This window comes from Phaseolus vulgaris, chromosome 9 (assembly GCF_051622355.1).
Source record: "Phaseolus vulgaris cultivar YP4 chromosome 9, ASM5162235v1, whole genome shotgun sequence".
NCBI lineage: Eukaryota > Viridiplantae > Streptophyta > Magnoliopsida > Fabales > Fabaceae > Phaseolus > Phaseolus vulgaris.
The window spans coordinates 16,780,437-16,922,317 of NC_143506.1; the positions used below are offsets into that span (position 1 = coordinate 16,780,437).

Here is a 141,881-nt window from a genome sequence, read left to right on the forward strand (position 1 = left end):
GTTATCAGATCACCCATAATATATTATCTTACAAGGTGTGTTAGAGATCTCACATCAACTAGGGATTAGAGAATTTTTCTATACAATTTTATCGTTTGATCACATAACACAAGCAAAAGCACTTTAATTCTACTGCCTGAGCAAGTGTGGGTCTCTGTAAATTATAAAAAAAGAAAAGAGCAATGTTTATGAACCATTTCTTTGTATTAAAAAAATGGATTCCGAATAACCTTTGCATAAAATATTGGTAGTTGCATGAGCTCTCATCATAGGTTGTTTCTTTCGGCGATAGCTTTCGTGATAGACTTCTGAGGATTTTCTTCGATACACTAACCATAATACGTGATATCTTAGAGCGTTTTAAAAACGAATAATATCTTTTTACATATGGAATCACTAACTTAGTAACTTAAAGTTACTGAGTTAGTTATTTTTCCTCTCATAAATAAATAAATGAACTTGGAGAATGTAATTTGACAAAAAAAAAAAAAATGTTCTGATAAGAATGGATGATTTATGTGAGAAAGATCATCTCATGTTGAAGTTAATAGGAACATAAAGATAATAAATTCGTAATGGTATAAGAGGTAAGAATATGAGACAAGATAAATTGTACTTCATGTAAAGTAGGTATTCATAGATCTCTTAGGTGACGGTTTTTGGATTGACCGTATGATTGTCGTTCATTGTTTCATAAATAGTCATTTGTCATTGAAGACTCATTGAATAGATCGTTTTATTCATAATGATCATTAATGTTAATAAAGACTCAATTAGAAGATATATACTATTATACTTGTTCTTTGGTATTTTCGATCTTATGACGGATAGGTACAATTTTTATTTTTATTTTTAATTTAAAAATATGATAATTGAATATATTTTAATTTAGGACCTCTTAAACTTTTGAATCACCACACAAATAATCAGTAATAAAAATTAATATTGGTTTGAAACTAAATTAATGTTTTATCGTCACTATTACACTACAAGAAAATCATGAAATAGAAACTAATTTTAATTTTAAAAAGACAAAAAATAATTAATTATTATAGTACCTAAATTAGAGAGAATTTTAGAAACTAAAAAAAATTATTTCTAAATTAGTTTTTATTATTGTTAAATGGTTTCTAAATTGGTATATAATTAGCAATAAGAATTTTGCTATCAAATTTAATCACTATAATAATTAATTGTTTTTGGTTTCTAAAATTATTTTTTATTTCTAAAATTATTTTTTATTTGATGGTTGGTAATTGAACTTAACAAGAACAAAGAAGTTGCAAAACTAAAATAAGAACAAAAACTTAGAAATAAACGTAACCAAAACGATAGAATTTGGTTTTGGAAAGGTGGGCACGTGAGCATTAAAAACACATGGGGATGCATATTAATTTCTAACAAGTATTTGATAAGTTTGAAACTCTAGGAAATCTAAATCTTGAGGTGGTCCATGAATATTTTGTTTTATATCTCCAATTCTTCGATCCTTTCTATACCTCATTATCAATAAACCGAGTATCTAAGTGTACCATAATCTCCATGATCTCATGCTAACATTAAAAAGTATTTTGTATAGAGTGGACAAAAGACTGAAGCTGTGAATCCGAAGCTCTGACAAGCCAATTAAGAGAAAGACGTGGAGTCACAGAGAGAGGATCTTTGAAATCTGCATGTGTGTGTGTGTGAATATTAATTGGGTACGCAAGAAAGAGTTGAAGATGATTGATTCTTCAAAGCAACTTGGCATCGATGACGAAAGAGACATCGTAGCTTGGATATTAGCATGGTCCGAGATAGTAATCATGCTGTTTCTGAAAACATTATAAAGAACCCATTATTGGTTCTTACATTGCGTGCTGAACTTGGTATTACAAATAATAATAATAATAGATTTAAAGTTAAATTTAGAGTGTGAGATTGAAGAGATATTGGTGTACGTCTTTGCTTATTATCGTGTCCAAAACCTAAAAGCAGAACAGCAGGTCTAACCGTATCAGATTCTCTGCGACTGTGTCTTAAATTTGTCACTGTCATAGTGGCCTAATGGAATAGGGTGCCACTTTCAATCCCTTTAAACAACTGTACCTGCATTAATCAATTAATCATCTTTTTAGCTAAATCTATCAATCACTTTGTCAAATTCAATTTCGTGAGACCATTCTAAATTACAAATATCTGTGCCAATGGAACAAATTAACATATTAGTGACCACAGCTCAGCTCAAGAACCAACATCACATTTGAGTGAGAAAAATTTGGTTCAATAAAAAACATTGCTGCATAGTCAGACCCACCCTTGATTAGTTGGGAAGCCACATTAACTCAGAGATTACTCTGCATAAATGTATTGTCCATAGCTTTCTATCCCACCTTGCATCACATTAATATTGTCATAATAAATTCAGAACAACAAACAAACGTATTTGAGTAATGTTAGTATCTAACTCAATCGCATTTCTTGTAACACATTTTATTATCAATCCCTCACTTCCCTTTAAATGTCGGATTTATAAAGAAATTAAAAATATTATATTTTTTCTTTATATTAATAAGATAATCGACATAATTTTTTTTTATTATAATAAATGTATATGTTGAAAATTAAATAAATCATTTTCATAATATATAAGTGGATAGTGGATGCAAACCTCTACTTTATAAGTTGATTTTTATGATATTAAAATTATTTAAAATCTATTATAACGAGAATTTGTTAGGCTTATCAAAATTATTCATTATATAGTCTTACACACGAGTTACCCGTCTTCACGTGGAAGAAAAGGTTGAAGATCCCACATAGATAAACATTTTCATAAATAAATGCAAATTTCTATCTTATAAATCAGATTTTGAATTAGATTTAAATTCAATTATTAACAGTGTATATATATATATAAATTAATTAATTAAATACCATATAGAAAAATAAGGATACGATTTGATATTGCTTTAGACTATAAAAACAGTAGTTAAATAAAAACTATTTTTTTTCAAGAAACTGACAGTTAAATAAGAAACAGAATAATTAAAATTCAATAAAATTAGAAAATCATAAGAAATCATTAAATAAGATGTGAAACCAATACATCATTGTAAATTTTAATAACTATATTAAGAGTGTATACTCGTACAATACAGTCAAACACAATGCTTCAAAAAATTGAATAAAATATATCTTGATTAGTTGCTTATTTCACTAATTTCTTCATGCTCTTTATTAATCTCAACAAGTATATAATGGATTTTCCAATGTGTTCATTGTGGTTAGCATTTTATGGAAACCCAAGTAAGAACATAGCTAGCTACTTTTGTTTGTAATGCATTTGTACAATTTTTACATTCAGAGTTGGCCCTTTTGGCATCTATACATAATTACAATTCTGAAGTGAAATGTTTGGTCAAACAGCAGAAGGGCAGAATAGCTGATGAACACCTTGAGCAGTTAGTTATCCAATAACCTTGAGATGGAAGGAGTAAACTACCGCCCAGTGGGCAAGTTAACACCTTCTCTGAAAAGGATGTTAGCTACAGAAGATGTCCATGTAGGGCTGCTACCATTCTGGCTATCTGTATAATGACTTTCATTCTCTATTGCATTCACATTCATGTTCCTGCCAATTTTCTTTCCAACTGACATCCCTAGTTTGACAGTACTAAGAAGGCCAAATGCAATTAGAACAGGTCTAACAGCCCAGTGGTGATCCTCTACGTGTTGATACTTCTCTATCATATTTGGACAATTCTTAAAATTAACCACATCAACCTCAGAGGGATCAGCCAAAAAAGTGCTTGGTGCATCCCAGATGTTCAACATGCCTGGGAACTTGACAACTAGACATCCATTTGGTAGGATCCAATAAATCTTACCAGTAGCCCAGGCACCACCCCTTCTACGCGACCATTCAAACCGGGGACTTAGAACATTGGGTTTCAGCCTAATAAATTGCCCCACACAGTAAGACTCTGCCATTTCAAGTTCTGCAGAGTTTCCTTTCCAAAGAGATCGTAGGCCTATAAACCCAACAGTCACCCTGCCATCACGATTGATAGAATGAAGAATACCCACTGGCGAGTGTTTATCATCTTCTTCCTTGATGCGCACCCAATCCCCAGCTCCTAAACCATTGGTGAGTCGTTCAAGAGTTGACGCATGAATCCTTACAGGGTCATGAACTCCATGGAGCCTCACTAAAACAAATCCATGATCTGCAGTACCAACAACATTTCCTTCTGGGACCTCCATGTTCTGTGTATTGCATGAATTGGAAGGCTTTCTAGAGCGCACTGTATCACCCACCTGAAGATGATCCTTTGAGAGGAACCACTGTGTGTAGCCCATGCTACTTGATTTTGCTATAGTTCTAGGAACTCCAAGATATCTCCATCCTCCATCATTGACTACTGCATTCCGTGAGCTGCAAGGAAAGCAGAACAATTAAAAACAAAGTACTATTTGATACCGGACCTTATTTTCTTCATGAATATAAATAGAATTCCACTGAAATAGTCATGCTTGGTCAAAAACAAATGGCAGGGTTTTCTCAAACATTATTGTTTTAACACTTTCTGGAACAAAAATTATCTCAGATTCTTTCGAAACAAAAGTGTAAAACACTTTAATTCTCAACTAATTCACTGGCTATTAAATGTTCAAAGTTCACCATCAAGCTTTGCAAGATTCTAGTTACACTGAGTGGACTTGCTAACTTAAATGAGTAAGAAAATCACCAGTTAGATGAAATGCACCAGATGCTTTCTCTTGGTGCCTTTTCAACTAAACTAAATGTTTCACCATGTTATGTAGTCATGTACAATCGTAAATTATAATTGATTGATTCTAAACAATATTATGTTTATTCAGACAATGTACTGCACGACACTAAACCGTCAACAAATGTACTTTTTAGAACTGGTAAGGACAACCTGAGTGTTATACGCTCTGCTTAAGCTATTTCTCTAGTTGTTGTGGCACTAAACACCCCTTTAATGCTTCAATTAAGGAAGCTGACAGAAGCCACATCTAAAGTGGATCAAGGGTGACTTAAGGTTTCTTACCAACACTCCCACTCATGCCCAGGACTACAGACCTGGAGCATGTCAAATGCAGGTGGCTCAACTGGATCTAAATAGGTTTTGATATCATCTTAGAAAATGGGCTTAAATCCCATCTTCAACAACAATTTTCCAAAATATGAATGTAAAGAAAGGTTAGGACAAAATACATGTGATGTGACCCAAAATAAATATAACTTAGAATACCATACTAGGCTATATTTATAAAAATAGGCCACCTAATCATAGAAACTTCCTTGAAACATTGAAACTAACATACCTTCTAAAGACGGACAGAATATCTACCATTGAAGGGCGATTCCTCAAATCATATTCAAAGCAGCCACTGAGGACATTTTCAACTGAAGATGGAAGGCCACCAGGAATCTGGGGTTTTTCATATTTGTCAACAACCGATCGATATACTTCACCAACAGGACACCCATACCAAGGTTGATTACCAATCAACATTTCCACAATAGTGCATCCAAATCCCCACGAATCTGTTTCAAAAGATACAGGGCCTCTGACTTCTGGTTGCCATTGTTCTGGAGCCATGTAATTTGGAGTACCAAGCCTATTGGCAGTATCTGAGCTTAGGAATGAGGAACCAAAGAGAAGATTTGGAATACCAACATCTCCCAGTATTGCTTGATCGGTATCATTGAGAAGCACGTTGGATGGTTTAAGGTTGAGAACTAGGATCCCTTTTGAGTGAAGTTCCATAATACCTTGAGCCAGATCGATACCATACCTGAAGCCCATACCACACCCTTAGTATTGACAGGTATTTTTCCCACTCCACCATGTGCTAAAAGATAAACATGTAAACATATTTTAACAAACACACCAAAATCACATTACCTAAGAACATCATCCAATGAAATCCTTCCCTCTCTTAGTCTAGCCATCTTATCACCAACTGATCCCTCATAAAAATTCATAATGATGCATATCTGTGAGCATAAACAAATATATTAGCTATATAGCAAAGTCGCACAAAAGAAGTTAAAGATCTCCCATATACTGAATAAAATGCATAATCCATGTCTAACCCTTCCATTTAAAATTGAAATCCCAAGTAGCCAGCACACCCTAGCCGCTCCTTGGCAATGAAAATATAATTCACAAAATTTCTCTAATGCAGTCTTCATATGTTCCTCTCTGATAGGAGGTAACATCTTGGCAGCAACTTCACGATACTCATCATAATCTTCAGTTGATTGATGATGAGTTGCTAACCAAACATCACCAAAGGGTCCCCGACCAATCCTGTGTCTGAGTTTTAACCTTTCAGGTTCAATCCATGGGTCTGTGCTGCTGGATGAGGCTTTGACAGTTCTAAGGTTCTCAGGATCACCAACCAAGAGTTCAAAATCAAAAGGAACTGGTGGAGTACCAATATCTTGTGCCATTCTTCAATCTGATGTAATAACATTCATAAAATAATTCAGCAAAATGCAAAAGGCGCGACAAAAAAAAAGCAGAATCCAACAAATTATCATGAATCAAGGATCACCAAGAATCCCATGATATTTTTTCATCACTGGAGTAAAAAAATAAAAATTTGACTAAAAAACTACTATATTCATACCCAAATCCATCCCTGGTAAGGCGGAGAGAGGGTTGATCCTTAAAAGGGTGAGACACAATCCATGAAAAATATAAAATATCAAAAACCCACATAATCCATAAAAATCACAAACACAAGCCGTACATGTTGTTTCTCTTCTCAGCAGGAAGAGAAAAAATATGACAGGCATTTGTGATTCTAGGGATTAAAATAACTTCTATATTTTGAAGGCCGAATATATTTTCCTCCAAAATTGTCAGGAATCAAACCGAGTCACTATTCAAAATTATACAACTTAGTATTCATTTGGATCATTTCCCTTTGCTGAACCTCAAAGTTTCAATCTTGCGGCAACTAAAGCCAGAGTCAATCCCTCAAAAACTCTACTTGAAAAGAACTGAGATAGTCTCCTACACACAGCTCCAACTTAGAATACAAAAATAGCGGTTCAGTCACTAATACCACCAACCATACTAACACATGCACACATTAAACTACTTTTCGCTTCTCAAAACTAAAGAACAATAGTACAACAAGCATGTGAATATACATATGAAAATATAAAATTCGAAATATGAAAAACAAGCAGAAATCAAAACATGAAAATCAGAACAAAAAAGGGTACCAAATTCACTGCGCACGTACTCAGAAGAAGAAAGAAATATCTTTAGCGACAGAGTGTGAGCACTGGGAAATCAACGGCTTCGTAAGCAGATAAAATTGTTAGGTTTACACAAATTCAATGAAAAAGAACAGAAACAAGAACTAAACTACGGTTGTGGGGTTGTGTTATTTGGATGAAAATAACAATTATAAAAGCTGAGGGCAGGAATGACATTTCAGCAGGTGACGTGATGTGGTGATTTTTGTCTACAGATATTTGATGAGGCTAAAATTTAGGTAAAATATTTTTTTATATTATATTGTTATTCAATCATAAACCATACGATAGTTTTACAATAACGATGTTAAAATTAATATTTATGATACATTGATAATTGTTATAATTAGTATTTTTAGAATGTGATATGTGTTGATTTGAGTGGAGCTATAGAAATGAGGAGTAAATTCAGATATCACTTTCAATTCATATATGACTCCAACATTCTACTTTTGTCTTGCAAGAATCTGTAATGAATTGTGTTATTTTTTTCAGTTTCAGTTTCAATTTCAATAGTTTTGTAAAATAGGAGGAGTTTTGACGAGGTTTATTTCAAAATGTTTTAACAAATAGAGTGATTACATCATTTGTGAACGGAACGATATATGGAAATTTATTTTAATAAAGAACTCAAGTACGTAAGCATAGTGCCACAATGCGTAAAGCAACTTTCACCCAAAAAAAATTTAAAAAAATGCATAAAGGATTAAAATAGGAACACCAAATCAATATTTTTTTTTTACTTTTATAGATAGTTGACTTTAAGGACACATTTTTGGGGTCCTTTTGAACTCATATCATAGATCCAATGCCTGGTTACACTTTCTTGTTTGTACCGAGTGTTACTCGTGATTTTATCATTCAATTAGGTTCCTCTCATGTTTAATTATATTATATGATTTTATTTATAATTTTTATTTTATCCATAAAAATGCTTTTAGGTGTTTTTAATAATTCGAACTATTATATTTTTATTTAAAAATAATATTTTTCATTATCTTATTAGTTTTGGTTATTTTTCACGCTGTATACTATTGATTTTATATCATGTTTTGGAAATTACTACCAAATTTAAAGCAAAATAAAGTAAAAATAACATATACCAAGTAATCATGATGCTTTCATTGCGTTGCATTGTTACATGACCATAAAAACTTGGAAGTTTGATATTTCATGCACATTAATTGGGCTTGAAAATTGAGTTATGGTTGCCATATCCAAATTAAGTTAAACAACTATAGGGGTTGAAATTTATGAGGAGATTGGTCACTAGAATTTAGAATAATTATAATTACTTCTTTTTCCTTTAGTCCTTGAAAATATTGGTTTCATGTTTACTATTTTAATAAACTTGATTATTGTGTTTTCTTCTAAACTTATGAGTTTATATTGTAGACAAAATAACATTGAAAGTGGCATATAGGTTTTCTTAACACAACCAAACATCAAATACAACCTTTTGGTGATAAAAAGATATATATAATCCAGCTGACAATGAAATCTTATGAGAAGATGAAGTACAGCAGTGAAGCATTATCAGTGAAGAAGTTATCCATTCGGAAATAAGGTTAGAATTTTTTTAATACGTTCCTTTTTTCTGGTAATGGCTGGCAAATTTCCGTTGGCATAGGCATCGCTTAACCAGACCTCCGATGAGAAAATCAGAAAGCCAAATGCTTTGACTTCAGTCTGCGGCTTGCAGGGATTTAGCAATCCCTTAGGCCACATTGATTTTAATATTAGTAATGCTTTGTTAGGAAACAATCAAAGTAACAAAACCAATTTACATGATACTTCCTAACGAGCCACTTAGATTCCATCCATAAATTCATTCAATGTACAATAATCAAAGGTTCTGCAGAACCTCCAGCAGCCTTTCAGAAACACACATGTCACATCTTTCATTCTTCGTCACGAAACAAATACATCAACACATTCCAAAAAACAAAATTATAACTCAACCTGATAACCTGTTCCTGTTGCTTTGCCCAAAAAATTTAGCAAACAACGAGAATTGTAGCTGTAACATAAAGGTTTTTCTACTCCCTCCAAGTGCAATTACGGGTGCATTTTCTCACAATATAAAGAATTGTCACAAATTGACCACAATTTAGAACCATGCAAAGCTCGGGTGGGGACTTTACCTACGTTTTCTATAACTTTTAGAAGAAGGAGGAGGGGGGCGCGGGGATTCCAATTCATACGTGAATTTCGGATTTTACATTGAACAGTGTAGCGATTAAACAGGAGGCAAATCCAAAGGAGAAAAGTAGAAACTATCAATTCTTCTTTGGTGGGGGTGGGGGGATTGAAATGAAAATTACATACATATATTAAGCAATGGGAAGAACCTTTTTAACAATCTCCTGGCTAAGATCTGCAATCTGGGAATCAAGAGACTTGATGGTTTCTTCCTTTTGCCTCTCCAAGTTAGCCAGAGCCTCCTGCAGCTCAGCCTCCACTTTCTTCCTCCCCTCCGCAATCTTTTCCTCAACCTCAGCCTGCGTCTCCTTCTTCATCGCGTTCAGCGCCGCCGCTATCTCCGCCCGAGCAGCCGCCATCACGGCATTCGCCTTCTCCTCCAACTGCTTCACCTCCGACGACGTGTCCTTCACGCTGCTCAGCTTCTCCCTGATCGCCGCGTCCCTCTCGTCCATGAATTTACCAAGGGGGGTGAACCATATCTTGTCCAGGGCAACCATCAGGAACAGAACCTCCGCCATTATGATGGGCAGGGTCAGGTTGAAGTCGAATAGTGCAGCTTTCTCTATTTCGCTTGCGAGGGAGGGCTGAGTCAAAACCAGTGGTGCTATTCCGCCCAGGAGGGATAGCATCTGGGGCTTTGAAATTGGGAGTTTCAGTTTCAGGGTTGGAACTTTGGGGAGTGAAATTTGGATAATAGGAAGTTTGGATGTGGGAGTACGAGAATTGGTGCAGATTGGAACCAAAGGTTTGGTGGAAGCCATAATCATGTTTGCCATGGCTACTGCTTTGTGATTAGGATGTGTGTATGAGCTCAGTCTGAGGATTGGATTGGAGAGAAGAAGAGGATTTGAGAGGAGGGCTATCTAAATTCTTCGCCACACAAATTCATGAGGTTGTGTGGCAGTGGCTGGCTAATGGAGTCTGGAAGCTGGATACTCAAACAAGTTGGAATGTTCCACATTTAAATGGATCAGGCCTCGGCCCATTTGTTGTCAACCCAACTAACATCTATCCACTTCATTCTCCCTAGGCCCAAATATATAGCTCCGGTGTAGTTTACTTACAAGTAAGACAGTGGACTGAATAGTTAAAAAGAAAAAAACCGTAGCATTATAAGTGCACAAGAATGTCAAGATCAAAATCAAAGCTGCAATTGAGTTAAACAAACCTACAATTTTAATGTCTTTCTACCTTATCACAAATTGGGTGATAAAAAGCGGGGTAGGAAATCCTTATCCTTAGTAACATATTAAAGCAACTGAAAAACCATTCCGTTGCAGGTAGGCTTTGACCCCAACTGCAGCAACTAAGTAACCTAAAGGTATGCCGTGGCTGATAGACTTTAGCATGATGAGTTCTACTACAATTCCCAGGGCACATGTTCTGTACAGTGATATGAGAAACTCCAACTGCAATATGGTACGAGCCAGTGTTTCGTCCTGTTATTATTGTCTCCATCGCTGAAGACAATAAAATAACCAAAGCAAGCACTGTTGAAAAACTCTTTACACTGGGTATAAAGACAAGAGGTTAAAATTATTAAAGTGCAAACTCCATCAAAATTCTCTCCATGTGGATCTCCAAGAGTAATGCAGCCTCCTCCAATGGCGTAGAATTCTTCTAATTTTTCTAAAACTGTCCACAATAAATCTGGCTATCATTGAGCAGCAAATCCTACCCTCAGTGCTCGTTATTCTCACAACTGGCAGACGGCCGTGTGAGGATAGTCCTCCCCCCAAAAAACGAGATAACCAGCTCTTTCCTCCTCGAATTTCTTCTGCATTGCAATTCTGGATCTTCCCATTCTCTATGACTATACCACTCAAACCAATGTCGTCGTCGTCATCGTTATGTTCTTTCTGTTGATGTCTATTCAGTTCATGAGACGATGACCTGCACCTCCATTGATATCATCCAAGTAGAGTAAGGACTTGTTTGAGAACATTATAGCAACGTGCATGAAATTCAACTAGATGAATTTCCAAATTTTCCATCTTAGTGGTTCCACACCCTTTCAAAGAAAATCATTTTTTATGTTCTAATAAAATAATCATAATGGTAGTTTTCGAGGCATATCATATATTTAAGACCTCGCTAGCTATGGTGTCTTCTATGATTTTAGATTTTATAACTTTATTAAAGAAACACACTATACAGTCTGCAATATTTGACATGTAACTGAAAATGTTAAATTAAAACAGATCGTGTATTATTTCGTGAATTTCATTTTGAAGACACCACATTGCATCAATACAGTTAAACTAAAAATGAGATAAAATTATAGGGTAGATAGCTGATAGCCTGATAGAGCTGATTTTCTACAACGCCAGCACAAAGACCAAATTTCATCACATGATGGCAAGCCAGAATGTTTTGTATGGTTATATTGAAAACTGCATACCTCTTGTGTTGTTTCAAATTGAAAGCTCGTTTCTTTGACTGCTTAGTCTGGTAACTGCAAGTGTCAGATATATGGTGCACGAAATGAAGCTGCAAAGATCAAAATAAACATGAGTCAAGGGTCATGAGAGCAACACGCTTCTAAGTTCCAAATCCTGACCACAACACATCATAAGAATGAAACTATCGTATGAGTTAAAAGAAAACAAGTTTAGACTTCCTTTTCAAGTAGATTGTATTATTGTCACATCAAAGTCACACGAAACATATAATCATAGTCTAAGCGAAGCACTACAAAGATGAAGCTGGTTCTTCAATAAATCTGACACAAACCTGGTCACCATCCTTGATGCCATAATCTCGAAGGTAATCCGTTTCTGTAACTAATTTGTGTCCTTGATAGGATAAGCAAAATTGCCGCCAAACAAGTGGCCTACATAAACAAATCAATAATAATTTATGGAAAAGCCCAGGCAGCAGATTATGATGATGAAACTCCAGAGTTTAAAAAAAAAAAAAAAACAAGTGCCCCTGTTTTACCAATAATTAAAACGCATAGAATTTACAAAATCAAATTAGTGAAATTACAAATTCAGAAACATACGTAAGATAGCTATTTAATTAATCAATTAATACACACACCACAATATTTTCCCCGGGGCCTTCAGAGGCACGTGAGCGAAAATCGCCTCCACGGCCTGCTTGAGTTCTGCAACAGTTGCTTCATTTGCAACTTCAACGCCTGCAAACAAAATCATGCATCGATTCAATATCCAGGAACGTTTCACGAAAATCAAACGAGAGAAAAATTTGAAGAGATAGAAAAATAGGAGAAAGAGAAGCGAATTACGGAAGGAAGAGGCGTCCAATTTGATGATGGAGAGGTTGAGCGTTTCGGAAGGAAACCTGTAGTAGGAAAAATTGTGGTCTATGTGGCTCGTGCTGGGTGATCGGCGATGCCTTCCGTTGGAAACAATCATCAAGCTTCTCTCACCCATATGCATCACGAAGGCTCGATTGTCATCCATTATTCCATGGTGTTTATAGGAAGGAGAGGGAGATTGTGAATCGGAATCGGAATCGGAATAGGAACTGAACGAATTATTAATGTGGAAATGGAGCTAGGGTTCCTCTGTGGAAGACATTGATTGGTGGTGAATGGTTGTTTGGTTGTCGAAGAGCCGCTTCTGCTGACGTTGATGACGGTTACGTTCCGTTAGAACTTTTGTAACCGTTATTACGCGCGCGCGCTTCTCTTCCTTCTCTTTTGCCTATCAGGGAAGAGAAAGAGAAACCATGTATATCTTTACATTTCTAACTATAAACACGTGCTTTACAAATATTCATCAATTTTTATAAAATCAGGTTGAGAAATGAAGAAATAAAGTAAAATTCAAATCCATTAACAACATCAACACACTTATCTATTTGTGTCTCAATGACATTATTATCATTATTATAAAAAAATATAACGTTCTTGATAATTTAAGTAAGAAGTTATTCATCTTTTTTATGGATGATAGATGAATAAATCAAAATAGTAAAAATTACCTAAAATCTAATAACAACTCTATTATTTGAAATACATGTAATTCAGTAAAAATATAAGTTGTCATCAAGTGATAAATTTTAAAATTTTAAGAATTTTTAATGTTTGAAATTAGTATTGTTTTAATATAATTTTTTATATTTTAAATTTTGTTTGTATAAATCAATTTAAACTATTTAATTTTGAATTTCTTAATTTAGACAGGGTAATTTAATTTCTACTTTCTCTAAAATATTAAATATATATTTAAAATTAATTTAACAAAAAAAAGTTTAATTTTAAATATATAATTTTATAGGAGTAAAAACACATAAATATCGTAAAAGAACGCATACATGTAAGAGAAAAATAGCAACAATAATTTAAAACTCTTATCTTTTTGTGAGATTTAAAATTCAACCATTTAAATAATTAAAATAATCGTATAAATTTCTAAAATTTTAATTTTTTTTCTTAACCAAACAACATATTTTATCATTAAATATTTTTAATTTATAAATATTGAACTATCCTTTAAAAAATATCATCCGAATACAGTATTAAAGTAATTATTATAAAAGTCGTCAAATTTATAAACATATTTAAATTAAATTCATGTAACCATATTTAGAACAAAAAGAGTTTAGCTTTAAAAATATTGCATCCTAATTTCATTTGAAATCCGTGAAGTGTTTTGGTCAACCTCCATTACTAGCTAAACTTCTACATATTTTTTAAAAGAAAAATGATTTTTTTGACACTCCACCTACCCCAATAAATAATAATATTTTAATTATTTATAATTTTTTTAATTTTGAAAATTATTTTAACATTTTATATTTTACTTGTATTTTTATTAAGAAATTTTTTATTTTTTTATTATAAATATTAATATATTATAAAAGAATAAACATATCAAACCCAAAAGCAGCACACAAAAAAATATAAAACCCAAAAGTGAATGGTCGCAGTGAAAGCTGAATTGCAACTACTTACTTTACTTGCAATGTCAAAGAGTTTTACGAATACAAGAGTCACTACTTTTAGAATAAGGATCCCTTACGGTTGAACATGTAATTGTTTAATAGTTGAGATCCATGCAGTTGAAAAAGAAACTTCATAGTTGAGATTCATATGATCGTGACCCATACTTTACAAGACAAAGCTTTGCCCAAGCACCACATTACACCAACAGTTAATGCCATAGTTTTACCAGTAAGAATTTTTAGTCAGACATATAACTATAGTTAAATAGTTATAATTAAAAAAATATTGGTTATAGCATTACTACTTGAGATTCGTATATATTTTATCTTTCGCTTTTAACTATTCAAATAAAATTTTAAAAAAAAGAGAAAATTTTGGATTGTTGAATAACAAAATGATAAAAAAAAAACAACGGTTGATCATTTCTCACAATAAGATATTTTTCCTTGGGATGTTTTTCCTCCAAGCTCTTCCGGACCCTTAATCAAAATTTATCATTTTCTACTTACACAATGGCTTAAAAAAATGCATAGTTGACAGGAATAGAGGGATATGAATAGCAAATCACCCAACAATTGCAGAAACTTCAGCTATTATGGTAAGCAAAATCGAATTTCAAAGCCTGTATATATATCCAAAAATCGAACATCAAAAGCTTACCGTCCCTTGCCTAATCCCGTCTTCTTCAACCTCCCAAAAAAATGAATAAATACATGTAAACTAAAAAAATATCCCTCCCTGTCATGTGGAGAAGGGTGAAATTGATATGAACGATCGACAGAAATGGATTCATCAAATACACTTGGTGAACTCATTCTTAGATCAAAGGCATGGTAGAATATTTAAGGCCATGAGATATGTATTGATGTCAGCATGACTCAGCAAAATCTCCCAATATAATTAGATTGGCCTAGGTGTAGAATCAATTCGGATTCTTCTCATTCTAAAGGTTCTCCTTGTAAAGGGATGTAGTGAAGGTCAGCTAACCTATGCAAATGCTAGTCCCTAATCCATAAAGACATCAACGCACAAACTCAGTGAGTTATTTGCCGATGAGCTTATAGTAAGCAAATAAACCAGAGCCCGCAAAACCCAGAAGTTGTCCCACTACATTCCACTGCAACAAAAACACAACTCATTCTATCAACAAGAAAAATACCTCAAATGATAAAAATCAGTCCGGACAAGAGTACTCACAAAATCAAATGGCAGCCCACCAAAAATTATCCAGCCAAAGCTAATAGTGAATAGATCCTACACATTTATTTTATTCAGAATAGTTAGAGTCCGTGCTTAAAAATCGAATACAACCATCAATTATGTCAATAATCTAAAATGAATGTAAGAAGGACTGTAGAAATGATTTTACACCGCAAAATATACCTTAATCCAAATAAAATCAAGATGTTGTGGTAAGTCTTAAGTAGGCAGCGTTTGGTAAACATATTCTACCTTTGGTGTATTCTAAAATAAGAAACAAAACACAATATTGTGTTGAGAAGTGGTATATTTTGGTTCTATACAAAAGGGAGGAACCAAAGATAAAATCCTACCTTAGCACTAAGTCTTAATTAAAGGTTTCCAATGTCAATCAAAGATCATTACTATGCCCCATCAATCAGAAACAACTATTCTGAACTAAAATGCGAAGTTATGTTTCTTTTTCACCAATTGTTCATTACTTCATTGATCAAATTTGACTATAACTTTAGACCAGAAAGATTATCTCCAAATAGAAGATAATTTGACGTCATTTTTCCTCTTCCAAAAATGTTTATATGTGAAACTGCTGCTATATTTAAAAGATTTAACTATTTGAAATTTAGAACGGTGAAATCTGTAGAATAAAGTATGCTTATAACCTTTGATTGAAACCAACGGTTAAGATTTTAACAATTTTGTAACGTTGTATATGCACAAGGATTCGTATCACTGATTTTTTAATGAACATTTATAATTACAATTTATCCTCTCTGTCGCATACTAGAGTCAAATTCATACTTAAATACCCCTCACTATTCAGAGAGTACATTTTGAATTGCCTCATTACCAAGTGCACCCTACCCTCTTAACACGAACCAATGTACATAGGCAATTAATAGTTCCTTAGACTTGCTTTCTCTATCTCTCATTCCACACCAAAATGTACAAGTAGATTTCCCCCATTTTCAAGTTGCAAGAAGCGCACCAACGCACCTCTGTTTCTACCCCAATATTGGTCAAATTTTTAATTTACAAAAAATATCCACTCCACCTACATAGTCCTTGCAAAAGTCAATGCAGTAATTGGTACTATGATAACACCATGAAATAGAACGCTTATACATCACATATTTATGGCAAAACAACTAGTGAGTGAACAAACCTTCACATTACCACATATAGTCTGTGTCACAGCCGAATTGAGTGTTGTGTTCAGAAAAATACTGTAATTTAGGAAGAAAGCAAGTATGCAGGAAAAAAGCAAAACAACCTGCACCGCAAAACAAATAAAAACTACAGCTTGTCAAAATATCAAAAGTAAGAGGAATCTGGATTTAAAACTTGAACCAGATATGGACCTTAACTTGCTGGAAACAAAATACTTCCGTATATAGAAGTCTGCCCCCATTAATGCAAAAAAATTACAAGGAAGAGTAAGACACATCTGGAAGCAGTGATAATTTCCATAATGGAAATGTAATATACTTTTTAAACAGTGTATGACAGGATAGACCCCTTGAGATCAACAGATATAGTGTGAAAACTGAAATTTAAAATTTATTTGGATTTTACTTCTAAGAATGACAAAAATAAAAATCAAATAAAACAAATGGATTACTAATAATACTCATGAACCAAGTCTGAACAAAACATTTAGTCTGTTTTATCATGATAGATATACCCCCTGCCCATTTACATTTTGGTCACGAGGTTAAAATGTGGCAAAATGCCCCAGCAGATTGCTACAAAATACCATCAAATTGTCAACAGAATAGCCATGTGGAACACATGATGGAAATACGCTAGGCCTGTTTGCACTTTTTCCTGTGTACTTTACTACATAAGCATATAACCCTCTTTCCAACAAAATGAGGCAGCAATAGCTCAAGCTGGCAAAGTGCAAAAGAGGGAAGAAGAAATTTGATTATACGATTAATTCTAGACAACTTTGAAGGATATGAAAAAAATATTTTGGCAAGTAACTAAGGATCAATACTGCTAATTAGTAAAACGAGAAAGCATAAGCATAACATACAATAAAACCAGGGGAAAGAAGGTATGGAAAGTTGAGTGTCATCTTCAAGTCACCCCGTACTAATGTCCAAATAAGCAAAAGGGGTCCACATACGATACCTGTACACAAAAGAAAAAATATTTCAAAGTGCAGATATGTTTAAAGGAAAACAAACATGTTTTCTTTTACCACGAAAATAAAAGTTTGATGGGCCATTTTGTACAATCCATCAGCTTACCATTGCACCAAATAAGGCCAAAGCTATTAAGGCCACTAGTTTTTCCTGAAAAAAGACAACACAAAATAAATAAGAAACAGCAGTCCAACTACAAGGACAAAGGGTATAGAACTTCCAGTTTAATTCCTATGCACTGTCAATTGATTAGATAGGATACGAATACAACCAACACGGGCTATCGTTGCAAGATATATGGCTGTGGTGATGTTTGACAGGAAAACAATGGCATAGCCATAGGCATCAAAGGAGAAATCCCGTGCTCCAGCTATAAATGCACCGAAGACAATCAAGCCAACACTGATAACAACCTTACAAATTTCAGTTAAATGAAGGAATCAGGGAGATGCTCATTCAAAGAACAATTTTGAACTTTAACTTCATTGAGTTAAAATGGGAAAAAGGGACAGAAATAACTAAACGAACAGAGAACCATTTTTTTTTCTTTTGAGTAAACACTCAGTTTTTAGTCTTCCAAAGAAACATGAGTCATTACAAAACATCAGTACTCACTGGTAGCTGCTTTCTGCTCTCCTTATTAGTGCCAACCAACTCCGCTAGGTATAGGTAGTTTAGCCACCAAATTAATCCTTCAGATTCTTTTTGTCACTGCTTTAGTCCTCAAAATATTTTGTCATTAAATTAGTCTCTCAATGCCCTCTCTTGCAAAAGGCCGTTGGGCTTAAGTATTGACAATGCACAATGCACGAGCCTAAACACTTGGTTGTAGAGTGTCCAATTCTATGTTAAGTTAAGCTACTAAGGGTTTAAGTATTGATTTATTATATTTCTAGGACTATGGAATATTTTCCACTCTACCTAAATTATACATTTCACATACGTCACCAAAATTTCACATGCATTAAATCATCAAAGATTTATTTGAGCACAATATGGATCTGTAATTCTGTATTACATATCATGGCAATTGAAAGAATGTACTCTACCTGAAATTGACAGAAGATGTGTACCTATGCCCCATAAGCATATATTCTGCAAGCATTGTAAATACCACTGTGGTCCTCCTAAGGGTGGTGTACATTGGGACATTTACTCCACGAACAGACTCCATGGTGACTAACTTTTGAACAAAAGTGAATGAAAAAATTAAAAAAAAAACATAAAATAAATGACAATTGAAATTTTTTTCTACAAATAAAAGGAAGGGCGTACCATGTAAAGTAAATATGCCCCTGACAGAGGAAGAGTGTGCTTCAAAGTCCTCAGTGACACAAACTTTTTTGAGTTATCTGCCATAATTACTGATTCGCCTGCTATGAGAGAAACCATCCTCCAGCGCCTCAATACATAAAGAAAACAACATGAACATACCATCTGCAGTGGTAAGAAGCATAGAACTATGTTTAAAAGTGTGAAAAAGGTCTAATGGAAATCCAGGATGCTTTGAATGGTATCAAGTTGCAGGGCCAAAGTGGTCAACCAAGGCATGGACACTATACACTTCCCTACACATTTTATATTTAATATATCATTTCTATATCAAATGTGTGAAAAATAACTTTTGCATTATTTCTTTAACTAACTTGGATAATCCTTAATTTAAGAACTTCAACTACTATAAGGATTTTGTTTGATTGCAAGAAACCTAAGTTTCACTTGAGAAAGATGCTCAAAAGCATGGGTAGAGCAAAAAGGAGGAAGATATGGCACAATAGCAGACTGGGAAAAATAGTCAGAGTCAATAAATAAAGTGAAAATGGAAGCTTACTTTAGCACAGTCAATTTATAGATTAAACCTCCATAATCTTCTAAATGGGAAGGGAGGACAAATTTTTCTTTTCGAAAATATATTCTCTAGTTTGATAAAATTTTAAGATTAAAGAAATAAAATGATAGATTAGTATAAACTTAGAGTTTAATTCCTATGTACTGTCATTAGAAATCATCATCTGACATCTACGGTAGTTATTGTAAAATTTAACAAATTATTATTCATGACTGTCCATGAATAGATGATAGTGAAAGAATCATTTACACTCAGTGCATATACTATTTACTCATAAATTTGAGGTTTAATTTTCATGCAGTGGCAAAAACTTTTATACAGTCAAACAATCAAGAACAATCATAAATATGACTTAGTGCATATACTATTTACTCATAAATTTGAAAGTTTAATTTCCATGCACTGGCAAAACTTTTATATTGTCAAACAATCACGAATAATCATAAATATGACTTTCAAAGTAGTTATTAAAAAAGTAAACAAACTAATCTTTCACAGCAACTTATGATTGGATTATAGCGTTTGAAATTTTGCGACTGGAATTCAATGGACGATAATCTGTGTTTGTATCATGGAGTAAAAAGCCTTTGCATTCTTTGTGCATTCAAATTGAATTCTAAATTTGTCCCCTCTTCCCTTTTCCCCAAACATACCCTAAAGTCACAACAGTCATCATTTTGGTCCTCCAAAGAATTTTGACATCAATTTTATCCCTTAATCATGGACAGTGGCATCAAGGTGAAAGTTTAATCTAATTTTTATGCCCCATAGATTGATCCTCAATCACTAAGAAATTAAGGACTGTAAGAGGAGAATAATCGGCCAAGCATTCTTGTAGTGACAAGATGAGGAGAAAGATATTTATTTATCAATTGTATTCTTGCTTTCAAGAACAGTTGAGAACAAAGTTGTTTTGGTTATACTTTCGAGCAAGTGATGCCCGAAATTCTTAATACAACAAAGTAGTTGCATGCCTAGGCTTGTCTCGTTGGAATCATGTGAATAACACGAAACCAAACAACCTACTTGAATACCAGATAAATTTAGAGAGACCATTCATGATACAAAGGATAAGTCACAATGTTTATCCCCAAAGAAAAGTTTCAAGTGCTGTCTCACAGGTTCCTAAAACCAAGAAAAATCCAAATAAATCCTTGAAACTATTTGTTGTTCATCTAAATTCTTAAATTCAACTAGTTACTATCATTTTGTTCTTCAAACATGCTTTAATGTTATCACTTCAAATCACACGTTGCATATAACAGTGATTGATTGATTGCTGTTCCAGGGACTTTCTTTCAATTTTCTCAGTACCCAACAGTTTCAAGACCAAACAGGTGAATTACCCTTAGATCAAATATATCATGCCTGATCATAGTCCAATTCCAATAATTTGATTTTTAACCTTTGGCAAACAAAGGAGTCCTAGACACTTTCCTCCCCCAACATTCTAGTCCAGTTCATAATTTCTTATTGCTCAGTGTGGAGACTATAACTTTAATCCAAATAATAATAGTAATAATAATGAAAATGTAGAACAACCTGAAGAAGTGTAACGACACTCGCAGACGGGAAGTCATAAGTGGAAAGAACAGCTTTATTGAACAGTACCAAGAGAACTACAAGACAACAAAAACTGAGATTAGCAAAGTAATTAATCAAAACCTAAACGCACGCAGAGAATGAAATGTGGTTTTAATTTTTGCGATTAGTCTAATAAAAAATGCACCAAAAACTAAATAATAAAAGTGAGCTGAACCTGCACATAACATGTAAGAGACAGCAGCGTAAATCCTTCGTCCTCGGAAGGTCTTATTTTCGCTCTTCAAAAGCCAATCTCTGTCTTCTTCGTTGGGAGGATCCGATACCGGAAGCATCAGATTCTCCGCCGAATAGGACGGTTTCAGAGGCATTCCGCAATTCTCAAACCTCAATATCTGAGTTTCGCGATTCGGAGCTCGCGACTCGGAACTTGACTCAGTTCCTCCACTTCTTATCTGGCGCTGCCGAAACCCGCCGGAGTCTCTCTCTTTTTCGATTCGGATCCTGCAAGTTACTGATTGGTGAAAGAGAGATGAGAAATTATTTCTTGCCACAATATTCTTTAAACTTTTTACATTAAGGAAATTATAAAAAATATTAGGGAATTGTTATATGAAAAAAAAAATACAGGAAAAAACATGTTAGAAAAAAAATATTCTTTAAATGACGTGTCGGTTGGTACATGTACTTACACTTCTATTGACACTCGTAGGATATGTATTCGTATCCAATTCAAAAAATATTTTTTAATTTTTGATAATTCTAACACAATTTTAACATAATTTTAAAAAAGTAAAACTCAAACTTATTGTTTGAACTTGTACTATGATTATAAAAATAAAAAAACAAATCCATAAAAAATATTTTTTTCTTTAAAAAAATATCTAGAACATACTTGTGCACATAAATCTTTATTGTCAATTTATATAATTTATAATTATAAAATATATAAATTTGTGTTCATGTGTTCTACATTTTAAAGATTGTATGTATTTTTGTTTTTGTGTGTCTGTATCGAATGTGAAAACACAAATCTTTATCTTATTTTAAAAAATTTTATTTTTAAATTACTACACTACTTCTTTCAATTTTTAAAACTTTTTTTTAATTGTGACTTCATCTACTACTACATTACTTTGTTTAATTTCTAAGACTTTCTTTTAATTGTGACTTGCCTACTACATCATATGACAGTAGTAACGGTTCAAATGTAAAATCTCTTGTTAATAATTATGGTATTGAAAATAGTTGAACTCGTGACTTTGTCTATGAATTACTAAGTCAAAACAACTTTTTATGTTATGCTTTCAGTTTAATAATATTAATAACTATCTTACTCCGTTTTATTTAAATACTAGTCACGTATGTTTTCTGATCACAAATAAACCAAAAAAGTTGCTTATTCTTCTACTACTTTTCTAGTTACAAAATCTTGAAATGTTTGACAATATTTTTAATTTTTTTAAAGTTAAACTAATAAAATTTAAATAATTGGAAAACAAATAAGAACCCGAATATGAGCATGTAATTTGTTAAAGTTTAATTATAATGAATTTCTAATTGTAAAGGTGAATTTAACCAATCGATAATGAAATTGATGAAATAAACATGTTAAAAAATAACTTAAGTTTAACTCAACCTCGTAAAACCGGTTTAATATAGTATTAGGAGATATGACTTTTGAGCAACTTGATTTCATGTGAATCATTACTAGTCGACAGGATGTCATCAACATGAATGAGAATAACAATGAACTTTTTACCTTGAGATTTAGTGTCTGTTTGCTTCTGGGGGTGGCACTGTTCACGCGGACGGATGTCTGGGTGCCACCCCCGTTTGCTTCAAGGATGACATGCGGGTGAGGGAGCTCATGGAGAGAAAGTAGAGGGGTTAGAGAAAAGAGGGAGGATGAGCTGAAAGCCACGTCACACACGTGAAGTTACCATGCTAGCCTTCATTTTATTGATTTGAATTCTTCACACATACAACTACAAACCACTGTCATGCACGAATGCAATGAGATTCCATAATCGATTACAGAGTTGTTAATTGGTTCACTGGGCTTGGAGAGATTCATGAGGTAGCAGAGTGGTAGGGGATTGAGTTTCGTAGTGCTTGTTTGATCTCAAGTTAGTTTTCTCTTACTTTTCTAGAGCACATAATCGATTATGAGTGAAAAAATAACAAATTACATAATCGATTATGCTATTAAAAATAGTGGATAATCGATTATGCTCTTTTCGAGCATAATCGTTTATTAAGATAATAATGAAATTTATATTATAATATTTAAAACTAAATATTAAATTAAATATCTTTATTATTTAGAATCCATTTGAATGAGTTTGTCTTAATTAAAATCTAATTTAAATATAGACCAAATTAATATAATTATTGTTTTTTATTGTTTAATAGGAGTTTATTTTCATATTAGTCATAAAACATTGAATTTTCTTTTCTGTTTTGAGAATATTCCTTTACTTTTTAGATTTTTTTTATAAAAGTATTTTTTGAGCATTTAATTCTTTATTAATTTTTTTATATTTTAAATTAATATTTCAACAGTAGGGAAATATAATTCAAATATTAATTTATATATCTTTTATTAATTTAAGATATTATATACAGTTGAACATATTAATTTATATATGTAAACAGTTTAGTTTTTAGTAATTAAAACTGAAAATTGAATGTTACGTTTGGATTATTATTAGTAATATAAATTAAGTTTGTCTTATTAATAAAAAATAACTATATGCATTATTTTAAATGAAGAATATTAATATAGTAATGGAATTTGTTAAATTATTTTTTAAATTATAATTGAAACATACAATTATTTTAATTATCAAAATTATGTACAAAATTAATAATCATTTTATTATTATTTTTTTACACATGGAAAAAAAGTATACTTTATTATTATATATAACATGATGTAATAGAAATTAAATAATATAATATTAATTATTTTAATTAACTTAAATGTTCTTTAAATTAATTAATATTTTATTTTTCTATTTATTTATATACAAAAGGTAAATTTGTAATCTTACAATTTATACTATTCAAAATATTTTAAAATATTCTCACAACTATCACATCATTCACGTTTTTCAATAAACTTTCTTCACACATCCACTATAACATCCTCCAATCCAAACATCCTCAACTTTCCACTCCTCCACAACCTTTAATCCAAATAAAGCCTTAGTAAAAAGTGAATAATTCGTCTTTGATTGTATGTAACCAGCATATTTAACACTAGTTGCAAAAGTTGAAAACCAATCTCGTGATACTTATTTTAAACCATAAATAGATTTATGAAGGAGACATACCAAATTCTCCCCCTGTCAACGAAGGCCAAAAGGTGGAGTCATATCTTCTTGTAATGTCCCATGAAGGAATGCATTGTGCACATCAAGCTGATGGGTATACCAGTTGCAGAAAGGTGAGGAAGAAGACAGAGTAGGCAATGGAGAATGAGATGAAAATGGTATGGTTGTTTCTGGAAATGAGGATTATGGAATAGTAACATTAGAGAAAGGTGTAGGTGATTCGGGATTGTGATGAATAAAGGGAAGCGTGAAATTGGGAGAAAAATAAAGAGAGGATATCAATTGAATTGGTGTATTGAAAGAAATGTTGTGAGGTAGAGGAAAATATGGTGATGAATTTTGAGGAAACTGGAAAGATTTGGAATGAAAAGGGAAAATATTTTCTTGAAATATACGTCACGGTGGATGGATATTTTTTTGCTTTGTAAATCAAAAAAATTAAACCCTTTTGACCATGTGGATACCCAATGAAGACACAAATAGATGCACGAGGGTCAAATTTTTGTTTAGGGTGAACATTGATCACGTTTGTAAACGTGCAAGAGAAATAGGGCGGTTATATAAGACCTCAAATGGAGATTTGTTGGGTAACAATGGTGTTGGAATTCAGTTTATGAGGTAAATTGCAGTTAAGACACATCCCCCCCCCCCCATTATTCAAGTGGAACATTTGATTGAAACACGAGAGAACGAGCAACATTCAAAATGTATCGATGTTTTCATTCAACAACTCCATTTTGTTGTGGAGTGTGAATGTAAAAATTTTGGAGTTCGATTCCTTTATTTTGAAGAAAACTGCGAAGAGGAATAAATTTTGTGTCATTATCCACTCTTATTGTTTGAACATTTGTTTGAAATTGAGTTTTGACGAATTATATGAAATTAGTTAATAAAAATTGTGTCTCGGATTTATGATGCATGAGAAAAATCATCAACAATTATAAGAAAGTAATGCAAACCAGTGTGTGTAGGAATTTTATGAGGACTCGAACATCACAATGTAAAAGTGAAAAAGGAATTTTTGTGGTTATTGAGCTTTTGGGAAAAGGCAGGCGTGTTTGCTTAGCCTTTGAACAAATTGTACAATTATTTCCTAGTTCTTTAGGATGATCAGGGAGCAAATGTGATATTAATTTAAAACGAGAAAAAGAGGGATGACCTAGGCGTAAATGTCATAAGTTTGACAACTGAGAGACATGGTAAATAGTTGGTTTATTCTTTGATGGATGCATGTAGTATAGACCACTACACTGTCTACCCAAGCCAATCATCTTTCTCAAAACCAAGTCCTGCAAAATACAAAATTCAAAAAAGAATAGAATGCAACAATTTAGGTCCTTTGTGAGTTTGTTGGTTGAAACCAAGTTCAAGCTAAAAGATGAGACACATAGGACATTTTTAAGTGATTTAAGGATTAAAAACAACGATGTCAGTGTGTGTGACTTGTGTTGTAGCACCATTCGGTAAATTGACACTTGTAATATTGAAAGATTTCGGTTCAGTTAAAAGAGATACGTGGGAAACAATGTGATCTGTGGTGTCGGTATCCAAAATCCAAGAACTTGCACTACTAGAATTAACGGACACAAGAGTTGATGAAATCAAACCTGCGGCATTTGCGTATGCGTCAACATTACCAAAATTATTTTGATTTAATGCATTGATTGTTTTAGCCAATTTTGAATATACTCCATGGTGAATCATTGTATTGCACTAGAAGAAGTTGAATCAAATATTTCCTAGGATTTTGTAATGTTTGTAAGTGGGGTCAAACCTCACCTTATAAGTCGGTTTTATAAGGTTTAGTTAGGTTTAAAGTCCACTTCTTAACATAACCCTATAAAAAAGTATAATTATATATAGAAAACAATTGATAATGGTATTTTTATTTGTATGAATTCAAATGAGTTTGATAAATAATGTTAATATTTTTACTTCTTATATATATAATTAAATTGAATACAAATATTTGTTAAATATATGCATAAATACAAAATTAAATACAAAAAAATTTATGAGCTTGTGAACCACAAACCTAATATCTAATATAGTGGGAGTAAAATAAGAAAAAACAAAGTGACATATGAAATTACAAGTAATAGAATAAACAAATGTCTTTATAATTGAAAAAAAAAATATTTATATAAAATAAAATTTATCATCTAATATGAGCAAAAGTTTAGGTGTATTCAATTTCTTCTTTGAACCTTATCTTTCTCCAAAAATAAGTATGAAATTTTAATTTTATGCAATTGAAGTGTAGTTATCTAATAACTTCATATCCACTTTGACTTCAGTGGTGATGGTTGATTAACAGTGTTTTCTTCATTTGTTTAATTCAATAAATAATTCTATAAATTTTTTTTTCTTTGTGAGTCCCTTTGACTTCCCTGCTAGGAGAGAAGAAAAAAATAATATAAATTACTTAACATGCTGAAATTCTATTGATGGTGTCTCCTCAGTTTCCTTTGACATTTGAAAACTGGTATTCAATTTGTTGCGATAAATAAAAAGCTTGAAAAAAAAATATTTGTAAAATCGATCACGGTGGGACTCGAACCCACAATCTCCCGCTCCGGAGGCGAGCGCCTTATCCATTAGGCCACGCGACCATTTCATGTCATTACTTTGAAATACAATTTATTTAACAACATATTAAGATGAGGTATCTGAACTGAGGAACATCTATTTGTAGTGATGTGAGTTATTGTTCTTCATTGCCCAGCGACCTAACTTAACCACTATTAAACTAAGACTTTATGTTTTGTTTAATAAAAGAGGTCAACATTTTTTATGCATAAAAGGGTTAAGATTTAATATAAGAAGTTATTTTGAACTTATGGGCAAGTTATTTTAAAGAGTTTGATAACAATAAAAATTTTAGCACACAGTTTTAAGAAATTAATGAAAAGCTGTAAAGTTTTTTTGGAGATGATAAAATTCTATAAGCAGAAGACCTGAAAAAAGTGCTTGAATCTTGTGAGGTTTGGTTGAATGTTTCCACTTTGTATTGTTCACATGGATCTACAACGAGTAGGAAATGGTTGTTGAAAAAAAAAAAACACATTCAAAGTCTACATTTTAATAAGTATTGTTGAATCAATTTTAACTTCAACAACCAAAGAAATAGTTTAAAGAGTCAAAGTAGAATTCAATAGAAAGCATGCGTTGGATTAGGCATTCAACAGCTAATTACTCGTTTAGACTCAGCTGTGATGTAGATGCACCTAATAAAAAAAACACTTTTTCCCTCGTGTTTTGAGCTGGCAACTCAACACTGCTACCTGTATTCTTTCAAATATTAATACTTTTAACATTTTCTATACGTTTAAACATTATTGATTTTAATGGTTACCTTGTATTTAACAAGAATACAAATAAATACAATAAATTATTTTCCTTTAATATTTTACAGAAAGTACCTTAGAGTTTCATATTTCATATATATAATAAAATATAATTGTTTCACACAAGATTAAGATTAAGAGCAATTTTAAACCCAAAACATTCGGTGTAGTTAAAAATAAGTGTATTTTTAGCTGAGTGTGTAATTTGCTTTTCTTGCTTGTGTTATCTGATATTCGGTTTCCCTTCATTTATGCTGGTACGACATTAATGTTTTCAAATATGAATATCGACAGACGATTTGCTTATTCACACAATTGGGTTCGGTCTATTTTTTTTATCAGCAATAAACAATGAATAAATGTGAGTCACTTTAGGGGTGACCCAACCCTTATACAAAACACACGACCTTTAACCTTTTTTTCACAACACACACCCCGCAAACTCCTAAATACTTAAATAAATCTGGAAAGAACCGCCTACAACCCTCACTCTTATACGCAAACAAAACATCAAAACATCATCTCCATACAGACCAAATGATCAATACACCAATCAGTCTGTGATGCTACAAACTCCTAACCTCAAACATAAGTCAATAAGAATAAAAGACAAATTTAATCAGATGATCTCCAACCGATGCACGTGTATTCTCAAAAGGGCTCGACCCATAATACCATTATAACATTTTTTTTCTTTCAAATTACACTTAAGTATAATTGTTTCTTCCACTTGTAACACACATAATTTGTAATCTTCTCCATTCATTTTTATCTTTTCAATATCTCAAAGACCAAATAAATAAATAAGATAAATTAAAATATATTTAAATAAAAATATTTTTATTATTTATAACTTTTTTAATTACAATATTTCATTATTTTCATTAAAAAAATGTGAGTACGTAGACGTTTTTTCCACCTGTTTTCATTAGTATGCAATAAAGTGCTTTGTTTTTCTGAACCACTTTAACTCATCAAGACAAAATCAAAATATTTTAAAACATAAAACTAAAATTTAAAATGAGACAATTTTAAAATTCAAGTTAAGGTTTCCTAGTAAATCAAAATGGTTGAAGGTACACCATTTTATAATAACCATTGAATTTATTACCACGATATTTATAATAACCATTGAATTTATTACCACGATATTTAATGATTAAGATGAGTTCCTTGTTAATGCACAAAGCTACTAGGTTTATAAGGAGTAAATTGGATTTTTAAATACAATCGAATCCTAAAAGACTAATGCAACATTAAAGTTAAACAGTGTTGTTCATCAATCTGAAAAGGGAAATGTAAATATATTATTTCAGTTCAAAAAATAAAAAATAAAGAGTTAAAATAAATTATAAATTTTGATATTAATTTAGGTATGTGTATATATAGAGATCTATGTAGCATAAATACGGATATGGACACTGACACGACACGAATACAGACACAGATATACGTATAATCTCTAAAATATAGGACACGAGACACAAATCTATGTATTATATAATTTTGAATTATATAAATTGAAAATAAATATTTATGTGCAAAAATATGTTTCAGATTATTTTCGGAGAAAAAGATATTTTTCATGATTGGTTCAAAAGAATTTGTTTCTTATTTTTATAATCATAACAAAAATTTATACAATAAATTTGAGTTTTTAGAAAATTATTGTATTTATATTTTTAAAATTGTGTTATAGAATCGTGCTAGAATTTTCAAAAATCCAACACATAAATTGAACATTTCACCGATAAGTATCTTATGAGTGTCGACACCGATACATGTGTCCGAGTAGATAGAGATTTTAGAAATTAGTTGTGATAGGAGGAGAGAATTATAATTGGCAAAATTTCAGGCGTCTTGTATATGATTAGCCCCTAATTTAAGAGATGATTATTGTTTGTGAGTTGAATATTTGAGAATCAGAAGAGTACAAATGTAAGCTGTTAGAGAAGAATTTGCATAGATTTAAAGAGTGTAGATAGTGATATTATTATTATTTAAGTAAAAGAAGGGAATGAAAATAGAAATGGGAGGGAGTGGAATAAGGTGGAAAATAAGGAGAAAAAGGCAAAGAAAGGAGACAAACGCCCACATTGGTTGCTTTGCATGAATCCAAGGCATTTCAGATTTCAACATTCCACCGACGACCTGCTAGTTCTGCTTCAGGAACTGGGACCCACCTCATCACCGCAACATGGGTTCCACGTGTTCACATCGCAACAGCAGGGATCAGAAACAAAATGCGTATGAGAAGGAGAAAAGCCGTCCACGTCAGCGTAAGCCGTACGCGTTGTATTGCAGTAAAGTAAAGGCGCGTCACACCGAATACCCACCCTTCCTGCAGACACAGAGAGAGAGTTTGGGTAAACGGTAGCTATTAGAAGAAGAGGTTTTTGTATATCTTTCTCTCTCTCTCTCTCTCTCTCTCTCTCTCTCTTTCTCTCTCACATCGCAGATCTGAGAGTCTCACAGATCACAGGGTTCCACGGAGTTCACGCATTTTGACCCTGTGGCTACTCCCCCCAACACTAGGCTCCAATAATCTAGCTCCAAATCCTTCCAATCGGAAACCCTCCATAGCCGATTTCACGCGGATCTAGGAGCGCAGGTAAGTGCTGAGGATTTATCAATTCGATCTCAACGGTTTTCTGGTTTTCCGAAATTTGTTGATTAATTCAGCGAGGGTTTAGTGTGTGAGTGAGTAAGGTTGGGGTTTGCGATGGCTCCCACGACGATCCGGAAGGCGATTGGGGTGGTCAAGGACCAGACCAGCATAGGGATTGCCAAGGTCGCCAGCAACATGGCGCCGGAGATGGAGGTCGCGATTGTCAAGGCCACCAGCCACGACGACGACCCCGCCAGCGAGAAGTACGTCAGGGAGATCTTGAACCTCATGTTGCATTCGCGCGGCTACGTCCACGCCTGCGTCTCCGCGGTGTCCAAGCGTTTGGGGAAGACGCGCGACTGGATTGTGGCGCTCAAGGCGCTCATGCTCGTACACCGCCTCATGAACGAGGGTCCACCTCTGTTCCAGGAGGAGATCCTTTACGCCACCCGCAGAGGAACACGGCTCCTCAATTTGTCTGATTTCAGAGACGAGGCTCATTCCAGCTCCTGGGATCACTCCGCTTTTGTGAGAACCTATGCTATGTATCTCGACCAGAGGCTTGAGTTGATGCTCTTTGATAGAAAAAGCACCGCCTCCGGTGCCGGTGGTAGTAGTGTTGGCGGCGGCGGTGCCGATGATAGGTTTGGCGGAAGGGACAATTTCCGGTCGCCGCCGTATGAGTACGGTGGTGGGGAGTATAAAGGGGAAGGTAGTTATGGGTATGAGAATGGGATGAGGAGGACGAGATCTTTTGGGGACATGAGTGAATCGGTGGGCAGGGGGGACGAGAAGAGTGTTGTCAGTGTGACTCCTTTGAGGGATATGACTCCGGAGAGGGTTTTCGGTAAGATGGGTCATTTGCAGAGGTTGTTGGATAGGTTTTTGGCTTGTAGGCCTACTGGGTTGGCGAAGAATAGTAGGATGGTCTTGATTGCTTTGTATCCAGTGGTTAAGGAGAGTTTTCAGTTGTATGCTGATATATGTGAGGTTTTGGCTGTGTTGCTTGACAAGTTCTTTGATATGGAGTATGCCGATTGCGTGAAGGCTTTTGATGCTTATGCCAGTGCGGCTAAGCAGATTGATGAGCTTGTCACTTTCTACAATTGGTGTAAGAATACGGGTGTGGCGAGGTCCTCGGAGTACCCTGAGGTTCAGAGGATTACCAGCAAGTTGCTCGAGACGTTGGAGGAGTTTGTGAGGGATAGAGCCAAGAGGCCGAAGAGTCCCGAGAGAAAAGAGGAGGCTCCACCGGTAGAGAAGGTAGAGGAGGAGCCAGCACCAGATATGAACGAAATCAAGGCATTGCCTCCACCGGAGAATTATACCCCTCCTCCTCCACCTGAGCCGGAGCCTAAGCCCCAGCCTCAGGTTACAGAGGATTTGGTGAATCTGAGAGATGATGCAGTCACTGCAGATGACCAGGGTAATAAGTTTGCTTTGGCCCTGTTTGCTGGTGCGCCTGCCAATAATGCAAATGGATCATGGGAAGCATTCCCTTCTAACGGACAACCAGAAGTGACTTCAGCCTGGCAAACCCCGGCTGCAGAGCAAGGGAAAGCTGATTGGGAATTGGCATTGGTAGAGACTGCTAGCAATTTGTCGAAGCAGAAGGCAGCTTTAGGTGGTGGTTTGGATCCTCTATTGTTGACTGGCATGTATGATCAAGGAATGGTCAGGCAGCATGTCAGCACTACCCAATTGAGTGGAGGGAGTGCCAGCAGTGTGGCATTGCCAGGAGCGGGAAAGACTACAACCCCTGTTTTGGCTCTCCCTGCCCCAGATGGATCTGTGCAGCCTGTTAATCAAGATCCATTTGCTGCATCATTGAGCATTCCACCCCCATCCTATGTCCAAATGGCTGATATGGAGAAGAAGCAGCATTTGCTCGTGCAGGAGCAGCAGGTGTGGCATCAGTATGCAAGGGATGGGATGCAAGGCCAAACTAGTTTGACCAAACTGAGTGGCACTGGATACCATGCTGGAGGCCCTATGCCCATGATGCCTTATGGAATGCCCCCTGTGAATGGAATGGGACCTCCAACCGGGTATTATCACACTCCTTACTGATATCCCTTTCCCTTTTTTGTGTCACATATCTATAGGTTGTTTCGTTTATTTTTTACTATGACATAGTGTTTTCCATTGTTTCAAATGATGTCATCTTATTCTTGAGATCTGCACATTAGTACTACGGGGAGGCCAAAGGGGACTTGATGCCTGGGAGATGTGTAACTCATTTGTGATGTCTCTCTCTGTATTTTGTAATACTAGCATTTTCTTCTCGATTTTGTACTTCTTGCTCCTTAAAAAAACAAACGATTAACTACTGTAAATTTGTATTAAATGCTGGTGCTGATGATCTTGATTGGTTATTCCAAATCATACTTCCATCCTCTAGGAAACTGCCTTGGACCGCCTATTTTTAAACTTTATCGTAGGTTAGTGAGTGCCTGGGTTTGATATATATTATTAGGGAATAGATTTTCAATCTCTGGTCATTTTTTGAATTCTTCTTACCTTTGGTCACCTAATTCAACTACATCACCGTTAATATTTTCCGTGTACCATAATTAGATGTCAAGTAACATCCATATGGTTGTCCAGTACTCTTCAGTTCCTATCATTCATACCTCTTCAGTTTTAATTCTGAAACTATTTTTTTAGATCTTTTGGTTGAAAATTGTCTAAATGGCGAGTGAAGACAGACAAACCGTCTGTCACTGTAAGCTGTAGGTGATACAGTAATTGTTTCTCTTTAAGCTTTTTGCGGTTGGGTGTGGGAGAAGTTTTGGTGTTTGTTAGCTGGTGGCGTTGTGGCCTGTGGGAGCTTTTCTTTCCTTTGTATAGCTTGTCTACTTGTGTACTCATGCACAAAGAGCTACTGTGATATCAGCATTCCTGCAGAGTTACTGTAATACCATCATTCAATTATCCGTTGATATTTTATCGGACAATAAAATTTTATAAATAATGTGAATTATATGACAACCCATGAATGATTCTATATATACTAGTCTAAAATAGCTTTATTAACAGCTCGCACCTACCGTCAATATGGTGACAGTGTTAAATGAAATTGTGCTTGAATGCGACTCAGAACTATAGATAAAGGGTAAAAATCTTAATAAGGCAAGAAAGTTGTTTATGCTTTTCTATAAATGTTTCAATTATTTGATTTCAATAATTTTTAAACTTACTTTAAAAGGTCTCACAATTAAATCACAATCATTATTTAATAAATATTCACTTAAATTCTTTATCTAAACGTATGCTTTCTGTGTGGAATTTCCAAATCAATTTACACAGAACTTGCAAAAGAGAATTTTTGTCGTAATCATGATTTCAAGTTCTTGCAAACACAAATCAACATAACGTAGTGATATCTTTTGATTAAGTACCAAAGTGGTGATATCTTTAAGCAGTTATTTTTTCCTTAATATTACTTGTTGTATAAACATGAATTGTAGATGGTAACAAATCCGGTCTGTTGGTCTGGTTCATTTAATGCACTTTTCTAGGTTGGCTTGAATGGAGATATTCAAAAATTTTTTTTAAATGGAGTAAAAAATATTAAAAGTTGTGTTTTAGGATTTTGGATTTCTATTTTCTTTTTGTATGAAAATAAGTTGTGTTTCAAGACTCAATATTTGAGTTAGAAAATAATCAAGTGTATTTCTCTGATAATTTGTTTTAGCATTTGTTAGAATTAAAAATAATTTAGGGGAATTAAATGAAATGACACGATTAAAAAAATTAGTTGGATAAGAGAAATCGATAGTCGCTAATAAATTTAAAATGATTTTATCATTTTATATTTTTAATTTATTTCGCCGGTCATCCTTTTAATCCGTTCATACATATATAATTTAGAGATTACATTTTGGTTATATTCACACTTATAAATTTGATATAAGATTATTTTTAATCACTGATATTTTTTAAAACTTATCGAATTTTATTTAGAGATTGAAAAAAGTAATAACATGCATGGACTAAGATAAAATGAGGGTACTTTGAAATAGTTTGTGTTAAAAAAAGAAAGAAAATATTGAGAATATTTAATTAAAATAGTGGGAATAAATAAAAGTGTGAAATTGAGTTTGAAAACTAAGTAGCAAAAGTTGTTTGTTTATAGTTTTAGGATGGAATTTTATCGATTTGTCCGTCTATTTTTGTTTTTTTCTTTCTTGCTCGCATTTCCCAATTAGATTTCTGTGGTTATCTGTAGAAATAGGCCTGGGGAAGGTGAAACCAATGAAAACACACTTAGGATTCTGGTGCATGGACCTTTTTCAATGTGTGATACATTACAAATATACCCCTTAAATACATCTCTCTTCAATTATGAATTATGAACGTGATGGTGATAGCAGTTGCCAAACACTATAAAATAAACAAGACACTGATGAGTTAAATTTTAACTGTGTACGCAAAACTTATTTATAGGACTTTAAGTATAATTAAGATTTCTAATCATTTGTATACAATAAAATATTTTTATCTTTAATTATGAAATCTCAAACTCCCTTTCCCTTAACTAGAATTTGAAATGAAGTAATCTTGTAAACAAAGGAAGCATCTTTTTATAGGATATTCTGTTTATAGGAGTACGAGGTATTCAAATTTCACTCTTCATTCAAATTCTTTTTTAACTATGACACTCTATGTAATGTTAGATCCCAATGTTTTCTTATCCAAATGAAGTAATTTCTCATGTTTTCTTAATTATTGCTTTTATTTTACTTTTTACATAACGTAGAGTTTTCTATTTTCTTTTTATCTCTTCCATTCCCAATGCATTTACCTACTGCTTGGCCAAGTTTGAGATTGTTTAATTTATTATTAAGTTTTATTTGCTATTCTATTAATTTATTTACACTTATATTAAGAAAAAAATGGAACTTGCATAATTGACTGTGAAAGAATAAAATGAACTAATTATTTTGTATTTAAAGCAATATAATTAATTATATTGTCATCGGTGCAATTTTTTCATGCGTTTTCTTTGATGCTTTGTATGGAATAAAAGTTAAGCATTCCACCCTTTTAAGAAAAGAATTCTTCAAATTTCTACACTCTCAAACTTCCATCTTCAACTCTCTTCATTTTCTTCCTTTATCTTTTCTTTATGTGCTGGCAAAAGAGATTGCATTCACTATTTAACAATAGAGTGATCAAGTTGAACACATTACAGAAATAAGAGAACAAAACAATTTTATTTCATTTTTATTTGTTGTGACTAAATTATACATATATTCTTTAAAACTTTTTAAAATTAACTTCTTTTAACCTTTAAAACAATCTCAAAATAAAACATTTCAATAATAGTATTTGAAATAGATAACTTTCAAAAAATTACGATATTTATTATAAAAATATTTATTTGTCGATATTAATTAATTATGTATATGAATATAAAATTAATTTTATTTCATGATGTGATGACAAAAGTGATATAAAGGAAAATCTTATTATAATTTTACAATTTTTAAATAAATTTATCAAAAAATATTAGTTTCACATCTGTATAATAAAATTGTACTTAATTTATAAGTGTGATTTGTTACAATGTAATTTCAAAATTAATTTTTTAATTGAAATATTTTTTTTTTTTCCAATTATAATTTAACATAAGTTGTCAAAATATCCACGTATTTGATTAATCTTTATTGCACTTTTTCTATATAAATAGACTCATTCTTCCTTTACCTTCTTTCTTATTGACCAAGTATTCTTCCATGTTAGTCATGGAGGGTTGTTGCTCTTATAGAAGGAGAAGCTAAAAAATGTAGGTTATGAGAACTTAGATTCTTATTACGTGAGAGACATTGTTGAGAAAGAGAAATAATACATTGACAATCTGTTTCAGTATACAATCTCTAATTGATCATATAAAAATAGTATTTTTGTCATATCATACCAAAGTTAAAATTTTAGATAAAAAAAAAGAGTTATATAGTAAATCAAGGTTGTCGTGTATATTTTTGGTTGAGAAATGTAAGAAAGAGAATGAAGGTTATTAGAATTTGAGAAAGAGGTTTAGAGTAATAGGGTTGAAAGAGTTTGAGTTGGGTCACCGACAGTGTGAACAGTGAAGAAAAAAAGGTGTTTTATTTTATATTTGTTTTGGAAGTGGAGAAGTAATAAAGAAAGAACAAATAAGAAATAACAAAAAGCAATAACTAGAGTAGAGTACAACTTCACTTACCCTTCTTACCCACTCACTCACATCACACAAAATTCACATTTTGGAGTTTGTCTCTTTTCATGAAACAAACAGAGGACTCTGTTTTCCACTAATCACCACCATGCCCCGTTCAGCTCCCAAACCTTACGACTGCGTCAGAAGAGCATGGCACACTCACATACACCAACCCATCAGAGGAACCCTCATTCAAGAAATTTTCAGGTCAACAACCCTTTTCCCGATTTCCTTTTCTTCTCCCACTCAACCACACTTCTTCTTCTTCTTCTTCCTCTTATTTCTCACCTTAATTAAACTTTTTTTCATAGGGTTGTGAACGAGATACACAGCTCTTCCACTAAGAAGAAGAAAGAGTATCAAGAGAAGCTCCCCGTTGTTGTGCTCAGGGCAGAGGAAATTATCTACTCCAAAGCAAATTCCGAGGTAACCAACCTTGTTTTTTTTTTATTTGAAAACAAGGAAAAAACATAAATTATTTGAGGGTTATCTGTTGCTTGAGGCGCTGGACACAGAAACATCTTACGAGGATAAAAACTTGTCTGGTGTTGAATTAATAGTAATAATAATAATTGAAATTATTTTTTTGGGCAGGTCGAATACATGGATCTTGCAACACTTTTGGACAGAACCAATGCTGCCATTGATACCATAATTCGATGTGATGAGCACACACAGACTGGAGAGTATTTGCGACCTTGCATCGAAGGTATTTTTTACTTTAATCAACTCTCACATCAAGTAAAAAATGTCGAAGCTTTCAACTTTTGTTCATTACCTTTTATGAGTAAAAAAGGAAACAAATGTAGTAAAATAATTTTTTAAATTGTCAAAAAAGTAATGAAACAACACTTATCATGTCTTTTTTAAATGATGCAAATTCCATTAAAATAAAATAAGACATCTGATTAGAAATGAGAGAATGCTTACCCTTAAGAAAGAGTAGCATTTTAAATTAAATAGAAGGATAAAGTAGACCTGTATATAGGGTATGTTTGAAAAGCCAATATACTGTCATTTGACAGATTTTTACCATTCCAATGTAATAGAAGGGAGAGGGAGGGCATGGATTAGGTTACTTCCACTTGACAAATATGCAAACACATGTTTTGTTTGTTAGAGTTTTTGCCATTTTCCAAATTTTGTTTTGTTTAATCAACAGTGATAATAGTTGGATGTTGAAATGAAGTTGTGAATATATCTTTGTTGTTCTTTCTATTTTTTTTTAGTCATTCCTAACATCTATGAACAAATATTTTACATTAGCTATTATTTAGGTAAGTTATTTTTGGACTTCCCCATATCTAAAATGCTCTAATTGGTGGCAATTGTTGCACACACGTGTTATATGTACTTTTCCTTCTTCTATTGGTATTATTATGGTTCAGCTGCTCTGAGTTTGGGATGCTCTCTAACAAAAGCCTCAAGGAGTCAACGCAACAACCAACGTTGTTACCTAAATCGCAACACTGAAGAGGTTCCCAATCTCTTTCATGATCTCTCAACAAAATCGCAATATGTGTCTGAGCATGTGGCTTCAGGCAGTAGAAAGCAGTGCGTGGAACATCTAGCACCACCAAATTTGTTTTCAATTTATCCTTTGTACCATGGTAACAACATTCAACTCCACGAGTCTGAGCATGGATTCAAAGTGTCACATGTATCTGTTTCTCACACCAGTGGACCTACCCCTGTGTTTGGTGCTGAGAATGCCCTTGCCCATAACTTAAATTCTTCAAGTGGGGCCTCCCAATCATACATTATCAATGGGGATTTTGAAAATCCATGCACAAACATGTGTGATCTATCATTGAGGTTAGGACCCTCTTGTAGTGTACCATCCCCTAGTTTTGAGAATGGTCAGATTATGGAAACTGAAATGAAAAGCAAGCTAAATTGTTCGAACCCCTTAGAAGGGGTAAAATACGAAGCTTCAAGGACATTTCCGTGAGAGTGCAACCGACAACATTACAATAACCGAAGTGGATTTTAGAGGTTTGTTTTCAGCCTTAGTTTGCCTGTGTACTAAGTTTGAGAAACTGTGGTCTCTCTCTAGACTAGACCTGTGTGTTAAGATTAATGCAAACTCTCGTTTTATCATTATAATATTAGAAATTGTATTTATAAGTGTCGGTCTTTTATGGAGTTACTAAAAGATTGGTTGAATTATTTTGATGTGTCTCAAAATATTCAGAGAATATAATCAATGGATACTAGATATCGAATAGTTAAATGATTTGGTGGAACCAGTGAAAATATATGGATTGAATGTAGACACGAGTCTTGGTGAAAAGACACAAATGAATCATTGTGTTTTTACGTATGTCCCCTCTTTACTTTCTTTCCTCAGCATTAGTATAATTCTCTTCCTTTTTTTTTCCTTTTTACACTTATTCATCTTCCACCACAGAATTTAAACAGAGCGTTAGGGACTGTAACATTGGGGTTCATTGCAAACTTGATAATTGACACTTGCTTCTTGAAATATGAACTGGATGCTAAAATAATAATTCAAGAATAAGATAAACATGAACCAAGTCTGAGGTTAAAAATTGGAAAATCAAGAACAAGAATTCTTGCATCATCTCCCTTAACCATGCACAATAAATACTATAAAAGGAAAACATCATCGTATGGATGGCATCTCCTCGTGGAAATCAAAAGATGGTGTGCGTTTTGGTGTCTTCGTATCTCTGTTTATATAATATTAAAATCATAATATATACATGGTAGACCAATTATAAACGTACACTTTGTTTTTAGATGTATAATAGAAACAAGAGAGATAGAGAGGGGGGAAAAGGAGGACAAATAATACAATAAAAAAATGCAAAGCAAAAAAAAATTTAGACACTAAAAATAGTGTAAGTTTTAGACATTAAAAACATGAAATGTTGTGGACAATTGCATGGCATTTGCACCGACATTTCTTTCGTTTTTTTTAATTCAAACCCATTCAATTAGATAAGGATCCGAATCGAAAGGATAACTGTTGTATGAACTAATGATCCTTATACGAAGTTCTTGATTTTCAATTTCAGTAAAATCAGTGGCGCATGGTTTTAAAGTTTAAAAAGTTGTCACCAAAATAGCGGTGCAGCCGCCAAAACTAAATTATTGTGAACTAGCATTTTTTGGTCCTAACAATTGCTCAAGGACAATTAGTAGAGAGAGAACATTCCTTTCACCAATTCGATACTTTGATGTGAAGATGCAATTTCATTTTTCTCCAGTCTCGGATATCTAACCTAAGATTGTGACATGACACATAATTTGATATGTCCAAGGCTGAAAAGCATCAATCCTACAACTACAAAGTCAGGAGGGTCTTCAAACTTGAATAATTCTGCACAAGTTCGTTGGGTGATATATCAGAATAATATTTTGGTGATCATGCTTCTAATTTAATGTTCCACTTGATAAGAGGGACCACAAAGAATCAGTTGAAGTAGCAGAAGAAGCAGAAGAAGAAGAAGATGAAGAAGATGAAGAGGAAGAAGAAGAGCTATAATGGAAATCAATCTGCAATTGTCGATGAAGATAGGGACTTGAAACACTCCATTTCCTCTCCTCCTTCTGTAGTTGCCAGAGTGGTATAGCAGCAAGAAAGCGTTTGATGAACTCTTTACAACACTCTTTTCCACGACAAATTATCTCACGACTTTCTCCACTTTTTGCACTCTCAGCACCCCTACTTCCCTTTGAAGGCTCCCTTTTTACTGTGTCTATTGTCTTATACATCAAACTCGAATCATCAAACTTCAATATGAATGCCTGTTGACACCCCTCAAAAAGCCGCTCCCCCAAAGAGTCAATGATGTAGTAAGCATCTCTTTCTACCTTCAGCACAAAGAAATGATCATTCCAACTAACTATGTAAATTCTTGGCTCATGATCACCCACCTTGATCTTTATCTCCTCCCAGATTTCATCAAAAGACATGGCTCCTTTTAAGCACTGAAACTTCTCAGGGGAGAAAAAGCCCGTATACGATTTCTGAGGCAGAACAACAAGAGGTCTTAAATTGGCTTCAATGATCGTCTCAAGGTCAAAATGTTTATCTGGGAAGAGCTTCGAGTAGTAGTCACTGCTGCATAGCCTTCTCCATTCGGATGAACCTTGTGTAATGAGTTTCTCGAGTTGCACTCTTGTTGGCATACCATGGTTGGAGTGGAGCCAATGGGCTATGAGTGCAACTAAAACCGTGCATGCACTCTCACCACAAGCTCTTTCACTCATTTGGTCAAAGGAAGCAAAAAATGCATTGGTTTTGAGCTTTGCCTTCCCATCCCTACTTTTAATCTCCTTGAATTCCCAACCTTTTGCAGTGCCTTTCTGGTATACTTGTGGAATAACTTCGTTTGATTTCTGTCATAAGTAAACAAAAGCATATAGTAAGTAACTATCTAGTTGATCTAGAAAAGTAGGGACCATTTGTTTTGCTTATTACAATAATAACCAATAGTGTAACATAAAAACGAGGTTAGGAAGTAAGAATGTAACACACCGTGAAAGGACCAGGATACGAGGTTTGAGTTTGTTGTTTGTCAGTGGGTGTGTTAAAGTTCCACTCATTGAGGCTTCTATTCCTCTGCAAACGAGTCTTTCTCTCTGAGGTTGTAAACCTCTCAGAGCCATTTGTGAGTGTTGGCCGTGTGCTGCGGGTTCCACTGTTATTGCTACCACTGCTTGTGTTGGAATCGTTGGATGAGTCATCCGAGTCAAACACGGGGGATCTATCCGAGTCACAAGGACTGGTTTGTTTTGATTCGTCAATCTTGCCATTATTTTTCCTTCCCAAGCTTGTGAAATGCTTTACTTTCTCTATAATCCCGTGTTTCTTCTTTGGCTGGACACTGTTTTCAAAGGGTCTTGCTGTCACTGAGTCACCCTTAGAATTAGAATCTCTCAAGTTCAATAACCTTAAAGAGACCTGTTCAAAAGAGTAGCGGAGTAAGATACAGTATTTTTCCATCATATGTGTATAACCATTTTTGCTATATGAGGCTGTCAAATTCTTAAAAAAAACAGCAATAACAAAGTGTTATTCACATTTCTTTCTCAACATTTACTTATTTATAGTTGCCATTCATCATTCTTATTCAGACGGACAAGTTAATCAGGGAGCTTTACTTGAAAATAATAAAGAATATTAAATTTAAAATGTTTTCCGTAATCATCTCACTGAAAATTGTAATACATAATATTTGTTATAATAAATGCTTCTAAAAGCATATGCAACAAAATTAATGATGTGTTGATGCCATATCTTTTTTTTTTTCTCACAACGTAAAGATTGAAAAACCATAGTAAAAAGTATTTAAAAATGTGTACTGGTAGTGTTTTTGAGCCACAAATATTAGCCACTGACGAACGAATAACTTTTAAATAAAGAAACAAAAAGAAAAGACAAATCATTCACCAATCACGGTCAAATTACGTTATTATGAAAGTCAATTGGCACAGACAGATATGAGGCGAGGAGAGTCAGGAGTTGAAACAACAAAATAGGACATAATCCATTCACGTAAACATAGAAATTTTGAATGGAGGAACCAAGACTTTCATTCTACTTTTGGTGTGTGTGCTTATGAAAGGGGTTTGACTAAGAAGGTTTAAATAAGAAACACAATTAATTGTATTAATAATTAATAATTACTAAAAAAAAGCGACAAGGAAAACGAGGATGCAGCGTACCAAAAGGGTAGCTTCTATGCATAAACCATTGACCCTCAACTTGATTGGAAGCCTTCTTTGAAAGTGATTATGAGAATTGGACTTCGTCTTCTTCTCCTCCCTCGCCACCAACTCCACCACCGCAACGCTCATTTCCGCTTTTCCGACCACCGTCATCTTCGCTTTCGCTTCTCCCCCACCTCCCTCTCCCTGCATTTCATTTTTAAACATTTCCTCTTTTATGAACAAAGACAAAAAAAGTTTATCAATAAACAAATTAACAGATTATACACCCTCCTCCATTTCTTCCGCTTTTTTATCCTAAAAATATCTTTGAAATTCATAATAATCTTAAAAAATCGTTAACATAACTGTTTGTCCTAGTGGAGGGTTTTATGTTAAAGAAAAGAATAGCATTCTTATATGTTATGACATTATAAATTTCTTTACAAACATTTTACGATGAAAAAAATGGGTGAAATATTAGTTAAACAATTCGATAAATAATGGTTGTTCTTACATATAAGACATGAAATGCGAGGTCGCAAACATCGAGGGAGTTGTCTTTGAGAAGGAGATGAAAAGCGCAGAGGTCGCGCGCATCCCATGTTAGAGAGGGGGATTTGGAACCGAGGGACCTACTGGAAGAGGTTGTTTGAGACGATCGTCGTTTTGAGAAGGGAGCGAGTGAGAGAGGTGTCGTTTTCGGTTTGGATGAAGTGGAAGGTTTTTCTTTCTTCGTAGATGTCCCTGTTATTTCGAACGCGAGCTTGTCGTTCGGGGCACCGAGGTTGCTTCCGAAGTGACCCAATTGGAGCTTCAATTGGGTAACCTTGAGCGCGTGACTGTCGTTGTGCCCCGAAAACCTCGTGGCCCAGCACTTCATCGGCGACATGTCCTCGTTCCGTACGCTGAATGCTGTGTTTGGTCGGAGGAATAACCATGGGTTGAAGAAAGGGGCTGTTAATTCGGGTAGTGACAGGTAGAATTGGTTGGGTTTGTATATGTGATGGTGTGGTTTTGGAAAGTGGAATGAAGAGTGATTAAAGAGAAGGAAGAGAAGAGAAGAGAAGAGAATAACGTGGTTTTGGAGTCAAAGCGAATTAGTCACAGTTGTGAGTTTCTATATTTCCGCGTCAGCGGAATGCCACGGTCTTCAAGAGTTTGCATCAACACACGCTTGCGGAATGAAGGATCAATTACTTTCTAATGTCTCAAATTCTCATTCTTTTTCTTTTTATACTCTTAATTAATTTTAACTCCTTCTAAAATCAACCAACACCCATATATTTTATTAAATTAACGATTAAAGTAGTGAATATTTATAATTTTAAATTTTATAAATTGCAGAACCTGGCACAGTTTGAATGATTTCAGGTACAGTGATGTGACAATGTCTCATTGGCTTGCAAAGCAAAGAAAGGGTCGGTTGGTGAAGAAGAGCCATACACGTCAACCTTTACTTTCAGATAAAAATCTCAGCCACCATGGATAAAATGCTTACACTTACACATTCTTCACTCCTCTGTTACCACAATTATTCATATATATAATAATACAATATCCCTCTTTTATTCCTACCATAAATCAAAAACTTGTAAAATTAATGATAATTATATCATCATAAGCACAATTAGTTTCTGATATAATAAATTTAATGGTGCAAGGTAGAAAAACTAATTTTATTTATTATTACGTATCTGTTATACAAGATGTTGTGAAAAAATAAAAGCATAGCGAATATTTTCAGATTTTTGTATTATTATGTGAAATTATGTGTGTCTTTTGGTATCCGATTAGGGTTGGATTTGGGGTGTTAAAAAGTACTGGACTTGTGTTTGGCGAGTCTTTGATTGGGCCTTGAAGAATACAAATGGGCCCATCGATAGCAAGTCCACACCATAGCATCAATAATCGCGTTAAAGAAAAGCACTCAATTGGTTACTACACACGCATTTTTCAACATAAGCCGTTTGAGTGATGTTAATATCTTATTAGAAGTAAATTAAATAATGGGGTAACAATCTTAAACCTTAAGACCAACTAACAGTGAGAAGTTTGGGTTTGGTGTTTGGGAAACTGAAGAGTTAATTACAGACATTTTTATCTCCCTATGTCCAATGTTTCTGCATCTGCCCTCTCTGCATAAAAAGAGACGCTATAAGATTAAAAATTATTTTTTTAATAAATATAAAGGGATTCTCATTATAATATTTTTTTTTCAAACAATTTTTTTCGATTCTACTCTTATTTAATATATATCATTTTATTAATATAATCAAGTATTTTGTCATTTCATATGAGTTATTTAAAAAATAAAATACTCTCCGGCTCTTCCTTTAATTCTTTATTTTAAGGCAACAACAGGGAGAAATGAAGAAAGAGAGAGCATACTCTCACACATTTACACATTAAATCTCACATATCAAATAAAATAACTTCAATTTTCAATAACTCTTTGCATTTTATTTCTTGTTTTTCAATTTTAATTAATCTAAAATTATTTTTGTATGTTAATTTTTTATTATCGTAAAAATTGAGTAAAGGAGGAAAATGCGGATACACAAGCACGGTTTTCCGATAGTATATATAAATATTATTAAAATACATAAATTTTTTAATGTCTCACATATTTTATCATATTTAACTTTCATCTTGATTTTATGATATTATTTTTTAAATTTAACTTTAACTATAAACTCTTTTAAAATGTTTTTAAATCAATAATCATTGCAACCGCTAATGTTATTAATAATATAAAAAAATATGCACTATTAATAAATTTTTCATAATTATAATTACATTAAAAAAATTAATTTCGAATTCATTTTAAAGATATTAATATTTAAATTATAAAGATAACTAATTTATTACATTATTTTAAAAAAATTGTAACAACAAATTTCTATCGTCCGTAATATCAAAATTGAATATATATAATTTTTAAGAAGTATTTATAGAAAAGTTTATGAAACAAATAAATACCAATATCTTTGAAAACTATCAAACTCGGACAATATGTCTATGTTAGGCACACATATTAGACACTCAGATTCGATATTCATAGAACATATATAGGTAAAAAATTTAATTCAAAAAATATTTGTTAGATTTCTGACAATTATAGCATAGTTCTAACACAATTTTAAAAATGATAAATACATTAATTTAAAAAAAATAAATTTATTATATAAATTTTTATTACGATTATAAAATTAAAGAACAAATCCTTTAAATTAATTATAAAAAACATTTTTCTATTAAAAAAATTAAAACATATTTAAACATATAAATTTTTATTATTAATTTATATAATTTATAATTATATAATACATAAATTCGTTTATATTTCAATCTTTATGCTTTGAAACTATTTACAGATTTGATTTTGAAAGAGACTTAAAAACGTTGTAAATCCTCTATTAATTAATATCATTCACATGTGACTTATTCTTCCATGACCAAGAAGTCTACCCCTGGTACATTAGGTTACTTTATATAATTAATGTTATTTGTTTCATTGGTTGCTCATTTTAAAATCTTTATAAAGTCAAGTTAGAATAATATATTAATTTACTCACAACTTTCTCATTCACTGAATATATATATATATATATATATATATATATATATATATATGGTTAATTTAATTTTGAAAAACCTGATTATGTATGTGATTTTTTTCATAAATAATAAAATATATCATTTGATGGAGGAAAGGAAAGATGAGATCAACTAATAAAAATATATCAATAGTAATTATGACTTTTTTTAATAATTATTAATGAGAGGAAATGTGAAAGGGTACCAAGCGCATTGTTTAAATTAAAAAGTTTATTAATGGCTTTTGAAACATACCCGCCCAAATCATAACCACTGGTGTTTGAAGTTGAAACATTACCACTGTACCACGTAAGAAGAACCAACCAATAACCATGTCTGTTCAACACCTAACATCACAACCAAAAACTAATAAATTTACATCATTTCACAAACAACAAGCATAATCATGTCATTCCTCCATTTTTTTTTCCTTTGGGAAGGACATCCATTTATTGTTTTCTGGCTTTTTTTTTTTATTGTTTCCCATACATGTCTTCTTAATTTGAGTTCTCTTTTTTCAGATTTGTGATAAAAATTATATGTGAGTTATTGTATAAGAGTTTTTTTTTACAGACTTGTAATAAAAATTATAAATGAATTATTGTATAAGGATTGAATCACTCTTAAATGATTAATATTTATTTATTGTAAAGTACATGCCAAAATAAACATAAGAAGAAGACATTCCAAATTGCTAAAATCACCCGTTAGCTTGCTGAACACAAACAAACGCTCACACTGTGTACTTCAAATCTAATTGTTTGTTGGCAAATTTTCTTTCCACCATCTCCATGAAGGCGCCGATGGGTGCTGGTGGTGGTGACGATGGTAGCCTCGATGGGAAAAGACTATTTGGATATAGTTTGAAGCATTTTTCAACTTCTTGAAATACACTTGAATTTGTTAGGGTTTTAGACTATGAATTTCAATTATGTACAATTGTGTTACATTGTATGTCACATCATATATTGTTAATGATGGTAATGAAAATTTAACAGTGACTATATTGCATATTTTTTTAAAACAACTATAATCAAAATGGTAATTAAATTTAAAAAATTTAAATAACTCTAAATAAAGCATAAGTTTACCTTCTTACTTAACCTCAATTGCACCCTGCACTCCCTACCTGTCTTCCAACCACAACACTTTCATTATTTTTCAGTCGCCGCAATATTTGATAGAGCATTTTCATATTTGAGTGTGTAAGAGGGTTGACGAAAAAATTCATTATATTCAACGTTTCGTAATGCACAAATAAATTTATTTTTTTTAATTGGGTACTCCATTTTTGCACATAGCTAATTTTTTATGGATATTATGACTTTCAAAAATATGAAAAAAAATAAAAGTAAAAAAGAAAACAAAATCACCACTAGTAAAAATACCATAAAATTGACTTTAACTATTAAAGTTTACTGTAAAGCATCACCACTTGAAAATGAAAAAAATATACTATATTTTCCATTATACTCATAAGAGTATTGTTGAAATTAAAAAAAAAAAAAATTGGAGGTGCAAGGAGAAAATATGGAGGTGACGAGAGAATTTGTGTTATTTATTTAAATCAAATCTCAAGATCCAACACAATTCTCACTCTCTGATCAAATCTACAACTGTTAATATTAATTAAAACATATTTTATTAAATAAATTAAAATTTCAATATATTTTAAAATAAAATATAACACTTGTGTTTATTACACCAAAATGACAAGTTTTTATAATAACCTATTTTGTTAGGAGAAGAAAAAAAGGGTAAAGAAATAAATAACAAACCAAACTTACATACATATATGATTAATGTCATGCTCGATGATTTAAATAATTGAATTGACTTGAAGTACATCATTTGGCCTAATTTAATTGTTAATTAAAGCACTTAATTTTGAAGGGATGGGTTTCATATATTATGATATTGTTGGTAAACCACGGGAATATAAAAATGTGTGTATATGGTGCTTTGCTTTTCTCTCTCAATACTCAATGGTATGTCTGAAAGAGATTTTTTATATGTAAATTTTAATACAATTCTTATAAGTTATAGTTAATTTATATAAATTAAAAGTAAACTTTTAAAAAATTACTTAATTACCAAAACTTTCAAGTAATGAAACAATAGTATTTATAAAGTTGTACAATTGTTAGTAATAGTTTTATTTTTCATAATTAAAAGAATACTTGTTTTTTAAAAAAATTGTCAAACATAAGTTTATATAAGGATCAAAATAGAGACAAAGTACAAGACTACAAACGGTGAAGATCAAATATCAAAAATATCAATAATAAATATCAAATTGAAATTATTAAATAGTTTTTTAGAGGTTAGGAGTACTTAGAATTTTACTCTATAAATATTAGGTTTTTATTTTATAACAGAGTTGAAACTTGTAAACACCTACATAAATCCTAAACCACCACTAAAAAAATTTATTAAATAAAAATTAATTTTATAGAAATTTTTTTTATTAATTACTATAATAATTAAATTAAAGACAATTTTAGAGACTAAAAAAATTTATTGATTTATAAATTAGTTTTTATTATTGATAAATAATTTTTAAATTAGTATCTAATTAATTACAAATATTTTAACTACCAATTATCTAGATTCTAAATTTGGTACAAAAAAATCTTGATAGTTAATTAAATAACAATTTAAAAACTATTTATCAATAATAGAAACAAATTTAAAAACCAATTATTTTTTTAATCTTTAAAGTGATTTCTAATTTAGTTACTATAAAAATTAATTATTTTTTTTCTCTAAAATTATTTTTTATTTAATTATTTTTTTTAGTAACTACTGTTTATGGATTCACGGGTTAGTACAATATTCTTAAATATTGTATTTCATCCTTTATATTCAACTGTTTTTTTTTATTTATACATTCTATATTTCTTTTATTTTTTTAACAAATCTTAAACATTTTTTATTGTTTAATATTAAAGAGAAATGTAATAAAGGTGTCTTTGAGATATTTATGTGACGTGGTTGATGATTTAATCTTGTTACCTTATCCTATCTAATCATGAGGTCATGTTTTAATGTTAGTTGTAGGTAACTTTATATATCTTTTGTGACGAATGCTAAGGTGGACAAAAGGCTCATATAATATACGGTGGACCACTTTTAATAACACATATCAGAGAAATTAAAATCAATAAAATTATACACTCACTTAAAATAGTTACTTTGTTTTAAAAATATCTTATCGGTAGCTAAGATCGAATGGTCCTAAAATATCTCATTATTCAGTACCATCTTTCATAAGAAAAATATGACAAAGTTAAAAGTGTATTAACACACGTAGAAAAATAGGTAATACAATATTAATCATAATATGTGTATGCTAATATCGATCCCAAAATTAGAAGAACGAATAAAAATTGTATAAATAAAAACAATAATCAACACAAAATATATTATTATTATAATATTTATTGTACCAATATATCAAACACTTACGTGAGTTTCGTATAACCTTTTGTAGATATACTCTTGAACGAAATTTGAAGTCCGAATACTAAAAGATAAATAATTGATAGAAAAGTGATCAATAATTGATAGAAATTCGATAACATTTTTTTTTATTTTAATCACGTATAACAAGATCTATAAGATACTTAACAAGATTCACAAAATATTGAGATTAAAGAAAAAAAAATATTCATATAAACTCAATCACATAGGTTAAGAAAAATTAAATACAATCACCTAAATCATCAATTCTTGAAATATCTAACGATTTAGGCCTTGTTTGCTTTTAGGTGAGGAAAACAGAATATTTACTATATCAAAAAAAAAAACGAGATACTAAAAAACAAAAATTTACAAAACACGAGAATGTTGGTCGGTTAAAAACTTTCTTCCTACGTTAGAAGAGAATTGCGAAGAAAGTAATATATATATATATATATATATATATATAATTATTTATAGTTTATATTTCTCTTTATTATAAATTTAAATTACTATTGTTTTTATTTAAAATAGGATTATAATTCAAACATATAAACTGTAATTAAAATTATAAAAAAAAATATTTTTATAAAATAATATAATTAATAATATTATATATAGTAAATTATAAATATAAATAATAATAAATATATTTTTTAATAATAAAAAATAAATGTATATAATAATTATATTAATTATAAAAAAATAAAGATAAAAGTAATAATGTTATTTAATTTATAAATAAATAATCAATTAATTTTTAATAATTTTTAAATATAAAAATAAATTTATATTTTATCTATTAAAAAAAATATAATTTCAATTACACCTATCTCTTTATTCACAAACTTTCACACATTTTTTATTATATTTATTTTAATCCAAACAACCTCATTTTCTTCACACTTTCTCTTCAAATTTCCTCTCTCTTCAAATTCACTCTCTCAAATCCACTTCCAAATCGAAACAAAACCTTAAAAAAAAACTTACAACTCTCCTGTGAAGTCATTTACTGTTTGTTTTTGTTTTATAAAACTTGCATCCAGATTAACTCTACTCCATAATTGATCATGTGCACCTGTATTGAACGTGGAGCCTCGTGAAAGGATCCGATCCATATAAAAATATTCAATTGTTTAGTTAACAAAATTATAAGACGTTGTTGATTTTTCATTTTGTGATGGTGTAATGAAAACTAATGTTCATAAAAAATATATTTACTTCAAATACCCAGTACATATTTAATCTAGTGCATTAATTTTTCTGCGTTTAACAATATTATAGCATAGAATGTAACTTGACAATATTTACAACATAGTAAAAATCTTATAAAACGTCGTTAATTTTTAAATTTGAAAAACTTTGCGTGGGTGTTGTTGTCGTTTACTACTATACTTAAATAGATAGATCCTCGTTATTATCGTCAATCTAAAAATACTAAACAACAACTTGTCTAATATTTTTTTCACGTTATTATTATAGTCACAAAGTTAGTTAATATAACAACAATACTAATTTAGTAGCATTGTGGTAGAAAATTGTTCCATGATTCTACCGAACACCTAAGAAAAGGTCTGAATTTTACGACCATGTTAATGAATTAGTATTATGACTTTAGAAAAGTGTTTGAACAATGGCGTCAAAAAAGTTGTTTTGTTGGCTTTTGAAAACTTGCACTTATGTTCTTCCTTTTCTAATTGGATTAAACTAATAATAATAGTAATGGTGGAATCACAGAGCTAATAGTCCATGGATTTAACCACTCAGCTCTCTTTGTGGGTTATTTTGGTTGCATTTTTTTATGTGCTTAGTACCTAATCAATTAATTAATTAATTAACTTTTTTCGATACAAGTTTTCGATAGAGTCAAAGGATCTTTCTAACCTGCCACATAACCCAAACCAGGGATTTGAACCCCAGATTCCAGAAGCTGATTATTCTAGACCAAATTATAATGGAGTTCAAGTTATTGAGGTGGATTTACACATGTTTTTTTACAATGGATAGATGTTAAAAAATTATCCAGCTGGCGTGACCTTGATTGCAAATATTTTTAATATGTATTTAAATTTTAGAATAAAGTAAATCTTGTCTTTATTTGATAAAATAAATTATGTTAATGACGATGCTGAAGTACATGCTTTGTGTAATTTAATTACATAATTTTCAATGAATTTAACTTCTATATAATGTTAGAAAAAAAATACTGATTATAAATCATGTTTACTCATGCTTAAAATAATTATTATGAATTGAATATATATTTTTTTATAATGTATAGTTAAACCTTTGTAATAAAAAGAATTATTAAAATAAGTTTTTGTTAATTTTTTTTATGTGTTAAATATTTTTTTAACATAAAAATAAGATATTATATTAAGAAAATAATAATTATCAAATTATACACAATTTGCATGTAATTATTGTACTATATTATACGTAATTAATTTAATAATTATAGAATCTCATAATTAGTTTCATACACTTGTATATATGTATATATTTCATGAAGTGATGTAAATACACAAGAGAATAAGAAATCTATTTTTTTTACCATCTTGCTCTGATAGTCTTTCCATTTTTATCATTAAATAAGAGATTCTCACAAAAAAGGCACAATAATGCTGCCAAGTCGGCTGCCATGGACCCAACCAATCCCTACTATGTCGCAGGGGTAATTCACGCGAAGACCGCCTGTCAAGTTTGGGAAGATCTCCACGACCAGTTCGGACAGAAGAATGCGCCAGCTATTTTTCAAATTCAGAAGGCAATAGCAACCATGTCCCAAGGTAGGATGTCAGTGGCTTCATACTACATCAAACTCAAAGCGCTGTGGGATGAACTCGAGCTATATCGTTCACCGATAGTTTGCAACCAGACAAAGGAACACCATATTGAGAAGGAAGAAGATAAAGTGATGCAATTTCTCATGGGGTTGAATGATTCGTTTAAAACAATCAGGTCCAATATTATCGTCATGAATCCTCTACCAAATGTCCGACAAGCATACTCTCTAATTCTGCAAGAAGAGATACAACAACAGATGAATTCAAATCCTATCAAGATTTTTTCAATCGCGACATCAGTACAGGGTCGATCTGCCAATTGGAAGCAATCAAAAGGTAAGACCTGTGAACACTGTAACAAATCAGGTCATACCATAGACGAATGTCGTACTTTGAAATTTCATTGCACATACTGTGATAAAAGAGGACACACAGAAGATAGGTGTCGCATAAAAAATGGGACATGGAACTCCAATGGGCGCAATGACCAACAACAACGAATAAAAAATAACCCCAAAAGCTCTTATTCATCTGCAACAAACATGGCAGATTCCTCCTCATTGCCACATGATAGTAATGAGTCTAATGGAAACTTTGTACAAGGGTTCACTGCCGAACAAATTTAGCAATTGGCAAAGGCTGTTTACTCGCTCAGCATGGTAAAAAGTGAAGTGTTTATTAACGCTGTTGCGGTTATATTTGCTCATAACTTGTCTATTAATTCTGCTTTTACAAAACCATGGATTTTGGATAGCGGAGCAACCGATCACATTGCATTTGATTCACAATTTTTCACACACACTTCATTACCATTTATTTCAAATATTAATCTTCCCACAGGCTCAACTGCGACCATCTCATCTACGGACACGATTAAATTCAATGACAATATCACTCTCAAAGATGTTCTTTGTGTTCCTTCTTTTAATTTAAATCTCATGTCCGATAGTAAGATAACAAGTGTACTGAATTATTGTGTTGTTCTTTCTCCACATGGTTGTTGCATCTTGCAGGACTTGACTACGGGAGGATGATTGGCTCGGGTAAACAATACGCAATCTTATACTACATGTCCCTTCTTCCAAACCAAGCCCACGCATATCAAATTTCGACCGACCCTCTGATTTATGGCACAAGCGTCTCGAAAATCCTTCTCCAGCGCGTCTACAACTTGCATCTTCATTACTATCTATCAATAAAAATCTCATTTCCATTCATAATAATTGTAGTGTTTGTCCCAAAGCAAGGATACCCTTTCCTTTAAGCACAATAAAATCTCATTCTCCATTTAATTTATTGCATTGTGGCATTTGGGGATCCTCATAAAACTCCAACTCATTTTGGAAAACGTTTTTCTCATTATAGTCGATCACTATAGTGAGATGTACTTGGCTATTTCTTATGAATCACAAATCTGAAACCCAACATCTATTAGATTCATTCATTACATCTGCACAAAATCAATTTCAGGCATTTATTAATTGACAACAGACTGGAACTTATTTCAGTAATCTTTTTTCTCAAAAAAGGTATTGAATGTCAAGGCACTTGCGTCTACACTCCTCAACAAAATGGACTAGTAGAACACAAACATAGAGACACACTTTAAACACCGCACGAGCCCTCCTATTTCAATCTCATTTACCATTAGAATTTTGGGGGAATGCGAGCTACTATATAATCAATCACCTTCAGTTTCTCACCTAAAAACTTTTTGGTTGTCTATGTTACGCAACTATTGTTTCACCTAAATAAAAATTTGATCTGCGCGCCCGAATATGCATCTTCATTGGTTATTCACACAATAAAAAAAACATACAAATTATTTGATATAGATGTAGACACTTTTTTTACAAGTCGGGATGTCACCTTCCATGAAAGTGTTTTTCCATTCTGTCAGACGCAATCCTCACCTCCATCACAAGATATTTTGCCCGCCATTGATATTTACTTACCCACTCCTGTCCAACATTCACTTGATCCACCATCTTCTCCTACTCATCACAATGCACTTAAACCTACAACACACCAACCTTTTTCTTGCACGCCAGGAAGTCCTGCACTCATTACTGAACCTTCTCCAACCAACCTTCATGTTCGACGATCAACTTTTTTGTGACAATCAAGCGACATTACATATAGCAGCTAACCCGATATTTCATGAACGCACACAAAACACATTGAGATAGACTGCCACATTGTGCGAGAAAAATTACAAGCCGAGATAATGAGTCTTTCATAAGTACCGACACAGTACCAACTCGCAGATATTTTTATGAAGGCACTAGACAAGGAACTTTTTTGACGCTGCGACACAAGTTGGGGGTTCATGATCTTCACCTACCAACTTGAGGGAGTATTAAGGAAATAATAATTATCAAATTATACACAATTATTGTACGATATTATACGCAATTAATTTAATAATTATAGAATCTCATGTGGATCCCTACATAATTAGCTTGTAATTTGTAGAAAGAAAGTCTCCTTATACACTTGTATACCTGGAGTGATGTAAATACACACAATAGAATAAGAAATCTCTTTTTCTTACCATTTTCTTGTATATTAAAATATTTTGTGTTAACTCAAAATAAATATTATAATATATATTATTTTTTATAAATGTTATAATATAATTCATATTTTTATTTATTATGTATAAAACAATTGATAAGGAACTATTATAACAATTTTTTCACTATAAGTATATAAAATATCTAAATTTTTTAATAGAAATAAAAAAAAATCGTATGTTGCGAAAATATTTAATCCTTATTATAAAAAACTAGCAAATTTATTAGTTATGTATAAGTATTTGAATTCGAAAATGATCGTATTCAAATTAAGTTCATTTACAATAACTAAAAAGCATGGATAGGCTATATTTTGCACAATAATTTAATTTACAATTTACTCTTTAGGGAAGCATTAATTAGAACTAAGTCAATTCTGTTAAACATAAATGCTGATTTCATCATGGTGACAATCAAACCATATAAGTTCAAGTTTTTTTATAGCTCTCTTCCTTCGGAAATTCACGTTTCATTACAAATTCTCAATTCTAAAATAATTTAAACAAAAATATTTTTCAGTATAATTAAGTCATTTTTAGATTATTTTATTTGAAGTCTGTATTAAAATTGTTATAGTAAATAAGTAATTTTTTCAAAGTAACAAAATATTAACATACCTTTTTCTTGGTGTGATTTATAATATTTTGGATTCGAATGTGAGTTTATAAAATACGTTTGGAGTCGTTTACGACTGTAATATAAAATTCAGAAATACATTTATGATTTATTATTTACACTTTTTATACAAAATTATAATATAATAAAGAGAGTAAATATGAGAATATAATTAACAAAATAATATTTTGCTATTATTTTAAAACTCTAAAACAACAAAAGAAAGGAATACAAATTTACAAACGACAAAAAACTGAACCATTTTTATTTTTAATTGTGAACAGAGTAGAATTTATATTAAACATGACATCTTAAAATAATTATTATAAAAAAATCAATAAAATCACACATTTTGTTGAGTTTCTTTTAGTTTTCTATTTTTTTTGTTTTTCTTTCACTGTTTATTTTAAATATAAGTTAATTGTGACTTTTTTTAAATAAGTAAGAAAATATTATATGATTTTTTTTTTCTTTCTCTCTTTTAATTTACGTCTTTTTGTTTCTTTTATGTATACATAAGATTTCCTGACTTTTGTATGCAACACTGTTATCAATGTAAAACGATTACATGATAGAATAAATTCAATATGTTACTAGAGTGCGTTAATCATGCTTTGTTTTCCTTGTTTATTTTATTATATATGGATACAAATTAAAAATATTACAATTTTATATTATTAATTTGATAAATAAAGTTTTCATAATTTATAACACGGAAGACTCATTGCATTTTGTTGAGTTTCTTTTAGTTTTATAGTTTTTTTTTGTTATTTTTTCACTGTTTATTTTAAATATAAGTTAATGGAATTTTTTTTAAATAAGTAAGAAAATATGATCATTTTTCTTTCTCTCTTTTATTTTACGTCTTTTTTTCTTTTATGCAATTCACTGTCCTTTGTATGCAATACTGTAGCACAATTATCAATGTAAAACGAGAAACATGATGGAATAAATTCAATATGATACTAGAGTGGGTTAATCATGCTTTGTTTTTCTATGGTGTTTTTTTTTCTTCTTTCTTTCTTTTCATCCTTTCCTTATAGAAATCAATCAAGATAAACCAGTGTTCTTGTTTTTTTTCTTGTTATTCATCATGGATTTGGGTCCAACACTATGCTATTTGTATGTATATATATATATATATATATATATATATATATATATTTGTTTTTAGGAGTAAACATGTGTCTTCAAACTATTCATTTATTAAGTATTTATAGAATTTATTTATTTATTCATTCAGAGCAGTCATTGAAAATACTTAAAAACCTGAAATATTAAGAAAATCATATAAGTTGAGTAACATATTAGGCATGAGTCTTTCACTTAGTTTAAACAAAGAGTTTCCAAACTCTCTTACTTTAAATGTGATTGGTATACAAATAAAGTCCAAAGTCCACAATATAATGTTATTTATTAAGTCACTAGATAAACATCACAGCATGAATATTTGTATATGTTACGAGCATAATCCAAAGAAAAATAAGTTTATAATTACTCAATGTTCAAGCTATAGTTGAAAAATGAAGTTGTTGAAAATTATGTGATGTTCTCTATAAAAGTCTAAAGAGATTAACAAAATTTACATATATCTTCGATCTTACAAATTCATGTATATTTACAATCATTGACTTGAAAAGACGCATGTTTTGTTCTCTTTAAAAAATTAAATTAATTTCATATACATCAATAATTCAATATTTTTAAATAATATCTTAAATTCAAGTTTTATAAATAAAAACATTTACAATGGCTTAAAAGAAAACGAAGTTTTTATTAGAAATTAATTTTATATTTTTTATTAAAAAATAATTTTATATTAAAACCTATGTAGCACAGACACAAACACTGATACGACACGGACACCGACACAGAGATACGTAAAATCTCTAAAATGTAGGACACGAATCTATATATTATATAGTTATTAATTATATAAATTGACAATAAAGATGGATGTGCACAAGTATGTTACAAATTATTTTTTTGAAAGAAAAAGATGTTTTTCATTACTGATTCACAAATGTTTGTTTCTTATTTTTATAATCATAATAACAATTTATACAATAAAATTTGAATTTTTAAAAAATTAATGTATTTTTTCTTTTTAAAATTGTGTTAAAACTGTATTAAAATTGTCATAAATTTAATAAATACTTTTTTAATAAAATACTTAATAGATACGTATCCTACATGTATTCATACGAGTGTCGATACACCATTTAAGAAGAGTGTTCGAACTTGATAGATTAAAACACAAAATTTATTTTATGAGAATAATATCTGATGAACCGAAGACAAGTTACAATAGAAAGAATGGATGTACTCAGCATTTTCTACTTTCATCTGTTACACGAACTTTGACCCTTTCCTCACGTTCGTCCAACTTTGCATTAATATAAACCAAACTTGTTAATTAGGTTTTGTACCAGTGCGGTTACAATGCTTTGTCCTCAAATAAATAAAACCTAATTTAAAAATAATGCAATGCTATTTTACTCGTTCAAATTAATAAAAAAACATTTTATAAAAAAAAATATTGAGTTTTTAAAATACAGTACTATTAAAACAATTATCTTACATGACTAATGACTTAATCTAACTTAATCTTTCGGGTCCCACATTCCTTCAACACACCAACCAATAAATTGCAATTTAAGTAAAAGAAAAGAGAGAGAAAAAAACAAAAACAAAAGTCAGAAAGCATGTTGCATTATAATACTGTCTGTCTAAACAGTGCATGTTTTGAGATTCATTTGCATTTGCAATAAAATACAATAACTGATTATTCCAACGTTTGTATTGGCTAATGCATACGTATGAATGATGAATCACACAGGTGTTTCTGACACGTGTTAAAAAAATACATAAACTATGTTCAGCTAATTAGTTTTATACTTTAATTATAAAAATAAGTAAATTTTAAAAATTATTAAAATAGATAAATCGTATACATTTTATTATTTATTTACAGTAAAGTTGAAATTTAAATTTTAAATTTACACATTTAAATAGTTATTTAAAATTTTATCCATTTTATATATAAAAATAAAAAAGTCATAATAATAATAAAAGCTTTCATGTTAGACATCACTATACAACTTGACATCTCAGCTATACTGACACCTTAAGTAACAACAACCATTTGTCATCACATGAAAAAATAAGTATATTAAAAAAAAAAGAAAATAAAGAAAAAAATACAAAAATACAAAAATATGGGAAACTATACCAAAACTCATACCTTAACAAAAATGATACATATGTAGACTATATCCATTAATAAATAATTATAATAACAGACTATATGGTAGCCTCTTATACCAATGAAAATATTTTCTATGAATAAATCATAAATTAGTCAACTTATCAGCACACACATTTCCGTCACAAAAAATATAAATAACCATAAATTTGATTTTTCCACAGTAATTAAGACAAATATTTCATCGACTCCGAAGCATCCAAAGAACATTGGTCTTAGCAATAAATGCAACACAAACCAAAACATAATCACATTTCAGCCAGACATTAGTACGCCCCATATTTTGAGTTCCCCCCATAACATGTATAATCTCATAAAACTAATCAATTAAAGTAGTCTAAACTTAAAAAAACGTAGAGAAAACTCCAAAAAAATTATTTCATACTTCTACGAAAAATACTTCCATAACAATCTACATATATGACTCTCCCACTATTTATCTTTTGAGTGAATGATACATATTAATTCAGAATTTAAATACAAATAAAATATATTATAAATGCTGAATTTAGATATAACTAAAGTTAATTTATCTAGTACCACGACTATAACTGCAAAGAGGATTACAGATAAAAATACTAGGACGAAGACAGCAAAATATGTGACGAATGATTTTTTTTTTGATCAGCAACAAATTAATGAAATAAAAGGAACACTTCAGGAGTGTCCCAACCCTTATACAAAGAAAGTCATCTAAGATACAATGCATAAAATAAAGCAATAGAAAAAACAATACAAAGTTTAGCTAGAAAAACATAAGCTTGAAGCATCGCATGTATCCTAGAAAAACAGAGATACCTACACCTGGATAAAAAAAACAGCACGTGCTGTCACAATAAGCCCAATCTGCAGTTTTTAAGAATACCTATGTTGCAGAAGCCACCGAAAACAAAACTTCTCCTACCTTATTGAATATTATCTACTCACTTCCCCCTTTCACCGACTCCAAATAGCATATCAGGGTGGCATCTCATAGTCCACTGTCATACCTTGTTTTTGATTCCAAGTCTTCCTTTCTAAACTTTCCTCTGAATCTGACATACCCCTTCCCCTTTACAACCTACCCCCTTACATTCAAAAGACAAAAACATCAGAAACTCTAATTCCCCTCCGTTTAGGCACCATCATGACTTCAAATGTTCCTCCCTCACATCTTTCGCCCTGCTTAACTCATCTGCTATGGTTTAGGAGCAACCCCCTGTGCCCTGAATCAGACTAAAAAAATACTAGATTTGTCACACTTTTGTATTGGAAACATCTTGCTAGGTTCTGCCATGGAGATATGATTGCCATCACATGGTTTCTGGCTCCCCTACAAAGAAGATAGAATTAGCATTTTATACATTGGACAGGGTTTAGATGCCACTCCGCAAGAGAGTAATTAAAAGACTGCATCCTATGTTTCATCCATGACTAGGCTCTAACTTGTGCTAGATGAAAAATTTCATCATCATCCACTACACCATTTTTGAAGATTATAGAGTTCCGCTGCTCCCAAAGACATCTCACCACCGCTACCCACATGCCTTTCCACACCATATTCTGCTTGTAATTGAAAGCTTGAAAGCTGAACTGCTCCAAATGACATGTCAGCTCCCTATGTTGAGCAAAGACAATTCCCATCCATCTAAAGCATTTATTCCACACACGTTGAGCTACCGAACACTCCACAAATAGATGTTGTACTGTTTCGTTGCCACCCCCACACAATACACATAATTGGTTGTTTATCATCACCCCTCTCCTCATTAAGTTTGTCTTTGTTGGAAGTTTGTCTAGAAGGGCCCTCCACGCGGTTACCAGCACATTAGGATACGCTTTAACCTGCCAGAGCAAGTTAAAGATTGCATTTGGGCCATCTGTAGAAGATTTAGTAAGTCGTTCATATGCCGTCTTCACCGAAAAAACTCCAGATGTGTCCCCTTCCCACTTCTGGGAATCCATCTCTTCCCTGATGAGTTTGGTTCTGCTTATCACTCTTAGCAGCTCATCTACTAGTTCAGACTCCCACTGAAACCTATACCTTCTCCAACCCAGCGTCCATGTCCACTCATTGTCCTCCCATATTCCCACCTCAGACACCTTTGATTCCTGATTCAGCGATATAGAAAACAGTCTCGGAAAGGAATCCCGTAAAGTCCTGCTGCCAGTCCATGCGTCCTCCCAGAAACGTACCCTATCCCCATTCCCCAATTTCCAGCTAGTGGCACTGTGAAACCAACTTACTTCTTCTTCCTCACCACAACTCTTGCACAAGTCTTTCCACCACCAAGAGGAATTCTTCTGGTTGTTACGGCTTGGATTTGAATCCATACCATACTTAGACAACAAAATATCTTTCCACACGCCTTTTTCTTCACTCATAAGTCTCCATTTCCATTTTGCTAAAAGTGCTGCGTTGAATTTCCTGATGTCTTTGATTCCCAGCCCTCCTTCCTCCAGTGGTCTGCAAATTTTGTCCCAACTCACCCACGGTATTGGCCTATTCTCCCTTCCCCATCCCCAGAGAAATCTTCTTTGGATTCGTATAATACTCTCACAAACCATTTCTGGTGCCTTGAAAAAAGATAAGTAATACAACGGTAATGACGTAAAAACCGATTTAATTAAGCAAATTCTGCCAGCCATAGATAGAAACCTCCCCTTCCAAGCACTAAGTTTTGTGTTTAACTTTTCTATTATCATCTCCCAGTACTTCTTCCTCCTTGGATTTCCTCCTATCTCCAACCCCAGGTATTTAAAGGGTATCTTCATAAGAGTACAATGTAGGCTCTTTGCATAGACTTCAAGAGTCTGCTCTCCGACATTAATTCCGGTCAACTTTGACTTGTGAAAATTTACTTTCAATCCCGACGCTAGTTCAAAGCATCCGAGTATTGCTTTTATGGTAATGACATTGGAATATAGGTCTTCACAAAAGAAAATTGTGTCATCCGAATGATAAAGGAATAGAGAACAAGACTTCACCCAAATTAACCAATTCCAAGTTAGTTATAATTTTCATCAATTGTATTTGTTTCTAGGTTTCTTTCACTTCTAAGAAACCTTATTATTATAAAACAATAATTTCAATTTCTATTTATGTCCTTCATCCTCCTTTTTAGGTTGTTTTTGAATTGAGGAGTGAAAGTATGGGGATTTGAGGAAGTTGACGTGTAAGAAATTGAAAAAAATGTGAAGAAGGTGAATGTATTTAGATTGATGTATGTTTTAGTGGATTTGTGAAAAAAAATTATTGAGATTTATGAGTAATGTGATGGTTTGAGAGTATTTTTTTTTTAAAAAGGTATAAAATGTAAGATTACAAATTTATCCTTATTTTTAAAAAAAAATAGAATAATAAAATATTAGGTATTTTTATCTAAATTTAGATAAATTAAAATTATTAATACTATAATTCAGTATAGTTGAATAATTAATTTTTTAAAAAAATACGAGTTATTTGACTAGAAATAATTTACATGTCAAATTTTGAATATAGATAAAAAATTTAAATTACTATATAGAAATAAATAATTTAAATATTTGTAAATTTAAAAATTATAATTATAAAATCATTTTTTATTAAATGTAAATAGTATTATTATATCTATAATAATAATATAATTTTTTTATTATAAATAACTATTTATTTTTTGTATTAAAAAATTATTTTATTATTAATCATTATTATTTTATTTTATTAAAATATTTGTATTAGTTAAATTTATTTAGGAACTAATATTTATAATGAATTTTATTTTTTATTAATGAAAAATATAAAAAAGTGAAATCCTAAAATAAAAAGAGATAAATTCGAAAATAGTCCTGAAGTAATTTTTATATTTTTATATTTTTTATTTTAAGAAAATAGGATACGTACTCTTCACACTTATATTCTCCCATTATTTTCTTCCATAAAATCATGAATCTAAATAACTGTTATCTTCCTAATTTTTACTTGTGCAGAATAATCCATGCATAGAAACAGAAACAAAGAAACTTTATGATATGGTAGTATCTAGTGAGACTAAATTTAATAATACTGTTAACTTTAACTTTCATATAATGAGGATTCTATTTTTAATGATTTCTTTTTATTCTTTGCAGTTTGATCCTAGTATTAGTTTTCCTGATCTCTTTTTAATTAAAGAGCCATTTGTAAAGTTGTTAAATTGAAAAACATTATCGATTGAATATATATATATATATATATATTTTGCTTCAATAAAATACTATAACTTAATAGATATATTAATGTAATCATTTTAAGTTTTAATAAATTTTTTAATCTTTAAAAATACAATAATGTAATTATTTTTTCAGTTGGAATTGAAGTTGATAGTTTTATAAATCATCACTACAGATTTGTTATAAATTATATTATATCTAATTGAAATCATTACTATTGTTTTAATTTTGTTATTAATTGGATTAAAAATATTATACTGTTACTTTAATTTAATTAATTTTTGTTAATAATAGACCTAAATAAATAATGAAACTTACAAGATCATTAGGCCTATTTTTAATATTGTTTATTTAAAAAGTATTAATCATTGTCCTCTCAATGAAAAAAAACCTTTTAAGTTGTTTTCTGTGTACAAAAGAATCAGAACACAACCACCAAGCGATAGAGTTGTTTAATTTAACTATGTCAGGATTTGAGTTGAACATTGAAAAACAGAATTATCTTGACTAATGAAAAAAAAAGTGATTATAAACTTATTAGGAAAAGTAAAAAAAAAAGGTGTTGATGTTAAGAAATTATGTATGAGTTAGAAGTGGGATGTAAAATAAGAGGGATGCAGAAAGTTATTATCTTAATATTTATGGAATCATGGGTCAATCCATGAATCCAAAACAAATGAATTTAAAAGGTAGAAGACAGCTTCCTTAAATGCTTTTGACGGTTCCAAAACCAGAATTAGCTGTAAAGTACAGAGGCAACCAAAGTCAGATCCAGTTTGGAAGCATTTCAATCGACCACGCTGCTATATACAACTACAAACTCATTTCATTCATTCATTGTTCTGCTTCCTCCCTTTCCTTTCAACTTGTTCTATCTACCTCACGTGCCACAGACACTCAAACAAACACACTCACGGTCAAACCATGAGTACTTTCACCAGTTGTCATTCTTGACTCTTTTTCCCCTTCTCTTCTCTGCTCCTCCATCACCACAAACTCACCGTGCCGTATCCACCCTTCCGTTCCACACTTCCCTTTCAATCTCCCTCTCATCCAATGCACTTTCCATTATCTCACCTCTTCAATCACCATTCATTCTATTAAAATTCATCTTTTACTCTTCTTCATTGGTCAGTTAATCCTCTATTTTTCTTACCCCTTTGGCTGTCTTCATGTTCTCTCCTTTCTTCTTTCTCCTTATATTACATAGCATTGAATGAAAGATAAAACTGCCAGAAAGATCTTCTCTTTACTTCTTGTTCTCTTTTGGGTTGTTGGGCTCATACCGCTAGCGGTTAGTTTTTAGTTTTTTGTTTTTGCCTTTTCTTTCAGATGAATTTTGTTTCTTTCCTGTTCTTTTGATTTCCATTTGCTGTTGAGTGAACATGGGAAAGCATCGGTCTTTCTTGCATATTGTGGGCACCGTTCTCCTTTTGTGCAAATTTTGTTTTGCTGCGAATCAATATACTGGAAGGGTCTTACCCGGAGGAATAAAGGGTTCTCAAATGAATTGGATTGACAGAAATGGTGTATTCCTCGTATCAAACGAGGGGCAATTTTCCTTTGGCTTTGTCACCACAGCGAATGACACCACCTTGTTTCTACTTTCAATCGCCCACCTGGCTACTTCCAGGGTCGTTTGGTCTGCTAACAGAGCAGTTCCTGTTGCTAATTCCGACAATTTTGTGTTTGATGACAAGGGCAACGCCTTCTTGCAGAAAGATGGAACCGTGGTCTGGTCTACGAACACAAGCGGCAAAGGGGTTTCTTCAATGGAATTGCGTGACACTGGGAATTTGGTTTTGCTTGGGAGTGATAATAGTACAGTGATTTGGCAAAGTTTCGGCGTTCCAACAGATACTTTGTTGCCAACTCAGGAATTCACAGAGGGAATGAAACTCGTCAGTGATCCTAGCAAAAACAACTTGACCCATATTCTTGAGATCAAGTCTGGTGTTGTTGTTCTCTCCGCAAGCTTTGGAACTCCGCAGCCTTATTGGACCATGCAGACGGACAGCCGCAGAATCATCAACACGGGCGGCGATGAAGTGGCTTCGGCAAACATTAGTAAAAACTCATGGAGGTTCTATGACAAGAGCAAATCTCTGTTGTGGCAGTTCATTTTCTCTTCAGGTCCAGACTCAAATGCGACTTGGATTGCTGTTTTGGGGAGTGATGGCTTCATCACCTTCTCTACCCTCGGCAGTGGAGCGTCAAATGCTGCTTCTGAAAAAATTCCCGAAGATCCTTGCGGTATTCCAGAACCCTGTGAGGCATACTCCATATGCACAGCTAAAAGGTGTAGCTGCCCTTCTGTTATTCCTAATTGCAAAACTGGTTTTGACTCTCCTTGCGGTGGTGACTCAGAAAAATCCATTCAGTTGGTTAAAGCTGATGATGGACTCGATTACTTTGCGCTTCAATTCCTTCAACCGTTTTCCAAAACCGATTTGGCTGGTTGCCAAACATCTTGCAGTGGAAACTGTTCCTGCGTTGCTATGTTCTTCCACAGAAGTTCGGGAAATTGTTTCTTGTTGGACAGTGTAGGAAGCTTTGAGAAACCTGATTCTGATCCTGGTTATGTTTCTTATATCAAGGTCTCGAGTGAAGGAGGTTCTGGCTCGGGTTCTGGGGGCGGCGGAAGTGGCAATAAGCACACCATAGTTGTTGTGATCATTGTCATGATAACCTTGTTTGTCATTGGCGGTCTGGTCTTTTGGGGAGTTAGATACCAAAGAAGAAAGCAAAGGCTGCCCGAGTCTCCTACAGATGGTTCAGAAGAGGCCAATTTCTTGGAGAATTTAACCGGTATGCCAATCCGTTACAGCTACAAGGACCTTGAAACTGCCACTAATAACTTTTCTGTGAAGCTTGGGCAAGGGGGTTTTGGGTCAGTGTATAAGGGAGTTCTACCAGACGGAACTCAAATAGCAGTGAAGAAATTGGAGAGCATTGGACAAGGAAAGAAAGAGTTCAGGGCTGAAGTTAGCATCATTGGCAGCATTCATCACCTCCATTTGGTTAGGCTCAAGGGATTCTGTGCTGATGGAACTCACAGGCTTCTTGCCTATGAGTACATGCCGAATGGCTCCTTGGATAAATGGATATTCAAGAAAAAAAAAGGTGAGTTTCTGTTGGATTGGGATACCAGGTTCAATATAGCTCTGGGAACAGCAAAAGGGCTTGCTTATCTGCACGAAGATTGTGACTCCAAGATTGTTCATTGTGACATCAAACCAGAAAATGTTCTGCTGGATGAACACTTCATGGCCAAGGTTTCGGATTTTGGGCTGGCTAAGCTCATGAACCGAGAACAAAGCCATGTTTTCACAACACTGAGGGGCACCAGGGGCTATCTTGCGCCGGAGTGGATAACAAACTACGCTATATCAGAGAAAAGCGATGTTTACAGCTATGGGATGGTGCTGTTGGAGATCATCGGGGGAAGGAAAAACTATGATGCAAATGAGTCTTCAGAGAAATCCCATTTCCCAACTTTTGCTTTCAAAATGATGGAAGAAGGGAAGCTGAGGGATATTTTTGACTCAGAGTTGAGAATTGACGAGAACGATGACAGGTTTCAATGTGCTATCAAAGTTGCATTGTGGTGCATACAAGAAGACATGTCAATGAGGCCATCTATGAGTAGAGTTGTACAAATGTTGGAGGGTCTTTCTACTGTTCCTAACCCACCAATCACTTCTTTCTTGGGTTCTCGCCTTTATGCCACTGTCTTCAAATCCTCCAGTGAAGGGGCCACCTCTTCTGCTCCCTCCGACGGTAACAGTGATGCTTACCTCTCTGCTGTTCGTCTTTCAGGGCCTAGATAACACTTCCTCACTCTTCTGTACCCTTCTCATGCTTCCACTCCTACATTTTCTTTAACTTCCTCAAATTTTGTAATATATATAGTTTACTCATAATCACCCTGCAGTTCTATCTTCCCTTCTTTTCTTCATTTTTTATACCTTTTCGATCATCACCATCACAACCTATAACGCATGTGAATACTACTTTTCCAGTTTTCAAAATTCATTTAACACTAAAACAACACTTCAAAAAAACACAATCCTACAACTGTGGAAATCGTATCTAGTCATCGAATAACTAGAACTTTTATATTCTTCTATTTTTCTTCTATCACGGTTTGTTTTAAAAATATTCTGTTATTCTAATATTTGGAAACTTTTATATTTTAGAAAATAAATTATAATTATAAATAAATAAATAAAAACGAGAACAACCGCTTGGATATAGAAGTAATTTGCAAGGGAAGTTTATTATTATTATTCGTAAAAGAGAAGAAACGGATTTGTAAATATAAAATTAGAATAATAATTAATTATTTTTAATTTTAAAACGTATTGTGGGGATATATTTTTATAAAAAGCTAAAAATATAAAAGAAAATGTATACTGGGAGTGAAATAAAAAAAAGGTGCGTTTGAGTGTGTGGCGTGGGGCAGCGATAATGAGATTAGGTGTGAGTAAGCATGTTGTGCGGTGCTCAATCGGCACCGTTTCAGGCGACTCCAAAACCCATTTTCCCGCCAAATCCCAACGTTCATCTTTCTCAACTGTCAAGTTCCGCTCCGACAATGGTTCGTCAGGTGAGTGAGAGAACAACCTTGAACCAAATACTCTCTCGGACAAGGTTGTTATTGCGTTTATACTTTACAATTTCTCAACACGGTAACTGTATATCGTAGATTTAGCGGTTTCTAGTAGCAGCAGGAGAGAGCTGATCTGCATAGTCACGTGGCCATGTCTTCTTCCTCTCGTAGGTTGTCTCCCAGCCAACGCCTTGCAGTAAGTATGTATATAATTAACTTTGGATGTTGCGCATGAAGATATTCGCAATCACAATATTACACTGATGTCTTGAATGCTTTGTGGTCATTGAAGAGCAGGTGCAAAGGAATATCTTCTCATTAAAGAAGAGGTGAGGAAGGTGTTGTCTAAGGGAAAGGCAGCTGGGGTGCTTCGATTGGTTTTCCACGATGCTGGAACCTTTGACATCGATGACAACACAGGTATGTTACTCATGTTAATCCTATGACTCTAAGTTCCTGTTAATTTTAGCAGTTCTTCCAGTTTTCTAGCAAAACCCAATGAAATTTTTACTGTCTTGTATTTAATACATGTGAGATATTTGTCTGAAACGGTTGGATATTATCAGGTTGAAAATCATCTTCGGTTTTGGTACTGGTTAAAGAGTTCAATTGGCATGTTGTGTCAGTGTCAACCAACCAGAAATTATCATTAGTTTGAGTTTAAAAGTAGTTATTATACATGATGGTTTGTAATTGGAACGTTATCATGTAGTTTGAGTTTAAGTTTCTATGCCACGTCTCTCCGTTACCTTTTCTGTAACTCCGTCTCAATAGTAGTTCTTGCCTTTGCTCATCGGTTGAATTCGTTTAGGTAAAATTTCACAAGGCTTGAGCTAAGAAATTAAAAAGGAAACTATGCGGTCTCCTTATTATGTTTTCTTGGTAATAGTGTCATCATCACCAGTAAACGTCAATTTCCTTATTCTTATTATGTCAAAATGAATGTGTGTGTGTATATATATTTATGCACTTTCCATTCTTTTGTAGGTGGAATGAATGGTTCTTTAGTCTATGAACTTGAAAGACCCGAAAATGCTGGCCTGAAGAGATCAGTAAAGGCATGCTCTGTCTCACTATTTTTTGATTCCCCTTCTATCGTAGCTCTTTCTGTTACTATTTTGAAGAATTCCACATGATAGTATGTTCTATAGTCTAAATTACTTTATTATTAAGATAAATATTTTATCTTACATTTAACTGCCAAATAATATCTCAGCGGATGTATCACGTATTTTTTAGGTTCTGCAAAAAGCAAAGACTCAGATAGATGCTATCCAACCAGGTTCTTCTTCTATCTGGTAACTGCCGCTAATAGTAAGTGGTTTTGGTGTAGACCAACACGTTTTCATTTACCTTTCCTAGTATCTTGGGCGGACATGATTGCTGTGGCTGGAGCTGAAGCAGTTGAAATATGTGGAGGTCCACCTATCCAAGTTTCACTGGGCAGGCTAGATGCACTGTAAGATGCTAAGTTTCTAGTAGACTTGTACTCTACTTAGTATGAATTGCGTGACAGGCAACTGGTTTTTTCTTAACAGGATGAAAAACAAGCAGTTAAATGTTAGTTTTGGTTGATTAGGTTCTCTGAAAATATTTTTTATCCAATTATTGAATTATGTTCAATCTGTTGTTTAATGAATAATCAACCATTTTTCAGGAAGAAAAAGAAAATCCTCCAAGGGATTTTAACTCATTGGTTTTCACATAGCGAAGAAACCTGGTTTTTTCTTCTATCAAATAATATTTGCATTCATTTTAATGATAGGGTGCCTGATCCAGAAGGGCGACTCCCTGAGGAATCTCTTAATGCTTCTGCTTTGAAGAAATGTTTCCAGAGCAAAGGCTTATCGTGAGTATGAGAAAAACTTCTAATTTACTTTGTATTTGTGTTCTTTTAAGTGTTATTTATTTGTACCTATTTGCAACCATACATAATCTAAAAGCTGTCTGATTGCTCATTACGTGAGAATTTTAGCACTACAGAGGCAAACTAAATATTATATCTTATAAAGTCTTAACTTTAGACCAGATTAACAAGGCAATAAATATAGTGATTTACTGACCAAAAAATCACTGATCTGTCAGTTATTGTACAAACTTTTCAACATATTTTACCTGAACTAATCTGTTTAAGCATCCTCTTTCTCTTGGAGCTTTTCTTCCATAGAACACAAGAACTAGTGGCATTGTCCGGGGCACACACTATTGGAAGCAAAGGTTTTGGAAGCCCAAATTCTTTTGATAATTCATATTATAAGATCCTTTTGGAGAAGCCATGGACGTCTTCAGGTAATTTTACAGCTGATCTCCTCTAAACATTGTGTTTGTATGTGTTGTAAACTTCCAACCAATCATTGTTTTCTGAAGCAAACAAAAAGGAAATGCAGGAGTTGAATGCATGTTACTTTGTTAGGCTTAGCCACTGGATTAATACTTCATTTTTGTCTAGTGTGCTCCGGATCTTAATGTTCCAATCAAGTTTTTCAGTTTCTTGGCATCAAGCGTGCCTTTCCATAAACTACTACAGATGGCATAAATATCTGTTATTGTGGGTAAAGTTGACTCGGGCCAAATTGACAGCTCTACAATCATTTTTCTGGATAGACCTGACATGTTTTTTGGTTTGTTTTATCATTTTTTAAATTATTATTATTGTGATCTGCCTGTTCTCTTTTATGCAGGTGGTATGTCGAGTATGATTGGCCTTCCTTCAGATCACGCCCTTGTTGAGGATGATGAATGCTTAAGGTTCCATATCTCTTGACAACCTCTTATGCTACACTTATATGAAATTGACCCCCACTTTTTTTTTTCTTTTCTGGCTGAGCACTAAAATTTTAGTTCAAAAGTGTTAAATACTTCAAGTAATGTGAAGTTATCTGAAATGATAAAACAATTAAAATGAGAAGCATTCCCTTTTCTTATTTTCCAAAATTCAAGAAAATAACAGGTGAGGCAAATAATTCATCAATTGAGAACAAGTAACAACTGCATATCAATTGGTAATGGATAAGTTATGTCAGTTAGATTTCTGATACTATAATTCGTATGTTTTCATGCCCTTGTAAACCTGATCCTTGTCTCTGGTCTGGACCACGAGTTTACACACAATACTAAACTTGAAATCTGAAATGTCAATTTTCTAACACTAAGGTCATGTTCCCGAGCCTACATGCTCCTTTTCAAATGCTTATTTTATAGTTGTTTGTTGGCCCAGGGACTCATTTCTGATTCCTTTTTGTCCATGTAAGCAAACAACGATGTGCTGAGAACAATATAGTCTTGTAAGTAAACTAGAGTCAGTATTGTCCATAAAAATGTCCATCAGTCATGTATTTGGGAGAGAAAGATATTTAACAAAACTTTTTGCTGGACCATTTTATTATATCTTATTATTGATGACTAAAAATTCCCTTGCACGTTACATATGTATAGTATATTTCTGCTAATTATATTTTCCTTAGTGTTCATCACTTAAGACAACTCCATTGATTGAACAGATGGATTAAAAAATACGCCGACAGTGAGAATCTGTTCTTTGAAGATTTCAAAAATGCGTACGTCAAGCTGGTGAATTCTGGTGCTAGGTGGAAAAACATGTAATTCAGGAGTTGAATATTCTAACTTGTATTGAAGGGGCAACTTGCATTTTTATTGACCTGCTAATAGTGTTTATGCAGAGTTGCTTTGCTATGAAGCATGTGCATGCAAGGTCAATAGATTTCATGCGAAAGTCATTTAAACACAATTTAAAGTGTGAAGGCATGGCATATAGAACAATTTTTTTATGACCACATTTCCTCCTTTAAACACAACCAATCAGAACTTAAATATATATATATATATATATATATATATATATGACTATTAAAGTCTTCCAGTTTAATTATAAAGTTTTAATATTTTCCTAACATTGGATGGTTTAATATTTTAAAAAAATATTTATTATAATTTCGAATACTTGGATAATATAATTATTCCTTAAGGAGGAAATTTAAAGTTTATTCTATAAAAAGTAATGCAATATTTTTAACATAAATTTTAATTATTTACTACATTAAATATTTGTGTAAGAATAACATGGAGTTTTTTTTTTACCAGAAATAACATGATATTTTATCGTATTAAAACAATTTTATTGTAACAAAACATTTTCAGGTGAATTATTATTTCTCGAAACAAACCAAAAAACAATATTCTCAAATGAAAATTCTGATCTCATCAACAAACAAACACTTCACTAATGGCATGCTAATTGGTCATCTAAATAAAAATGGTCCCTGTTAATTTATCCAATATTACCTATTATTTATTTTAATCAGTATTGTTTTATTTTCATTTGAACTGAACATAAATGTTTTACTAATATTTGAAGGAAAATAAAAATTATTATTAACACTTATTACAATTGATAGTTGTATTTTATACATTAACACTTATTACAATTAGCATAACCTATGTTATTTTATTGATATAATCTAAAGAGACTTTTGATAAGATGAAGGTAATTAATTAGTGTTAACTCAATTAAAAATTATATAAAAATGTTAAACTATGTTAAAGTTATTCTTGTTTTTTTTTTCTCAACATATAAATGAATAAAAATATATGAGAAATAAAATAAAAAATACCGAAAATATTCACCTTATCTTTTTTTATTAAACAACCAACACTATTTTCACTCCTGTTAAAAAAATTATTTCCTTTTCATTTTTATGCTATCCAAATTATTTTTTTGGAGATATAATATGTAAACTTTGAGAATGATAATTCAAGCAAAACAAGTTAGTAATATAATATTTTAAACCTATTTTGATAAATTAACAACATGTCAACAAATAAATCAATAAATAAATATTTTTATTTTACTTAATAATTAGAGTTTGAATCTATTAATTTGGAATAATCCATAACATAACATGTTGATAAAAGTTAAATTTTCTTTCTTAACTCATTGTACAATATTTAAGTTAGGAGTAAGTTTATTGCACATACATGTCAAACAAAAAATGTTTAGAATCAAACACAAATTAAAAATATCTAAGATTAACGATAATTAACAAGATCAATTGACAATTTTATAACTAATTAAGTAATAATAATCACATAAAACTAATTACATCAATTACGACATTCTCATGAATTAATAAAATAAAAGTCCATTATTCACTCTAACTTTATTAGTTATAATTTATATCTCTAATTTTATTAGTTACCATTTATATGTAATATTTTTATAGGTACTCTACTTGCGAAACTCATAAACTAAGTTAATATCGAAATTCCCAAAATTAAGAAGTGAACGATAATACATTTTTTTACTCATGTCATCTCCACCTTACCTTACAAGAACATACAAATTATAACTATCTTGTTTATTACAATTAGAAGTTTTCATAACCAATTTATTTTAATCATACTACCCGAAAACACTTTTGATAATTTTGAATTTAAGAAATAAAGTATAATGTAATTTAAGAAGAAATTCAGATGTTTCAATTCAATATTATTTTATTCTCTTAAAATTATTTTTAAGACAATTATGTAACAATAATACAAGTTTTAACTTAATGTAATATTTTTCTAACATAAAAATATATTTATATATTGTTATTATTTATCATAAAATACATATTACAAAACATGTATCAATTGTATACGGTTTTCTGATTCCTGTTAACAAAATTCATCATGCAAGAATGTGTAGGAACTCAAATACTGTAAAAAAAAAAAAAAAAACTCCCTGAAAGGCTGTAAGCACGTAACCAAATAACTTGATGTAACCGTAAAATGTGAGTACTGCAGAGAAAGCGACTTGACCTGACCCGGAAATTGAAATTCAGCATTTGGATTTGAAATGAAACCGTTGTCTCCTACACCACACTTCTCTTCTCACTCTCAACCTTATACTCTCTTCCTTCTCTCTTTTTCCCTATTTTCATTTTCATTTTATTTTATTTTTAAGAATAAAAAATAATAATAGATAAAGCATCAGCATCACCAACACCTTCTACCACAGTTTGAATCTTTCGGATCTTGTTGGTCGGACTCGGATCCCCCGTTCCCCAGATCTCTGAACCCACGATGCCATTCGGTTCTTGACACTGACCCTTCAGGTAATAATTTCTGGGAACACATCAAAATTTCATTTTTGTTCTCTGCTTATGTCAAGTGCTGTGCCTTAGTTAAGATGGTAGTGTACTTGTTGATTTGTATTCTGTGACAAAATGGAGCTTTGTTAATTGTTTCTCGTTGAGTGGCACTTTTTTGGGATCAAAGTTTTGTTTTTGGAAATGGGAGTGCAGTGGAGGATGCTAATCTGTCTTGTTTTACGATCCCCTGATTTGATTTGCTCAGTTAAATCTTCTTATTTTGTTGATGCTAGTTCATAGATAAGTACTTTTTTTTTTTCATTTGGTTTCTTAGACCTAAGAATGCTTTGGAAGCAAGTCAATTTAGCTCCTTTTTCATAATTTGTCTTCATGCGCCTTGGCCACCAAGTGGAGATTAGATGCATCCTATTATCTACCTAGACCTAGGGTGTTCCACATTTTCATTAATGTTTATGCTTTTGAAGTGCCATATTTATATTCTTTATTACTGTATTTATTTTGTGTCATGTTGCTTTCACTATTTTGACTTGTAAGTAACTCATGGCACCACCTGACAGGCATGCTGTTTTTACATGTCACTCCCACGTTTTTTTCTTGAAGTGGGTAACTTGCAGTCCCTTAGGATACAAAGGCTGTTGAATTTGTCTTTCTCTTTTGATTGTAAAAAAAGGTCTATGAGGATTTTCTAGGTAATTTTTTGAAACCATTCTGGCTTACAGGACAGATGATGAATTTTTCATATGAACAATCTTGTTCTGTATGGTCTCAGATTTTTCCTTTCACTCTTGTGTTAAACTATCTCTAAGTAGCTGGTCACTGGTTTTATGAAACTTGTAGCTTGACTTGAATGATGGATCCAAGCAACCTTTTACCAGCCAATGGACTTGAAGAGGTCCACCAAAATGGTGTTAATGGCAAACTGTCTAACTCTGGAAAGGATGGTATTGCTTCAAATGTAGACCCTGCTGTCACTAAAATCACGCAAACTGAAGCTCCAAATGGAATTTTTGAAAACTTCATCCAGTATGATAACACTGCAACTGATTACTCATCCAAGGCAGAAATCAAGGAAGGATCAAATGACTACCTATGTGTGAATAATGTCACCATTTCTAAGGTGAGGATTTTTTTTCCGCCTTGAATTGGTTTAATTAACACAATAATACTATTCAAATTATTATCTTATCTCATGTATTTTCTTAATGCTAGGAAGAGGAAGCAGAAATCATAGACCAGACAGAGCAATTAAAAGCTGGAAAAAGTCATGTCAAGAATAAGAATAAGAATGCAAAGTCACCAATCCCCAGAGGTGTTCATGCAAGTTCAATTAAAAAGAGCAAAGATGGAAAAGAAGAAGAGGTAGCATCTACTGTTTCCAATGGGACTTTTGCTTCAGAATCTACCCCAAGACAGCATATTAAAAATAGATCATTGAGCGACAAGCAGGCTCAACTGTCGAAGGTAAACTAAAATTGTAGTTATCTTTGTTTGTTTATGAAAATTTTCATAGACGGTCAGGGATTCAAATAGTTATGCGCCCTTGGTCTCTTCTTTTATTATTTTGGTTTTGATTAACAGAAGTTACAGTTTTGGCACTCCCTGATAGTTCTTACATTTTATGCTTTCAGCACCCTGGAAAGTCTAACGTTGCACCTTCTGAAGTTTCAATGTATGTACTGCTTTTCAGTTATGTTTGATTTTTTTTTTAAGTTGAAGAATGATGGGGTATGAATAATCCTCATCTTTCATTAATTGACTACTGGACTATATTTTACTTCATCGGAAACAGGGAGAAAAACAGACCACGCTTATCAAAGAAAGGGCCCCCTGATAATCTTAATCTTCAAGGAGAAGCAGAATCTTCTTCGTATCCTTTTTTATTTTCAGGTTGAGCATTATTTTCTTCTTGTGACTGGAAATCGAGAGCTGATGTGGATTTTTTTATATTTATATTCTAAGTTTGTGTGAGAAAAATGTATGATTATGCTTTATCCTTAATCCCGTTATAAGTCCTACTGCAGAAGATGCCCAAACTCGCAAGGTAGGGATGCTCCCAAATTATGGATTCAGTTTCAAGTGTGATGAGCGAGCTGAGAGAAGAAGAGAGGTATATAATCATTACTTCTTTCTGTCATTCTTTTGAAAAATCTCAGTTTAAAAAAAATGTTATTATGGTGGCCAGTTCTACACTAAGCTTGAGGAAAAGATTCATGCAAAGGAAGTGGAGGAGAGTAACCTGCAAGCGAAAACCAAGGTGATAATATATGATATCTAGGCGGAAATGTAACTTGCAGATGTTGCCTTTTAATCATACCTTTAACTTCTTTTATAGGAGACCCAAGAAGCTGAGATTAAGAGGCTTAGAAAAAGTCTAGGATTTAAAGCAACTCCAATGCCAAGCTTCTACCAGGAGCCTCCTCCTGCCAGAGTGGAATTTAAAAAGGTAAGTTTCTTTATGTGTGTGCACATACCTGTTTGTCTGGCTGATTGCATGCAAGCTCTCCATTTGTACTCTGGGTAATTGATTTTTAATTATTTTAATTCATATCATATGCAATGCATATCCTGTTGTTATATGCACCAGTGTGCACACAGTGGACACCCGGATATTTATGTGGTCTCAAATAGTTAGAGCGTACAGCAATCTTCTATTCTTCTGAATTGATTTGGAAAGAGCCTTACCAGCTCATTGAAGCCCTTTTCTTACTGTTTCCACTTCGTTGCATCAAAAGTTTATGCAGTGGTGGACCCAAGACCCCTGGAGCAGTGGGGCAAATTTATTTAAAATAAATAAATAGTAAATATTATTACTGTATAATATATGATTATACACAATCTTATATTAACATATGCGTCTCTCATTTGATAGTGGGTCAATATATAAATTTAGAGGGTACACAAATGAAAGTTTAATATATTTTATTGTAATGTTGGAAAAATGAAGGGTGCAATTGCCCACCCTCATCCCTAAACAGGTCCACCACTGAGTGTATGTCTCAGGGTTTGGTCTAGAAATTCCAAGGCATTAAAATGAATTTATGTTGACATCCAGCCCAATATAATCCATCCATCATTTTCGTTTTACCATCCTTCTGATTATTAAATTATTTATCAAAGTTTATATCTATGTAATTCAAATATTTCTTTTCAATAGATAATTTGACTAATTCGTTTAATGCACCTTAATATATCAATGATCTCAAATAGGAGTTAAATAATCGTGGTTCTGAAAAGTTCTATCGGCAGTTGTGTCGTGACAATTATAGTATTTCTTCATTTCAACCACCCAAATGATGTCTTGTGTGACTGACATCTTGATTAATTTCATCATCATTTTGTAATATTGATCCTAGATACTTAAACTTAGAAACCTATGATATGACATCTTCTCCCATCTTTACCTTCCAAGTCATTTTCATCTCGTGGGTATTACTAAAATTGCAATGCATATACTTTGGCTTACTCCTACTCAAGTAGAAAGCCTTAGGGTTCAAAGTATGTCTCCAAAGCTCAAATTTAAAGTTAACCTCTTCCTTTGATTGTGTATGTCCATGGTAAGCACATCCAAATCTTGATTAATCAAGGACACTCAAGGTTTAGTCTTGATGTAAACTTATGCTTATAGGAAAGTCTATAGTCTCACCTCTAGGAGTTCTTTGACTAGTAGTTACTCATTATGCATGCCTTGTATAGCCTGAATATAAATCAGGAAAAGAACACTTCCCTTTTTTAAAGCCTTCCACAACACTTGACATTCTATCATTTTTTTTTCTAAGTCAGTAAAAGCCATATGTAAGTCTTTTCTTTCTTTGCTTTCAATGCCTTTTCATCAATTTCGGTTAAAGATGTCTTCTGTTGTATAGACTTTCCTAGTATGAAACCAAATTAATCCCTGCAGTCCTATTTTCTTTTTCTCTAATCAATGGCTTCATCATCTTTTGTCATAGTTTCAGCGTGAATCATAACTTTTATTCCTCTAGTTTACACAATTTTGAATATCTCTCCTTTTAAAATGTATGAATCAAAATTATCCTCTTTTGCTCATGTGGCTTCTTAAATCTCAAATTTAATAGTTTAGTTACCCAACTGATGTTCAAACAAAAAAGGATCTTAAACATGGTGAAAATTGAGTTCCCGGAACAAACAAAAGATTGTTAAATCCCGTATCAGATTCCTTTTCGGTGTTCAAGGGACTCAATTTTACGTTAATTTCATGGCTTTTACGACTGCTTTTTAATACAAGTTTCACGTCTGGAATAAAATGATTAAAGATCCTATCTTAAAATTGAAAACGATAATTATTTTAAATTACTTATGGTACCAAATTGGCACAAATTTAAAAGTTAAAGGACCAAAATGATTTTTTTAAATAATAAGAATAATTTATCGTAGAATGTTGGGGCCTCAATTGTCATTGGAGCATTATTAAGCTATTAACATATTTTTCCCAAGGCCTTGCACCTGGGCTGCCTAATTAAATGTCTTCTTGAATATCTGTAGTTAAGACTGACTGATCAATATATATAATGAAAAGTCACTTACCTTATAGCCATGCAACCATAAAGTTTAGGTGTGTTGGATATTGGAATGAAAAGAAATGGCGATTTAGTAATTGTGACAAGGGTATAAGAAACTATTTTTAAAAAAGAGTAGTCAAACATGCCCTACAACTTGTATTTACTAAAGTTGTTAGACCAACGTTAGTCTGGAGATGACTTAAAAGATAAGCCTGTTTTTCATCGATGCTCATAAATTATGTTCAATTTGATGGTTTCATTCTATAAAACTAGGGACTAATTGGAATTCTGATTCTATTTTGCAGTTATTTGCTTTCATTGAACCCTTAGATGTGGCTTGTGATTTGTTGGTTAGCAGATATCTTCTGGTTTCTGAAAATTTAGGTGGTTTTGTTCATTTTCCAAAATAAGCCCACAGGACTTTTCGATTCCTATCTTATTGCATTAAAATTGTAATTCTTAATTTGTTCTAGAGGGCTTTTCACTTATCAATGTGTGGATGCTTGATTATTTAGACTTAAACAACATTTTGAAACCTATTTCTTATATTAGCAGATGGTTTTAAATCTCTCTAAAGTGACACTAAAACCCAGTTTTCTATCCTTTCACTGCTGAAATGAAGTCTTGGTTGTTTTTCTATTTGAACGTTTCTTTGAGCACACTGTTTTGATCTTTCTTTTTTTGCCCTCCTCTCTGACACATGTAACTGTTGATGTCATTTTTTTCTTTTTATGTGTTTGCAAGTTTGGTCTTGTGTCATTTGCAAATTTAATTTCTTAAGCCTTTGGACTTACTAATATAGATGCCCACCACAAGAGCTAAATCTCCCAAACTTGGTCGTAAGAAGAGTTCAACAGTTTCAGAGTCAGAAGGAAACACTAGCAATAGTGCTCGACAAGGTCGATTAAGTCTGGATGAGAAAGTGTCTCAGACTAACCTCACTAAAGGAGTTACTCTTGTTCACCAAAAGAAGCCACAACGAAAGTCTCTTCCTCCTCGACTGACATCTGAAAAGACCAGTTCATCCAATTCGGCATCTGTTCGGACCCCATCTAAGGCAGTGAATGATGACAAAACCTCCTTATCAAGTGTAACAACTGAAGTTACCACCTTATCCATTTCAACTGGGGAAGTGAAAATTGAAATAGCCACAGCCACTGAAGAGAGCAATGTCTTATTGGATGAGTCAAGTAAAGCTCTGCCTCTGATTGTAGAGCCAAGTGAAGCAAAGTCACCTACTGCGAATGGTGATTTAGCCATTGAAGAGAAACCGCAACAACTCACCTTAGCACAAGAACCCATAGTGGCAGAGCTCTAAGCAAACAGAAGGAACACGACCAAATATTATTAACTATCAGATCAATTGATTCGACTCGTGAATGTTATAGAAGCATATGACTGAGATTGTTTACAATGAAGGCTTGCAGAATTCCTTTGTGGTTTTTGATGTCATTTTGTCCAAGCAGCATTGTTTCTTGTGTTTACTCCTAAAGCTTGCTGGTTTTGTCCTTATGATTTTCTGCTCCTCTTCCAGCAATGTATGTAACTATTTCTCAGGTTGTTGTTCTAGCTGATGTTATTTTACCATGTAACATTTGTCTGTTTAGTTAATATGTTGGCGAAAATTTTGAGCAAGTAAGAGATCGGTGTCTCAGTCACATTTTGAAACAAGCTGTATTGTGGACACTCATCAAGAGCCATATGATTGTGTTATGGCTTTGGTCTGTCTAATGCATCGATTTTCACCTCTGGATTCTACCGTGTAACTGCTTATGCCCAAGCAACTCGATCAAATAAAGACTTCTACTTTTTAGAGTTCATCATGATTCTTCTCATATTTTTTTAGTAGTTTTGACCAGTTTTCAATCGATTCTCTGAAATTGTTTTATTAAAATGCTCGGTCGTTCATTTTATCAATGACTCATGGCTCCTTCCATTGGAAACTCTTCATCAAAAAGTTTTTGTAACAAGTCATTGACTTTTTTTTATTCAATTTACAGTTCTGGTTATGGATGCTGACCTTTTCCATTACTTGCTCCAGCCCTTCCCCTCATGTATTTTCTCTCAGCTGTTATTGTAGTTCATGCTTCGGTCAAGTGGTTAAACATAAATTAACTTCCCTTGAATGGTACTGATGATAAGTTCCACGATTAGGCATTACATGTTAGTTATCAATTACTTTGATAAACATCCATTATTATTGTAAAATGTTATACTACTAATCAACAAAGAGATATAAAGATTATTTCTTAATTATTGTAAGAAGTGATTTTTAAAACTGTTACTTTGGTTATTGTCATTTTGAATTGTGATTACCACTTTATATGATAAAGAATGATTGGTCAAAAGAGAAGCATTGTATTCATTGTCCTCCTTCACAACCACTAGAAATTTTTGACTGACTAATCAAATAAATTGTTGACTAAATTGTATTTACATTCAATCATAGTCCTTGGATATTTTGCCAAAAGGCAAATAACTATGGTTCAACAAACTTATCTATATTTAGATTTTTTTTAACAAATTAGCTATCATACTGGCTATAAGAACTTGTTACCTTAATTATGGTTTAAATTTCTAAAAGTGAAGGTGAATCTGATTTTCATTTTTCAAATACTAAATTGGAAAGAGTAGAAATGCTGTAATTTTGAATTTTGCTAAAAAGAAATGAGGTGGATTTAAGAGGTGGCGTGGCATGATAAGGTACTTAGAAAAGAAGAATGGTTGGGTAGTGGTGCTACCACATGTCCTAGTGTTTCAGATGAGACATGATAATGCATGTGCCATTCTACATACTCTCACGCTATTCTCTACCAACCTTAACCTTCGGATAGGATTGCCTTGTTCCTCATCCTAACCAGATCCATTTCATCTTTCTTAATAAAGCTTTTAATTATTAAGCCTATGTTTAGTTGGACTGAAAAATGAATAAAATGAGAAGAAAGAAACAAAACTATTTAGATCACATTATCTATTATTATAAATTAATTTTAATTAAATTATTATTTTATAGATTTAATGTTATCATCATTATTGATTTTTAATTTTATTATTTTAAAAAAATCATTATTAATAATACCATTTTTTCTATTTTTGTAATATACTTATTATTATTATTATTTTATGATTTTACTCTAATCATATTATTATTTTATAGTTATATTATTATTATTTTATAAATTTCTTTCTCTAATTAATATTGAAAATATTTATATTTATCATTTTTTAAATTTATTATTATCTATCCTTTTATTATTATTTTACAATTTTATTCTAATTTTAGATTTTTATTATTATTTATTTATAAATTTACTTCTTTTACTATTTATTAAACATATTTAACTTTGTTATTATTTTATATTTTATAAATTTAAATTTATTATTATTATTTTATATATAATATATAATATGTTGCATTACGTTATATAACCTCAGTAAGTTTTTTCTTCTGAGATATCGCGCAAGCCTTTCTCCCGCACATCCGGGTGAACAAGTCTTTCTGCAGCAATTCCACACTTTCATTTATCTGTAAATCAGTTACATCTTCTTCATCCCAGTGAAACCAAATATTCATTATTACTTTTCAATGATTAAATATATTATTTTATCTGACATTTTAATAGTATTCAAAACATAATTATTGGATGAAATTTAGAATATAAAATAAAGTGAAACATGACACAAGAGTGACGAAGTTTTATTTCATTATTTTCATAAAATAAAGATACAATACAAGGGGCATATAGAGGTTACAATGAAGAGTTGAAAAAAATGAAGCCTAAAAAAGCAGGGCTTGGTAGTAAAAAAACAAGCCTAAACCCCCCAAAGGGAAAAGGATTGTGATGACAGACCTGTACAAGGGGCTGCCATAGCCAAAGCCCTGACTCAAGAGAAAGGCTTCATATAAACCTTCAACTGTTAAAGTAACTGGAACTTCAAGACACCCCTTCACTAAAACTTAGACCCAAACAACACGCATACAACATGGCTCATATACGTGAAATTTTGGGTAAACACCACTGGACAGACTCGTTACGTTACATACTGCTGCAAAGAAATAAAGACAAAGGACACACATGGTGGCAAAACCGATACAAAGCATAGCTAAAAACATCAGATGCCAACACCAGAAAGGAAGATACCTAAAACTCCAGAACCCGGTAACTATTGCTCACAGGGATAGACAGTCTTTTTAAAAGTGGCATCTCATCCATGGAATGAATGCCAAAAAGCTTTCAACAGATTTCCAATTAAAGGAAACCTGGAAAAAAATGAGGTTTAAATATAACTGTATCCTCTGGAAAAGGAGAACCGAGTAGTGGATGATGACAAAGATCCATAGCGAATGAACCCAAAAACACTAACGAGCAACACTAACTATAAAAACTGAGGCATTTCCTGTTCAGTAGAGGATGTCACAAGTCCAGAGATGTTCCTGAAGCTTGCTGACACCTCGGCTGCTGATTGCACTGCAACGCTTGATATTCAATCCTGCAAGGGATTGACCCAGTTTTTTCAATGCAGGCATGCTCTTGTCTGAAACCGATATACAACCTGCCAAAGAAAGTATCTCCAGGCTGATCTGATTTCCACGTGCAAGAGCTGCAATACCGGTATCAGTGATTGCACACTTGGAAACATCCAGATCAGATAGCATCGGACAATTGCCTGCAATTGCCATCATGCTTGCATCGGTGACTCTTTTACAACCATCAAGGCATAGCACCTGAAGAGTCCATCCATGTGAATTCACAATAGGCAAAACTACTCTGTCCGTCACATTTATACATCCCCTTAGATTAACTGTTGTCAGACCAGTCTCAGAACACTCCAGCAGTGGAAGAAACCCTGCGTCTGTTACTCTCTGAAGTCCACTCAATTCAACATGTCTAAGCTGAGGACACAGTTTTCCAAGTAAAGCAAGATTAGCATCGCCAAATTCAGGGCAGTCACGGACTGTTAGAGACCAAAATGATTCACAAGGTGACATTGCTGGCAAATCAGCGTTCAGATCTTTGATCCCATAGCAGCTAATCAGAGTAAGAACCTTCAGTTTGGCAGCACAGTGAAAAAAGACGCCAAAAAGCCCAATTTGGGTAATTCTGTGGCATTCCTGCAACTGTAGGCTCTCAATTGATAGAGCAGCCCTGGTAAATGAAACCAACCCCTTGTCTGACAGAAATGCACACTTACGAAGCTGGAAGTTTTTCACATTTGGACAACCCTTTCCAATAGCTTCGATCCCTGTGTCTGTCAATCCTTGGCAGCCTTCGATTGTGATTGAATTCAGTTTCTGCAGTCCACGGCTATTACCCATAACCCAGAACCCTTTCTCTGTGACATTTGGGAGGCAACTTAGGACAAGATCGGTAACTTGAAAGCCATAATGCCCAATCGTTGCTAGAGAGAGATCAGACACCATCAACGACTCAAGCTTCACCTTTGATAGAACATAAGAAGTTGAAGACAAAAGGCCACAAACTCCCTGATCACCAACTCCGGAGCAACCCTTGATTGATATAGACCTTAGTTTGGGACACAACTTCCCAATAGCTTGTAGACCTATGTTACCAATGTTGGGACATGACTCAATTGACAACTCAGCCAGATTTGGACACTTCTTCGAGACTGCAATTAAAGTCTTGTCAGAAATATTGGGACACTTGCAGAGGTCAAGCTTCTCTAACTTATGACACCCGCTAGCAATCTCAATTAGGCCTTCATCATCAATAGTTGCAACATCAAACACTGAGAAAACCTTTAGAGAAGGGCATCCATGAGCAATGGCCTTGAGACCTACGTTAGTCACCCCACGACCTGAATTGCATCCACGAATAGTAAGCTTCCCCAGCCCTCCTCGAGAGGCTGTTCCAACAGCAATGGCAGCAAGTCTAACATCTGTTGCCTTCTTTCCCTCCAAGCTTCGGGATAGATATCCTTCGTTGCTAAATCCCTGATCATCATCACCACCCACATTAGAATCTCCGGTACTTCCATTGCTGCAGACTTCATTCTTACAAATACTGCTTAGAAGCATAAGCCAGCGCTTGGATACAGAAGCACAGACGCTCCTATCTTGGCCAGCAGGCAACCTTCTAAGGATCTCAAAGAGGCATTCATCTGGCAAAGATTCAATAGATGTCTTCTGCTTCGGCTCATCAAACCATTCTCGATTGATATCAAATGAAACACTGACGCGAGATCTCTTCTGAAGAGGAAAGTAATCAACTGAACGGCCAAGAGACAAAAAGAGACATGGTTCCTTGGGGTTAGGATATATACGACCCCCAGGACAAAAATCATCATTTCCTGAAAAGAAAAGAAAAAAACAATTACGGCCAAGGTCAAGATCGCAACAAAATTACGCATAAAACACTCCAAGGAAACGTAAATTTCCACACAATTAAAACCATAAAAAGCATCTGTTATATGAGCGACAGTTTTGAACATACAAAAGAAACCAGATATATTCGTAAAACATCTAAAGGCAGCAGCTGCCTCAGGTCAACTGCGAAATATTTGCAGAACTAATAAGATTAACCACTCAACAGTTGAACCTTCTGCCAAGTGATCTCAAGAACAAGATCCAAAGACTATTACCAACAAAATTCACCTTTGTACACAAGATTAACTACTCAAGTTGAAACTTACTGCTATATGATCCAAAAAAAGGATCCAATTTTCATGGAATACCAAAAACTGCTACAAAAAAAAAACATTTGGCCAATCCAAACTAAAATTATCTCACTATCTAACAAAAAAACTTTGAATCTCTTCCCATCTCCCATCAGATCCACCAATAAAGACAAAGATTCAAAGAATTCATCACTTAAAACCCAAATAATAACCTTTGACCAACCAAAAAAGAAAATAAAAATTAAAGGCAACCTCCGAAAATAACCACAAACACAACAGCCAGACCCATGAACTGAATCGGGTAAAACATGCGATCAAACAAAAAGCTACCTGAAAAGCTGAAAACTTGAGACATGGGCACAGTTCAAAAAAGCCCGGGAGGTGAAATCTGGTATGTTCCACACAAAAGAAGGGTTGAAGGATAGCGTAGAAGAAGAAGGCAACAAGAAAGAAGAACTCGTGAGAGCAAAAATGCATGAGGGAGAAGGAGGGAGAAGATGGAAACCCTATGAGATAGGGCAAAAAAAGAGAGAGAAAGTGTGAGAAAGAGAAATGAAGGGCTTGGGTTGGGCAAAGAGAGGCTTTTATTGAAAGTGGAAACAAACAGATTCGGATGCAATGAATGCGAACGTTCCCAAATGCAATGTATCTGAACACACAAAGTGGGGTTTCTTTTCTTTGTATTATTCTTCCACCAAATCAATACCAGAAACCACACACACACTGCTTTACCCTTTTCTTTTTCTTTATTTCATATGGAAAATTTTATGATAAATTTTAATGCAGATTTATATTTTATCTGTTTCCACAATTATTTAATTTATCATATTAAGAAAAGTAATTACTTTAGCTGATAATGATGTTTTTTTCTTAAATATATATTATTAATACTTTTCTCTTTTTAAAACTTTTTATGAATACAACTTCTCACTAATTCAAAGTGTTTTAGTCTAAAAGAGTAACTAAAAAGTACTATGAATCAGGCTTTTTAAAAAAAGAGAGTTTTGATTCATTTCTAATTTGAATCTTATAAGAATGTTAAAAACTTCATAAAAAAATTATTTATTGTTTGGTAAATCCACTGAATCAAATTAATGCATTAAAAAACACATTATTCGAAATCAATATTAGAAATGTTGACCAAATACACAATTAATATATTATTTATTAGAACATTGTAATACGTCCTTATCTAAGTTGGTATTGTTTATTAAAAATGTCTATTAGAGCGTATTGTTTAATTGACTTGTAAAAAAAACATTAAATTTAAGGTGACTTAAGTTAAATGTCCTCTTAAATAATTTCGGCATTAGAGTAATTTTTATAAGGAAATTAAAATTTACATAATATTGTCAAATTTATAAATAAATTAACGACATTAATAAATGTATTCACTTTTACAAGTATTTATTTCTAGATCAGGTCTGATGAACATAAAACATAAAGAGAAAAAAAAATATTTTAAGAAAAAAACTAATGAAGTTCATCAATTCATTATTTTACAAGTATTTATTTATAGAGCAAGTTCAATGATCATGTCATAAATAAAATTTTAATAAAAAGTTCCTGAAAAAAATTCATGAATTCATTCATTTTAAAGTGTTGATTCAGAAGGAAGGTTGAATGAAGTAGGGTCCATAGGTTATTTTGAGAGACAGTGACTTAGGAATCATGATTGAAGGAAATTAATTAAATTATTCAAACAACTTGCCTTTGTTTAATTTACTAAGGAAGGGTAGAGGAAAAAAATTGAAAAAAAAGAAGAAAAAATAATAAAAAAATGAAATGACTTTTTATTTAAGTTATTTAGTTGTATTAAAAAATGGAAAGAAAAAAATATATGTGCATGACACATCTAATATTTTTGCCAAAAGATCATTTTTTTTCCATGTTCTAAACCTGACAAAGAATTGTGTACAAAATGACTAACAAGATTTCAATTTTCAGAAAAAGAAACATTTATTGAATATAGTATTGTACGTATCTAAATTTTTATTAAAAAATATATTTATATTTATATTTATACAAAATCTAAACTTTATATTAGAAACTAGTTTTTATCAGTTTTTTTTAAATAACAAATAAATTTTCACTGTAAAAAAAATTAAAACTGAGAATATTAAAGAAATAAATTATTTTTTAAACTATTTTAATTTTCTGAATTAAAAATAATACATATTTTCCAATGAAAATATCGTCATATTTTTACATTGATAACAGAGTTAATCTATCCAGTGTTTATTGAGAGATTTTGTTTTCGTAAAAAATAATTGGCAAGTCAATTATCATAAAAAAAATAAAGTAATTAACTCTATTTGTTACTTTTATTTTCACTTGAATATATTTCATAATGATTGACAAATAAAGTTAGTTCAGGAGTATAACTGATTTAATCAAGATAAAGTATAAAAATATATATTTTATTAGTTAAGTTAAAAAATTATAAATAAAATTTTTAATTATTTAATTTTTTCATAAAAATTATTATCTCTCTAGAAGTATATTTTGTCAATCTTCTTTCTAAGTTTTTTAGTAATTTCTTTTTTAATATTCAAATATGTCGTAAGGATGCTAATAAAGAGGAGAAGATAATTTATTAATTAGAAATTTGTTTAGATTAAGTTTCTTTATTCCTTTTTCTTGGGATGGTTGCTTATGGGTTATTTTTATGCTTAGGAGTATATGCTTGTATGTGAAGTTTGATGTCTCTGCTATTATAAAGTCATAGTAATATCTTTAGTTTGTGATCAGAGTTTTTTTTTAAATAAATTTGAACTTTTTATGTTAAAAAATGGAATTTTTAGGTTTTTACTTATGAGTAAGTGGATTTTTCATGTAAGGAAAGTTTTCATTAGTAATATTTTGATGATGAATTTTTGGAATAAAATCTGGTTTAGTTGTGAGGGTTTTAGTAAAATGGTTGTTATATTGTACGTTTAATATTTAAACTTTGAATTAAGATTAAATGCTTATCTAGGAAATGTTAAATTATATTTCTCTCTTTTTGTTTTTTTTTTTTTAAAGTAAAGTATATTTATTGATTGTAGTTTGTAAGAAATAATATTGTCCTGAAGTAAATATTAATTTGAGTTAAAAAGGTGAAATTAGGAGTTATAGGAAATAGTTGTTATGAAATTTTTTAAACTTGTTTCTATTCTTAGGAAGTTAATATAATAGAAAACTTTGCATATTCATATTTTTTTAGTTCAATTTTGTCTAATAACTGAGCGTATTTTATGACTAAATTTAGTTTTCTCAAAATAAATTATCCATGTTATAATGAATTTGAATGGTTCAGATTGAGTTGGAATGAAGTATGATAATTAAGCAATTTGTAGTTGTATTTAATCATTTTTTTTAATTTGTATAAAACACTACATAAGTTAGATTAAAAAGTGATAAACTTTTGGTATTGTTTTGTTTTTACGGTGCAAGTGTGTTATCCGAGATTAAGTTGCTCACAAGTCTATTTTTTCTTGAATGAGATTATTGTTGCTTAAGAAAAATTAAAATAAGAGTTTAAGTGATTTAGGGTCAATTTTTCTCAAATAGTAAATTTTTCGCTTTAATAACAAAATTTCCACTCAAGTAAAAATAGAGCAGAAAATTATCTTTTTCTTAACTTTATTTTCATTCAAGAAAAAAATACTTTTTTTTTAAATTTTAAAAGAATATTTCTTTAATTAAATTAATATGAGAATTATATATAGAGATAATATAGTTGTAAATTATTCCTATTTACTTATGTATATAATATATATATTTATATTTATATTTATATTGTAAGTTGTAAATAATAACTTATAAGATGTAAATACATAAGAATTAATATTGATAGTTGTACTGTTAAATAGCGAAAGTCATTTGACTCAACAAAACGATGTCAGATCTACTAAGGAATGACTCGACTTCCCGACATGAAGAGACGAATCCATAATGAAGATTAATCGTAATCAAAGTAGTTGATCACTTCCTAGACAAGGTTAAGGGAGTATTAGGCCTTCATGGGCTTGGGATAATCCTTTTGAAAAAAAAGACCTATATGAAAACTATAAATAGGTGAAAGCTCTAAAGGTAAAAGATAATAATTCTTTAATTAGAATACATGTAACCTATACATATTTACTGCTAACATGAGCGTCAGAGTATCTTTGTAGGTAACCTCTTCCCTCGCCAAACCAAAGGAACTGAGAGACTAAGAACTCTGAAGAAGGACATAACATCTTGATAGAGGAAATTCTACCTTGTAAGAACATTTTTGGCAATGACCTGTGGGGACGGAAGAAAAATCTATCGATAAACTGCATGGTAGCCACTAGGAGTATGATGGGAGACGAAAGATAAACAATAGAGGAGGAAAGCCATCAGATGGACCCATTGGGAGTGGTTTTAAAGATGAAAAGGAGTTAAAGAGTCTAAAAATGAAGAATGTCAAGGAGATAAATGCACTAAGGGTAAAAAACACCACTTTGAAGCGGAGGATAGAGATTGTGGGGACACCACGGTTCAAGAGGAACATCGAAACCCGGAAGGCTCTAATGCTCAAATTGTTACAAAAATGGAAGGAGAGAACAATTCCTATTACCACGACACAAAACCACACACGTCCACTAACACCTTCAGAATGTCGTCACAAAGGCATTCATTTCAGAGGCAATTATGGACGTGTCATTGTCGAACACATAGAAGAGCCCGCCTTAGATAAGTGTGACGAAACAACTGACCCAAATGAGCATGTGGATGCTTATGTAATGCAAGTCAGCCTTTACATGGTCCAAAATGTGTTATTGTGTCGAGTGTACCTAATGTCTTTGAAAGGGACTGCACTTAACTGGTTCACCCGCTTACTCCCACATTCTATCGATTGCTTTGACACCTTAGTAAAAAAGTTCGCAGCACAATTCACAAAAAGTCGGCCTCACCATTTGATGTCAATAACGCTTGTGAACATCTGACAAGAGAAGACTGGATCCCTACAAACGTCTATGGAACGATTTGGGAGAATAAGTCTCAACATCCAGAATTTGAGTCCGAAGATGACCATGCATCATCTTGTCACTGCTTTGAGGTCGGACCCATTCTCTAACAACCTATAAAAAAAGTTTGTTGACAATATGGATGAGTTATGACAGAGGAAAACACAGTTCATGCAGCTTAAGGAGTTATGGAAACTTCGAACAAAAGTACATGGTTGAAAACGAAAAATTAACATAATTGATTAAAACAAAAAGGAAAAATTAACATAATTGATTAAAACAAGAATGCACATGCATGACCGTTAAAGTCTCAAAGACACTAAAGCAAAAACATACTTACCCATTGATGAAACTTAATTCATTGATGGTTTATGTCAATGAGAAATTCATGAATGTTACAGTGATCCACGTCATCTTTCAAACCCTATACAGATTCGTAAAGTTAAGCAAAATGTATCTTTCAAAGCTCTATACAAATTCGTAAAATTAAGCAAAATTTAGAGCTTGAAGATGACTTTTTTTTATTTCTTTTATTATTATCTCTTTCACTCCTCTTTTCCTCATCTTTTAAAAAATCAAAATATATTTTTAGAAGAGTTCCTTTTTATTAGTTTGAATAAGTCTGATAGGAGCAAGAAAGTTAGAATACAAGTAATTATTGTAATTTTATTTTTTTCATTGAAATATTAATTTTTAGGATTATACAAATTATTGAAAATTTTGCTCTTTTGATAAAGTTTTCGAGATATGACACAATTATATAATAATGAAACTTAATATATACAAGAAACTAAACGGATAATTTATAAAAAAAGTCAAATTTTTTTAATTTATCAAAATAAATATTTTTTTTGATAAAAATAGGTATTTTAAAATGAACAAATCTGTCTTCACGATTTTGATTTTGATAAGATATTCCACTTTAAAATCTTGCTTTCAAACATATTTTATTTTGTTTATTTATTTATAATTATATTCAGAGAAGTTGTATCAAAATATAATTTTAATACATTTTTATAGAACTTGTGCCTAAAACTTTTACAAAACCGTGTCTAAAATCACAATTTGTGTTTTCGTTTTTTATTTTTGTAAAATGGTGTTATGAATATTTTTTTATTTGTTACTTTAACTTTTTTTGGTATAAATTGATTTTCATTTAATGTTTCATTTGTTTTTAATTTAAATATATATTTTTTTCATTTCATTGGCAGCTTTTCATGAAATTGTGCATCATGTCATGACTTTAGCTTTACATTGAAATGGTACATGATGTTTTGCGTTGAATTACAAAGTTTTCTTATGAAAAAAAGTACTTGTTAACTTTTAACATATGAAATTGTTTGAAGAAACCAATATGTTTTAATTTCATATTTTTTTTTATCTTATATTTAACCAACAGTTTTAAATCTGTGAGTGGTAAACACTCCAAAACATAACATGGGAGCTTTAGTGGATCAATAACCAAACCCAGAAGATTAAAGTTAAAAAGCATGTGGTAATAATATATTAATATTTTGTGGAATTGAAGAGAATTAAGTAATTAAAATAATAAAGTAATGAATATTAACTTTTGGTGCTTTGTGGCTATATTTTGTCTAACTCACTCTTATTCTTGTCTTTCTTTTTTGACTCTTTGATGGTGCTAGTGCTGCCTCTCAACCAACATCACCATGCCTTGCAGCTGTACGTCTTTGACAAAGAAAATAACTGTCACTTTCACTGCACAAACATTTCTTCTTTCTTCAAAACTCACTATTTTATGTCACTTTCTCATTATAATTTCAAACACTCATTTACTCATCAATAATTACAACTCTATTTTACTAGTATCATAAAATATCCATGCATACCTTATTCCTTTTTATTACTTATTGTAGAACATTTTTTAATTTGAAAAAGAAGATTTAACATTCTAATGACCTATGAAAAAGAGATAGTAAATGAAAATATAAAAGTATACCTAAACATAAGAATAGAGTACAAAAATCATATGTAACTGATTTTAGAAATATATATATATATATATATATATATATATATATCTCGTGTAGGTGTAAAAGTTTTTTTTTGTTAATTAATAAAAAATTATAATTAATATATGTGTTTAAAATGAATTATTATAAGAAAGTACAACTATTATTAGAGGTGTTATCAGCAAAACTTCTACTATTAATATTTGTCTCTCATAGATCAGATAAATACAAGAGGGCTGCTTCTTCCTGCACCTCCATACCTTCTTCTCTTACCTCCATAGATTTTTGTATTTCCAAAAATGTGCCTCTGTAATATTCTGGATTACATAATCTGGAAGTCATTTTTCAAATTTGTAATTAGCTTCCGGATTTATATAATCCGGAAGTCTTTTTTCATATGCTGATTACTTTTTGGATTACATAATCTGGAAGTCTTTTTTAACTTCCGGATCATGTAATCCAGAAGTCTTTTTTCAAATGCGTTTCCGGATTACATAATCCGTAAGCTATTATATGAGGGTGGCGCAAGAAGGATAAAATTGTATTTTCATGTTGTGTATGGAGGTGCCAGAAGAAGATATGGAGGTGCAGGAAGAAAAAGTCATACAAGAGTTTCATTGACTATGAAGGCATATATGACAGATTAATAAGCACTTGCGAAAGATCCATAACCAGTGAATTTAATTAGAAACATTATTGTATAAATTTATATTGATGAAGTAAACTTAACAAATAATTAAGAAGGAACCCTGCCAACAACAAGCATATTACTTATTATTATTATTTTTATTATTATTAATATTAATATTATTGTTGCTATCGATAATGATAATAATAATATTATTGATATTTTTATGAATATTACTATTTTTAATAATACTATTATGATTAATAATCATAATAATAATAAAAATAATAAGTAGAAGAATAAAGATATTAATAACAATATTAATATTATTAATATTATTATTATTATTATTGTTAATGATAATAAAAATAATATTAATAATAATAACTAGATTTGAAAATATGTTGGAGAATTAAAAACAATGCAAAACATATTGTTGTATATTTGGAATATGAAAACATAACTTTTTTTTTTAATTTTATTAATGGATTAATTAAATGTGATTTAAAATATTTACAATTTAAAAAATGTGAGCTAAAGTAATAGCATTTTAATAATCGTTGTTTATATTAATTTTTTTAATTAAATATAATTTTAAATATTCATAATTAAATATCATATTTTTATTATTTTAAGTAATTTTTTTAACGTGGTTTATTATTTTTTTAAAGTTCATATAAAAAAATCGTGACTGGAAACATGGTATATAGTGATTTATAAATTATATTTGTAAATATTGGTTTTTTCATTTTCAAGTCACATTTATATGTTCTGATCGCTTTCGGGCAATAATTTTATTTTTAACCCACACACTCTAAAAGTATCACTAAAAAAATATGATGTAAATAATAAACAATTTTATAAGTATGACTTTTGGTAACCCTTAAATCACAATTATAAAATTTTTGTCTTTTCAATATTTGGACAACTCCTATATACGTGCAATATAGTTTAATGTTCAAAAGTAAAAAATAGTGTAGAATGAAAATTTGAAACTAAAGTAATTTGTTAGATTGTAGTATATGGAATTATGATATGTATCAACTTCAATGAAAGTAGTTGTTATTTTGAAGTTGGAATTAAAATGATTTTGGGTAGAACACAAAGCTTGAGCAAATATGTGTTTGTATTAAGTATTTTAAACTTGTGGAAAATAGTTAGATATGTCAACTTTGTACTATTGGTTGATTTAAGAATTTTATAACGGTGCCAATATGGAGTGAATATTTAAGATGATACATAAATATAAGGATTAGTGATGTTTTATTTCATATAAATTTGGTAATATTTAACTTTTATCTTCGACTTTTAATCATATTTTGTAAACATTTATAGACTCTTTAGATTTGGGGATGAAAGTTCTCTTTCCGTACATTATTTGTGTTGATTTCGAGAGCGTGTGCTTTTGTGAAATACAGAGACAAAAAGTTACATTTTAAAAAGTTAAGGAATTTGATGTTTTTTCCTAAGTTTATTTTCATCGTTTTGTTAGTTGACCAATGCTTTTGTTTGTTTTCCCCTAAATTTAGTTTGGGCTGGTTGTTTCTCCCACTGACAGAAGATATGATATTTTAAAGTTGTCAGTTTCTTTCTGCACCCCTACATTTTTCTTCCTGCATCCCACAATATTATGCAAAGACAAAAATAACCCTATTACTTTTTAAAATCCCCAAAATACAATAAGAAGGTGTTTCTTTTGGTGGTAGTCGGTAGTGTCTCGATTATTGTTTCCGCAGTTTATATTTAGTATTGTATTTCAGACAATGCAGTCCAGTAATTTTATGGAATCAGGAGTTTGCATTAGATTTTTCACATTCCAGATTTGGAAATCCATAAATCTTCCGGATTGAGTAGGTCCAATAATATGATCTTCTACAAGTCAATTAACATAGAAAATAAAAGATGATACTGGTTGAAAAATCTGTTGGCTATGCTCAACGAGTTTGAAAGTGAGTAAAATATGTCCGTTAGTATGTTGCGAAATTGCAAAAATACTTCTCAAGTTTTCAAAGTTGAGATGAGAGGTCTTCAAGATTTAGAGTTGGTTACTTATTTTAACTTCATAGTCACTATTTTTTTTTCTATACAATATGCATGATGTTGGCGTAGGCACTTACCTCAAACCCCACTAAATTATTGCACTAATATATGTGCATATCAGTAAGACTCTAAAGTGGTTCCGACAACATGAATGCCACAACTAAAAAGACATGCATGAAACATTAACGTTGCATAGAACACAAAAAAGGTAAAGCATAAGTAAAAAACTCAATTATTATGGCGATAGGTCCTTTTCTTTGGAAATTCATCACCTCTTTGTATTGTCTCTGACTTGCTGGAACTGTGATTATGCCATTTTAACAACTAGTTCAAAGACTCTGCTTCTGCTTGAGGTCAATTTGACACTATCCTTATTCCTGACAACTCTATTTTCCAGATCGGGTCAATTTGTGCTATACAAAGTAAAAAGTCTCCTATTTTTTTAAAGAAATGGTAGCCTTTTATTGAGGCAAGATACACCACGTCATTAAGTGATAACAGGAACCATTTAGACACAATTATGGAGACCTTAACTAAAACAAATTAGAGGACTAACAAATTTAACTATATTTATTCACAAATAGCTAAAGACATAGTAAGAAATGTCTATGAATCACCTCCTTAATCACGCAGAAATGACGACCCCAGAAGAAAAAAATAAACCCAATTAGTTAAGAGTTAACCGATTTGGCTTTTGGAAAAGGTTTATGATGAACAGATTCTATACCTCCGCTCCCTTCTGCAAAATGTAAGGAAAAAAAAACCCTGTTTTGTCTGCTTAGTCATATAATCCTTCCAACTCCCAAATATCAACAAGAAAGTCAACCATTTCCTGTCAGGTTATGATATTATAATCAGTCAGGGGCATTTCCTGATTTCTTGTACATGAATATCAACAGAAAATAACCAAGTGAGAATGCATGAATGAGAATAAATCTGTACATGTTTCAATTTTATAGGACAAAGTCATGTGTTTGTATCTATTTCTTTCTTGGTAGACATTATAAATGAGTAGGGCTCGATTAAAATTATTGAAGAGAGAAATAGACACTAAACTTGTACATGACCTGTCATGTACATGGACATGAGAGGAGACAATCCAATGCATGCAAGAACTTACTCCAAGAGGAATGGGCCGAGGAAAAGGCTTGTCGGTTCCCATTAGACTCTCATAGGAGGCATTCCAACTATAAAGTGAAAACTCTAGAATTAGAACTTAACAAACATTTTGAGAAGTGACTTTGATCACTGAATTGAATCCTATAGTTATTGACCAATTCCTCTCCATCAATTTCCTTGTATAGAAAATGATCTTCCACCTTATCCGTGCATTTTTTTTACTTACAGTTACAGCCGAAGATTTTTTTGGTCAAAACAATAACATTCCCACTAATCAATGAAATAACAAGGAGAGATAAAAAAACAACGGATCAAAGTTAAAAATCATGCAATACTACAGATCAGCTAGTATATTTATTTACCTTACTATATGTTCTCCAACTTCTTTCTTATTCCTGGGCTTTCGTTTTCCAACCCAATGTCGCCTCACCTGGTTAAAGATAAGAAGACCTGCATATATTGTAATAATAATCAGCTGGAGATATGTAAGAAAGTGTACAAAAATGCAAGAATGAAAGAAATCCTGTAAAATGAAAATAAAATTAGAGATGTGGATCAAGGAAATCCTGAAAACTAGATTTTAACTTCAAGTTCCGTAAATGGCCATTACATGTAATTAAAGAGATTACATTAACTAGAAAGAAAACCACAGATTACAAGAAAAGGTACAAAAATAAAGGAGTAGACAATCAGTGTCTGTGTGACCAACTTGCCTGAGGGGGAGACAAGAGAATGAAAAGATAAACAAAAGCTTAAAGTGAAAGTTGCATTGCAGAACCAGTATTAAAAGTGTGGAATTCAAGTTATTTCAAGGCATTGGAACTGTAACTGTCCCTCCAGGGTCAGGTTTTTGAATTTGAAAATTCCATGAAAATACCAAGATATGTGACAGTTAGCAAATAAGTCTGACATGACTCTATCAACAGTTTGAGCAAGATTGTCTCCGCATCAGAGAAAATGGTTACCAAGATGATACAAGATCAAAAGTATCCTTTAATAATGAGACTAACTAATAAGCCAGCAAAGATAATAGATAAGCTACTATAACAAAATACTTGCCATCATTGACAAATTCAGGAGAATCAATCTGAATAACTAATAAGTCAACAAAGATAATAGATAAGCTGACTATATAACAAAATACTTGCCATCATTAACAAATTCAGGAGAATCAATCTGAATGCCAGAGCTACTTTGAGGATCAGAAGGCATGACAATTGATGAGATGCTTTTCTGGGACTGAAATGCCCACTGATCTATTTCTAAAGCACTGCTGCTCCAAAAATCTTCTGATATGTCTTTGTTCATTGCTTGGCCTTTAATTATAGGAGGATTTGGGAAGCATCCCAGACAACCTCTGCTCTGTTACAAAGCAGGTTTAACCACAAGCTTGATTAACACAAACTATTAACTATATAATCAGTCTACTAGCTTTGATGAAAAGAAGACGATGTTGTGACAAAGAAATGAAGGTACCAGTTAAAAATTAAGTAGAATAACTCAACTTAGCATATGACCGTCAGTCCATTTACTATATTTCAGTTCTCATTGAACCCAATCAATACTTTGAGGAAATGTAAAAGCGAGAGAATGCAACAACCTACTTTGAGGGTGTATATTCACTCAGATTATTTTGGCATAATATTTTTGGTGGAGGCTTTCTCAGGTCAATTAGCATACTGAATATGAACTTACTCCTATAACTAGTGTGTGTTTCTCCTTTACATTATAAGGAAACAGATGTTGGGTTTCAGTTTTTTTGTTTACATACTACAGTCAAGTCAACACCTACAGTTAAAAAACATGGAATGGAAGAACAGAGAAGCAGCATATGGAAATGATAAAGTCATCAGCTATGAATTGGAGTGAACAAAAAAATTACAAGGACAGCAAGAAAAAATCAATAAGGGCAGTACCAGGAATACAGCATCAGGTTCACATTTAAAACCTTCAGAGATGCTCATAAACAACTTCTTTGTCTTTTTTATTTCTATTTTTCATCCACCGCAATACATGATATTTAACACAAAAGATACATCTTACAAAAAGGTAAGAAGACGTCTGCAGTTTGAGCAACAAGAAATTTCCTGAATTTAATTTAAATAATGAAAGAATTTCTCCTTACACTGAAAGGCCCCTGGTAATTGGAGCCTTATCTTTTCAATGGCAGACATCAGAACCAAAGCAAGCATGGCAAAACAGAAAAAATGCACAACAGCTTTGTTCACAGAGCATCTTCTCAATTGAGTCAACAAACAGAACCTAGAATACCACGAAACCCAATAGGGCAGCGAAATTCTTGTTTCACTGTACCAGATTCAGAGGGTCACGAGAAAGAGCAACAAGCTATAAACTTGTTCAAGTTTCCCTGATCATCAGATCTCACACTTGCTCAGAAAGCAAGCTAGTACAAGCAAAGATTCCCAGACAATTAAATAATTACTAAAAACTAAAGAGAAAAACCTTAAATAAATTACCCAGCAGTGGTAAAACAGTTTGAAATATCAAACTTTCAGTTTCCAATAATTCGAAAAGTTAGATCCCAATTTCTGAGTTCATTTACTTCCACAAAATTGTTCCAAAACCAAACACACAAAACTCACTCAGGAATCCGCAAACTACATATCTATTAGAGGGATCTCCTTATGGTTTTGTCAAATTGGGCAGAACTGTACAAGTGTATTGATATGAAAAATACATTTTTCTTAAAAAAAAATCTGGGACCAAACAAAGAGAGAAAGGAACAAATAATTTACCCCATGCAAGCGAACATCTGACAGAGCCAAGGTGGAACATATCCACAGATATGCATCTACGTAATTCCGAGAAGATCTGTCACCTCAAATTCCGAATCCAGGACGAAGATAATTCAATAACCTGCATGCACAATTTTTTCTTTTCTGTTTATTTTGAAAAAAAAAATGAAAAGGAAGAAAGAATCTCCTCTCTTCTCTGAATTTAATAAAGCAAAATAGTACTGTAACAAATAATAATGAAAGGGATAAAAGGCTGTTGTTGGTACTTTGGTTTCAAATAATAATAAATTAGCAGAAAAGAGATAAATATTGGAATAGAATCAACAACAAGTTCAGTCAGAAACCTCAACCTCTACCTGTTGAGTTACACAGGCGAAACGTTTCTTGTGGGATGCGATCAATGTGTCCATGTTCAAGAGGGAAACTTATTTAAATAAAATAAAGGATTAATATAAATAAATAAAATATTCAACCTTCATTTTGTAAAAACCATAATTTCTTTACAATACTTTTTCTTTGATATTTTCCTAAAATATTAAAGAATCTCTTTTTCTTTTCTTAGATCACGTTTTTTAGTAAGTCTGTGTTTGTCATCTTTTGTTGAACTAATTTTTATTGAGTTGATTGCATGCATAGATTTTTGTGCTTATATTGTTTATGGGACATAGATATGTTACCTAGGAAACATCATAGAAAGTTTAAATTGCTGATCATAAAGTTTAATTTTCCAAGGAAGTTTAATTTGATTTAAAAAGTTAAATAGATAAAGAAGTTATTTATGTTTTGACAGGATAAAAGATCTAGACTATTTGACTTGGTCACGATAATAAATATTCTATGCAGAGATGTTTTTGATGAAAACTTGTTGAAGTTATACATTTTGGAATTGTTGAATATGAAATTTTTATAGTCATAATTATGATTTTGATATTGTAAAATTTATTAAAAAGTATTGAGTTAAATTGTGAATTGTTTGATGCTAAAATAACTGTAGTTGATTGATTTGAGTTATTGATTGAATTGAATTTAATAGATAATTTTTTTATATTTATTGTGAATGGATTTATTAGCAATTCAATTAGGATGAAAATTATATTTAAACAAATAATAGTGATGTTAGTCATCTTAAGTTTGTATAATAGTCTAAAATTGTTATATAGATTTTGGGTAAAGTTTTTGAAAAGATTTGATGTTGTTGAATGAAATTTATTTTTCTAGGATTTTTCTTAAGTAGAAATACAATAAAATTAACATTTGTTTTCGATTTTATTCTTGTTCAAGATGAAGTAAAAAATCAATTTTACTTTTAATTTTATATTTGTTCAAATGAAAATAGAACATCCTATTTTTCTTCACTGAAAATAGAGCATAAATTCAGCTTTATTCTTAGTGTTCAAGATAATTTTTATTTTGTTTTAATTGATTGAATGTGAATTTTAAATATAAATATAAATAAAATATTGACTATATATAATTATTTTTAAGGAGAGAATATTATGTTAACATGTTTAGGTTGTGTATTGAAATTTGAGATTTTGTATGAAATATTATGACTATTGTTATTATCGAAGGAGACGTCTATGACTTAGTTTACAAAGTGAAAAAGAACCGTGTTTGATAGGTTACAAAGATCTATCCTCTCACTTGAGTAAACTGTGTTCCTATCATGTAATTTTTGTTGTTGTGCAACTTACTGAATGCACTATGATAAATACATATATTTGAGTCTAAGTTAATACACATGCTTATTATTAAGTGTGTACGTGATATTGATTTGTGATTTATAATATGAGAGTTATTCAATTGAATTGAAAGTTAGACACTTATTATAATATATACTAAGAGTTTATGGAATATCTACCACTGAAAATATATGAATGTGATTTGAATATATACATTATGAAATTTTAAGTATATTTTTTAATATTTGCATATATGTTATATTTTAAAACATTTTTTGTTTTGTTTTGTGTATGTCTTTTTGTTAAATAAGAGTATGTAATATTACATGCGAGAAAACTCAACAAAAATAGGCTGATATTAATATATATATATATATATAATTTTATATTTTGTTAATTATTTTTTTTATAATTTGAATTTTGTGGAAGAAGAAAAGAATTGAAATTATAAATTTTTATATTTTTTATTAAAACATTAAATATGTTTTTCTTACTTTAAACCTATACTATATAATAGAAGATTGATTTTCATCCTTATTTCAAACTTTAAATCATTCATCTACTTGTTGATTTCACATAAAGAATGACTCATTCTAATCATTTTCATATGATTTCACATATAGAAGGGTACATTTCAATCATTTTTATACTACACAAATCTGAATGATCTAAAGTTTGAACAATCAATTTCGTACTATAATCCAGATAAAAAAACATATTTAACCCTTTATTATTTATTAAAAATGCAATGATATAATGGTAATAAGAAGGTGAAAATGTAGACTAAACTTTGAGGCGTTAGTTAGTGTTATGCAGAGAATAGTTGCTAGGTTGTGAGAATTGCAGGAAGGAAATTTGAACAGGAACCCAAAATCCGAGCCTGGGTGTCAGGAAAATGTTGAAAGCCAGGAAGATTTGTTATGGTTCCATCGTGGGCTACATGTATAGGGTAGCGCATGAGGTGGTGAAATGGTCTAAATTCATCAAATGTTTCCTTTGAGTACATCTCCCAATTCTCCTCTGCAAGCCTATTCACAAGACCTATGCACTCCAAATGTTCTGGATTGTCCAAGGTTTTTGTCTCAAAACCATGGTCCCCAAGGTGCTCATACCACAGTGCACGTCGAAATCTATATATCTCCCCTCTGGCTCGCCCATTCCATGCTAGATGACGTGGTTGGAATGCACCCATTGCAATCTCACTGTCTCTTGAACCCTCCATTGATCTTTGATTTATGTTAGCAGAGCCAACGATTATGTATTCATCATCAACTGAGGGAACCAAAAGACACAGTGTTAATAATTTGTTAGTTCTTCACCAACCATGGAAACAATGTAAGTAATAACGAAGTCTTATGTGAATTGGTAAGCTTATGACAGTATTTCATTGGGTTAAAAATAAAAGCTTCGAGAGACAAAAAAAACATACATGATCAATAAAAATGAGTTCATGCGCACCATTTGTCTATACACAAGATGGAGAACATAGATGTATAGATATGATAAAAATAGAGAAATGGGAAAAGTATAACTTGGGTGTGTGTACCTAAAGTCAAACATGAAGATTGAAATGTTGCTCAAAATATAGCAGTGGAAGATCTTAAACGAGTAACTAACTTTAGCATAATGGTGTTTGATCTCATACCTATCATCATTTTGGAATGAACATAGATCATGAACCTCCTAGAATCGTGTGCTCTTCTGTAGTTACTCTCAGGCTCTGGTTCCTGTGGAGGAGTATACTCTCTGGGTCCCTTATGCTCCCTCTTGCCAAGGCAAAAAAATGTTAAATAATCTCGAGGGTGTGCTTGAATGCCCAATTTTGCTAAGGCATCAGCAATGTCGGAATACATCATCTCAATGGTTCTTCTCTGCCAATCTAATATTGCTTGAACCGAATCACTTTCAGGTACACCTTCAGGCCACATTGGGATCACTATGTACACAGAAAACCTCTCTTTTGCTTCTATCTTGCTTACAATCTTCAATGTCAACTCCTTTGGTATAAGATGCAAAGCACCAATGTTCTCAACCACAATGTCATTAGTTGCGTGCCAAGCATATGAACTCCCTAGGAAGTATTGGTTCTCAATGTAGATGAAGTTTTTTGCACGCCTAATAGCATTAATGTAGGCATCCTGAATACTTCTCTCAATGATATTGTCTTTCCCACTAACAAGGCCTAATTCAGCAACTAACTCCGGGGCTTGGGGAAAGCCAAAAGCAGCAGCACCACCATCAATGGATCTAAACAACTGAACATTCCATGTGTCTTCTTCTCCCACTTCTGATTTTTGTGCATCAGATGGGTGGACTAGAATGTGACCAAGATCATCAAGCGAGAATAGCAGTTCCTTCCCTACTTGCTTCTCCCACCTTTGCTCAAAATTGTACAAAACATCCCAAGCAATGGGACCTCCTAGCTTGCAATGAATGTCATGCCATGGCTCTCTAGGACCACCTTTATCAATAGAAGCACTTGGGAAGTTTGGTTGATGGAAATCATTTACATGCACTGAATTCAAAGTTGGAAATAGAGGATGCTCCCTAGTATCATACCTCCCGTCACAAAGATCAAGGCCACCTATGAAACTTACGACACTTCGCTTCAGTGATGACCCTACAGAACGGGCATCAACAACCACACTCTTTTGGTGATGAGTGAACATAGTTGATACTTGAAAGCCTTGAATCATGCTTCTCCCATCATCCGGGTTCCGTGGACACAAAACACAATGCACCTTCGTGTTTCTAAAGTAAGCAGCAGTTTCCTGATCATGAGTTGCCATCAAGCCCTCTTTCTTGAATTCTGCTACAGAAGTTCTGTCATTCCAAATAAGCAAAAGAACCTTGACACCTTCATCAGCCTTCTTCTTAAGTAACTCCCCGAGGGTGATATTTGATTCGTCTTTGTCCCTAACCAATGCTATTTCAGTGTAAACAGACCAACCAGCTATGTAAACAAAATGCTTAGCCTCCATAATGGCAGTGTAAATGTCCTCCCAACATCTTGCGGGCACGTAGTCTTTTCCTTGGGATATTGGAATATATGGGACAACGCCAACGCCACGTGGGGCATGAGCATCTTGGTACAAAGTAACATGACAACCTTCTCTCTGATTGAAAAATGTACGAGGAACTCCATAAAATGGCATGCGAATTCCCTGAGACCATGAGCATGTTGTGTCCTGTGTGACACTGTTGAATTGCATGGTGACACGGATTTTGGAGTGACCCGGCACGGGACGATGATCTTCTTCGTCTAATATCTCAACCCACCTCTTAATTATGGGGCCCTTGCGAACTTGCTCCACAGGGACATAGGCTCTTCCAATTAGAGTCGCTCCAATTGGGTTACCATCTTTGACAGTGAATATCACGTTTGAGATACGATGGGCACAGTAGATTTCAAAGCTCTCGTTCCACTTTGGGTGAGAGGGTTGGTTTCCTATCATCCTCGTTCGTCCAACCCTTGCCTTGTCTAAATCAACTGTTGCATACAATCTTGTTCCAACAATCTTCGTCAAGTTTTCACATGATAGGATTCAAAAAACACAACATTCTACTCTTAGTACCCTCACTTCTCAAAATTAGTTTCAGTTTTACATTTTCAAATTCATCAGAATAATTCTGCAACTCCCCACAATGTTATTTTCAAAACAATATTTTAAAACTTGTAACAAACACACAAATATTGCATTTCCACATTCTCAAGTATTTGAAGTTGTTTATTGGTTAACATACCTCACGCCGGCACAGCAAACAACCCTTGACCTGGGCTAGAAATCTCTTACCCTTGTGTGTTGTGCCCTTTGTTCCCATGTTTTTGAAAACAAATAAAAAAGAAAAAAAGAACACTGAGTCAAAGAGCATAAGCATGCAAATTTCTTTGAAAACTAATGCAGAAGGCATTGACATAAAGCTTGTATATTATGAAGTTATAGATTCAAATTTCAATGAGATCATTGGACAAGAAAAAGAAAGAGTTTCAATGAAGAATACCTTCTGACAGAAATCCAAATGACATCCAGTATGCAGTCTATCAACTTCAAATATGGTTACCTTCAGAATCCCGTGTAGCAGCTCAGGCATTTTTGTTTTACACTCTATACTTGTTACCTTCTATGCTATGATCTGCACCATAACCATAGAGGGTAATCAAATTGAGTGAAATAAAATTTGAATTTTCACAAATGTTAATTTTGTAGCAGGCTTTTCAGGAATGGTCTCAGAACGTTTGTTAAATGTGATGGAAATAATAACAAAGGTCACATTTTAAGTTGACAATGATGTATATAAATGGAGAGAGACTTGGTAAGAGAATCTAGGGAATGTTCTGTTTGAAGAAAGAGAGATGTGTTTGGAGAACAAAACCAAAAACCAGATTCAGTTCTCTCCTTGGCTTGTAAGAAGCGTTTGCCTACTTCAAACGGACTAGGAGCCCATTTTGACAAGGTAAGGTGGCTTGTCCACCACCCCCAAGTTACCATTTTCCCTTCAATAATGCAGTCCTATGCAAAAAGAATTTTCAACAGTATAAGTTCTTAGCCAATTTGATTCTATAAAAAATAACATTAATTGTATTTACGGTGTTATTTAATCAAATCAGGCACATTAAGAACATTATTAAAAAAAAGTGTTTCATGTTACCAGCTTAGAGGAACAAAAGGAAGCAACAAAATGAGAAGTTTACCTCATCATCAAATCTCAAAGCTTGCTTAGAAAGCAAGCAAGTACAACCAAAAGTTTCCATATAACTAAAAATTAAAAATAAATTATTAAAGAGTGCATCTAACTTAACCTTAATGTTATAATAAGGAAGGATGTCTTCCAACTAGATCATTTTAGTTTAGTGATTTGCTTTGCGGTCACTACAAGAAAATCATGAAATAGAAATCAATTTTAGAGACAAAAAATAATTAATTGTTATAATAGTAACTAAATTAGAGATCATTTTAGAAACTAAAAAATGGTTTTTAAGTAGTTTCTATTATTATTAAATGGTTTCTAAATTGATATCTAATTACCTACCAATGTTTTAACTACTAATTATTTAGATTCTAAATTTAGTAGCAAAAACTTTGATTGTGAATTAGATACCAATTTAGAAACCAATTTTTTTAGTCTCTAAAATGGTGTCTAATTGAGTCATTATAACAATTAATTATTTTTTATCTCTAAAATTAGTTTCTATTTCATTATTGTCTTGTAGTAAGTCGAGTTGCTTTTTTTATCACGTCACCCTCTTCCCCTTATATATTATATCAAGTAGTGTTCTCTCTCTTTATTTTAAGACATTGGTGTGATGATCGTTTTTACTCTATTATTGAGTTCGGTCAATGACCTCACACTTACAAAACCAACTTACAAGATAAGATTTGCGATACTTATTAATTTTTAGTCCATTTATAAAAAAGACCTTAACTAAATCATCTGCAGTGGCAAAACAGTATAAAAATACCAAACTTTCAATTTCCTGTAATTCGAAAAGTACAAAATCAGCAACAATAGTCATCAAAGTGAAGCAAGCAGTATTATGTTACCTTTGAGGCAAAGGCTAGGCAAGTGATATGAGAACCCAGTTTCTGTGTTTATTTACTTCTATTGAATTGTTCCAAAACCAAACACCCAAAACTCACTCAGGAATCTGTGAAAACTAGAATGGAATGAAAGCAAGATGAATAAACACAGAATCAGCAAACTCAGGCTATGTAAAATATCTACCAAAATCTCATCTTAACTTAGGAATATGTATTGGGCTGCATAACCTAATTATTAAATCTCATTCAATCCAAACTCCGTGAGATTCTTCATTTCTCTGTTTAGAACAATACTCCGTGAGATTCATGCATGAGGTTCCACTCTAACTTTCTATAAATTATATTTAGTTTCACAATATTTAGATAATTTTTTAAAACACTTTTAAAAATGAAATAAAAATAGAAATTTCTTCTTAAACTAAAATTAGACCGTGTAAGTTTTTCTAAATTTTCACTTTTCTCTCCTAATTGTAATTAAGGAGAAAATTGAATCTTTGTTTAAACATACTCAAGTCGGTGTTCCCAACACTGTTTTCTTAATATGAGACCAATTTATTGTATTTATTTTCTAACTTTTGAGATATTTTTATCACTCAAACTTTTAATTGTATTTTTTAAATGTAATATCTCCAGATAACATTGTTGAATATATTATTAATAAATTAATTAAATTATCTACTTATCAATACAATATTAGTTGAGTTCATAAATAGCATAATAATTCAAAAGTAGAAAATAACTTCGGTGGTGACTCGTAATTCATGTGAAAGATGTAAATTTGGAAGGGAAATTTCTTAAAAAAAGCTAATTGAATAAATATTTCACATTTAATTGAGTTGACAAGTATCTGTTGGGATTTTTATAAAGAATACATAGGAGAGATTTATATTTAGATTTCTAACTAGATGACTCTAATATTATTGTTGATATTTTTTTATGAAAAATACTGAAGATATTTATTACTAAGCAGACTGGGTGTCTTTTAGATGTTTTGAACTTCTAAAGAAAAAAAAAATACTAAAATTTTCACAACAAATAGCATCTCTCAAAAAAATTAGTAGCAAATAAAATTTAAATGTTTTTACCTAAAATATGTTTTTTCAACCTAAATTTTGCCATTATTCCTCAACATATTATTTTTGTCTTACTATTAAAAAAAAATAATTATTAAATTATACATAATTATTATATCTAATTATTATACGATATTGTAGGTACAATTATATTAATTTAATTAGTGATCCTACATAATTAACTTATAATTTAGAAAAAAAAACACTTATATATATATATATTTATTGTACACAGAGTTATATAAATAAACACAAGAGAATAAGATAATAAATACATCTTCATTTTTCTTATATAGTATCAGAACACCGATCTTATTTTTATCCGCTAAATAATGGAAACCTGGTAGAAGGCTTCACCCATCAAATTCAACAATTGACAAAGGTGGATTACTCGCTCAACAATAATGATAAAAGTGACACGTTTATAAACGCTGCAGGTCTATTTGCCCATAACTCGTCTATCAATTCTGCTTCTACGAAACCATGGATTCTGGTTAGCGAAACAACCAATCACATTGTATCTGATTCACAATTTTTCACACACACTTCATCATCATTTATTCCAAATGTTAATCTGCCCACAGATCAACTGCGTCCATCTCTCATCTACGAGCACAATTAAATTCAATGACAATATCACTCTCAAAGATGTTCTTTGCGTTCCTTCTTTTAATTTAAATCTCATGTCCGTCCGTTAGTAAGATAACCAGTTCACTAGATTGTTATGTTGTTTTTACTCCACATTGTTGCGTTTTGCAAGACTTGTTACGGGGAGGATGATTATTCGGGTAAACAACATGCAAACTTATATTACATGTCTTCTCTTCCAAACCAAGCCCATGCATCTCCAATTTCGACCAACCCTGATTTATGGCACAAGCGGCTCAGACATATCTTTCCCCGGCGTGTCTACAACTTGCATTTTCATTACCACCTATCAGTGAAAATCTCATTTTCATTCATAATAATTATAGTATTTGTCCCAAAGCTAAAAATGGTACATTTTCCTTTAAGCACAATAAAATCTCATTCTCCATTTAATCTATTGCATTGTGACATTTGGGGTCCTCATAAAACCCCAACTCATTTTGGAAAACTTTTTTTTTTCTCACTATAGTCCATGACTATACTAGATGTACTTGCCTATTTTTTATGAATCACAAGTTGAAACCCAACATCTCTTTCATTCATTACTTTTGCACAAAATCAATTTCAAGCATCTATTAAGTAATTTTTTTTCTCAAAAAAGGTATTTAATGTCAACGCACTTGTGTCTACACTCCCCCAACCAAATGGAGCAGTAGAACGCAAACATAGACACATTTTAAACACAACACAAGCCTTCCTATTTCAGTCTCATTTACCATTAGAATTTTGGGGAATGTGTTTTAACTGCCACCTATATCATTAATATCGTTTGTCATTACCTTTACTAAAAAATAAATCACCTTTTGAGATGATATATAATCGCCCACCTTCACTTTCTCACCTTGTCGCAAAAGGGTAAACTCAGATAGTAGATGTCGACTATTGTGAAACTTTTTCACCAACAACGAAATTAACAACTTTGAGGTGTCTCCCCGTTGCAACAGCCAAAAATTGGTTTATTTACAGTTGGATGTGCAAAATGCCTTCTTACATGGCAAATTGCACAAAATTATTTACATGAACTTACAACCCGGGCATCATTGACAGGGAAGAACATTGTATGTCGACTTAACAAATTCCTTTATGGTCATAAACAGGCATCCCGAACATGGTTTTCAACATTTTCTCATGTGATTAAATCTGCAGGATTTCAACGGTCCAAGACAGACTACTCTCTATTCACAAGACATAATAACTCATCATTTAGTGCCCTTTTGATTTATATGGACGATATTCTTTTGACATAAAATGATTTGAAAGAAATTCAACGGGGTTAAAGACTTTCTATTACAACAATTTCGCATTAAAGACCTTGGAGACTTAAAATATTTTTTAGGGATTGATTTTTTTCGTTTCAATGCTTAAAACACACACTAGATGGAGAGTTATTAAAGGATCTGGTCAAATACATGCGACTTGTGGGACGACTGGTATACCTCAAGCTTACTCAGCCTGACATAGTATTTTCGGTTCGGACCCTAAGTCAATATATACAGGCTCCACGGAAACCTCATTGGGATGCCGCAATTTGAGTCCTAAAGTACATCAAAGGATCACCGGGACAAGGATTGTTATTGCCATCCGAGAACAACCTGACATTGACAGCTTATTGCGACTCAGACTGGGGAGGTTGTCACACAACTCGGAGACCAGTATCTAGGTATTGCATTTTTCTTGGTTCTTCTATTATCTCATGGAAGTCAAAAAAACAGACAAACGTACGAAGATCATCTTCAGAAACAGAATACTGCACGATGGCTAATACTTATTTGGAGATAGTTTGGTTGCGATTTCTGTCGCAGGGCTTAAAGGTGCCATGTCTTGCCAGCTTAACTTTTCTGTGACAATCAAGTGACAATCAAGTGACATTACATATAACAGCAAACCCAGTATTTCATGAATGCACAAAACACATTGAGATATATTGTCACATTGTGCGAGAAAAATTACAAGTCGTGGATAATCAATCATTCATATGTACCGATACAGTACCAGCTCGTAGATATTTTTACGAAGGCACTGGGCAAGGAACATTTTTTGACGCTACGACACAAGTTGAGGTTCATGATTTCACCTACCAACTTGATAGGAGTATTAAGGAAATAATAATTATCAAATTATATGCAATTATTGTATGCAATATTGTACGATATTGTACGCAATTAATTTAATAATGATAGAATCCCATAATTGGTAGATCCCTACCTAATTAGCTTGTAATTTGAAGTTTTTCCTACTAATTTTGTTTAATTATGTATTACTCGATAATACTTTAATTTAATTACTTAAAATAAATACAAAGAACCAATATTCATAATTTTGTATTTAAGTTTTTTATTTTTTGCAGTAGCCTATAATTCATTTTGAATACAAATTTATGCTCTTGACTAATTAATATAGAAATGTATAGTTTGATCAGCATGAAAGATATGAAAACCAATTGAGAAGATATAATTTGCCCTATTTGCATGGAAGTTCCACATAATTGTGTACTTTTTTGGTGTTCATCGGATGAATGTCATCCTTTTTATGTAACACAAATGAGTTACATTCAAATTGCTTTGAACGTTTTAAACTAACAAAATTGTCGGATGCAAATTCCATGCATAGTGAATCAGCGGACGAGAAGAAACGTAGTTATAATGATCAGCATTGTACTTTTCTGTGACAATCAAGCAACATTACATGTAGCAACAAACCCAATATTTCATGAACGCACAAAACACATTGAGATAAACTGACACATTGTGCGATAAAAATTACAAGTCGGGATAATCATTCCTTCATATGTATTGACACACAGTACCAACTCGTAGATTTTTGTTTGAAGACACTAGGCAATGAACATTTTTTGACGCTACGACACAAGTTGGGGTTCATGATCTTCACCTACCAACTTCAGGGGAGTATTAAGAAAATAATAATTGTCAAATTATACACCAATTATTGTATGCAATTATTATTATTGTACGATATTGTATACAATTATATTAATAAATAATGATAGAATATCTCATGATTAGTAGATCCTACATAATTAGTTTATAATTATACATTTAGAGTGATCTAAATACACACAAGAGAATACAAACATCTTCATTTTTCTTACCTTCTTCTTATATAATTTTATTATACTTATAATATTTTTTTGACCAAAATCGATATTTTGTTGTGGTATGCTAAAATCGATATTTCATCTTTGTTTGTTTTGTTTGGAAATCAATACCACTGATTCTATGAAAGAAAATTAAATATGGTGTATTATTCCAAATTACATAATCTAGGGTTTAGGGTTCATTTTCCAAATTAGTAATTAACTTCTGAATTACATAATTTGAAAGTTTTTTTAGATGCATGATTAATTTCTGAATTACATATTTTGGAAGTCTTTTCTAATAAGAGATGAGCTTCCAAATTATGTAATCTGAAAGTCATTTTTTAAATGCATATTCAGATGACATAATCCGAAAGCTACTTTCAAATCTAGACTTTTAAATTATATAATCCAAAATACCATTTTAAATTATATAATCCAAAATTTGAGAATAAAAAAATAAAAAAATAAAAAAAATATTTTCATGTTTTATAAATAAGTATCATAAGAACATATGGAGGTGAAGGATACCTTCAAAAGGTTACACCCACTCAACTCAGTTTTACTCAAAGAATACAAAATAACAATGATTTTACTTGGAGTGCTATAAACCCTTTGTATATATTTATTTATTTTCCTTTATAACAGTTTTTTAAAGTTTTTTTACCAAAATTTTTGAGTTACCTATTATACTCTGTAGCCTTTTTTTTTATTTCAATATATATATATATATATATATATATAATTTTGTGTCATTACAATTTCTTTATTAATTATCATAACTCTTTTTTTCTCCCCATATTAATTAAATTAAGAGTATAATTGGAAAATATATATTATCTTGAAATTTTAAAAAGTAATAAATAAAGAACATTTTTTGAAAAATCAATAATTAAAAAAAAGGAATACTTATTATTAATTTTTTTCGTATTTTAGATTTCTTATTTTAATATGAAATAGTCTGAGCGTAATTTGTTTTTATTAGTGATAATAGTCTTATTTAAGGTTCTATAATATTATTTAGATGATCTTCAAGGGTAAAATATAATCTTATTTTCTTACGTGAATATTAGTGTCTCACTTTTAAGATTTTGTTATATTTTTTTTTTTTGATACAAAAGTATTACAAGACTCATCTAATAATAATTTATAATTTTCTCTTTAATTAAAAAATATCTTTTATTTTTATAACTGAGATTCTTGAACTATGAAACTCAGACACTTCTCTTAAATGACGTGTCGGTGTTGGATACTCATATTGGACACGACATTCGTATGACACTTGTAGGACATGTAGTCATGAAATATCCAATTAAAAAAATATATTTTAGATTTATATCAATTTTAGTACGATTCTAACACAATTTAAAAAAAATACATTAATTTTTTAAAAACTCTAGAAAGAAAGAAGAAGTTATATTTATTTATAGAAATGTTAGGAAGAAACATTTACATGAAGATATTAAATTTTTGGACACCCTCTTCCCAGTAAGTAATTACATATGCTTTGATAAGTAGGATTAATACAAGCATAAGCTAGGTGGTGAGAATTGGAGGAAGATATTCTGATTTGGAACCCAAAATCCGAGCCTTAGTGTCAGGAAAATATTGAAGCCCTGGAAGGTTGGTTATGGTTCCATAGTTGGTTACTTCTATTGGATAACGCAAGAGGTGGTGAAATTCTCCATTCTCATCAAATGTTTGGTCAGAGTATGCAGCCCAGTTGGTTTCAGCAAGATGATTCACAAGCCTGATGCATTCTTCGCTTTCAGGATTGTTGAAAATGCCTGTATCATTAATATCCCCAAGGTGTTCATACCATAGTGCACGTCGAAATCCATATATCTGTCCTCTGACTGGCCCATTACATGCTAAATGCCGTGGCTGAAATGCACCCACTGCAATCTCACTGTCTCTTGCCCCATCCATCGATCTTTGGTTTATGTTTGCAGAACCAATTATTATGTATTCATCATCAACTGAAGGAAGCAAGAGTCCCCACAACTTGTTAATCTCATACCACCACCAAATATGAAAGTACTAAAAAATGTAACATATATTGGAAAAGTTTTTTGTGCATATAAACAAGTGATCTTGGGTTGGATCCCTTACCTATCATCATCTTGGCATGAACATAGATCATAAATCGCCTAGACTTTTGTGCTCTGCTGTAGTCACTGTCGGGTTGTGGTGCCTCAGTAGGAGTGTGGTTGCTATTTTTCTGACCCTCACGGTTTCCAAGGCAGAAAAAGGTCAAGTAGTCCCTTGGGTGGGCTTCAATTCCAGTTCTTTGAATGGCTTGAGCTATATCAGCATACATCATCTCCATTGTCCTCCTTTGCCAGTCTAGTATTGCTTGAACTGAATCACTCTCGGGTATGCCTTCTGGCCACATTGGTATGACAACATACACAGAAAATCTTTCCCCTGCTTCAATCTTGCTAACAATCTTCAGTGACACCTCCTTTGGTATAAGATGCAATGCACCGATATCCTCAACTACAATATCAGATGCTTTCCAACCATATGAACTCCCTAGGAAATATTGGTTTTCAATGTAGATGAAGTTTTGGGCTCTTCGAATAGCATTTATGTAAGCATCTTGAATACTTCTATCAATGATGTTGTTGTTCGCACTAACAAGGCCTAATTCAGCTGCTTCTTGTGGGTCTTGGGGGAAGCCAAAAGCTGCACCACCATCAATGGATCTGAACAACTGAACATTCCATGTCTCGTTATCATTTGCTGTTGCCACAGTGGATCGAGGGACAAAGTACTGGTTAAGCATGCTCGAAGGGAATAGGAGCTGCTTCCCAACCTGCTTCTCCCACCTTTGTTGAAAATTGGACAAAACATCCCAAGCAACATCCCCTTCTAACTTGCAGTGAATATCGTGCCATGGCTCTCTTGGACCACCTTTCTTGATGGAAGCATCTGGGAAATTTGGCTGATGGAAGTCATCTTTATGCACTGTATCCAAAGTTGAAAATAGAGGATGCTCCTGAGTATCGTATCTCCCATCACAAAGATCAATGCCACCTACAAAACTTGTTATTGTTCTCTTTTGTCGTTGTCCCACAGCAGGACCAACAACTTGACTATCAACAACTATAGTCTTTTGGTGATGAGTGAACATTGTTGAAGTTTCCAAACCTTGCACAATGCTTCTTCCAACATCCGGGTTCCGTGGACACAAAACACAATTTACCTTTGTGTTTTTGAAGTAATCAGCAGTTTCTTGATCATGGGTTGCCATCAAGCCATCTTTCTTGAAATCTGGCACAGATGTTTTATCATCCCAAACAAGCATAAGAACATGAACACCTTCCTCTGCTCTCCTCTTGAGAAGCTCCCCAAGGGTGATTCTCTTGGGCTGCAAGGGGTCCCTAATCAAGGTTATTTCAGTGTACACTGACCAACCAGTTATGTAAATAAAGTGCCTAGCATCCGAAATGGCATTGTAAATATCCTCCCAGCATTTCCTAAACTCATAAGGCTTTCTTCCTGACACGGGAATCATCGGCTCAAAACCATCTGAAACATGGGCATCTTGGTACAAAGTAACGTTGCAACCAGTTCTTTGGCCGAAGAAGGTGTGGGGAACTCCTTGAAACCTTGGACTTCTTATTCCTCCAGACCAGTTTATGTCATTCCTAACATCAGAAAATTGCATTTTGACATGGATTTTAGAGTCACTTGGTATGGGATTAAGATCCTCGTCTAATATTTGGACCCATGTGTCCACTATGTTACCTGTCATAACTTGCTCAACTGGAACATAAGCCCTTCCAATTAGAGTTGCATTAATTGGGTCTTTTTGTTTGACAGTGAATATAACATGGGAGATCAAATGTGCACAGTATATGCGAAAGGTATCATTCCACATGGTGTTGGATCGTTCATCATTTAGCACTTTAGTCCTTCCAACTCTTGCTTTGTCTAAATCAACTGTTGCATAGAGACCCGTTTGGGTAGACTGTGAAACATTATTACATGTAAAGAATTAGACTGGTTAGAAGGAAATTTAAGCATTCAGCTTAAAAGAAAATGTAAAAAAACTAAGATACCCCGGGTTGGCATTGGCATTGACAGAACAAACAACTCTTGAGTTGGGAGAGTACTCTTTTCCTCACGCTTCGACTTGTACCCTTGTTTACAAAATTGAAACCAGACATGAGCAAAAAAACACGAAATAAAACTTGAGATAACCTTTTCAGTAGAATGCATACAAACTAACTATGTAGCACATACACTAATGGACACGTACACTGACACGAAGATATATATAATAATCTTCAAAATGCAGTACGACTGAATTTGACACATACATAAGTTCATATTATGTGATGACGAATTCTTTAGATACAAAGTGTAACAACTTTAGCTTATTGTTTTGTTGGGTTAAGGCATGCACCTTGCAGCAGAGATTGAAATCGCAGTCGTTAAGAGTTGGCAGTGTATCCACCTCGTATATGGTCACATCGAGGCTCCCATGCAGCAAACGCGACATTATGCAACTGAAGAGAAAGATATTTAGCTTTTAGTTTCCACAACACCAACACACGCGTGCATGTTACAGATTTTATAAAATAGCTGAAATCAATGCAAAAATGGAAGTTGCTTACATGGAAAATGTTGACGATGGTGTACAGTCCGTATGATGAAGACCTCTTAACGTAATGCATTTATAGGGAGATTAATGGATGTGATGTGATACATATATAGTGTGTCTTAATTCTGAAGCAAGATATATACTAATACTGTGTAAACAAACATAGCTTTGAAGAATAGAGATTCTTTTGCAATTTCTTAACTAAGGAATTAGTTCTCACCTTAACATTCAAGGAAGAGAGTATTGTACGAGAATGTTTTGGTTGCCATTGGAGCAGGATGAGTTAGAGTATTGTGCCATTGAAGCAAGGATAAAGTAACAACAGTGACTCCTGTATGATGCTATGCCTTTTGTGTGTTTTTGGGTCCATTATTCTTGTTAAGGTTAGAAGTAAAGATAAATAATTCATTTTTTATATATATAATCACGTTACAACTCTTCCTATTATTATTTTAATATTTTTTATATTATTTTATTATAAATTTATTTTTATTATATATATTTATATTTAAATCCATGACATAAAAAAAAAAAAAAGTTGTGAAAACATCATTTCTCTTTCACAAAATCTTGATACTCTAATGTGTTGTGAGAATGGGAAACACTTTGAGAAAAATATAACTGAACTTTCCACTGTAATTTACATGAATATAACATAACATCAATTGAGTATATTTCTCTCTCTATATATTACTCAATTTATCAATTTTTATATAATATGAAACTATCACGCACACTTAAATTCTAACACCCTACAAACAAGAGAAAATAGTATGTTGTTTACTAATTAATTAAACACTTAAACAGAGAAATTGTTTACTAAACATATTATAAAAAAATAAGATGATTATCACTTAGACGTTCATTTTTGTTTTTATTGATTATATTAACACATAAGAGTTATTTGATTTTGCTCTTTTAGTTAAATATATTTTAATCTTGAAAAAATATACTAAGGACCACGAATAATGTTCACGGAAATCTGGGACATGATATTTGTGGAAATATAAGTACAGGAAATACAATTTTATACTTTGAATGGAAACAAACATATCTCAATATTTAATCCTAAAATAATAATAAATATTTCATATTTTTTAATAAAAACTATATGACCTGCTTTGGTTGGATTTTCTTTTTAAAGTTTAAGAGTAAAAGTGGTATGAAAGCGTATGACAATTATAATTAAAGTCAGCACATAGAAATGTCTATAGAAGCTTTAATCATTACACCAGTCAAGTTTTATTATTAAGTTATGATTATTATTATACTTATAAGTATGATTATCAATATTAATATAATTAATAAAATAAAAATTAATAACATTATTCATATATTTAATATTAATATTATATTAATATTATTAATTTTATAATATTAATAATACGTATACTTATTAGTTATTATTATTATTATTTATGAATATTAATTATGATTTTATAATTATTTATATTATATTAATATTTTTAATATTATGTATATAATTGTTATGATAATAGTTGATAGGTAATAAAGATTCGTGAGTGATAGTTGGTAGGTAATAGAGATTTGTGGGTAATAGTTGGTATGTAATAGAGGTCCGTAGATAAAAGTTGATAAATAATAAGATTTGTAGATAATAGTTGGTAGGTAATGTTGAATTTATCTACGGATTCAGATTCTGTAAGTAATATCCGTAGGTAATGCTATCCTTAGATAATATTCGTAAATAATGCTGAATTTACTTACGGATTTAAATCTGTGGATAAAAATTCGTATATAATACTGATTTCTTTTTATAGTAATAATATATCTCGTTGAAACTATCATTTATAGATTCGACAATAGAGTTGTTTTTTTTTTTGGAGATGAAGAAACTTTATAACTCAAATTATTTTTATCCTAATTAAATCTCAAACATTTTTTTTCAATAAACAAGCTCTCTTTTATGCACTGCACAAATTATACTTATTTTAATATAATTAAATTCAAAGCACTTAACTTGCTAATTAACATAATATTCAATTATCAATTTTAAATATCCTAATAATCAAAACAACATCAAACAAAATTCAGTAACTCAATTTCAACTAATACATCTCACAACACTAAACTCAATATAATAATCAATCACATGCATATGCATACAAAGTCCACATAAACTCAATATAATAATCAATCACATGCAAATGCATACAAATCAATTTTATCCTAAAATCCACATTACTCAAAATTTACAATTCAATAACTCAATTAATTTCAACAATAACACAAATTAAATCCACACTGTTTATCATAAGTTTTAACTCTTCGAGGTTCAATTTCATAATTATTAATTATTTGCAATAGTCAATTAAATTTGTTTTCCTTATCTTATTATTTTTGTCGTTTAAAGAATTACTCAAAAACTTAGAAAAAAACATAAGAAGTTTTAACTTGCTCTTTAAATACTTGATTCACATATTAAACATGACACTACAAAAATAAATCAGTAAATATTTATGTGTTAGACTCATACTTCAGATATGTAAAAGATAAATATTCATCCATGCATGAAAAAGAAGAGTTATTAGAAAAATTATATTCTGTTACACTTTAGTCTTTCCGTTATGGTCAAATAAATAAAAAAGAAATAACTTTAAAGACTTTTATATTTTAAAGAAATAAAATAATTTAGATAAACAAAGAAATATTATTTTATATTATAAATAAAATTTATAAATTTTAAATAATGAAATATTTATTATTTATTTTATTTAAATTTTTTATTTAAACGTGTAAAACGAATATATCTGATCATCTAATTATTTAGAGTTTCTATTTTTTTTTAAACATATCCAAATTTATTGACTTCTAATAATTAACTAATTAAAACTTATATAAATGATGTTTTCTTACGGATTCTCTTATAAAAGAATAATTTGTATTCTATCATACGTTTTCTATACATAATATATAGGGATAATAAAATATAAGTATGATATCATATATATAACTTGAAATTTGAAACATTAAATTATAAACAAGACTCTAAGTCATAAATAAGAACTAAATATAAATATATATTTTCTCATTTAATTGCTATTAGGTGAAGATGAAATTGAGTGAAATAATAGAATTGGAATTAGTTTGGTGATTTTGAGGAATGGCCAAACATGCAGAAGGGAAGTTTTATTAAATGTGATGGAAGTAGTAATAATAAAAGTCACATCTCACCATAAATTTGAAAATCATGTCACATGGTTTAGTTTGACCGTCCGATTGGGAGCAGTTATTATTATTAGCTTCGTAACTAAATTAAATTGGACATTTTCAGAATCACTATAAAAGCTGGTAGTAAAAAGTGGTGTGAATGAACACTCAATTTGAATCAGTAATTTAATCTTTTAAATTTAAACTAAAATAATTAACAAATATAAAGGCGTGTTTGTAAGATTTAGAAATTAAATTAAATTATTTTTTAATTTAATATTAATGTACAGTTTTTATATCACTCCACGCTCTTTCTTTAATTAAGTGAACTTTACACTTAAATCAATCTCATAAAACTGGCTCATGAGATTGAGGTTTGCACTCACTTATATACAATAAAAGGTTTTAATTTCTAGTCGATGTGGATTTCCAACACCGCTAATTATCAATTATGATTATTTATAAAATTTATATCGTGTTAATTTATCATCTTATTTTTTATGTTATTTTACTACAAAAATTAAAGGTAAGTATCATGATATATTTAATTTATATTTTTTTATATTTACTTTTGCATGTTAAGAAATGATATTTGATTTCAAGATATTGTTTTAATTTAAAAAGAAATTCATTTAAGTTGATTATGATGTGTATATTTTTGGAGAGAAACATGGAAAGAGAAACCAGGGATTGTTATGTTTTAAGAAAGAGATGTGTTTGGGAGGAGAGAAACAAAATCCAAAATAATAATACTACAAATGGATTAGGAGTCCATTTTCACTTTAATAATGCAGTTATATGCAATTAATTACAGTTTATCTCAATAATGACATATGTATTTACTACGTTATCTCTTTGTCTAAGTATTTGTATTTCTACAAACTTGTACACCAAATTAAGCTTAGCAAATAAAAAATATTACTTTAATACAGTCTCGGTTAAAAAGCCTTCCTTGTACATTTTTTAACTTTTAATTAAAGTGCTTGATCACAAAACTAAATTTGATAAAGAATTGACGATGTCAAAAAAATAATTAGTCTATTTAAAATATTTATTAAATACGATTTTAGCTTATTTATTTAATTTTTTTTTTTAAAAAAAAGGAAACACGTAAGAGAAAACAAATTAAATACGATGGTCAATTATTTGAAAAGCTTATATCCCTGTACCTCAGGATGATGATTAAGCAAAATCGTAAAATCTTCAAACTTTTTATAATATTAAATCTTAAATTTACTGCCCTAATAAAAAATATCTTAATTATATTTGGGTTAAATATATTTTTAGTAGTAAAATTAATTTTTATTTCTAATCTAAACTTTCTCTTAAATATTTGTAAGACAATTATTAAAATGAGTTTTTAAGTAATATTTGTTTTATATGTAATAAACAAATTTTTAACATGAAATTATTACATAAATTAGAAGTGATTTAAATAATTTTTAATTATTTTACAAATTTAAATATTTATAATTGATTTTTTAATAAAATAAATTTTGTTAAGTATTTAAAATATTTTTTATTATTTTAATCTAAGTATTTTGTCATTTAATTTTTTTTATCTAACATGAGTGATATTCCTATCTTCTCGTCTCCAACTCAACTATAACTTGTTTTCTACCATTTCAAGAATGAGTTAACCTCTGGGTTAGAGAAGATTAGGATCAAGACATGCAAAGTTGATCCACGAGTTGTTGGAAATAAAATAATAATAACTGCATTATTTTGTTGACAATAATACAAAAATATAAAATATTTTTGTTTCTGCTACGAATATGATACCTATAAAACTGTTGATTAGCTTCCCTTTCCTTTTTCTTATGTTGGGCAGTCACCTTTGGACTTCAACTTTAGTGTTACTCATTTAGGTCTCGGTCACTCTATCTCGGGTGAATGTTGAATGGGGTACCTGCAGAAGGCACTCAAGTCAGCCAAGAGTACTCGGCACTTGTTGTCAGAGTATATTCAGTAATGACATACATTCTCTTGAAATGTGCGTTATTTATATTATTTTAATAGATTTACCTTATTGTGTCAGATTAGTAGAGTGAATTGCACTTAGGAACGTATTACCTAGTTCTTAATGGTGGTTTAACTTTGCTGACCTGGATTAAAGTGTTAATGGATTGGATGTGTTGGTCGACCCGCACAGACATGTTGGACTTGGTCAGCTCGATCATGAAAACCGAGTTATGGTATTGATTGTTCAGTCCATATCAGTACAATTTTTAATAAAATCATAATTTAAAATACTTAAATTTATAAGATATTTAAAACTTAATTAAATCTTAAGAAAATAAAAGATAATAGATTATTTTTGCCAAAATTGGCAAAATAATTTGTCTTAACCTAGAATTTAAATTTGTCTTAAATTTAATTGGTGGCTAAATGAGCAATCACGATTGGGACTTGTCTCAAATATTGAAATGATAAGAGGCTATTCCTCCTTTATTATTCATGGCCCATGTGCATTTCTATGTCTCCACTGTCCCTATCACACTATTTCAACAACAGTAGGTGAAATGGACCTAATATTGCAAGGGCTTATGACCAGATATTTTAAAAAATGTTTTCAAGAAATAAAAAAATAAAAAATTGTGTAATTAAAGTTTCCAATTTTTAATTATTTTTTTTATTAATAGATAATCTTTTCATTCGTATAATAGACTTTTATTTTATCTATTCTTAGAATTCTTTATGAATAAATATAGTGTTTTTAGAATTCTTTATGAATAGATAGTTTTTGTTAATATATAAGTTTTAGTTTAGCTTCTTTTTTTTTATTTTTTTTTAATAATTTTTTTTATGTGATGATAAATGATGGTTGTTATTTGAGGTGTCAGTCTCAGATCTTAAGTTGCATAGTGATGACTACCATGAAATTTTTATTTTTAAAAAAATTTAATTTTTAATTATTATATTATAACAATAAAAATAAGGGGGAAAGTCCAAAATTTTGCTCTACAATAAATAGCTCCAATGATGATGAGACATTTGGCTTTGTTTGTTAAACAATTAATTAAGAATCTTCCACTAACGCCAAAAAATGACGATGACTAAGTCAATTTCCATCAATGCAATTTCACATTATGCCTTAAACCACACGTTTTAAGAGATAAGAAAAAGCAAAGTGGTTACTATAGTCATAAACAAATTTCAACTAATAAAATTGTACCATTAATTTAAGTCCTTTCTGTTTGAAGTATTTATGACTTGGAAAAATTAAAGAGCTGATTGTTTAGGGTATATTTGTTTGTATGCAAAAGAAAACTGTTTTTTTTCCTTGCAATATATAAAAAAAAAACTTCATAAATTAATTTTACTAAAATAAATCTTTAATTGTCTGATAAATATCGTAGCAAAAAAGTTGATTGTGATAAAAACAAATTTAAGTCAGAAATAAGTATTTGTTAAATTATATTTCTATTGTCAATTATAAAAATACCCCTTTGTTTTTCCAATTTTCGAATTTCTATAATTTTTTTCACTATTAATCTATGTATCATTTTGAAAACTTTAGATAATATTAATTACTTTAGGCCAATTATACTTTTTTTCCTTTCTATCTAATATTTAACCAATCTGTATTTATACCACTATATGAAGTAAAAATGGTGATGTAAAATAAGAAACTAATACATTATAAAGAAAGTTTGTTATATTCATGGGTCTTTAGGTTAAAAGGTATAAAAAAAAATAAAAAATTTTAGCTTTGTATGTTCATTCACGGTAAGAAAATCATGAAATAGAAACTAATTTTAGAGACAAAAAATAATTAGTTGTTATAATAACTAAATTAAAAATTATTTTAGAGACTAATTTTTTTTTCTAAATTAATTTTTATTATTATTAAATAATTTCTAAATTGGTATCTAATTAACTACCAAAGTTTTAACTACCAATTATTTATATTTTTGGTAACAAAAACCTTGGTGGCTAATTAGATACCAATTTAGAAACCATTTAATAATAATAAAAACTAATTTAGAAGCTAAAATATTTTAGTCTCTAAAATAGTCTCTAATTTAGTAACCATATTAACTAATTATTTTTTTTTTCTCTAAAATTAGTTTTTATTTCATGATTTGTTGCAGGTTTTAATTTTTTTTTTCATTTAAAAGTCTTAAATTTAATACTTTATGTTTAAGAAAATGCTTATCTTTGACTTATTTTAACTAGAAAGTTAAATAGGTTAACTGATTTAATTTGTATATCTGTTAATATAGTTCTAAAAAATTTAACTTCTTTTTGATATTTTTAAAATGTTAATTTCTATAAATTTATGTTTTTTAAAAAGGTATAGTTTAGTCATTTTTAACTAAAAGGTTAAATAGGTTAACCAACACATTAACCAACTTTCATAAAATGTCAAACAATTTAGTTAAAAATTACTAAATTGAGTATTTTAAAAACATTAATTAAGTATTCAATTTAGATTTTTAAACTTGATGTACCGAAACAAAAAGGATTAAAGTACTAAGATTTAGCGAAAATGGAGAAAACAGATGTATATAACTTTTTAAAGTGGTAATGACTATTAAATATCAATTTTTAATTTTAACTCTTGATAAAGAATATTCAACTCCCTTAAACTTTATCCTTAAAAAAAATGCTTTATAAAGTTTAATACTACTATAAATCACCTAATGAGAAGATAGAGAAGACGTTACAATTATTTTTTTATATTAAATATATAAAAAAAATAGTTTTATAAGTAGTTAAAAATAATTAAAATTTGAAATAAATAAATAAATAGTTAAGATTTTTAGTAATTTCATCTCAATTTAATATATTTTTTATATAAAAACATAATTTTAAGGATTAATTAAGATGTTTATATGTAAAAAAAAAGTTTAAGATCAGTTAGTACAAATTAAAGTTGAACGTATTTGTTTACCAACAGATTAAAGTTTAATAGTCGATTATACTAAAGTTTAAGATGTTTATTTGTGAAATTAAGAGGGTTAAATACTCTTTTCCATTTAGTAATTTATATGTATGCGTTAAAAAAAATCATCAAATAGAAATTACTTTTAGAAATTAAAAATAATAAGTTGTTATACTGACTAAATTATATACCATTTTATAAATTAAAAAAATAGTAGTTTCTAAATTAGTTTCTATTATTGTTAAATAATTTTTAGATTGATATCTAATTAGCTACCAAGGTTTTAACTATTAATTATTTAGATTCTAAATTTGATAGCAAAAATCTTGATTGATAATTAGATATCAATTTAGAAATAATTTAACAATAATATAAATTAATTTAGAAATCAAAATTTTTTGTAGTCTCTAAAATGATCTTTAATTTAGTCACTATAGCAATTAATTATTTTTAGTCTCTAAAATTAATTTTTATTTCATAAATTTCATGTAATGTATAATATTCCATCTAAACTATTGATTTATTTGGATAATTTTGTTTAGGAAATGACTATATGTTAAGGAAAAATAAAAGTCTAAAGAGATCCATGCCATGGAAACCTACCACTGTACCTAAAAAAGGTGGCTCATGAAGTGGAAGATGTTCATTTCTTTGTCCAAAAAGCAATCATGTATTCTCACACAATCAACAAAATATTACTTTTAGAAAGATAAATTAAGTATTTTATTTTATCATATATCAAGTTTGGTCACATATATTAAATTTTACATTAAATGCATCTACAATGACTCTTTGTTTGCATCAGATTTTCAAAGGAAGAGGAATCAAATTGAAAAGGCTCTCACAACATCAAATTGCAAGTTTTATGCTTTTTATTTGTTTAGTGTTGTGTCCAATAAATATATTTTTTCGAATGAAACCTTTTCACATACCAAAAATTCACATTTGGTTTGGTAACATAATTTAACTTCCTTCTCGTATTAAAATAAAATTCTAACTTATATAAAATCGAGTGGTATAATAGTTCAACTGAAAACTAAATCTATAATAAATTGACTCTTCTCTATTATGAACTTTCGCTAACTTTAAACCTAACTCAACTTCATAAAACTAACTTATAAGATGAGGTTTATACCAACTTATATAATATGAAATGTCATAATATCTAGTCGATGTGGGATCTTCAACAATAATTAAATTTAGTGTCGCCATTGGGGGACACTACGTGAGATAGCAAATGTGAGGTAAATTGTCGTCATTGGAGACATTACCTGTGAAATAAATATTAGTGTCGCCTAGACCTACACTAAATTTAATAAATTATTAACTTGTATCCACTTTGTGTCCACATTCTCGACGCAGTATCATCTTGCAACTTATTTTTTGATTGCATTTACTTTGTGTCCATATTCTAAACGCTAACTTATTATTATTATTATTATTATTTTAATAATTTTAATAATTTTTAACTTGCATCCACTTTGTGTCCACATTCTAGACTCAAATTATTTTGTCACTTATTTTTTTTTCATTATATCTACTTTGTGTTTCCATTGTAGACACTAACTTATTATTATTTTAATAATTTTTAGTGTGAATTAAATGTTTCCATTGTGATCACAATGTTTGACATTTATTTTTTTTTATCCAACTTCAGTAGACTTCACTATTGCTAGTGACTTCTTTTTATAGCCTCACTTTTTGTTGGAAGCTAAAGGTGATTTTTCTTGAAGTGTTTAACTACAAAAATTCAATAAATAATAATCAATTTTTGAGATAAAAAAAACTAATTACTATATTAATTAAATTAGATATTATTTTAAAGATTAAAAAATTATTAGTATCTAAAGTGATTTCTATTATTAATAAAATTTTACAAAATGATTTTTAAATTGGTATCTAAATTAGCTACCAAGATTTTAGCTATTAATATTTTAAATTTTAAATTTGTCTCAATTAGTCTTTTAGAGACTAATTTAGAATCTAAGATATTATTAGATAAAATATTGGTAGCTAATGGTTAAACACCAATTTAAAAACTATTTTATAAATTTTTATTAGTAATAAAAATTACGTTAGATATCAATATTTTTTTTAATTTTAAAAATTATCTCCACTTTAATTTAATAATAACTAAAATTAGTTGTAATTTGATGATTTTTTCGTTGACTCGGTGTATGACAACTTTGACTGAGTTTAGAAAGTTTCAACTTGTGAAAGTAAAAAAAAAAAAAAACTAATTATATAAGTACTTATGGTTTGTAATAAATAAGTGCGTGAAATTAATTAATAAACGATAATTAAATTGTACGTATATTTAAAATTTTGTTTTGTGTAAGTGAAATTGTTTTAGATTCAAGTGATTTATGATAATAGGGATAATTAAGTGGGCGAGAATAGTATTTTAGAGCGGTGCAGTAAACAAACATAGGTTTGTTTTAGGGTATAATAGAAAAGTAATAAAATGGGGGTGAAGTTAGTTATGTGCCGTGTCAGATGTAATCTAGAGGATTTTCTTTATTTTTCTTTTTAATCTAGATAATTTATTAATTGATGTTGACTACTTATTAGATATTTGCATGTAATGATTTCTATCAATTTAGGACAAAGAGTAAGTTATTCATTCTTGAAAGTGGTGTGGTTGATATTGAGTTGTGTTTTGTTATACTACATGAATAGTGAATAATTGGGATCATGGATATAATTTAAAAAAGTTGTAGTGTTTTAATATATTTTTTTATATGTGTCTAAAGTTTTGACTTAAGGAGGTGAAAACATGTAAATTTTAAGTAATTACTAATTTTGGTAATTCAAATTTATTTTAACTATATTATTTACCTTATTACATGCCATCACTTTACGTGATGTATTCTCTTTAAAAAAAAAGTGAAGCTTTGTTGTAATTTTGAGAGAAATATTGAAGTGTAAAGTAATATAAAGTAAAATATTGTCGTTTTTGTTAATTATGTATTGTTTAAGCATAGTATATATTGTTTAAGCAACATAAAAGTTTATAATAAGATTTTTTCATTCTAAAGTTATTTGTTTAATTAAGTTGTATCATTTCTTAAACAATAGATGAGTAAAAAATTTACAACAAATATGAATATTTGACAAGTGAGATTAAAAAATAATTTAATAACCAAGTAATTCATGGAATGTATAACATTTATTTAGTTTCATATGTTTAAATTCAATATAATCTTTTAAAAGTTGATAGTGTTAAAAATAGTTTTCTTGATTCTTTGGTGAGGATAGATTGTGTGAAGGCTTATATAATTGTCAAACAATTTAATATAATTTTATATTGTTTATTTATTTATGCTAATTTACTTTATTTATTTGTGTTTATTTTGACCAGTAGACTCCAAATTTAGTATTAACTAAAATCATTGACTCAATTAACTATTCATTGGAATGGTTATCTAAGTCAATTATCTTAATTTATTAGTTAATCAAATGAACTATTAATAAGAGTAAATCAATTATATATATATATATAATATATATATATTTCAAATGAAAAGGTGTATTATTATTATAAACAAATAATATGCATAAAATTAGAAATAACCAAATGGATTCAATATACTATAAGATAAGCATGTTTGATAAATTGTGTCTGCCTAACTTGTGTTCTCATCCTTCTATTTATTTACAAAATAAAATTGTGTCAAATATTTAGGCCTAGAGTTTCTAATATAAGAGTTTTTGTTCTTAAAGAAAATTAAAATATACATTTATTTTGTTGTTATTAGTTTATTTTGTAAACTCAATTATTTAAGCATAAATTTAGAGTAAGTTATCCATATAGTACGATTCATTTAGTTAATTATTTTTATAAATGAGTGGTTTATCGAAATAGTGGATTAGTCTAAGGTGTCAATCCATATTTTTATAGCATGCCAGTGAAAAAATATAAGGCAGAAAAAAAAAAAATGAGATTATCCTAGTTTGGCACCTATGAAAAATAGGAGATCATGGCTATATTTGAAGGGAAAACTTTCTATTAGAAAATTACTTCACGTAACTCTGAATAAGATTCTAAATGAGACGACAGTACATGATAAAACCTGGTAACTAAAATCATTGCTTAAGACTTCTGAAGACTTCTCAAATTAAGAAATCTAAGCTTTAAAATATGAAATGCATTAATGCATTACAAATGATGAGATAAAATAAAATAAACTTTTAGAGTGAGTTTTACTAACACAGTGAGTTTTACTTTTATTTATTTATACAATGAAATATTCTTATCCATGAAATGTTCTAATCAATATGGGACTCAAACATAAGAAGAAGAAAAAACATTTTGCACTTGTAATTCACGTGATGAGAAAAGGGACTTTTATTCATGGGTGAGTTTCACAGTTTGACGATAGCCTGAGGAGCAAGGGAGGGAGATTAATGGTGTGAGCTGAAAAGGTGAAATTACAGGGTATTTTGGGTTAATTTATTTGACATTCCGTGTTGGAAAAGAAGCTATAACGAGTGTGAGTGGAAAAGAATTGTGGAGAAATGGAACACAGCTTGTGATGGCATACTATATTTGTGGGCAGAAGAGGCCTACAAGGTGGTCATTAATTTGAGTTGTTAAGAAGGCATGGATTTATGAAAGTTGTGCAGGTGAAACTTTTATTGCATCTGTACATCTCAACTTTCCGTCCAATCCTCACCGACAACCCATATAAATTTCGTTAAGACTTGTTATATACTTATGCTCTTCTTTCTCTCCCTATTACACCTTCTACATCTAACCCTATTAATTCCCTTCACCTTCCCCTTCTTCCCACACTCTCTCTCTCTCTTTCTCTAACCTATTTGACAAAGATATGGTACAAGCAAAGAAGTTCAGAGGAGTCAGGCAACGCCAGTGGGGCTCCTGGGTGTCAGAAATTCGCCACCCTTTACTGTAATTATCTCATTAAACTCCAAACCAATGCTACACACACAATACACAATGCTGCTTCTTCCATATATTTACATCATTTCATGCTTCACAAACATTACTAACATCCACATCCACATCCACAACAACTCCCTTTTGTTTTCTCTTTCTATATCTTTATTTATTTTGTTGAGTGCAGGAAGAGAAGGGTGTGGCTGGGGACATTTGAGACAGCTGAGGCTGCTGCAAGGGCCTATGACCAAGCAGCCATTTTGATGAATGGCCAGAATGCCAAGACCAACTTCCCCACTTCAAAGAACCAGGCTGAAGCTGATGCCAGTGCCACCACTGCTGCTTCTCGTCATGACAACACTTTCTTATCTCCCAAAGCTCTCTCAGAACTCCTCAGCACAAAGCTCAGAAAGTACTGCAAAGACCCTGCTCCTTCCCTCACTTGTCTCAGGCTAGATGCTGATAATTCCCACATTGGAGTGTGGCAGAAAGGTGCAGGACCACATTCTGGCTCCAACTGGGTCATGAGGGTGGAGCTTGGGAAGAAGCACACCGAGGGTGAATCAGCATGGTCACCAAACAGTAGTACTAACGACACTGCTGGAAACAGTGGAGTAGTTGTAGTAGAAGAAGGAGAAGAAGAAGAAGAAGAAGATAGACTCGCTTTGCAGATGATCGAGGAGCTACTCAATTGGAACTAGACACAAACTTTCTGATGCTTCAACTTTCTTTTCGGGTAACCCCACAAAAAAAAAAAACAACCTTAATCCGTGTCATATATAGTTCTTCCAATAGTACTCCATCCCTTTTCTCAACCCATATATATATCCTTTTCAATTCGTTTACTTTTGTGTTTCTGTAAAAATGTCTGCCAAAAGTGCTGATATGACGATGGCCAAGTTTGATAGTTACTTTATACACTTTGCAATATTATGATTGGTGGTATTTAATCATGAAAAGTTGGATGAAATTAGGATGAGGAAAGGAACTCACTTAGCATATAAGTGTCAATTTTAACTATTCCTTTGCAATTTAAGTATATAAGGAACTTCCTTGTTTCATGCATGGCTCTAACAGCTTTGCAATTTCCTATTCATAATTGAACCAATGATTGTGATGATTATTAATTCTGCTTTCAAAACCACACAATATCTTCTCATCCAATCATTCTTTTTCCTCTTTCAGCTTTCTTCTCTCCCTCTTTCCTAAACCATGTTACACTGCACCCTCTTTCCCAACTCATCACACAATCATCAAATATTTTCTCAACAACTATTATTTTTTCGAATTAGTCTGATAAATTTTCCATTGTATACCGTTTAGTTTAGTTTAATCCAATGTTTCAAACTTAAGATTGAAATTTTTTGTATCAACATACTTTAAGAAGAGTTACAATGATTATCCAAATATGTACATGTAAGTATTCTTCCATCCTCTGTGTCTGATTTCGTCCCTTTTGTTCTATCTATATTGTTTTCTCTCTCTTCATTTCCTTTTCTTCTTCATGAAGTCCACACACATTTTATTCGACAAAAAAATTTATATTGGCACTTAATTGGAATATGCTATTTGTATATAAAAAAAAATGCACCCTATTAGAATTTTACATTGATAATTAAAATTTGTTCGCACTTGTAATAATTATTTTATGTTCAATGTTGTAGAAATTAAAATGGAAGTTAAACTTATAAAAAAAAAGCACTTAAAATTGATGGATATAGATTATTATTAACTATCCAACATATTATACAGTATTAAAATGTTGTAATGTAATTTTTATAATATAGATAAATTAGTTACATCTAAATCATTTTTAATTCTCTTAGATATATAAAGTCACCCTCCATGTTATATATACTGTTCTTGAGTTTCTATTGGTGTTCCTTGCATGTACCAAATAGTTATGTTTTTTTTCTGCAACAATGTTATGTCAACTTTCTTTCAAACGCATTTATTTCTAATCTTACTAAATAAATCTATTTATCCAATGCAACATTCTCATATCTATCAAATACATTCATTAAATTTATTCTCTGATGATTTTTAACCACCTAACACTGTATCATATTCAAGAACACAGTTGTACTTCTACAGTAAAAAATCCCTTCCTCCATTGCTACCATTTTTGCATACCACTATGAACCTTCCTTTATTTCACCCACCTTACTTGAATTTTATAGCCTAAAACTGCTCTAATTTTCCTTCATTTTTATTGCCTAAATTTTATAGTCATAAATTATGTTTATAAATTCATATAAATAAATAGTCCCTTCATTATAACATAATTATTATTTTAGAAAAAACAATATCTAGATTTGTTTAGTTATTTAAATATAAAATTATTTATTATTTATTAACTTTTCCCTTCATTTGTATACTATATTCTAAGCATTTTGTCTCAATTAATAGTTATAAACTCATGTTATTTTTTAATGAAATCAGAATATGAAAATAACTATATATATATATATATATATATATATATATATATATATATATATATATACATCAGCATGCCTATATGCTTAGGGTATCCTTGTGTTCATTCCTTGCCTCTGAGGTTTGGTTTAGAAGTTTTGAGGAAAAAGGCATAAGTTAATGTTAGAAAGGGATGCAGAAGGGAAAATACATGCACAAGGACCAAGCTATACCAAGTTTATTAATGTTTGTAAAGAAGTTTATTAAAAAAGTTGTATTACCTAATGATGTTTATGAGTGAAAGTTCTTACGACAACGATAAAAATTCGAGTATGAAAATAATAGAAACTTTTCAACTATACATTCACATGCCAGACTCCATTTTTGTCCAAGGTAAACTGTGATAACAATTATATTGATGTATCTAACTTCCAAGTTGAGCTATGATGGAGAAAGTCTTTCTTTCAAAAAATATCATGAGTTTTATGACTCAACTTAATTTAATATACTTTTAACTTTTAAAATAATCATACTTATCGAACATCTCGGTCAACAAAGATTAATAAAATTAAAGAAACACTTTAGAGATGTCTCAACCCTTTTACATATAATATATAGGAGGATGTAAACATTGTATTATAAGTCAATTTTATAAAATTGAATTAAACTTAAATTTCACTTCTTAATATGGTATCAGAGTTATTTAAAACTTAGTCTAATGAAAGTTTGCAAGATTTATTATATAAGGTTTATCTGACCACTATCGAACCACTTGAGTGCAAACTTCAACTTATAAATCAATTTTATAAAATTAAGTTACACCTAAAAATTCAATTATTAATAAATATTTAATAACTCTTTAGAGACTAAAACACATCTTGATTAAAATCTCTAAGATGACAATTATTTAATAATCTGTATACGATTCATTGTTTGAAAACTAACTTGCATATTCCACTTTTTTTAAGCAACAAAATGAATGGAAGGTATGATCTAATTTTTGTGGCCAGCATTTAGTAGAAGTTAGCAAGGGTAGATGCCACGAATTTTCTACTATATCATAAAGAAGAAATTGACATAAAGGAAGAGATGACAGAAGTAGCTGGATGATCAATAAATGCTCCATGCATCAAGGAGCAAAGTAGTGTGCACATTGTTGCCATTACTATAGGAAGAAGAAGCCCTTTTATTATTTAGAGTTCAATTTCAAGGCACAAACAAAAAATTGAAGACTTGCAACTGCAATAGTCATGATGCTACAGTGATTGCATACATAATGTAATTGATTTATGGTTGCAGAAACGACGATACACATCATCTCAACGATGTCTTCATGTACTATTGTGGGGGCAACTCCTGTTGAAGAATTAATTTCACACAAGTTTAGTTGGTGGCCGTACATGCCCACTTTTGAACCCTTTTTCATTCTGCACTTTCAACACAGATTTTCATGCTTGTCCAATGAAAGGGGTTGCTGCCTTTTCTTCTCAAGACCACAACGTGCCAACAAATTATCCATACATATCATTTTTAGTTAGGGTTAATTAGAGCATTTTTTTAAAAATACAATAGTGAAATAAAATTTCTTTCAATTTATATAATAAAATTTCTTTCAATTTATATAATACATGTATGATATTAATGTTGGTATGAAACCAGGATGTTGGGTTGACTAGACATCATGTTTAGTGAGTGGCTTAATCATTGTATCTTTTTATAATTTCTACCTAAGAAGATCATTGTACTTGTAATTGGTGTGCAACAGGATATAATGAAAACCTAATAGTTGTCTTGCAGTTGACGAACGAACCACGTTAAATCTTGTGTCGTTTATTTTTCTACAGTTGATTCATGATTGTGTGTTGCTTCCGCGTGCGTTTTTACCATCAAGATGGTGTCTAGTCAGCCCAACTCAATTGGTCATGTCTTCATACCCAACAATCTCTCACTTGAAGCCACGGAACAATGTTCATCTGCGCTATTAAGTTCACTCACTAAACATAGTGTCTAGTCAGTCCAACCCAATTGATTTTGACTTCATACCCAACAATTAATTTACTTAGTTTTTTTAACAAATATTTATAAGAAAAAAAATAAGTCAAATTTCTCTCGTAAATTAAGATAAAGTTATCTAAACACCTATGCACCTAAAATAAACTATTAAAGAATTAGTCACTAGCTTCAAATTCTATACAATATTTGATAAATTATTTTATCATAAATAATTGTCCTGTCTCACTCGAACATCATATTAATCAATTTGAGGGATTGGATGGTTTTATAAATTTATTCAATTAAATTATTTATTTTTATAATTTGATAAATTGAAAAACGGAATCATGCGATATCTTGATCATTATGCATATTAAATTTTAAATAAATTGAAAATTCATAACCGTTTAAATTTACCTATATTTTAAAATTATAGTTTATATATTTAAAATCGTTTTTGTAACATAGTTTGTTAAGTTCTAAAAACTTATACTGTGTTTTTAGTTTATGTAAAATAAGTGAATTTTGATTTTATTCCTTATAAAACAAATCTTTATTTTTAGTTACTCTAAAATTGAAAATTTTTTTTTTTATCGCTTGTATTATGGGGCATCCCCTTATTTGTTTGTGTTGAAGAAAAAGTAAACTGATAATTCCAAATAATATATATTAGTGGTGTGGTATAATATCAAAAAGTAATACCTCTAAAAAAATTAAGATACTTAAAATTTATATTATTTATCTATCCTGAAATAGATATTAGAGATCAAAATTAGTGATTTTAAATTTTTGAAGGAGGAAAACAAAGAAAAATATCTTTTAAAGATTAAAACAAAAATTCATATATTTGGTAAAGATTAAAAACAATAATTTCTATTTTTAAAGAGACTGGATAAAGAATAAAAAAGTACAGAGACTAAAATCAAAACACACTAAAGATATCTTTAAGCCAAAAGTTTATTTAAAATACATTTTGAGGTATAGAAATTAATAATTTATCTTGTATATTTTGCCCAGGTAAAAAACATACTTAGTAAAGCCCAAAATGAAACATAAATGTAACCATGCTAAATTTGTATGCCTCTTCCACACTAGCATGCTAACAGGTGGAATGGAAGAACTTTAATTCTAATATATAATTCTAAGAACTTTAACAGTAATTATAAGCTATTGTTTAGAATACTTCACACAAAGATCACTTTGTACAATGTACACAAAGACTTGTAGTTGAACATACAGTGAACGTATACAGTCTCAAAAGCAAAGGCAATTCCTGGTATGGAAACAATCCTGGTCACAGATAAAGTAGTTTAAGTGAAGACACATCATAAGAGATTATCAATAGAACACAAGCTGAGGAAAACATTTGGTAATGGCAGAGTGGCCTTGTAGCAAGAGCAAGATAAATCAATGGAACTATAACCTTTCAGATAGATACATTGCCAGAGAATCAACTGGCTTAGTTGAATCAAAATTTCCAGATTTCCGATGCCGTTCTCTTATCTTTGTGCGAGCTAGGTAATCAACTGCAATCCAAGGAAAACTCAACATCACAGTGCTTCCCAAACAATCAGCCTCTTGGCTCTCTGGGGATTTATCTTGCAGATCAAGAGACTTTTTGACCCAGTAAGGATGATATGTCACCTGATACCAGGCCGAAGCTTTCTGCTCATACAACAAATTTTTTTCTTCCTCGCTTAATTCTCCAACATCTGAACTCAATTTCTCAAAAGTGTGCCTAAATTCCTTTTTCAGGGCACTGTATGAGTGCTTCAGCCTCTCCTTAAGCTCCCCTTGCTTCCTACTGTTGTATTTAGGCATGGACCAGATCTGTCCAGTAACAACTTCCTCTTCTCTTTTCACTTTGTATTGACCAAGTAGCCCACTCAACTGGCCGTCATATGCGCATTTTTGCTCCCACGAATCAGCAATAAAAGCAGAAGATCCTGGAACCTCAAGATCTTTATCATATGGTATATCACCAGACACAAAGTTCAAATAGGGTGCATCAATATCTTCATCATAAGCATCTTTGATACGCCGGTAAAGTCTACCCAGAACTTTCTTCGACCTGTACGACTGGTGCTTCTCTTTCCCCATGAAATCAGGGTACAGTTTTGGTTTCAGATGATAAGGCATAGTGACAAGCTTCCCGGTCTTTGGAAAATCAACAGCAGTAGCTGCTAGCTCCGCCAAGTGTATGCATTTCTCATCCAAGGCATCATAGTCACTGGAATCAGCATGTACCACATGTGCGTTGCAGATAGCACCCAAATGTTCATTTACCATGTTTCTGACAAAAAAGTCTATGATGTCCTGCAGTGTGAGACAAAAACTCTTTAAATTGCAGATTCATTTTTGCAATACATCGTCAACAAGAAAAATCACACCATATGTGCCACAAGACAAATTAGAGAACAATATGTAGAGCATATAAACATTTGCAAGAGAACACATTTGCAGCATATACCTCAAACTCAATTATTTCACGTGACTGAATAGAATTAGATCCAGCAATATGAAATGTTATTACTATAGGCAAGTCCCTGTAGTGAATATATCATTCGAAGTACTAATCAAATGCATGACATTATGAATAATTCATGCATAAAATTAACAATACTAATTTAATATTCTCGGAGTATAGAACAAAGCATACATACAGCTAGTTAACTACGGAACTTCATGCAATGACATTCAAAAAGCACATACTCGAGTCGTGACTTGACGTGTCTGAAGTTTGCTTTCTTGAGCGGCATACTCCATAGGTATCCAGCTCCTCTTACTTGGTGGAATGAGATCTTCATCCCATGTGACAAAATATAGATCCCCGTCAAGGTCACTTCCAGAAGCTTCATTTGTATGGGGTCTGTCACCCTTCTGAGGGAAAACAAGACAATCATATAAATGATGTAAATCGGGGGCATCAACTGCCTCCAAAACTCGTACATCTCCTGGATGAAGACAAGGATTTTTGGCTATAACCACAAAACCTTTAACTACTTGTAGGTTCTTTGTCTCTGAAAATCTTGATCCATGCTTTGAGAAACAATTTTCAAGAGAAGGAGTAGACACTTGAACAAAGCACTGCCCCTGTTCAAGCACACCCGACTCATCTAAGACACCCATCAACCATCGCCCAGATGATACAAAAATCCTGGACTTTTCTCTAAGTCCCCAAAGCTGTGCAGCACGTGTGGAAGTTAACATACCTCTAAGATGAGGTTCTGTCAGGGGACTGAAGCCGCAACTTAACATTATTGCTGCAGCATTCCCATGCTCAGCACATGATTTGGTAAGAACGTCAAAAGCGATATCTGCATCCACAAGCATTTGATTTAACTTCCAAAGCATTGCCTCCTGCATTTTCCAAAATATTTCATCAGGCACACCCAGTGCTGAAAGCAATGTTATAATCTGCCTGTTAAGAAAACCAGGCTGAAACCTAGTCCAAGCACAGATCTCCAAGATAGTATGGGTAGATTGAAACTTGTTCATACTAGGCCTCAAAGAAAGTCTGATCCCATCCCCTTTAGCAGGCCAAGAGGCTACAACCCCTTTAAAACCAGCGTATCTGATCTGGTAAGCAGAGGGTACATTGTCCAATTTCAATTTTTCTGCAACTTCCCTAGCAAGATCAGGAGTGATAATACCAATACCATCAGAGAAAACGTAATTATTCCGCTCAACATCAGGTAGCATGGAGTTAACCTCATTCGCAACAACTTCAACCGTTGCATAGGTAGATGAGAAGCATTGTCCCATCCTAGCAGCACACTTTGCAACATTCTTCTGATTAAACTTGCCCATCCAACTCCGTATTTCATCACATTTCATCTTTTCTTCAGCAAAAAACCAAGCAGAACGATCTCTAAGTTGATTTGATGAAAAGGCTAAAAATGAATATTTTCGGCCACAAAAGTAAAATCCCTCTTCCAAGATAGTCTTCACCCTTTTATATATTTTTGTCTTTTGAGAGAAAGTGTTTGATGTGATTTCCTTCACAATAGGAGCAACATAATAGTTAAGGGCATTCACATTAATTGTCTGCATGCCTTCATCCATAAAGGTGACTCTCAAGAAACAATCTGAAACTTCTCTGAATTTTCGGAGAACCCTGTTGGACAGTTCAACTTCAGGGGGTATACAATACGCTTTTGATGGAGTAATAACCAATCTTCTAACCTCAACAATATCATCCAACTGTTTAGAGATCTGATAAAGTTTTGGGTTTCTAAGCAACCATTCTTGAACCACTTTTAGCCTCTTAGTTGCATCAAATACCGGGCGCTTGTAAGAACATAAATGCTTCAGAGCAGCCACGTTGAGCTCCTTAGGTTGATTTCTTAGCAGTTCGAAAAACCTATCTGACAATCTGTGCTGATTGAATATGCCTTTATGTACAATAGCATTGACCAAAAACATTATGTCAAAAGTAATGCCCACTTGATAATCTATATAGAAGAAAGGATTTGACATGGGCGTGCCAAAATCAGGTTCGTTCAGTGCTCTAAGAGTTTGTTTAAGTGGAAGCTCTTGCATTTGCACTCTCTGACCTTTCAGATAAAGCATGGCCTTCATCAATTTTGCACCATGCCGAGGAGGAATTGAAATTTTATAAAAATTGCATCGACCAATTGCACCACTGGGAGTAAAATCAGTGGTTCTAATCCAAGGATCATCATCATCCAGCAAATCAAATGGCACTAAATCTTCAATGTCATCCTCGGCAGTTCTGTACCAAACCCAAGGTGAAGAAGCTAGGTGTAATAAAACAACGAGATACGATGAATCATTATATCTCCTTATCTCATTAATGTCTCTAACCAGGAATCCCACCTGAAAATCACACTTTATAACTGCTTCTTTTTCTATACCTTTGAATGGGAATGCAATATCTCTAGTGAAACAAAACCTGCACATGCCATCAAAAGGATCCACTAGAAATTTTACTCCTTTATCAGGTCCTTTCCAAGCCACAAAAAACTCTCCTGGGCTAACCAAAGTCCCAATTTCAACAATTACATCAGACATCTTAAAAGGAATTGTAGTTCTCCTCCTTTTGTTCAGGAAGTATGGATTTTCGGGTCCACAGCTGACCTTTAAGGGTTCATTCTTTAAAAACAGATCACAACGACCTGAAGCATTCAGGGCAGCAGTCACAGATTCTGGAGATGCAAAATGGACGAAGGCATGAGGCTCGACTTTCTTATAGTCATCTGTTCCCTTAATCTTTGCAGTATCAGTGATATTAAATTCTGGATATGACTCTGGAGGGGTCCAAGAAGTCTTCAACCTACACCTGTAGACAAGTCCAATTTTATCCTCCAAATAATTCACCAGCTCACTTGCTTTTACCTCACTGCCAAATCCACCAATGCTGATCTGAGTCACTACTGAATCCTTTTCACTTGCTTCTAAGTCCATGCCTAAATATTCAGCAAATTTGCAAGTTAGATTAACCTTTTGAAAATGCCACATAATCAATATTTGAGAACCAAAATACAGCGTGGGAAAGGGAAGCCTACATATTAACCAAAAAAAATACTCATCTAATGAAGATTCAGAGTGAGGGGTTTAAGAGCATGAAGAGGTCACAGTATTATCAGCTCTAGAAAAATTATAGATTTCACCACATATCCTACCTCACCACTTCTACATTACTTCCTTGCTCCAAAAAACTTTGCACTTAAAAAACTAACCTTTCAGAAACAAATTGCACCTTGAACATGCCATCACGGCCTGACTAAAATATGAGAACAAATTTCCCACTCAACAGTTTATACAGCAGTTAGTTAACAAGGAATTTTGACAACAATGACTTTTTGAAGTACTAACTGCTAAAAATTGAAAATTACTTAGTTTTGTTTTCATTTAGTTGAAATTTGGTTAGTTGGACAGTGAGACTCTCTAATAAGTTCTAATCAATACAATTAGTTTCTTCGGTGATAATCCGTTACAGTTCTTTGGGCTATAAATGCATCAAATGGCTGTAAACTGCATCTCCTATCATAATTCTGACACCCACAATTAAAAAAGCAATCAAATTCCAAATGCAATGTTAAAAAGAAAATCTTCAGACTAAAAGAAGAAAGCACAGCCCATTAATGCCAAAAGCTTACCCACTAATGAAACTAAACTCAAATTATCAAATCAAGAAACCGCTGAGTCTGACTCGCAGTAACACCCTTTTGTTTAAAAAATGGTCGATAAATTCAGGTTGATAATGCAAGCATATTTGAAAGAGGGAAGAAGGATGAAGATATAAAGCCTTTTACCTGTGTGTGTGTTTGAAGATGTGGAATTGCAATTGTGCAGTGGAATTGCAGTTTGAGGGGTTATGTGTGTCTGATTCGGTTTCCGATGCCTTCTTCACGAAGTTTAGATTATTAACATACATAAATATTTTGTGAGTGAGACTGTCTTTTGTCTTTTGCTCTGCTGCTGTTTCTTTTCCATTCCTCGGCCACATCGCGCTCATTCAGTGTTTGCCATTTGTTTTGACTCAAAAAAAGTTTAATCACAGTTAAAATATTTGTTAGAGTAAATAATGAATGTTAAAAAAATATTTTTTTTAATTTTTATCAGACAAAATTTAATATTTATATTTATTTAATTTTATGTTTATATACATATATATATATATATTCATATTCATTTATTATTTTATAGAAAACAAACATAAAAATAAATGTTACCTACACTTGTACCTAACACAAGAAAAGTGTTTATGTTTTCAATATATTTTAAAACTTTTTCTGAAACTTTTAAAATATCATCAATAATTTTCAAAAGTATATAATAAGAAAGCCTACATGCATAAAGTTAGGAAAATTGATATTTTCACACATTAAAATCCACAACTATATTAAAAACAATGTAGAAGAAGAATACAAATTTTATATTGATTTATATGAATATGATACTATCTTGTTTAGTAATCAATAAATTCAACAAATTTTATTATTAACTAAAAAATATAACAATTTTAATTAATAAATACAAATATTTTATTATCATTTCTAATAACATAATAACACAAGTATTCTTTATAATTACTTTTAATTATTAACAATATTAGTGTTTTAAAGAATAAAACGTTATTAGAACGTGAGATTATACTTCACCATTTTGAAAAAAAGAAATTTTTTTATAATTACTTTTAATTATTAACAATATTAGTGTTTTAAAGAATAAAACGTTATTAGAACGTGAAATTATACTTCACCATTTTGAAAAGAAAGAGATTTTGAAAAGAAAGAGAGATGAAAAACGAACAGAATGTAGTGATGCTAAGCAAAAATGACTATTCCTTATGCTAAGTTACAACTTTTTTGTTCTTTCAAATAGTTTTTTCAACTTTATGTGTCTAAATATCTCCAAACTAATGGAGTTCACGGTGGTTTAATTAACCGATCTAAAAGAGAAGGAGTAAAAATTTGTATAAATTACTTTACTTATTATTAATTATAGACAATGTTTACAAACAACAATAGTTCGTTTTCTCTCTACATTTTAAAATTTTTTGCAGATATAAACCTTTCATTATTTTGAACTTTCTCAAACTTTATAGTAGAATTTTATAAATCTCGAATCTTCTCCTTTCATATAGAATTTTATATAAATCTTTCATTATTATATTTTTTTCACTATGTTTAGGGTTTAGAGTTTTATATATATCTTTCATTATTTTGAACTTTCTCTTCCAAGATTTTGGTGTACTAAAAAATTGGAATGTAAATAAAACATATATGAAAAAAAATAAAAATATAAGCAATTATTTCTTCTGATTAAAATAAAAAATTGATGATCAAAACATAATGACTACATATTAAATGTTACTTTATTGAAATTTTATTACTTCAGATAACTAGATGTTACCTCATTTGAATTTAACCTAATACTTAAATTAAACTAAATTAAATTTAATAAAAATTAAGGATCAGATTAGATTAAGAAAGAGTGCCCCCAGTCGTAACAAGACTGGGGCGGGCACCCCTCTTGCATATTAAATGCAAGTCTTTACCACTCATCACATCCCAATAAACCTGAAGGATCATATTTTTCCAACTAAAATTTTAAAGATTTAGAGGTCCTAGTTTAATTCTCTATTGTAGTAATGATCGATGTGGGACTCCTAGAACATAATAGAATAAAAACACCATAGAAGCTGTGCCCTACTGAATCGAAGTTAAAGGCGATCCAACTACTAGTTGAATCAAAGTTCTTGGCATTGAGATTATTATTTGATGCATTAGCATTGCTCAAAAAAATATGCATTAAAACAACTAACCTTTCAGAAACAAATTGCTCCTTGAACAGGTTATCACGACGACCTGACTAAAATATGAGAACAAATTTCTTACTCAACAGTTTATAGTGCAGCAGAAGAATGAAACAATTTGATTTAAATCAAGAAAAATTTCATGATAAATCAGAAAAACATTAAGATTCAGGTTGATTAAAACAATTACAATGTGTTTTCATGACCTTAAGAAAAAATGATTTTGAATGCAATAAACAGCTGAGTCTGACTCAATAACACCCTTTTGTTTGAAAAATATGTTTGAAAAATATGGTTCATAAATTCAATTATGCATATTTGAAAAAGGGAAAGTGAAGAATGAGGAGAGTTTTACTGTCTCTTTCAAAGTGTGGAATTACGATATATATATATATATATATATATATATATATATATATATATTACTATCATTGTTAAACTAGTCAGACATACTTTTAACATCTTCCATTCTTTCAATTAAATTACAATTCAGAGTATTATGTAAAAATAGAATAATTAAATATATTATTTATTATGCATATATTGTAATGATGTTATAAAATAAATTTGTTATAATAGAAGTAAAATTGAAATATGTAAATTTAGGTTTATTTTCTTATTACTAAGTAAATTCTTATATTTTATTAAATGATAAATTGTTCATAATATAAAAATGTATTTTTTAATCATTATTATTAAAATAAATTAATATAAAATTATAAACAATAAATTTATATTTGATAAATAAAATATGTTATGTAGAAAAATTGTAACTTGTAATATGCATAGTGTTTATAACAATATAACATATGTCATATTCATCTTATCTCTTCCAATCAGGTTAGCTTATGCATTAAAGTACCTCATTCTTTTATTAAAGATATTTTTTATATGATTATCTTCACAGATAATCATAGCATCCTCCTATAAAAAAAATATAAAATTAGTTTTAATAATGAAATTTTATAATATGTTTATTGATTAGAATGAAATTAAATGAACTCAATCACCAAACTCAACATGAAAAAAATTTAATTGCATAATGTTAGTGGACTAGTAGAACTTGCTTAGATGTTTATTGAAAACAAGCATAAAAATAAATATTATGACACTTATAACACACCAAAAGTGTTTATTGTTCTAAATGTATTTTAAAAACTTTTTCTAAAACTTGTAAAATATCATCAATAATTTTCAATAGAGTATATAATAAGAAAGCCTAGAGGCAAAAAGTTATCAAAACTGATATTTCCACACACTAAAAATCACAATTATGAGTTAATCACAAAATTAAAAACAATGCAGAAGAAGAATACGATTTTTTTATATTGATTATATATGATAGTATTTCGTCCAGTAATCAATAAATTTTAAAAAAATTATTAATTAATAAATATAATAATTTATTA

The 141,881-nt window shown here is 31.3% G+C and overlaps 16 protein-coding genes and 2 non-coding genes across 45 annotated transcripts; 6 read left to right on the top strand and 12 right to left on the bottom strand.

Annotated features, from left to right (window-relative positions):
* Nucleotides 1-3,186: 3,186 nt before the first annotated feature.
* Nucleotides 3,187-7,512, bottom strand: LOC137823058 (Protein kinase superfamily protein). Of its 2 annotated transcripts, none has more exons than XM_068628170.2 (5): nucleotides 7,253-7,512; nucleotides 6,110-6,477; nucleotides 5,919-6,010; nucleotides 5,335-5,808; nucleotides 3,187-4,417 (listed from the first exon to the last, which is right to left on the bottom strand). In XM_068628170.2, exons 2-5 carry the CDS (start codon nucleotides 6,467-6,469, stop codon nucleotides 3,481-3,483), a joined length of 1,863 nt encoding a protein of 620 aa, XP_068484271.1. In that variant the 5' UTR covers nucleotides 6,470-6,477; nucleotides 7,253-7,512; the 3' UTR covers nucleotides 3,187-3,480. The 2 variants fall into 2 exon arrangements, with proteins under 2 accessions (XP_068484271.1, XP_068484272.1); XM_068628171.2 differs by having other exon boundaries at nucleotides 7,273-7,430.
* A 1,977-nt stretch (nucleotides 7,513-9,489) lies between these two features.
* Nucleotides 9,490-10,572, bottom strand: PDE334 (ATPase, F0 complex, subunit B/B', bacterial/chloroplast). Its single transcript, XM_068628173.2, has one exon. It carries the CDS (start codon nucleotides 10,267-10,269, stop codon nucleotides 9,622-9,624), a length of 648 nt encoding a protein of 215 aa, XP_068484274.1. The 5' UTR covers nucleotides 10,270-10,572; the 3' UTR covers nucleotides 9,490-9,621.
* Nucleotides 9,490-13,294, bottom strand: LOC137823059 (Ubiquitin-like superfamily protein). The gene is made up of 5 exons (XM_068628172.2): nucleotides 12,744-13,294; nucleotides 12,536-12,635; nucleotides 12,227-12,326; nucleotides 11,895-11,983; nucleotides 9,490-11,386 (listed from the first exon to the last, which is right to left on the bottom strand). Exons 1-5 carry the CDS (start codon nucleotides 12,919-12,921, stop codon nucleotides 11,050-11,052), a joined length of 804 nt encoding a protein of 267 aa, XP_068484273.2. The 5' UTR covers nucleotides 12,922-13,294; the 3' UTR covers nucleotides 9,490-11,049.
* Nucleotides 13,295-14,983: 1,689 nt separating this feature from the next.
* On the bottom strand, nucleotides 14,984-21,745 carry LOC137821437 (Nucleotide/sugar transporter family protein). Of its 11 annotated transcripts, XR_011082798.1 has the most exons (11): nucleotides 21,367-21,739; nucleotides 21,150-21,226; nucleotides 19,034-19,195; nucleotides 18,808-18,941; nucleotides 18,030-18,160; nucleotides 17,864-17,908; nucleotides 17,647-17,744; nucleotides 16,774-16,881; nucleotides 15,792-15,872; nucleotides 15,606-15,662; nucleotides 14,984-15,525 (listed from the first exon to the last, which is right to left on the bottom strand). XR_011082798.1 is itself a non-coding variant. In XM_090294830.1 (10 exons), exons 2-10 carry the CDS (start codon nucleotides 21,185-21,187, stop codon nucleotides 15,451-15,453), a joined length of 813 nt encoding a protein of 270 aa, XP_090150956.1. In that variant the 5' UTR covers nucleotides 21,188-21,226; nucleotides 21,367-21,745; the 3' UTR covers nucleotides 14,984-15,450. The 11 variants fall into 11 exon arrangements, 7 of the variants coding, with proteins under 7 accessions (XP_090150956.1, XP_068482130.1, XP_090150958.1 ...); XM_090294830.1 differs by lacking the exon at nucleotides 15,792-15,872 and having other exon boundaries at nucleotides 19,034-19,160; nucleotides 21,367-21,745; XM_068626029.1 differs by lacking the exon at nucleotides 15,792-15,872 and having other exon boundaries at nucleotides 16,785-16,881.
* Nucleotides 21,746-27,026: 5,281 nt separating this feature from the next.
* Nucleotides 27,027-27,099, bottom strand: TRNAR-CCG (transfer RNA arginine (anticodon CCG)). Its single transcript has one exon. It is a non-coding gene; the product is annotated as a tRNA-Arg (tRNA).
* A 3,069-nt stretch (nucleotides 27,100-30,168) lies between these two features.
* On the top strand, nucleotides 30,169-32,824 carry LOC137821439 (ENTH/ANTH/VHS superfamily protein). The gene is made up of 2 exons (XM_068626032.2): nucleotides 30,169-30,445; nucleotides 30,528-32,824. The coding sequence occupies exon 2, from the start codon at nucleotides 30,557-30,559 to the stop codon at nucleotides 32,510-32,512; it is 1,956 nt and encodes a 651-aa protein (XP_068482133.1). The 5' UTR covers nucleotides 30,169-30,445; nucleotides 30,528-30,556; the 3' UTR covers nucleotides 32,513-32,824.
* Nucleotides 32,825-36,587: 3,763 nt separating this feature from the next.
* Nucleotides 36,588-38,774, top strand: LOC137823063 (histone acetyltransferase). Its single transcript, XM_068628175.2, has 4 exons — nucleotides 36,588-36,854; nucleotides 36,959-37,073; nucleotides 37,242-37,356; nucleotides 38,036-38,774. The coding sequence occupies exons 1-4, from the start codon at nucleotides 36,754-36,756 to the stop codon at nucleotides 38,596-38,598; spliced, it is 894 nt and encodes a 297-aa protein (XP_068484276.2). The 5' UTR covers nucleotides 36,588-36,753; the 3' UTR covers nucleotides 38,599-38,774.
* Nucleotides 38,775-39,712: 938 nt separating this feature from the next.
* On the bottom strand, nucleotides 39,713-43,549 carry LOC137823062 (uncharacterized). 2 transcript variants are annotated; one of them, XM_090294834.1, is made up of 4 exons: nucleotides 42,844-43,549; nucleotides 42,345-42,559; nucleotides 41,155-41,580; nucleotides 39,713-41,015 (listed from the first exon to the last, which is right to left on the bottom strand). In XM_090294834.1, the coding sequence occupies exons 2-4, from the start codon at nucleotides 42,552-42,554 to the stop codon at nucleotides 40,047-40,049; spliced, it is 1,605 nt and encodes a 534-aa protein (XP_090150960.1). In that variant the 5' UTR covers nucleotides 42,555-42,559; nucleotides 42,844-43,549; the 3' UTR covers nucleotides 39,713-40,046. The 2 variants fall into 2 exon arrangements, with proteins under 2 accessions (XP_090150960.1, XP_068484275.2); XM_068628174.2 differs by having other exon boundaries at nucleotides 42,345-42,533; nucleotides 42,844-43,539.
* A 19,926-nt stretch (nucleotides 43,550-63,475) lies between these two features.
* Nucleotides 63,476-66,744, top strand: SD2-5 (S-domain-2 5). The gene has a single exon (XM_068624309.2). It carries the CDS (start codon nucleotides 64,186-64,188, stop codon nucleotides 66,628-66,630), a length of 2,445 nt encoding a protein of 814 aa, XP_068480410.1. The 5' UTR covers nucleotides 63,476-64,185; the 3' UTR covers nucleotides 66,631-66,744.
* A 461-nt stretch (nucleotides 66,745-67,205) lies between these two features.
* APX6 (ascorbate peroxidase 6) lies at nucleotides 67,206-71,206 on the top strand. Of its 5 annotated transcripts, none has more exons than XR_016515464.1 (10): nucleotides 67,206-67,409; nucleotides 67,509-67,608; nucleotides 67,705-67,832; nucleotides 68,400-68,470; nucleotides 68,652-68,694; nucleotides 68,775-68,871; nucleotides 69,178-69,261; nucleotides 69,566-69,701; nucleotides 70,094-70,160; nucleotides 70,913-71,206. XR_016515464.1 is itself a non-coding variant. In XM_068624310.2 (10 exons), the coding sequence occupies exons 1-10, from the start codon at nucleotides 67,271-67,273 to the stop codon at nucleotides 71,013-71,015; spliced, it is 954 nt and encodes a 317-aa protein (XP_068480411.1). In that variant the 5' UTR covers nucleotides 67,206-67,270; the 3' UTR covers nucleotides 71,016-71,206. The 5 variants fall into 5 exon arrangements, 4 of the variants coding, with proteins under 4 accessions (XP_068480411.1, XP_090151164.1, XP_090151165.1 ...); XM_068624310.2 differs by having other exon boundaries at nucleotides 69,580-69,701; XM_090295038.1 differs by having other exon boundaries at nucleotides 67,213-67,409; nucleotides 67,509-67,612; nucleotides 69,580-69,701.
* Nucleotides 71,207-73,165: 1,959 nt separating this feature from the next.
* LOC137820290 (TPX2 (targeting protein for Xklp2) protein family) lies at nucleotides 73,166-79,862 on the top strand. Of its 4 annotated transcripts, none has more exons than XM_068624276.2 (10): nucleotides 73,225-73,528; nucleotides 74,083-74,214; nucleotides 74,363-74,642; nucleotides 74,735-74,986; nucleotides 75,154-75,194; nucleotides 75,315-75,392; nucleotides 75,536-75,632; nucleotides 75,708-75,779; nucleotides 75,858-75,968; nucleotides 78,845-79,862. In XM_068624276.2, the coding sequence occupies exons 3-10, from the start codon at nucleotides 74,373-74,375 to the stop codon at nucleotides 79,358-79,360; spliced, it is 1,437 nt and encodes a 478-aa protein (XP_068480377.2). In that variant the 5' UTR covers nucleotides 73,225-73,528; nucleotides 74,083-74,214; nucleotides 74,363-74,372; the 3' UTR covers nucleotides 79,361-79,862. The 4 variants fall into 4 exon arrangements, with proteins under 4 accessions (XP_068480379.1, XP_068480376.2, XP_068480377.2 ...); XM_090295074.1 differs by lacking the exon at nucleotides 78,845-79,862 and adding an exon at nucleotides 78,348-78,585 and having other exon boundaries at nucleotides 73,278-73,528; XM_068624278.2 differs by lacking the exon at nucleotides 74,083-74,214 and having other exon boundaries at nucleotides 73,166-73,528; nucleotides 78,348-79,862.
* A 1,867-nt stretch (nucleotides 79,863-81,729) lies between these two features.
* Nucleotides 81,730-85,403, bottom strand: LOC137823177 (EIN3-binding F-box protein 1). The gene is made up of 2 exons (XM_068628338.2): nucleotides 85,009-85,403; nucleotides 81,730-84,351 (listed from the first exon to the last, which is right to left on the bottom strand). Exons 1-2 carry the CDS (start codon nucleotides 85,031-85,033, stop codon nucleotides 82,445-82,447), a joined length of 1,932 nt encoding a protein of 643 aa, XP_068484439.1. The 5' UTR covers nucleotides 85,034-85,403; the 3' UTR covers nucleotides 81,730-82,444.
* Nucleotides 85,404-94,707: 9,304 nt separating this feature from the next.
* On the bottom strand, nucleotides 94,708-98,589 carry LOC137821936 (uncharacterized). Of its 7 annotated transcripts, none has more exons than XM_068626747.2 (6): nucleotides 98,527-98,589; nucleotides 98,171-98,291; nucleotides 96,563-96,771; nucleotides 95,777-95,864; nucleotides 95,416-95,482; nucleotides 94,708-95,127 (listed from the first exon to the last, which is right to left on the bottom strand). In XM_068626747.2, the coding sequence occupies exons 2-6, from the start codon at nucleotides 98,224-98,226 to the stop codon at nucleotides 95,074-95,076; spliced, it is 474 nt and encodes a 157-aa protein (XP_068482848.1). In that variant the 5' UTR covers nucleotides 98,227-98,291; nucleotides 98,527-98,589; the 3' UTR covers nucleotides 94,708-95,073. The 7 variants fall into 7 exon arrangements, with proteins under 7 accessions (XP_068482848.1, XP_068482849.1, XP_090151998.1 ...); XM_068626748.2 differs by having other exon boundaries at nucleotides 98,521-98,577; XM_090295872.1 differs by having other exon boundaries at nucleotides 96,563-96,776; nucleotides 98,527-98,574.
* A 1,848-nt stretch (nucleotides 98,590-100,437) lies between these two features.
* LOC137822670 (phospholipase D alpha 1) lies at nucleotides 100,438-104,122 on the bottom strand. 2 transcript variants are annotated; one of them, XM_068627613.2, is made up of 4 exons: nucleotides 103,855-104,122; nucleotides 103,597-103,662; nucleotides 101,498-103,370; nucleotides 100,438-101,124 (listed from the first exon to the last, which is right to left on the bottom strand). In XM_068627613.2, the coding sequence occupies exons 1-4, from the start codon at nucleotides 103,942-103,944 to the stop codon at nucleotides 100,679-100,681; spliced, it is 2,475 nt and encodes an 824-aa protein (XP_068483714.1). In that variant the 5' UTR covers nucleotides 103,945-104,122; the 3' UTR covers nucleotides 100,438-100,678. The 2 variants fall into 2 exon arrangements, with proteins under 2 accessions (XP_068483714.1, XP_068483715.1); XM_068627614.2 differs by having other exon boundaries at nucleotides 101,498-103,356; nucleotides 103,855-103,904.
* Nucleotides 104,123-111,604: 7,482 nt separating this feature from the next.
* LOC137822583 (phospholipase D alpha 1) lies at nucleotides 111,605-114,924 on the bottom strand. Its single transcript, XM_068627492.2, has 5 exons — nucleotides 114,833-114,924; nucleotides 114,622-114,724; nucleotides 114,275-114,355; nucleotides 112,320-114,183; nucleotides 111,605-112,186 (listed from the first exon to the last, which is right to left on the bottom strand). The coding sequence occupies exons 2-5, from the start codon at nucleotides 114,715-114,717 to the stop codon at nucleotides 111,744-111,746; spliced, it is 2,484 nt and encodes an 827-aa protein (XP_068483593.1). The 5' UTR covers nucleotides 114,718-114,724; nucleotides 114,833-114,924; the 3' UTR covers nucleotides 111,605-111,743.
* A 12,670-nt stretch (nucleotides 114,925-127,594) lies between these two features.
* On the top strand, nucleotides 127,595-128,694 carry SHN2 (Integrase-type DNA-binding superfamily protein). The gene is made up of 2 exons (XM_068624928.2): nucleotides 127,595-127,790; nucleotides 127,966-128,694. Exons 1-2 carry the CDS (start codon nucleotides 127,711-127,713, stop codon nucleotides 128,477-128,479), a joined length of 594 nt encoding a protein of 197 aa, XP_068481029.1. The 5' UTR covers nucleotides 127,595-127,710; the 3' UTR covers nucleotides 128,480-128,694.
* A 4,601-nt stretch (nucleotides 128,695-133,295) lies between these two features.
* RDR6 (RNA-dependent RNA polymerase 6) lies at nucleotides 133,296-138,678 on the bottom strand. Of its 2 annotated transcripts, none has more exons than XM_068624926.2 (3): nucleotides 138,467-138,678; nucleotides 134,901-137,617; nucleotides 133,296-134,504 (listed from the first exon to the last, which is right to left on the bottom strand). In XM_068624926.2, the coding sequence occupies exons 2-3, from the start codon at nucleotides 137,613-137,615 to the stop codon at nucleotides 133,605-133,607; spliced, it is 3,615 nt and encodes a 1,204-aa protein (XP_068481027.1). In that variant the 5' UTR covers nucleotides 137,616-137,617; nucleotides 138,467-138,678; the 3' UTR covers nucleotides 133,296-133,604. The 2 variants fall into 2 exon arrangements, with proteins under 2 accessions (XP_068481027.1, XP_090151593.1); XM_090295467.1 differs by lacking the exon at nucleotides 138,467-138,678 and adding an exon at nucleotides 138,311-138,428.
* A 1,448-nt stretch (nucleotides 138,679-140,126) lies between these two features.
* Nucleotides 140,127-140,229, bottom strand: LOC137823239 (small nucleolar RNA Z279/snoR105/snoR108). The gene has a single exon (XR_011083092.1). It is a non-coding gene; the product is annotated as a small nucleolar RNA Z279/snoR105/snoR108 (small nucleolar RNA).
* Nucleotides 140,230-141,881: the final 1,652 nt, after the last annotated feature.

Bases quoted from the DNA above. Each gene is read 5' to 3' on its own strand.
- LOC137820290 (XM_068624275.2), top strand. From the start codon at position 74,373: ATGATGGATCCAAGCAACCTTTTACCAGCCAATGGACTTGAAGAGGTC. The intron at 74,643-74,734 runs GTGAGGATTTTT...TCTTAATGCTAG, and splicing joins ATAATGTCACCATTTCTAAG to GAAGAGGAAGCAGAAATCAT. The intron at 75,969-78,844 runs GTAAGTTTCTTT...TTACTAATATAG, and splicing joins CCAGAGTGGAATTTAAAAAG to ATGCCCACCACAAGAGCTAA.
- LOC137823059 (XM_068628172.2), bottom strand. From the start codon at position 12,921: ATGGATGACAATCGAGCCTTCGTGATGCATATGGGTGAGAGAAGCTTG. The intron at 12,327-12,535 runs GTGTGTGTATTA...TTGTTTATGTAG, and splicing joins GCCCCGGGGAAAATATTGTG to GCCACTTGTTTGGCGGCAAT. The intron at 11,984-12,226 runs GTTTGTGTCAGA...TGATCTTTGCAG, and splicing joins GCATCAAGGATGGTGACCAG to CTTCATTTCGTGCACCATAT.
- SHN2 (XM_068624928.2), top strand. From the start codon at position 127,711: ATGGTACAAGCAAAGAAGTTCAGAGGAGTCAGGCAACGCCAGTGGGGC. The intron at 127,791-127,965 runs GTAATTATCTCA...TGTTGAGTGCAG, and splicing joins GAAATTCGCCACCCTTTACT to GAAGAGAAGGGTGTGGCTGG.
- LOC137823063 (XM_068628175.2), top strand. From the start codon at position 36,754: ATGCCCCGTTCAGCTCCCAAACCTTACGACTGCGTCAGAAGAGCATGG. The intron at 36,855-36,958 runs GTCAACAACCCT...TTTTTTTCATAG, and splicing joins CTCATTCAAGAAATTTTCAG to GGTTGTGAACGAGATACACA. The intron at 37,074-37,241 runs GTAACCAACCTT...TTTTTTGGGCAG, and splicing joins ACTCCAAAGCAAATTCCGAG to GTCGAATACATGGATCTTGC.
- PDE334 (XM_068628173.2), bottom strand. From the start codon at position 10,269: ATGGCAAACATGATTATGGCTTCCACCAAACCTTTGGTTCCAATCTGC.
- LOC137823058 (XM_068628170.2), bottom strand. From the start codon at position 6,469: ATGGCACAAGATATTGGTACTCCACCAGTTCCTTTTGATTTTGAACTC. The intron at 5,809-5,918 runs GTAATGTGATTT...TATGGGCTTCAG, and splicing joins TCATTGGATGATGTTCTTAG to GTATGGTATCGATCTGGCTC. The intron at 4,418-5,334 runs GTATGTTAGTTT...CTTTCCTTGCAG, and splicing joins ATTCTGTCCGTCTTTAGAAG to CTCACGGAATGCAGTAGTCA.
- SD2-5 (XM_068624309.2), top strand. From the start codon at position 64,186: ATGGGAAAGCATCGGTCTTTCTTGCATATTGTGGGCACCGTTCTCCTT.
- LOC137821936 (XM_068626744.2), bottom strand. From the start codon at position 98,226: ATGCATATCTGTGGATATGTTCCACCTTGGCTCTGTCAGATGTTCGCT. The intron at 95,865-96,562 runs GCAAGTATTTTG...CAATATATGCAG, and splicing joins TCCTGAATTTGTTAATGATG to GTCTTCTTATCTTTAACCAG. The intron at 95,128-95,776 runs GTAAATAAATAT...ATAACCTGACAG, and splicing joins GTTGGAGAACATATAGTAAG to GAAATGGTTGACTTTCTTGT.
- LOC137821437 (XM_068626031.2), bottom strand. From the start codon at position 21,520: ATGCCTCTGAAACCGTCCTATTCGGCGGAGAATCTGATGCTTCCGGTA. The intron at 18,161-18,807 runs GTAGAGTACATT...GGTTGTTATCAG, and splicing joins ACATCTTCTGTCAATTTCAG to TGTTGGCTTGATTGTCTTCG. The intron at 17,745-17,863 runs GTAAGCTGATGG...TTTTGTGTACAG, and splicing joins TGGCCTTATTTGGTGCAATG to GTATCGTATGTGGACCCCTT.
- RDR6 (XM_068624926.2), bottom strand. From the start codon at position 137,615: ATGGACTTAGAAGCAAGTGAAAAGGATTCAGTAGTGACTCAGATCAGC. The intron at 134,505-134,900 runs GTATGTGCTTTT...CTCACACTGCAG, and splicing joins CACGTCAAGTCACGACTCGA to GACATCATAGACTTTTTTGT.
- APX6 (XM_068624310.2), top strand. From the start codon at position 67,271: ATGAGATTAGGTGTGAGTAAGCATGTTGTGCGGTGCTCAATCGGCACC. The intron at 68,695-68,774 runs GTTCTTCTTCTA...TACCTTTCCTAG, and splicing joins GATAGATGCTATCCAACCAG to TATCTTGGGCGGACATGATT. The intron at 70,161-70,912 runs GTTCCATATCTC...TTGATTGAACAG, and splicing joins GAGGATGATGAATGCTTAAG to ATGGATTAAAAAATACGCCG.
- LOC137822670 (XM_068627613.2), bottom strand. From the start codon at position 103,944: ATGCCTGAGCTGCTACACGGGATTCTGAAGGTAACCATATTTGAAGTT. The intron at 103,663-103,854 runs GTATTCTTCATT...ATGGGAACAAAG, and splicing joins ATTTGGATTTCTGTCAGAAG to GGCACAACACACAAGGGTAA. The intron at 101,125-101,497 runs GTATGAGATCAA...TGGTTCCCTCAG, and splicing joins TCATTCCAAAATGATGATAG to TTGATGATGAATACATAATC.
- LOC137823062 (XM_068628174.2), bottom strand. From the start codon at position 43,218: ATGTCGCCGATGAAGTGCTGGGCCACGAGGTTTTCGGGGCACAACGAC. The intron at 42,534-42,843 runs GTAAGAACAACC...AATGAAATGCAG, and splicing joins TCGCATTTCATGTCTTATAT to GGAGAGGGAGGTGGGGGAGA. The intron at 41,016-41,154 runs GTGTGTTACATT...TACTTATGACAG, and splicing joins CGTATCCTGGTCCTTTCACG to AAATCAAACGAAGTTATTCC.
- LOC137822583 (XM_068627492.2), bottom strand. From the start codon at position 114,717: ATGTCGCGTTTGCTGCATGGGAGCCTCGATGTGACCATATACGAGGTG. The intron at 114,356-114,621 runs GTGCATGCCTTA...TTTGTAAACAAG, and splicing joins ATTTCAATCTCTGCTGCAAG to GGTACAAGTCGAAGCGTGAG. The intron at 114,184-114,274 runs GTATCTTAGTTT...AATGTTTCACAG, and splicing joins AATGCCAATGCCAACCCGGG to TCTACCCAAACGGGTCTCTA.
- LOC137823177 (XM_068628338.2), bottom strand. From the start codon at position 85,033: ATGTCTCAAGTTTTCAGCTTTTCAG. The intron at 84,352-85,008 runs GTAGCTTTTTGT...TTTTCTTTTCAG, and splicing joins TCAAGTTTTCAGCTTTTCAG to GAAATGATGATTTTTGTCCT.
- LOC137821439 (XM_068626032.2), top strand. From the start codon at position 30,557: ATGGCTCCCACGACGATCCGGAAGGCGATTGGGGTGGTCAAGGACCAG.